This window comes from Ovis canadensis, chromosome 5, assembly GCF_042477335.2.
Source record: "Ovis canadensis isolate MfBH-ARS-UI-01 breed Bighorn chromosome 5, ARS-UI_OviCan_v2, whole genome shotgun sequence".
Lineage (NCBI taxonomy): Eukaryota > Metazoa > Chordata > Mammalia > Artiodactyla > Bovidae > Ovis > Ovis canadensis.
The window spans coordinates 96053109-96197287 of NC_091249.1; the positions used below are offsets into that span (position 1 = coordinate 96053109).

The 144179-nt window shown below is 38.9% G+C and overlaps 1 protein-coding gene and 1 non-coding gene across 2 annotated transcripts; both read right to left on the reverse strand.

Moving 5' to 3' along the window:
• Positions 1-28773: 28773 nt before the first annotated feature.
• On the reverse strand, positions 28774-105750 carry HAPLN1 (hyaluronan and proteoglycan link protein 1). The gene is made up of 5 exons (XM_069590059.1): positions 105464-105750; positions 64543-64668; positions 43874-44245; positions 33143-33445; positions 28774-30579 (listed from the first exon to the last, which is right to left on the reverse strand). Exons 2-5 carry the CDS (start codon positions 64640-64642, stop codon positions 30290-30292), a joined length of 1065 nt encoding a protein of 354 aa, XP_069446160.1. The 5' UTR covers positions 64643-64668; positions 105464-105750; the 3' UTR covers positions 28774-30289.
• Positions 105751-140759: 35009 nt separating this feature from the next.
• TRNAC-GCA (transfer RNA cysteine (anticodon GCA)) lies at positions 140760-140831 on the reverse strand. Its single transcript has one exon. It is a non-coding gene; the product is annotated as a tRNA-Cys (tRNA).
• Positions 140832-144179: the final 3348 nt, after the last annotated feature.

Here is a 144179-nt window from a genome sequence, read left to right on the forward strand (position 1 = left end):
GCTATTAAGCCTGAAAATTCATTCTGAGAGCAATCTCTCACTATGAAACAAGATGCTGCTCTAGAGGCTGGCCGGCTCCTTAATTGTCTTTCTGATGCTAAGGAATAGCCTGAGGATGGGAATTAGCTTTTCAGTTCTTCCCTATCATTATCATTTTTAGCCTTTGGAACAGTTTATTTTTTGTGCTTTCCTGAATCCAGATGAATACTCTGCATACAGATAGATGCCTTATATTTTAATCCACTTGGCTCTTAGACTGGAACACTGCTGAACTCTTGTGGGGAGAGAGGAGTGCTCTGGTGTTTTTTCAGGAGTTGGAGAAACCCAGCAGAGGCCTGTTGCCAGATTTTCCTTCTCTGCCTAAGAAGTTGTCATGCAGATGCAAAGCCACTAGATGTCACAAATGGGGAAGTGTTTGTCCTGCTCCCTGTGGTTTCTCCTGCAAGGAGAAATGGTGATGTACTGTAATCCTTTAAAAAAAAAAAAAAAAAAAAACTTCTAAAAGACTAATTTTTAGGGCAATTTTAGGTTTATAACAAAATTGAGTGGAAAGTTGGGAGTTTCCCAAATATCCACTCACGTAAACATACTTGGCCTCCCTTATTGTCAGCATCACTTGCTAGAATGGTACATTTTTTTTAAATCAAAGAAGAACCCACACTGACACATCATTATCACCCCAAATCCATAGTTTACCTTAGGGTTTATTCTTGGTTTTGTATATTTTATGGGTTTAAACAAATGTATAATAACATACGTCCATCATTATACTATCGTTGCTATTATCTGAGTGGTTGTATATCCTACCAAATTCATATGTTGAAATCCTAACCTTCAAAGGTGTTGCTATTAGTAGACGAGGGCTTTGAGAGGTCACCAAGGTGGAGCCCTCATGAATAGTACATTGTTGTTGTTCAGTTGCTCAGTCGTGTCCAACTCTTTGCAACCCTATGGACTGCAGCACGCCAGGCTTCCCTGTCCTTCACCATCTCCCAGAGTTTGCTCAAACTCATGTCCATCGAGTCAGTTGATGCCATCCAACCATCTTGTCCTCTGTTGTCCCCTTCTCCTCCTGCCTTCAATCTTTCCCAGCAGCAGAATCTTTTCTGATGAGTCAGTTCTTTGCATCAGGTGGTCAAAGTATTGGAGCTTCAGTTTCAGCATCAGTCCTTCCAATGAATACTCAGGACTAATTTCCTTTAGGATTGGCTGGTTTGATTTCCTTGCAGTCCAAGAGACTCTCAAGAGTCTTCTCCAGCACCACAGTTCAAAAGCATCAATTCTTCAATGCTCTTCCTTCTTTAAGTCCAACTCTCACATCCGTACATGACTGCTGGAAAGGCCATAGCTTTGACTATATTGACCTTTGTCAGCAAAGTAATGTCTCTGCTTTTTAATATGCTGTCTTGATTTGTCATAGATTTTCCTCCAAGGAGCAAGTGTCTTTTAAATTTCATATCTTAAGTCACCATCCACAGTGATTTTGGAGCCCAAGAAAATAAAATTGTCATTGTTTCCATTTTTCCCCTATTTGCCATGAAGTGATGGGACCAGATGCTTTGTTCTTTGTTTTTTTTGAACGTTGAGTTTTAAGCCAGTTTTTTCACTCTCCTCTTTCATCCTCATCAAGAGGCTCTTTAGTTCCTTTTCACTTTTTGCCATTAGGGTGGTGTCATCTGCATATCTGAGGTTATTGATATTTCTCTTGGCAATCTTGATTCCAGCTTGAGCTTCATCCAGCACAGCATATTGCATGATGTATTCTGCCTAGAAGTTAAATAAGCAGGGTGACAATATACAGCCTTGACGTACTCCTTTCCCAATTTGGAACCAGTCTTTTGTTCCATGTCTGGTTTTAACTGTTACTTCTTAACCTGCATACAGATTTCTTAGGAGGCAGGTCAGGTGGTCTGGTATTCTCATCTCTTTCAGGATTTTCCACAGTTTATTGTGATCCACACAGTCAAAGGCTTTAGCATAGTCAATGAAGAAGTAGATGTTTTTCTGGAAGTCTTGCTTTTTCTATGATTCAATGTATGTTGGCAATTTGAACTGTAGTTCCTCTCCCTTTTCTAAATCCAGCTTGAGTATCTGGATATTCTCAGTTCACGTACTGTGGAAGCCTAGCTTGAAGGATTTTGAGCATTATGTTGCTAGCATGTGAAATAAGTGCAATTGTGTGGTAGCTTGAACATTCTTTGCTATTGCCTTTCTTTGGGATTGGAATGAAAATTGACCTTTTCCAGACCTTTGGCCACTGATGAGTTTTTCACATATTCTGGCTTATTGAGTGCAGCACTTTCACAGCATCATCTTTTAGGATTTGAAATAGCTCAACTGGAATTCCATCACCTCCACTAGCTTTGTTCATAATGATGTTTCCTAAGGCCCACTTGACTTCACATTCCATGATGTCTGGCTCTAGGTGAGTGATCACATCATCATGGTTATCTGGGTCTTGAAGATCTTTTTTTACAGTTCTTCTGTGTATTCTTGCCACCTCTTTTTAATATCTTCTGCTCCTGTTAGGTGCATATGATTTCTGTCCTTTATTGTGCCCATTTTGCATGAAATATTCCCTTGGTATCTCGAATTTTCCTGAAGAGATCTCTAGTCTTTCCCATTCTATTGTTTTCCTCTATTTCTTTGCATTGATCACTGAGAAAGGCTTTCTCCTCTCTCCTTGCTATTCTGTGTAACTTTGCATTTAGATGGGTATATCATGAATAGGATGAGTATTCTTATTAATGAGCTCCCTGGCCCCTTTTGATATGTAAGGAAATAAGGAGAAGTTGACCACTTATAAGGGAGGCCTTCACCCTAGCATACTGGAACCTTGATCTCTATCTTTCAGCCCCTGGAACTGTGAAAAATACGTTTCTCTTGTTTATAAGCTACCTGGTCTATAACATTTTGTTTTAGGTGTCTGCATGGACTAAGACAATCATACGGAATATTTTCACTGCCCTATAATTCCTCTGTGCTCTGTCTGCTCATCTCTTCTCTCCTTCCCCCAACCCTGACAACCACTTATCTTTTTACAGTGTTTATAGTTCTGCCTCTTCCAGAATGTCATATAGTTGCATTTATACAGTACTGTGGCCTTTCAGATTGGTTTCTTTCACTTGGTAATAAAATCACTCTGTATCTTTTCATGGCTTGATAGCTCATTTTATTTTAGCACTGAATAATATTTCATTGTCTAGATGTATCATAGTTTATTGATCCATGGACCTATTGAAGGACATCTTGATGGCTTCCAAATTTTGGAATTATGAATAAGTCTGCTGTAAACATTCATGTGTAGAATTTTATATGGACAGAAGTTTTCAACTCTTTGTACTAAAGTGTGTGATTGCTGAATCATCAGTAAGAGTATTTTAGTTTTCTAAGAAATAGCCAAACTGTCTTCTAAAGTGGCTGTACCGTTTTTCCATTCACACCTGCAGTGTTTTCTGGTTTCCTACATCCTTGACAGCATTTGGTGTTATAAGCAGTCTAGGTTTTGACCATTCTAATAGATGTATAGTGGTATCTCATGGTTGCTTTAATTTGCATTTCCCTGGTGACATATGATGTTGAGCATTTTTTCATATGCTTATTTGTTATCTGTATATATTCTTTGATGAGGAGTCTATTAAGATCTTTGGTCCAGTTTTAAAATCAGTTTATTATCATTATTATTATTGAGTTCTAACTGTTCTTTGTATATTTTGAATTGAAGTCTTTTATTATTTGTAAATATTTTCTTTGTGGCTTGTCTTCTCATTCTCTTAATATTATCTTTCACAGAGCAGAAGTTTTAAATTATATTAAATTCCAGGTTAGCAATTATTTCTTTCATGGATCATGTCTTTTTTATCTAAAAAAACATCATCATACCCAAGCTCATCTGGGTTTTCTCCTATATTATCTACTAGGAGTTTCACAGTTTTGCATTTTACATTTAGGCCTGTGATCCATTTTTGAGTTAATTTTTGCAAAGGTGTGAGATCTGTGTCTAGATGTCAGTTTTTGCATGTGCATGTCTAGTTGTTCCAGCATCTTTTGTTGAAGAAACTGTTTTTTTTGTTCCATTGTATTGCCTGTGTTCCTTTGTCAAATATCAGTCAACTGTGTTTATGGTTATCTATTTCTGGACTCTATTCTGTCCCTTTGACCTATTTTTCTGTTTTTCCACCAAAACCACACTGTCTTGATTACTGTAGCTTTATAGAATGTGTTGAAGTTAGAATAAGCCCTCCTTCAATATTGTATTGGTCTATTGCCCCTCCATATAAGTGTTAGAAGTTCGCCGATATCCATAAAATAAAACGTTGAGATTTTGACTGGGATTGAATTGAATTTATATATCAACTTGGGAAGAATTGATATCCTGTGTTTTATGACAGTCGCAACCTTTAGATAACCAGTGTTATAGCTGGACCTGCCTTGTGGTTCTTGTGATTGCAAAATGCTGTCAGCAGCAACCATCAAAAAACTTTAAAAAATATGTTTATTGTTTTAAGTCCTGGAAGTTATATGGCACATCAGTGAGCACACAGTGAGGTCACAGGTAGAGAGTGAGAGAAAGCACAGATATGGGTTTCTGCTTTTATTGGGACCAAGGGTGCAGGCCCAGGGAGGGTGCCTATGGTCTCAAGGGTGAACCTAAGCATAAAAGTGGGAATTTAAAGAACGAGAAGAGAAGAGATACAAGCAGTCCAAACAGTCAGTTACTGAAATCAACCAGAGGTGTCAGGGACAGAGCAAGGGGAGGTGGCAGCCTGGTTCTTTATCTAGCTGTGTGGTTCTTACTAAGGACAAATGCTCAGGAAGACAAAAGTATGTCAAATGACTCTTTTTCTCTAGAATGTGGTGGGACAAAAGGTGGACACGGACAAAGCATTTCAGGGCTGGGACTGACTGCTGCTCAGTGTCCTGCCTTACGTAGTAATGTCCCTTCCTGAGGAGCCCACAGCCAATGACTGACTGAGGTATAAAGGCTCAGTCATTTCAGTGCAAAGTGGGACAAGTCAACAGGGCCATCTAAGCTCCAGAACTCCCCTCAGCATCAGCATCAGCTGTTTCTGAGACCTGCATCGCCGCTTGACTTCGCCCTCAGCTATTCCTGCTTCCTTCACTGCCCCTCCACAGGCACTTTCTAATAAACATTCTACACACTAACCTCAGCTTCCAAGCCAGCTTCTTGAAGAACCTCTCCTGTATCAGTGCATGGAGAGACAGCCCACAAGCCGCATTCAGGGTTCCCTTCACTTCCGGTAGCAAAACTGGGTATTCCCAAGTGTGAAAAGGCCTCGAGAACAAAATAATTGACTTACATTGAAAACTAGCTGTGGTAGTTTTAGCTGATTATGGATGGAGGTAATACCAAATACAGGCTTCCCAGGTGGCTCAAGTGGTAAAGAATCTACCTACCAATGCAGGAGTCACAGGAGACTCAGGTTCAATCCCTGGCTCAGGGAGATCCCCTGGAGAAGGAAATGGCAACCCACCCCAGTATTCTTGTTTGGAAAATTCCATGGACAGAGGAGCCTGGTGGGCTACAATTTTATGGGGTCACGAAGAATCAGACATGACTAAGTGACTGAGCACACACACAATACCAAATACAAGTGTAAATGAATAGAAGTACCCCACACAGAACAACGAGGCCAAATGGCCCGTAGGGAATTAACATCTTATAGTATTCTAATCCAAAATAATTAGGTGAATTCTTAGTTCTTCTCAAAAGTCATTTTAAATGTCAGTGATCCTGTTATTCTTTCTGTAACTTCCTCAGAAAAGATCTGTTTCTTCTTTCACTTTGCTCATAGAGCAGTTGGCATCAAGGGGATGGGAGAGGGGGTAGGGGGAAAGCAGTGTGCCCTGGTGGCAGGCACAAAGTGGGTATATTGTCTGTGGAGAATTTAAAATAGTACTAAAGGGTCAGCCTGCTTTCTGTTATCACCATGCATTGCTGATTCTAAACAATGTCAGTAGCAATATGCTTCTTCCTCCAGGGAAGAGTGCTCCACCTCCCACCCCCATAACTTATACACTCCTCTCTATCTTGGTCAACTATGAGTCAGTGTATACCTTAATTATGGCAACTTGTATTAATACTATTTTCCCCATGAGTTCTTTACATCTGATTTAATAATGACTGATCTTTGACCCTTCTTTGTCACCTCTGTATTATCCTTATTATAATTCCTGGCCAAAGTAGTCATCAGTATTATTTAATTGAATAAATAAAGGGTAGTAGTTCTTCATCTACGTGTTACAGAGATAATAAAGTCTTCTAATCTTAAAGCTCAGTTAGTGTCCTAAGTCAATATCATTGTGATCCCCTCAAAGTTGATTTTCTTTTAAATTTCCAGTTATTGAATCAAAACAGTTTTCTACATACTGAGGCAGGAGATAGATGGGTTCCTGGTTAGACATTTATAGCCAACCTCCTGTTTACACTTCCAGATAGAAATAACAACAGGAACAGGGTAAATAGCTAGACTTTGCCTCTGGTGGACACTTAAAGATAACAGAAAGGCAGAGGCAGAGATGAACAGAGCCCTGCCCAGATAAGAGATAGAGAGACCACATATTTCTCATTCTCGAGGTCAAGGAGATCTTCCCAAATGCATGTCTTCAGAAAGACTCCTTGGGGGTCAAAATGGAGGAGGCATCATGCCATACAAGGTGATTTCAAAGTACCTATAGGCCTCTTCCATCTTGGCTAGGATGCTGCACATCAACTGAAAACTGTCAATTCAGTTCAGTTCAGTCATTCAGTCATGTCCTACTCTTTGCAACCCTATGAACTGCAGCAAGCCAGGCCTCCCTGTCTATCACCAACTCCTGGAGTCCACCTAAACCCAAGTCCATTGAGTCGGTGATGCCATCCAACCATCTCATCCTCTGTCGTCACCTTCTCCTTCTGCCTTCAATCTTTTCCCGCATCAGGGTCTTTTCCAAGTAAAGTTTTTTGCATCAGGTGGCCAAAGTATTGGAGTTTCAGCTTCAGCATCAGTCCTTCCAATGAATATTCAGGACTGATATCCTTTAGGATGGAATGGTTGGATCCCTTGCAGTCCAAGGGACTCTCAAGAGTCTTCTCCAACACCACAGTTCGAAAGCATCAATTCTTCGGTGCTCAGCTTTCTGAGTCCAACTCACATCCGTACATGACTGCTGGAAGAAACCATAGCTTTGACTAGATAGACCTTTGTTGGCAAAGTAAAGTCTCTGCTTTTTATTATACTGCCTAGGTTGATCATAACTTTTCTTCCAAAGAGCAAGCATCTTATAATTTCATGCCTGCAGTCACCATCTGCAGTGATTTTGGAGCCCCCCAAAATACAGTCTGTCACTCTTTCCATTGTTTCCCCATCTATCTGCCATGAAATGATGGGACCAGATACCATGATCTTAGTTTTCTGAATGCTGAGTTTGAAGCCAACTTTTCCACTCTCTTCTTTCACTTTCATCAAGGGGCTCTTTAGTTCTTCTTCGCTTTCTGCCATAAGGGTGGTGTCATCTGCATACCTGAGGTTATTGATATTTCTCCCATCAATATTAATTTCAGCTTGTGCTTCATCCAGCCCAGCATTTCTCTTGATGTACGTGGCACAGAAGTTAAAAAAGCAGGGTGACAGTATACAGCCCTGATCCTCCTTTTCCTATTTGGAACCAGTCTGTTGTTCCATGTACAGTTATGACTGTTGCTTCTTGATCTGCATACAGACTTCTCAGGAGACAGGTAAAGTGGTCTGGTATTCCCATCTTTTTAAGAATTTTCCACAGTTTGCCGTGATCCACATAGTCAAAGGCTTTGGCATAGTCAATAAAGCAGAAATAGATGTCTTTCTGGAACTCTCTTGCTTTTTCAGTGACCCAACAGATATTGGCAATTTGATCTCTGGTTCCTCTGCCTTTTCTAAATCCAACTTGAACATCTGGAAGTTCCTGGTTCACATAGTGTTGAAGCCTGGCTTGGAGAATTTTGAGCATTACTTTGCTAGCATGTGAGATGAGTGCAATTGTGAGGTAGTTTGAGCATTCTTTGGCATTGCCTTTCTTTGGAATTGGAATGAAAACTGATGTTTTCCAGACCTTTGGCCACTGCTGTGTTTTCCGCATTTGCTGGCATATTGAGTGCAGCACTTTCACAGCATCATCTTTTAGGATTTGAAATAGCTCAATAAGAATTCCATCACCTTCTCTAACTTTGTTCATAGTGATGCTTCCTAAGGCCCACTTGACTTTGCAATCCCAGGATGTCTGGCTCTGGGTGAGTGATCATACCATTGTGATTACCTGAGTCATGAAGATCTTTTTGGTATAGTTGTTCTGTGTATTCTTGCCACCTCTTCTTAATATCTTCTGCTCCTGTTAGGTCCATACTATTTCTGTCCTTTTTTGTGCCCGTCTTTGCATGAAATGTTCCCTTGGTATCTCTAATTTTCTTGAAGAGATCTCTAGTCCTTCCCATTCTATTGTTTTCCTCTATTTCTTTGCATTGATCACTGAGAAAGACTTTATCTCTTCTTGCTTTGGAACTCTGCATTCAATTGGTATATCTTTCCTCCTCTCCTTTGCCTTTCAGGTCTTTTCTCTTAGCTATTTGTAAAGCCTCTTTGGACAACAATTTTGCCTTTTTGCATTTCTTTTTCTTGGAGATGGTCTTTGCCTCCTATACAATGTCATCAACCTCCATCCATAGTTTTTCAAGCACTCTATCAGTTCTAATCCCTTAAATCTATTTATACTTCCACTGTATAATTGTAAGGGACTTGATTTAGGTCGAGGGGTATCTCCTTACCGCTGCCATTCCTGACCTTCAACATGGGATAGCTCCTCTAGGCCCTCCTGTGCCTGCGCAGCCACCACTCCTCGGGTTGCTCCTCCCGGCCGTCGGCCCTGGCCTCGGGCGTGGGTGGCTCCTCCCAGCTGCCACCCCTGGCCTTGGGCTCGGGGTGGCTCCTCAAGGTCAACACCCCTGGCCTCGGGCGCGAGGTGGCTTCTCCTGGCCGCCCCTGATCTCGGACATGGGGTGTCTCCTCCTGGCCGCCACTGACCTCGGACGCGGGGTAGCTCCTCCTGGCCGCCACCCTGACCTCGGACTTGGAGTAGCTCCTCTCACCCGCGCTTAGTGAGCTGGCGCGCAGCCGCCCGCGCTTAGTGAGCCGGCAAGACGCTTACTCCTTGGAAGAAAAGTTATGACCAACCTAGATAGTATATTCAAGAGCAGAGACATTACTTTGCCGACTAAGGTCTGCCTAGTCAAGGCCATGGATTTTCCTGTGGTCATGTATGGATGTGAGAGTTGGACTGTGAAGAAGGCTGAGCGCCAAAGAACTGATGCGTTTGAACTGTGGTGTTGGAGAAGACTCTTGAGGGTTCCTTGGACTGCAAGGAGATCCAACCAGTCCATTCTGAAGGAGATCAACCCTGGGATTTCTTTGGAAGGAATGATGCTAAAGCTGAGCTCCAGTACTTTGGACACCTCATGTGAAGAGTTGACTCATTGGAAAAGACTCTGATGCTGGGAGAGATTGGGGGCAGGGGAAGAAGGGGACGACCCAGGATGAGATGGCTGGATGGCATCACAGACTTGATGGACATGAGTCTGAGTAAACTTGGGGAGTTGGTGATGGACAGGGAGGCCTGGCGTGCTGCGATTCATGGCATCGCAAAGAGGTGGACACGACTGAGCGACTGAACTGAACTGATTTAGGTCATTCCTGAATGGTCAGCTATGAACTCAGAGTTAAGCAAACAAAGCAAGATGATTGGCCAGAGGGAATGTAGAAGAAATGCCCCATGTAAGTGAGTCAAACTACCACAAAGGCGTGACTCTCTTTCTCAGCCCACCCGTGTGTGTCTATTCAAAATACTATTTTTCCTCCTAATAAACACTTTACTGGTTTCACTACTTTCTGTCTCTTTGTGGAAATTCATTTCTACAAATCCAACAAGCTAGGGCTTTGTCACTAGCCACTGGTCTCTGGTGGGCTAGTGGCTAGAATTTGGCACTCTCACTGACCCAGACCGACTTCAGTCTCTGGACAGCGGACCAAAATCCTACTTCAAACCACTGCAGACTGAGGCCACCCAAGAACAGTACCACCAGCATGTTGGACCAGATGAAGTTATATAGCAATAATAACTGAAATGTCACTAGTCCTTGTCCTTATGTTCCTGCCCAGGACCGCAGTTCAGTTCAGTCGCTCAGTTGTGTCCGACTCTCTGTGACACCATGAATCGCAGCACGCCAGGCCTCCCTGTCCATCACCAACTCCCAGAGTTCACTCAGACTCAGAAACCGTGATGCCCAGCCATCTCATCCTCTGTCATCCCCTTCTCCTCCTGCCCCCAATCCGTCCAGCATCAGAGTCTTTCCCAATGAGTCAATTCTTCGCATGAGGTGGCCAAAGTACTGGAGTTTCAGCTTTAGCATCATTCCTTCCAAAGAACACCCAGGACTGATCTCCTTCAGAATGGACTGGTTGGATCTCCTTGCAGTCCAAGGGACTCTCAAGAGTCTTCTCCAACACCACAGTTCAAAAGCATCAGTTCTTCAGCACTCAGCCTTCTTCACAGTCCAACTCTCACATCCATACATGACCACTGGGAAAACCAGAGCCTTGACTAGACGGACCTTAGTCGGCAAAGCAATGTCTCTGCTTTTGAATATGCTATCTATGTTGGTCATAACTTTTCTTCCAAGGAGTAAGCGTCTTTTAATTTGATGGCTGCAGTCACCATCTGCAGTGATTTTGGAGCCCCCAAAAATAAAGTCTGACTGTTTCCACTGTTTTCCCATCTATTTGCCATGAAGTGATGGGACTGGATGCCATGATCTTCGTTTTCTGAATGTTGAGCTTTAAGCCAACTTTTTCACTCTCCTCTTTCACTTTCATCAAGAGGCTTTTTAGTTCCTCTTCACTTTCTGCCATAAGGGTGGTGTCATCTGCATATCTGAGGTTATTGATATTTCTCCCAGCAGCTTGTGTTTCTTCCAGTCCAGCATTTCTCATGATGTACTCTGCATGTAAGTTAAATAAGCAGGGTGACAATATACAGCCTTGACGTACTCCTTTTCCTATTTGGAACCAGTCTGTTGTCCCATGTCTAGTTCTAACTGTTTCTTCCTGACCTGCAGATACGTTTCTCAAGAGTCAGGTCAGGTGCTCTGGTATTCCCATCTCTTGAAGAATTTTCCACAGTTTATTGTAATTCACACAGTCAAAGGCTTTGGCATAGTCAGTAAAGCAGAAATAGATGTTTTTCTGGAACTCTCTTGCTTTTTCCATGATCCAGCAGATATTGGCAATTTGATCTCTGGTTCCTCTGCCTTTTCTAAAACCAGCTTGAACATTAGGGAGTTCACGGTTCACGTATTGCTGAAGCCTGGCTTGGAAAATTTTGAGCATTACTTTACTAGCATGTGAGATGAGTGCAATTGTGCGCTGGTTTGAGCATTCTTTGGCATTGCCTTTCTTTGGAATTGGAATGAAAACTGACCTTTTCCAGTCCTGTGGCCACTGCTGAGTTTTGCAAATTTGCTGGCATATTAAGTGCAGCACTTTCACAGCATCATCTTTCATGATTTGAAATAGCTCAGCTGGAATTCCATCACCTCCACTAGCTTTGTTCATAGCGATGCTTTCTAAGGCCCACTTGACTTCACATTCCAGGATGTCTGGCTCTAGGTGAGTGATCACACCATTGTGATTATCTTGGTCGTGAACATCTTTCTTGTACAGTTTTTCTGTGTATTCTTGACCACAGACCATATTTATTCATGTATTCAATTGTACAATAGGTAAGAATGCATATGATGAATATTAACTCCCATGTGCCGGGCTCTGTGAGCTAGTACCTCTGACATATCACCCAGTTATGTCTGAGAGTTCCCAAGTAGAGGTATTAGCCATGGTCACAGACAGAATGAAACTTAAACACGTATATTTCTCTCACTAATACTGACCTCCTCATATAATACAACTTCAATGCATTATTTAATTATTTAATAACAATGGAGAAGAGGGCAAAAAAAGAAAAAAGAAAATTATCTCTAGCCACTCATCACCCTTCATTTCTCCAATCTAGCCTTTACCTTGTGGCCAGATTATCTTCCAATGTCTATATATAATTTTAAGTCACTTTCTTCATCAAATTTCATCAGTGGTTTCCTGTTATTACAAAATAAACCCCCAAACCCATGACATTTAAGGCTAGTTGAAGGATTAAAATATACAAATAAATGTCAGAGAATCAAAATGACAAACATATGGAAATTTTCAGACCTTTTCTTCTCCCTGCCAACTGCAGAGCGGTCTGGCTTTCTACTGCTCAGTGTTTTCTTTTCCTTTTTCTTTTGAGAAGCATCCTTCCAGTGTCCTGTGCACAACTGCTGTTTGGGGCTGGGGTATAATTTGAGGGCAAGAAGGAGAGTGGGCCTGAGTTCCAATGTGTGCTTAGACTATTACATGGTGGCAGGAGATTGCCCAGAACTCTGGCATAATTGATTTTTGTGAATCAAAATGGGAGAAATAATGAAAAATCTGATCAAGAAAAGAGAAGGAATGGTGCCAGAGAGACGATGGCTAGAAGTGGAAAGGAGATTTTTAGGGTGGTTAGTGTGGGAAGGGACCAGAGTGGCTGTGGGTTGGGAGGGAGATGAATGGGGAGAAATGGGATTTTAAGAAGCATTCATCAAAGTAAGAAACTGAGTTACTTCAAAATTTCTTTTGGTGGCTGGACTATGTTTTCTTTGTCTGCCATCATGTTAGAAAAATTATTTAACACTCCAGACTTCCTATCTTAGTTTAACTAGCTAATCAGTTAATTAAGGTCTACAGCTGCCTTCGAGGTCAATGAGTATTAGGAAAAGAAATCCTCTCATCTTCCCAGTTATGTTATCTGACCTTTTGGAAGTTAATGCTTTTCTTAATGTCTGTTTTTTCATCTGCACACTAGGGTATTAACGGTGCCTGCCTCATCAAATGGTTGTGAGGATTAAGTGAAATCACGCATATATAAAGTCCTCAGTTCAGTCTCTGACATAATGTGAGTGACAGATGAATGATAACTTCCTGTTATTGTTTATACTATTAGTTGGAGAGACTCAAGCTGAATCCTTGGAAGTCTCCACGATGAAATTATGTGTCCTGGCAAGTTAGATGGGACCAAGAGACACCCTGCGGCTTGCTGAATAATAGTGACTAGAATCAAAGCATTCTATGCCTTGCAGTGGTTCCTGTAGTCTGTAGACACAGCATATTTTTGTATCTAACTTCTAACATGTCAGATTTCCTCTAAGTAGTAGTTTCTTCTGTTAAGCCTTTCATATAATTTTGACATTTTTCTGCATCTCATTTGCTTGTGTGTTTTTATTTTTTCTTTTATATTCCGTCTTGTTTGCTTTATCTTACTCAATTCCACTTCTAAAAAAGGATTTAAGGATTGCAAAGCTCCTCCAAATTTGAATTTAGCAAGGCAAAAAAGAACAACTTGCTCCTCAAGATTTTAGCTTTTTCACCTTCAGAGGTGAAAAGGATGGCGGTCTTTAATCAGTTATATCTTTTTGCTTCATAAAACAACAACAAAAAACCACACTGCCTCATCAGATAGTTGTAATTATAAGCCAGATACAAATTAAAATAAAATTCGAAGAAACAGACACTGGGGCAAAAGCTCTTTGAGCCCAAGTGGTCTAAAGGGACTATTTGTCTTTCCCTTGGTTTTCTTTCAGTTTCTCCTAAAGCCTGTTCTCTGGTTATTGAAATTATAGGATTCTATTCTCTCATACCATTTTCAAAGGCTCAGTGTTCTTAATTTGTGGTCTGAGAATACCAGCATGAGCGCTCCCTACTAGAATCATCCGTGGAAGGGTTTCCAGGGGACAAGACCCTTTATAACTATCGTAAAGATGTGTCTGTGTGTTCGTGTGCACAAGCAAACTGTTTTCTGGGAGAAGGGTTATATCCATTAGTAAAATCCCAAAGACCTCTCCAAAATTACAATTTGTACAATTTTAACCATTCATCCAAATACTTGATTCTATTTATTTTGGTTTGTTCCTGCTTTTCTCATTGCATATATATATATATTTACTATGGTCGTTCTATACAGGCATTTTAGATCTCAAAGCAGAGATGTTTCTTCCTTATTCACTATCATCTGAGAGGATTAACTTCCAGTTCAGGGCCTATGTAAGAGATATTTCAATTAAAGTCTCCAAAGTGTGTGGATGTGTGGTGATAAAAATGTCATTAAGCTTGGTTCTTCCTGTGTATGAGTCTATAAGTAAACCAGGAAGACAGATATGTTTTTAAAAAAAAAACCACCACCAAGAACAACAGTCACAGCACTAGAGAGTCCTATGGGGAGTAATGGGGAAAATGGATGAGTTTCTGAACCTATTCCAGGAGGTTAGGATGGACCTGTTGAAATAAGTGATATTCAAAAGTGTCTTGAATGGCTCTGAGGAATTTTATAGTGAGACCAGGTGGGAATGAGCATTCTTGGCAAGAAAGAGGACAACAGTCAGTTTGGCCGTATCTGGAATCTGAGGGTATAGTGGGACCTGTGACTTGTCAATATAGTCAGGTGAATGATCCCAGATGGATGACTTGGGATTTCAGATCAAATCATCTGTACATGGATATGGTGTGTGTCTATCTAGAGGAAACGTCCTTTGGGAGGTCTGCTCAGTTGTTGAGAACCTCCAGGGCTTGGGAGAGAGGGAGACAGAGAGACAGAGGATGAGCAGACAGGGACCATCTGGGAATTGAGCAGTTCAGGGTCAAGAAATGTAGGTCCAGGTCTGAGATGGAGACACAGGGACAGTCCTCTGAAATATGAAAGGACCTGAATCTGCCAGAGGAGAAAGAGGTCAATGGTGCTATATACATTGTTCAATTTTATGAGCAGTTTACAATGCAACAATGAATGTAGACCCTTAAACACTTCAGTTTGATTGTTTAAACAGGGAGCTTTCAGCTTATTTTATCAAGAAGTATCTTGGGCTTTATGAAGATCATTGTACAGAGAGCAATGGTTTAGTCAGGCAGTTATGTTCTAAATGAAACGCTATTATTCACTGGAAAAGGTCAAATGTAAAATGGCTATTTTTGAAAAGATGACTGTCACGTAATTCCTTTGCATTTTAATAAATAGCATATTCATGGATACTTTATTCTTTTACAAGGCACATTTTTGGTGCCTTGGCAAATAGGGCCATGTAGCATTTTCACTGATAAACACATTACTGATGGCAGGGCCTATAGACCACAAAAAGCAAGACTAAACATTGTAAAGTTGTTTGTATGCTATGGCTCTTTGCGAGAGAACCAGACATTTGTATCCTTTGCCTGAGGCTGCTTAGAGACAGTTTAGCTGCCAAATAAAGTTACTAAATGGGCTTTTAATTTACTGTATATATCTAAACCTGAGGATAATGTTGTGAGTATCTGAGAACTGGCTGTAGAAGAAGCTAAATTTAACTGTTATCACCATATAAATGGTCATATTTGTTTGATTCTTTTAGTTTGGAGAAAAGTATTTCTACAGTGGTGCTGAGATAATATGTTTGAATTAAACGTAATGGGCAGAGTCACTCTGGAAAGATTTTGCTCTGAAAATGACTTTTTTCTAAGCCCTTTTCCTAATCAAGATAGAAAATTTTATAGGCTGTTTCCCCCTATCAAATAATATTTACTAGTTATATATTTTGATGACACAGGCCTTTGTTTCTTTTCTTCCGTTGTTACTGTTGATTATTTTGCCTAAGCACGTTGTCAATGAAAGTGAAAGTGAAGTCGCTCAGTCGTGTCTGACCCTTTGCAACCCCGTGGCTTGTAGCCCACCAGGCTCCTCTGTCCATGGGATTCTCCAGGCAAGAATACTGAAGCGGGTTGCCATTTCCTTCTCCAGGGGATCTTCCCGACCCAGGGATCGAACCCAGGTCTCCTGCATTGCAGGCAGACGCTTTAACCTCTGAGCCATATTGTCAGTATATACCCTTAAATCAAGAAACCCTAGGGTCTGGCAGGCAGGAGGAAGTGATAATGTTTATAGGATACAGTCACAGAATATAGGATTTGTTAGAAGTGAGGGGGCAATAGAGGGAAGGGGTTGAAGAAACAGCTACCTGGAAGTTGCTTTCCGCAGCAGTCCTGTCAGACCTCTAGCAGTCTGTGAGACGGTGACCAGTAAAGTCACAAAGAGAGGACACCCTTCCTGAGTCCTCCTAGTCACCCTAAGAAGGACTCTTTCCAGATGGGAATTAGCAGACAACGAACTTCTTAGAGTCTTGCCCTGCAGGGCTCTGGACATGCTGTTTACAGACTTTTTCCAGAAAAACAGAATTGTGTTAATAATGACTGAATAGCATTTTCCATAGTTGGCTGTTGGTAATGACTGAAAGGTATTTAAAACGCAGTTTACTAGTCTGATGGGCATCTTGTCATTACCACTTAACTTAGGTGCTGGTACTCTACATTGATTTTTAAAGTTTTACATATTCTTTGCATTTATATTGTTCGTAAAAGCTTTTTGTCCAAAAACTTTACCAGTTGGCAATTTAATTCTTTCCAAAAGTGTCTCTTGTTTAAATATGAAATCACAGCTTGCACTTTTATCAAAGAACTACTTATCTTGAACATACTTATTTTGAATTTTTAAATTGTGGATAAACCTGGTCACATAAAATTGTGAATACTATATACTTCAAAATATTACCACCTTCTATTAGCAAAATCTAATATTAGCAATGCTAGTGACCTGTATTTTTTTTTTAAGAAGTATTTTGTTTATAAAAGCTTTTCTCCTAAAGATAAAGATTCCATTAATGCTAGCTCAAAGGGATCAGTTTAGCAGCTGGTGTGTGGCATGTGGTATGTAAACACTTTTAATATAAAAATGACATGAATCTAATAAAATTATTCAGGCGTTCACAATTTTAAGTGCAATTAAATCAATGCATCTAGGTACATATCATATTTTAAAATTTTTCTCTTCATTTGTAGCCTAATCTTGAGTTACTTTGCTTATTTGTTTTGAGTCTCTGACTTCTAACCTTAATCCCATTTTTCCAGCATTTTGTTCAGCTGCTGCTAAGTCACTTCAGTCGTGTCCGACTCTGTGTGACCCCATAGACACCAGCCCACCAGGCTCCCCCGTCCCTGGGATTCTCCAGGCAAGAACGCTGGAGTGGGTTGCCATTTCCTTCTCCAATGCATGAAAGTGAAAAGTGAAAGTGAAGTCGTTCAGTCGTATCCGACTCTTAACGACCCCATGGACTGCAGCCTACCAGGCTCCTCCGTCCATAGGATTTTCCAGGCAAGAGTACTGGAGTGGTGTTTTGTTCAGACTAGTCCTTATATTATCAGGAGGTTGTTGCCATACTGAGAATTTAGAATCTGCTTTGAAATTTCAGGAATTTTCCCTGCTCTTAATGCTATAGAAAAATGTATATATCTGCAAAAAAGATTTTAAATTCCTATTCAGGGCTTACAAGGTGATTGTTTACCTGAGCACTTAGGAGAGAGAGGAAGCCCTCAGGGTGTGCATGAACAAATTCAGTGTTTGGGAAGAAATATGCCAACTAATACTTCAAAATATTGCACTTCATCACGAATGTCTGTATTGTCTGTTATGTATGAGGGGGCACAGTTTGAGAGCTGCTGATATATATAACATTGTCTGGCTAGACCAATTTGGAAACATTTCAGTCAAACCTGGAAGTTGGTCTGCTTCACAACTGGTGCGTTCTCACAAATCCCACTGGGACAAGTTCCATGCATTTCCATTCCTCTATCCAGCATGCAGAGAAGCCTCTGGAGGCTTGGAAATTTGTCTCATGACCCTAAGTTCTTCACATATTTACTAAGACCAACTCATATTAAATAGCCCAACAAAACTTGAACAAGCATCAATAATTGTGTTTTCCTGAGCACAAGTTGCCTTTCATTAAAGGCCACAGGGGCTTCCCTAGTAGCTCACTTGGTAAAGAATCTGCCTGCTATGCAGGAGACCCAGGTTTGATCCCTGGGTAGGGAAGATCCCCTGGAGAAGGGAATGGCAGCCCACTCCAATACTCTTGCCTTTAGAATTCCATGGACAGTACAGTCCATGGGATCACAAAGAGTCGTTCACAACTGTGCAACTAACTTTCCTTTCCTTTCAAAGGCTACATGAAGAGGAGAAACTCAATTATTTTAAGATGAAAATTTAGATTAGGTGGAACTCTACAGATTTGCCAGCCATCTGGTTCTGTCACAAACTCCTCAGGGATCCTGAACATATTTGCAACTGAAAAGAATTTGAACTTGAATGACTTTTAAATTGGGATGTAAAATGTGGCAACCCAGACTATGCACAGATATTTATCAAGGACTAAGGAATAGATTTATTTTGAGGTTTATTCCCCATGATGTTTTCTTTTCTTCAGAGAAAATTAAAAACAACACATACACGTTAATAATTCAATAAAAACTCTTTCCCTAAAATTAAACTGAAGAAGGAATTCATAGGGCCTGGACTCCATCTTAGGCCGGTTCATGCTGATCTTGCTTGGCCACCTTTCCAATGGACTCTGAACTCTGTGTTTAGTGCCTATGAGAACAACAGAAGGATAAGACCCCCCTCCAGACAGGGGAACCTTGAAGATAGTATCTAGGTTACCCATTGCCTAACAAAAAACATACACTAGTCACCCCTTCCTCCAGACCGGCCATAAATTTTCTGTATCTATTGGAGTGTAACCTTGGGTTTATTGATTATTGGCTAATTGTTTGACTGAGCACGTGAGCACATAGCACGTGAATGATGGGGTTACTGGGATTGTATTTTCCTTGGTTTATGTAAGGCTCAAGGAATTTAGGGTGGTGAGTTCAGACACCTACACATGGGGTATACAAGATTTTTACAAATACTGGTCAGGGTCCTTGGCTAAGAGGAGACTCTACCTTGGGCCCGCCGGTGTAATAAACTGCACTCCACTATCTGCATTGTCCTTCTGAGTGAGTTTGTTTCCCGGAATGCATGACTACAACAAAACTATATTTAAAAGCTACATTTTAAATTAATCCAAAAAGTCTTCTGCTCTGTAACCTTTCTCACTTAACAGTTTGCAGGGAACCACATTATCAGTTGTTAAATTCTTAAGTAAAGGAAACTTCTTGTAAAGAAAATCCAAAGTGTAATTAGTTTAGAGACTATAGATTATACTTTTAGATTAGTTTAGAGACTATAAAGTAATGTATCTTATTTTCATTTTGGAAATTTTCTTATCTTTTTTAAATTGAAGTAAATTTGACACATAACATTGTATGAATTTAAGGTGAAATGTTGTGTAATCCGGAGTCACAAAACATACCTTGGAGAACACTCAAGACAGTGGAAAGTGAAAGTGAGTCCCTCAGTCATGTCTGATTCTTTGTGACCTCGTGGACTCTACAGTCCATGGAATTCCCCAGCCTGGAATACTGGAGTGGGTAGTCTTTCCCTTCTCCAGGGGATCTTCCCAACCCAGAGATCGAACCCAGGTCTCCCACATTGTAGGTGGATACTTTACCAGCTGAGCTACCAGGGAGGCCCCTCAAGACAGTGAAGTACAGTTTATTATGCCAGCGGGTCCAAGGGGAATCTGTTCACAACAAGGACTCTGATATTTCTGAGAGGACCAGTTTTATACCCCCCACTACATAACTGGTTACATGTTAGCAACCTCTTTGTTGTATATGATTGAGTTTTACAACAAGTAGGTGCTAGGAGAACAAACAATTAAGGTTAAAGGGTGGGGGGAACAGTGATTATACATCAAGGGGAGTGAGTGTCTCCATGGTTAATCTAACAGGGGCTGCCTGACCTCAACTATAATCTCCATTTGTCATCTGTAAGGAGGGAAGAAGTCACTAGGAGACCTGGTTTTCAGCCCCAGTGGTTTCCTCACTTTTGGGTAGGGTTCAGGCCCAGTTCACATCCTGTCTGTAAGATGGATGGCAGGCTTCAAGATGGAGTTGCTTCTGCTTTCTTCATACTGGCCCCAACAATACAACATGTTGATTAGATACATTTATATACTGTAGTCTGATTATCATGTAGTGCTAATACCACTATCACATTACATAATATTCATTTCTTTTTTTGTGTGTGATGAGAATAAGATCTAGGAAGGGATTATTTCATTTTCAGATCAGACACCTCTTCAGCGCTTTCTCTCAATTAAGCTGCACCTGTTTTGAGATTTGCAGTGAGCAGTATGTGAGAGCCTGGGCTTCTGGAACCATGTAGGAAGTGGAGAATTATGTAGGGGGTTTGCTGTCAACAAACCTGCAGTGTTTCTTTATCAGAAATGTCACATAACAGAACACAGGTGACCAAGTCGTGTGTCAGAACATAACTTTCAGTTTATGGCAAACTGGCACACACCAATTTTAGATCCCTTAAGAATCATTAGTAAGAACCTCACACTCCCTGCCTACCACAATCCCCTATTAACAACCAAAATTGCATTTATCTCCACTAAGGGGCTTCCTAGATGACACTAGCAGTACAGAACCCGCTTGCCAATGCAGGAGACATAAGAGACACAGGTTCAGTCCCTGGGTCAGGAAGATCCCCTGGAGAAGGAAATGGCAACCTGCTTCAGTGTTCTTGCCTGGAGAATCCCATGGACAGAGAAGCCTGAGGGGCTACAGTCTCTGGGGTCTCAAAGAGTTGGGCATGACTGAAAGTGACTTAGCACTTAGCCCAAGGGAGTAACACCAACACACACCCAGACAACATATGTTTCAGGATTATCATTGAAAGATATCTCAAACCTTTCATGCATGTAATTGACAGTGGTTTCAAGACAGTTAATTCTAATTTTGAATCCTAGAGGGATGATCTTGTATCAATGAAAAACAGCGTCACTTACAACAGGAAGATATGTTAAGCCAGGAAAAAATATTCTTGGTTCAAATGTCCATAGAATTATATGTTGAGAAAATCCAACTAGTTCAGCCTAAGCAGAAAACTTCCAAAGGAATATTTACAACATAAATTTTACATTGTATTTGATTTTACAATTCAATAAATGTTTGTAAAAACATACATTTGTGGAGAAGTTTGATGATTCATTTGAAAACTACATTGACAACGACAGAACCATTTTCATGCTAGAAATATGGGTACAACTTGTGAGGTCCAGATTTTGACTGTGGGGCAAGAACTATTGAGGTCTTAAATTGATTATTACCATATTAAAGAAGGAATAACTTGCTTTGTACAGAGCACAGTATATAGTTGACTAAAGGGTAATCATTGTAAGTTTAAAGTCTTGGACTTTTGTACAGAATGCTATTTGTACACTGTGCTTGAAAAGGAAATCACAAATAATTATGATGATGATGATGATTAATGATAAATATAGCATTTATTAAACACTTAGTAGTGCCCGACGCTCTTAGAAGCATTTAACTCATTTAACCAACAAATAAACCTAACCAGTGGATAAATGCTGAGATGGATTTCCTGATGTTAGGCACTTCTATTGGATCACTGCTGATAAGATACTAGAGATGGGTAAGATATCCTAGGACTTTTTGGAGAAGGTCAACTTTGATTGAATCACTGGAGGTGGCTGGTTTCAGGAAGAGCACACTTAGCTAGCTCAGATGGATATTAAGACAAGAGCATGGTTGTGGTTTCCTTACAGCTGATTTAACAAAGCTTCACTGAGGCTTTTCCACTGGTTTCTTTGTTCTCTTTTTATACTGATCATCCACCTTGTAATAGAAAACTCAAGCTCTTCCCCCAAAAGGCACTATTACCTGTCTTGGGGATGTAGGGAAACTTGAGGGGTATGTTTTGAGCTGTTAGATTGATTGGAAGTGAGTATTCACTAGCAGTGACTGGAAGAGTGAGGGACGTTAAGTGCCCTAAAAGGTGAGATAATCCCACACAGTAAAGAACCATTTTATCCAAAATATGCATGGCATTTCTGAGAAACAATGCAGGTGATTCAGATCCTCACCAAGAGATATCCAGGGAGACTTTATATTGGCAGACCTGTAATAGAAGATACAGTGGAGAGCAATTCATAAAATCAAGTCTGGAATATTTTTTCCAAGTTTTTTTTTGTTTTTGTTTTTGTTTTTTTGTTAGAAATTGTTAGATTCCAGTCAGAAGGCAATGGCACCCTACTCCAGTACTCTTGCCTGGAAAATCCCATGGACAGAAGAGCCTGGTAGGCTGCAGTCCATAGGGTCGCTAAGAGTCAGACACGACTGAATGATTTCACTTTCACGAATTGGAGAAGGAAATGGCAACCCACTCCAGCATTCTTGCCTGGAGAATCCCAGGGACGGGGGAGCCTGGTGGGCTGCCATCTATAGGGTTGCACAGAGTCAGACACGACTGAAGTGACTTAGCAGCAGCAGCAGCAGTGAGAATCCACTAATATTATACCACAATAATTTGTTAAATAATTTTTGTATAATGCAACTTTGCTGTGGAGATTTCAGAAGTAGAAGGAAAAAGGATAACACTCATGAGTATGTTAGTGTATATCCTTCTAGATTTTACTATGCATATTAATTAATTGCACAAAGATGACATCACACAATTTTTTTAATTGCCATTTTTTAGTATTTGCATGGAAGGAAGGAAGTTTCATAGCCTCAGATCAATACTCTCTACTTGTAAATTTTTGAAGTTTTTAAAAGGATTTTATATGTGAAGAGACATCAAATACTTAAATTTCAAATAGCAGTAAGTGTTACTGATATTTTTTCAGTGTTTTATTTATCTTTGCATTATTCCAAAGAAGATTGGAAGTGATTTATTTACATCACATGTCAAAACTGACTTTTGAAGTAGTGCTTTGGTCAGTAAGATAAGGGCATTTCTGCAGACTACTATCACCGTGATAGCTTTCCTCCACTGACTCTCTAAGGCATTAGGCAGCAGTCTCTAGATGCTTGTATGCTGTCTATTGATTTGAGAGTTTCTAAGTTTTCACAGTTCATCCTGAGCAGTGCTCTCCCTCCAAATCCTGATGCCTGAACTTTCCTCCAATGGTCATTTAATAGGGAGCCAGTTCTCAAGGGAATTGTCATGCTTCAATAATTTGCTTTATCTGTTTGGTAGTGGCAAATTGTTATATGTTAGTGCACTTTTCTAATTAATATTTATTCTTTTTAATCCACTCAATATGGTATATTTTTCTTTAGAATTAGAATTCTTCTTGGTGGAGAGGATAAAAATAGAACTTTATGCCCTCTGTTTGCACAGGCAATATTCTGGTAGGGAGCCTCATGCCTTGTACCAGTAGCTCTAGTCTTTCTTTTGTTAGTTGAAAGCCAGGGAAGGAAAGGTCAGGTCCTGCTTCCTCTGTCAATGCCAGACCATTGACCTGCTCTCTGGAGGGGCCAGAGAGCTAAGGGAGCTGACGAATGGCTGGAGGATATTTCAAACTGATTAACTGTGTTGTTCATGACTTCCACGTGCCTCAGCGTGAGTTGCAACTGACTTAACTAACTCTATCAGATTCATAGGCCAGTTAGGAAATTATTTATAGCATTATTGACATAGTTTATACATCGTGTATTTTCTAGAACTGATGACTCAATTTAGCAAGTGTTTATTTACAGACATAATGGAAACAAGACATTATAAAATTTAACAGTACTTTTCTTCCTTTCCCCCAAATATTTAGATTATGAGTAATTTTCATTTTCTTTCTTTCCTATTGTATGTTGGCTTTTTGTTTATTTATCTATATTTTTGGTCTAAGGGTCCATGTTGTAATATAAAGCTCACTGTGAGAATAGGTTCTTCTTCCTGAAATATAACTAAATCTCAGAAGCAATTGGCTTCAAGTAGAGTTTGAATTCTTGTCCCCAAAATGTTTTACACAATTATTGTATAGCCCTCGGATTTTGGTAGCTTATATGGGCAAGAATTTGAAGTTAGGATATATGTAGGTTATAGTAGTTTTTACGGAAGTGACAGTGATAGGGCAGGCAGGCAGAAAAATAGCTTATTAGAACACATCTGCTAATATAATGGAAACTATTACTTGGAGAAAAAGAGCAAATCAAATGAATCCAATGTTCACATTTGAAGAATTTCTGAGTTTGATAAAATTCAAACCAATTATACTATTTTTAAAATTATTTTAAATTGCAAACTATAAATATCAGTCCAACCATATATCAGTGGAATGGTTTTGATTTTTTTCCTGCTAAGTCTGTTAAGTCAGTGTTTCTCTACCCTGACTACAATATTAAAATTTACCAGAGGTCTGTGAGGGAAGATTCAAACAATCCTGATGTCCAGGTTGCACCTTGACCATGATCTATGGGAAAGAGACCCAGGCCTCAAAGTTTTTCTAAAGCTCCCTAGGTGATTCTAATATGCTGCCAACTGCTTTAGTATATTACTAAATTTTCATGTATATTGAACTGAAAGGTTGGCCTTTAAAAAACTTTTTTTTTTTTCCTATTAGAATAGCAGACTTTGCTTCTCAGCCACTTGAAGTTAGGCTCTCAGCATAGGAATTAAAGTGCTTTCCCATGGAGCAAGGATGTTCAGTTTGGCTGACCTCGAGTATAAGCAGAGCCGCAAAGTACTTTATTTATCTTTTCCCTGGGCTCACAGCAATCATTACACGCGAATATGTTTATTTATCAGAATAATAAAGAATGGTTCTGCAGTTTTGTTTCAGATTCACATGTAAGATTCTCAGCATTTTCAAAGAAGGGCCTTTCAAAGACTTAAAACTTCAAAATTTCCTGCTTTTTGTTTTCTACTCATATGTACGAGTTTTGGCAGGCGAAATTTTAATTGACTAAAATCAAAGAGAGAAATAGTGAAAAAAAATTTAAAAACAACAAAAATCCCAGATATTTCAAGCAGAATGAAGAGCTGCCAATTGAGCCCCTTACATAGAAAGAAAAATATGGCAATGTGGTATTCTTAGAATTTACCACCATATGAGAATCTCATATTTGTTGATCAAACCAATAGGTTCATCGTTAGAAAATGAAGAATCTGAGCTTTCTCTCTACCTTGAGAATAATCCCTTGAATAAACACAGCTCACGCTGCAGTCAGACACCAACTGAAAGAAGGAGGCATCTTTTAATAATGGAGGCATGTGGAACTGGACAGCTTCAGTGGACAGGGATAAGCTGAGAAGGAAAATTGTTTAACTTCAGAGAATACATGGAGCTACTCTCTGGGCGGACCCAGGTCATCTCAGATGATGAGTAGCTATAGAGGTGACAAACCTTTATTGGTCTGAAACAAATACAGAGAAAATAAGCTTCACTTCTTCTTAGTGGAAAAAAAAAAATGTATGTGCAGTGAATTTCCTTCTAAAGATTGGAGCAAGTAGCCTGCTGTCAGTATCCTAAATACATCACCTACAGAGAGATAAGGACTCCAGAGTCATCTTAAGCTGTGCCCTCTAAATAATGCTAAATGAAGGGCTAAAGAAATCATACTACCCAGTAATGCTTTAATGTAACACTTTACTTTTTGGTGGCTCAGCAGTAAAGAATCCATCTGCCAATGCTGGAGATGCATGTTTGATCCCTGGGTCAGAAAGCTTCGCTGGAGAAGGAAATGGCAACCCACTCCAGTATTCTTGCCTGGAAAATAAGATGGACAGAGGAGCCTGGAGGGCTATAGTTCATGAGGTTGCAAAGAGTCGGACACAACTGAATAACTAATCAATTCTTGCATATCATCTTAGACAAGGTCCCTTCTGCTCAAGAACAGTCTTAGTATTAAACCTTGTCACTTGATAGGGAATTAAGGGCACCACATCTGAACAGTGAACTTGTTTTTATTTAAGCACTTTTCTAAAGGAGATCAGTCCTGGGTATTCTTTGGAAGAAATGATGCTAAAGCTGAAACTCCAATATTTTGGCCACCTCATGAGAAGAGTTGACTCATTGGAAAAGACTCTGATGCTGGGAGGGATTGGGGGCAGGAGGAGAAGGGGATGACAGAGGATGAGATGGCTGGAGGGCATCACTGACTCAATGGACATGGGTTTGGGTGAACTCCAGGAGTTGGTGATGGACAGGGAGGCCTGGCTTGCTGCACTTCATGGGGTCGCAAAGAGTCAGACATGACTGAGCGACTGAACTGGACTGAACTGATGGAAACCCATAGGACCTTTCAGTATTAGTACCAAGCAGGTTTGTGTGTGATTTGGCCATAATAATACAAGAGGTTTGCTGGAAAAGTTAAGATGATACCTTTCATCTGTGTAAAAACTTAAACATTAAAGAAACATGATTTAATTTTATGTTACCCTTAGACTTTTTTCTCCAAGGCTGTTCAATGTATTCCAAGTAAGTATGGGAAAAAATTTAAAGTAAACTTTTCTGTTTGAATGTCAGTAACCCATATTGTTTTAGATGTGCTTACATTCAAGTCATTGTACCAGTAATAGACTCTTGCACTCAAGAATCCATTTTTAAATACCAGAAATATCCAGAAACTGTCTTCCACATTGAAAATTCAGAAGGGATGGAAATATTAACAAATATGTTCCTTTTTATTGGAGTATAAAGTGCTTGAGAAGGACTTTAGCAAGAAAATTAAAAACCTTTTTTAAATTTAGCTACATATGTAGTTTAAATATATAAATCTATTCGAGGATACTACAGATTCCTGGCACTGCTAACCAGATGAACAAAATAAATTATAGTAGATTTGAATCATAGTAGATTTGGGGATAATACTATTGCTGATTTAGTTACACTACAGATATACTCCTTTTGTTGCTGTTGTTGATAACTTTACAAAATATAGGAAATGGGAGTTGGTAGGTGTTTACAATTTGAAGTCAACTGTATCAGAGCAAGGATGAGTTAAATGTCTTTTCTTGAAACAATGCATTTCTGCGGTTTGACACAAAGAAAAATAGCTAAGATTCTACAACTCAGAAGAATCAAGAGATACTGCAGTAACACAAAATTGACTTTTAATTTTTGTTTACCAGTTCATTATATCTTACAGAAAATGAAAACTTTTTTTTTTTTGGTAATACAGATATGGTTCTTCTCAGATTTGTACTCAGTAGGTATTAAATGCCTTTAAATACTGACTTCCTTTTAATCAGGTGGCTTAATAATGACTTTTGTATTTTTCATTTCTTTCATTGTACATCATTGCTGTGCTGGCAGTAGTGAGCTACGGTACAGTTAACTTCTCAACACGACTATGTCAGTTATCCACTGATCATTCTTTATGTATTCTATGCTGAGAATGAATAAGTGATTCCCTTTTCATCCTTCCCTCCTTAGTGGTCAACTACTCCTTGAGACCACCATATTCTTTGGAGCACTGAAATCAAGAAACCCAGTATGGCTGCCAGCAACCAAATTGGAATCTCCTTTGAGACTACTTCTAATTGCCAAAATAATAAGCGACTATATTATTGCATAAAATAAAACTTTAACAGGTACCGGCCCCCTTTCTATGAAAGAAAGTTTAAATTTACAAATACCATAGTTGACTAGAAATTACTGTGATAAAACATGGCAGCAGTTGGTAAAAGATGGCTTCCAGTGTTAATGTAACTAACTTGTTTTCATTCTTATACTGCCTTTTATAGGTATCATTTCTTCTTGTCTATTTTTTCAAATGTAGGCTTGTCAGTGAAATATGCAGATATACTTTGTTCCTTAAATGGGCCAAGTGTTAATTATGAACGAAATGATCAAAGCAAGATTTCCTAACCAGACTCCCATCTCATCCCTCTGTTGTTCTTAGTACCCAAGTCTGAGTAGCAATTGTTGAATTAGCCAGTGTTAGCCAGTGTTGTACCAACTTTCCATTAGGAACTGTGTTAGTATAACCTTTTTTTTTTAGACTCTCTCAGTGAAATATCTTGAGGAATGAAATAGGAAAATAGATATTTGGTGAGAATGGCAAAATAAGAACATTAAAAAGAAACTCTTATTCAAGGAGGAGTCCAAAAGGGTATGGGAATTCTGATCCTTTGGGAGAAGTCAGAAGATAAAAATTCTGCCCAGCAGTGTTCATTCTGTTAAGACTTTTTTTTTTTCCCAAGCATGGAAAAATGGTGTGCAGTCAGTATAGACTTTAGTCAGCTAACAGTCACTCCAAAGATGTTTATCAGCACCAATTCCTATACTAGTAAGTATTCAAAAGTTAAGAAATGTTACTATGCTTAATATTATAAAGGTAGAGTTTTGCAGCAATAACTGAAATTTGTATATCTGCTTCAGTAGAAATTCCTTTCCACTTGTACTTCCAATAATATTCTCGTAATGTGAGTAATAATCATTCAAGTATGGATTTCCTCCAGTGAGCTGAACCCACTTTTGAGGTACTAGAGTCACTGTTTTGGAGATAGTCCCTCTTTAAATAATATATTCATATTATCTTAGACCATTCAGGTATTTTTAATTTAGGAGTTTGAATTCTATTTGTATCAGCAGTGTTTGAGTTAAACTACACAATCTCTTTGGATTTATATTTTTGTACAATTTGCATATCCAACCTACTGTAAAAATGTGCATGCATACATTCTCATCTTTTAATAGTAAAGCATCTGAAAATTTCCAGATATGCTTTTGACAGAAGAAATAATCTACTTTTATTTACAATATTCTGCCTAGATAATGTATGAGTATAGTTATGGTTTCATGGACTTCCAATTGTCCTATACCTTCCACACACATAACTCTACATTTATAGAGTAAATTTATTAGAATTATTACAGAGCTTTGAAGGCAACCACAATCAATTCAGGAAACAGATTTATTTACTCATGTTCATGGGAGGAAAATCTACATAAAAACATTCATGAAAGCATATCAGCTATGTCATACTTGGATTATTATACTAAATCCCATTTATTAGAACTCATTGTGAAACAATGGGAAACCATGAAATGTAATTTGAATACAAATATTGGTCCCTGTGGGGTTTCAACACTCATAAAAATATAGGAAAACCGAGCTTTATTTAAGATTGGAGCTGCTAATGGGGAAAGTTGTTTTTTGAAGCTGGTCTTACCCTTTCATATAAAGCCCTGAAGATTTTAGTGTAAACTCTTTGACAGCTTCAGCATTTCATTTACGCCTAATGATGATCAGCAAGAAAGTGACATCCATCACTGTTCACATTTTCTATATGGAGAAAGGTTAAAACTACTTTGTTGACTTTTTCACCCAAACACAGGCACCAGTTGGACTTCCTAGTCTATATACAAATAGGAATAATAAGAATTCTGAAAGTTGGGTTCTTATTTCTTGGTTAGGCAAGTATAGTTATTTATTCCTTCTATGATTTAAATTTTTGTCATGTCATGTAAATAAGAAGGAAATATTAAATATTTTAAAGTTAATTTTATAGGACAATATCACTTCATAGGCTAACATAAAATCAAGCTGCTAAATTTTACAATTTTTCTGTCCAGCAGTTTATCTATATAACTGCCCTGAGTAGATGCTAAATGCTGCTTAGCAAACGGCCCTTAGAATTTAAATATAATTCAGTAAAGCTACTCAAAAGAAAACAGTTCTCAGGCATGTATAATTTTAATTAGAAGAAGGTAGGAATCTCTCATTGGTTAAATATGATCTGCTTATCTTAGTTTCATACTTCATACAAATGGGGGTCTTAAGGGGTTTTAACTGTGCTTGTCATACATTGGAGTCCATCTGCTTTTTTTTTTTTTGGTCAGAAAGGCAGGATTTTAAAGAGTAAAATATTCTGACTATTGGAGCTTTGAAATATTTTAGAAAAGTGTAGATTGTTCCCTTGTGAAACTAAGTGTTGTGCAACCTCTCAGAACCTCAGTTTATGTAAAGAAGCCTATATTTCAAATCTGTTGTCTCTAATCTGTTTATTGTAGTGCATTTCAAAATTGTACAAACGTGTAAAATTTGTGCTTGTGGCAGCTGCTGCTCTGAGTAGCTTTACTTTCCTTAGTTTAATCCTAGCAATCCTCAAGCTATTGCATGCCCCGATCATGAAAGGATACTTCATTGGGATGATGTAGCCGAAACAGTTTGGCTCTAAAACCTCCATATGTAGTGCTTCCCTTAAAATTATATTAATTTATAATATATATTGAATGATAATAGCTTTACAAAAACAAATTAATGAATTGGTCTTTATGAAAATGACTTTTTACAGTAAGTAAAAAAGGGTTATCACAGTTTTGGTAACTTGCATGAGTTCATATTGAAAAAAAAACAACAACAACCTTTCATTTCACATGTTCTTAATGACTTTCAAACTGACGTGCTTTAGGGTCACGCTCAGTTGTATGCTCTGAAGCAGTAGACACCATACAGCTTATGCTTTTTATCTGGGAAACCCACGAAGCGCACCGCAGCCTCGCTAGGACTGCAGCGCCTTCTTGGCCTAGAGATGGGGTAGCGGACACTGCCGTCCGCCAACCAGCCTGCATCGCAACGGTCATATCCCAGAAGTTTCCAGGCAGCGAATATCTGGCCCACTTTAGCAATCTGAGCACCATCATTGAGACAAGCCTGCACCGCTTCGTCGTAGGTCAGCTTGGTGGGGTGGATCAGGTAGTAAAATCGGCCTGCAGAGAGAAGGAAAGAGGGTCAGTGGGCCTGTCTGGAGCTTAGCCCAAAAGAGATGGAAAGAGCCTCAAATGGAAGTGTTTCTCAATGCGGGGGTATATAGAGCAGTGTCTGTAGAGGTTCTGAAACAGGCTAGTCAGTTAAAGGCAGTAACCCTAGATCTCTCTCCATTAAATTAGTTTTTTCCTTGCCCCTTAATGTGTGTTCAGACATGCCCTTTTAGAGTGGTGAAAAAGAAAAGGGAAATGACAGATGCAGTCTCTGTTAGCCAATTAGTGGCTAAAAGGGCCCTTCTGTGGCATTAGAGAAGACAGAATTCCATGTTAAAAGCAAGAGCTATTTAAATTCTAGCTGTAGCAAGACTGAAGCCCAGCACAAGTTTCTGGAGAGCCAAAATTTGAATGTGAAAGGATCAAAAAACATTCCTGACAGAAAAGTCCATTTAAAAAAAATCAAAAGCCCTCAAGTCCTTTTCATTACAGGTATCAATAAGGCATTATTCTTATTCAAAGACTACAGTATGAAAATGCAAAACATACAGGAAGTCACTTGCCATAAATAGTGCGGACTTAGAATGTGAACCCAGTCTGTTCACTCACTAGCAGAGAGGAAAGGAGTAAGTTGTTTTTTCCAACTTCCCTCTGTGGGAGCTCTGACACCTAACCATTTCTTGATTTCACAAAAAAGAGCAAGTTAGCCTCAACCACTTACCTCAGTAGTGTTCATTACCAAGATTCCTTCAATTTGTACTAAATATGCATAAAAAGTATAAAACATGACGCTGACTAACTAAAGTCACAGGCACCTACCAGTGCAAGATTTTCTCAGACTTTTAGTTTCAGGTGGAATAGGATCAGACTCTTACCAGGTTACACACTGTCATGTGATACCCTCCTGAAAAGTGAAAGTCGCTCAGTCGTGTCCAACTCTTTGGGAGCCCATGGACTATACAGAATACTGGAGTGGGTAGCCTTTCCCTTCTCCAGGGGATCTTCCCAACCCAGGGATCAAACCCAGGTCTCCCACATTGCAGGCGGATTCTTTACCAGCTGAGCCACAAGGGAAGCCCAAGAATGCTGGAGTGGGTAGCCTATCCCTTCTCCAGTGGATCTTCCCGACCCAGGAATCGAACCAGGGTCTCCTGCACTGCAGGTGGATTTTTTACCAACTGAAGTATCAAGGAAGCCCTGATACCCTCCTGTCTCTCTTCAAATATAGATTATTGAAGTCTAAATTAGTGCTTGTCAGTTCTTTCTAGACTAAAAGGGTATAATTTGGAGAATGGGTAGTGGTCACGGGAGCATTAATAGAGGGTTAGCTCTATTACCTGTACCCGAGGCTGGCAAACTATAGCACATGAGTCCAATGAGGTTTTATTAGAACACAGCCACAGCCATCTGTTTAAGATTGTTCGTGGTGGCTTTTGTGTTGTAGTACACAAAGCTACTCTTGCCTGGAAGATCCCATGGGCGGAGGACCCTGGTAGGCTGCAGTCCACGGGGTTGCTAAGAGTCGGACACGACTGAGTGACTTCACTTTTACTTTTCACTTTCACGCATTGGAGAAGGAAACGGTAACCCACTCCTGTGTTCTTGCCTGGAGAATCCCAGGGACGGGGGAACCTGGTGGGCTGCCGTCTATGGGGTCGCACAGAGTCAGACATGACTGAAGCGACTTAGCAGCAGCATACAAAGCTACATGAAGCAGTTGGAACAGAGAGCATATGGCCCACAAAGCCAAACATATTTACTGTCTGACCTTTTGTTGATCCCTGATTCCTTTCTGTTTTCCCCATAGCATATCAACAGGCAACTAAAATGTAAAATAATGGGACCTGGGCCAGCCTCATGGGTTTGCCACCTGCACAGTTACATTGGGCCTTATGCTTGATTGAATGTTCTACTGTGTCATCTTAAGATTTTTAATAATTTTTTTTTAACAAGGAGCCCACATTTTCATTTTGCACTAGGCCCCACTGTCACATCACTGGTTCTGGAAGAAGCAAGATAGGGTTGGGAGTTGTGCTGAATTCAACTGATCAGTCATCAGTACCGATGCAACCTGGATCTCTCACTTCTGCTTTTGCCTCCAGTGTTATTTCTACTTAATTTTCTTGCAAAGTTCTCTTAATCAGAGCTCTCTCTTTATCCAAGCTCTCTATCCTAAGCTTTGCTGATGATCTATGAATAAATTGACACTGTAATTTAAAGAAGAGCATGACACTGATGCCATCCTTACTTCAGTGGAGAGATCTATATCCTATGGAGGGCACACAGTGGCAGCAGCATCTTTGGCAGTAAGAAAAAGACTCCATAAAGCATGACAAACTATTTTACAGCAACAGTTGGATGCAATAAAACCAAATAATCATGGAAATATGTACTTGTGCTTGGTATCTGTGTGGATTTTTAAAAATTATGATATTACAGAGCTTCTTTTATATGAAGCAATACTTCAAAGATTTTTCTTTTTTTAAGTAGATAAGATTAAAATTTCAATGTCATATCATAGTATGTATTGGTCTCTGGGATAGCAAACAAGGTAGTATGGTTAACATCTTACCATTGAAGTTGGATGTAAAACAGAAGACATCATATCTGCTTTTATCTTTGTCCCAAAACCCGTAGTTCCTGACGCCAGGCACTGTGTTCTGGCCTCCACAGGGTTCTCTGGGTTTTGTGATGGGATATTGCACAGACCCATCACTGAGCCAGCCAGCGTTGCACCAGTCCAGCCCACTCCGCCAGGCATCATACAGCTGATCAAAGGAGGCAATCACAGCATCCTGGTCCAGACAAGCCTGCTGTGCCTCATGAAAATTGAGATTGTAGCGCCCCAATCTTGGAAAATAAGGGAACACTACACCTGTCCAAAGGAGAAAGCAAGGACTTGTTAGTGGCACAAATAGTAAGAACTATAAGCAAATCCCACTTGGGTGGGGAAAACAGAATCACCATCAGATGAAATAGCAGCTTTTTGTTCAATTTGCAGTGTTTTCTAATGGTCCCATTTCCCTTCAAATAGACTCTCAGCTCTGAGCATTTCACAATGAGCTATTTGGTCTGGTAACTTCAGTGATTTACCTGTTTTGCTAAGCATTCAACTCAAGCCTCATAATTCTCCTTTCTGAAATGATTCATCTGCAAATTATAGTTTTCAAGTTGCCCTCCCGGTGAACTTTGCATATCTAACAAAAACCTAATTAAGAAGTCTTATTTCATATTAATAGGGTAATTTTTTACAGTGAGGCACTTCCATAAAAAGCATCCTGGCTCTTTTATTCATTTGTCTCAGCTTTTACTGTAGCTTAACTTAATCTTATTTTTTTTCTCTCCTTGAACAATACAACAAAATAAGAGCTTTCATTTTAAAATATTTCTATTACTATCTTTTCAGCTTCTGTATTCATGCATTGCAAACTGAAACTAAGCTTTTCTAAACATTGATATTGCAAATAGAAAGCAAAAGGCTTTAGAAGCTTGTCCTATACAAGGTAGGTACAAAATAGACATCTGCCAAAGAATTAAATATTTTAGAGGACAAAAACCCTTAGTAAATGTAGCACTTGGTGAAGATTTGGCACTTGACTTTGCCTGGGAATATGCAACAGTTTTCCAAAGCATTTCTTTAGGCTGGTTCAAATCAGATTATTACGGGAGGTGACTGAGCTGTCTCACAACTTTCTGCACAGTTTCTTTAAAGAATAAGGGTTGCATCATAAAAATGCAAAGTTGTATCATTTGTTGGACTTTATGAAGGACCACTGAGTCAAAATGTCTCCTCCATGGTTGCTAAAAGAAAATTAATTTTGCCTTGAATTTTTTATTATAATGAGTAATAATTCATATTTTAGCATGTGGAATGTAAAAAACTGTCTGACTCACACAGTAATTTGGTGGATTATACCAAATGTGCTATTTTACGAGACTGCAGACCCTGTGCAAAATGATGCACAATCTACTAAGGAAATGTTCTCTTTTATCAATTGTCCTGGAATATTCTACAGGAAGAAATTTCAAGAGCCTAAATCAAGTCATGTCCACTGAAGGCCTCTGCAGGACACATTTGTCCCTGCAGGGCAGTCCAGCTGGCATCATCCACTAGAGGCAGAGATCCAGGAAGGCTTCCTGATCTCATCCTGCCTTCTCAGGTTCTTGGCTGAGAGATCTGTAAGCTGACTTGAAGCCAAAAGTAAGGAGGAAAAGACTCTCTTGGTTGCCTCTGCCCCCTGTAGAGATGAGGGGATGGGGGTGGGGAAAGCCTGGAGGCGACTCCTTCTAAGAAGGGTTGTGCCCAGGCATCCAACTAAGAGCCCAGACAGCACTGAGGAGACGCTTTAGTGTTCCCAGTCTCCTCACGCTTTGCATCCTCTTTTCTCAGCATGCCCAGGAATGCCAATGGAAAGGAAAATATTTCATTTTTCCAGGAGAGCTTTCCTTGGCAGCTAGACCTTAAGTGAGAGAAAATCTCAACGTATACAAACCTAGATTCAACCATTTAGGTTGAATTCCATTTCCCAAATAGCTTGAGATGGTAACAGTGGAGAAAGAAGGCTATTTTAATTTGTAATAGTTTTAAAGACCTAGGCAACCTCTCAAGTTTTAATTCACCAGACTGATTTGGTGAACTCCCATAGACATTGTGGAAATTTTTTCTTTAGTCATTTGTCCTTGATTAACCATTGAATTATGTTTGATTTAGTTCCCAAAACGGTGTAATATATTTTTTAGTTCCTTTTACATTTAACATAATTTTATGCAATCATTTCTCAAAGTCAAAGTGTAACCCTATATTAAAATTTCACCTTTTTTCAATGGTGAGAGTAAATGGTCAACTTACAGTAACTCAAAAAATTTACTTAGCAGATTTTGATCAATGTTTGATGCTGGAAAGAACAAATTCCAAGTAAATCAAGATCAATTTCCACATCCTCACCAACATTTTAAAAGTTTCACTTTATTGTACACATTTCAACAATCAGATGTTTTGTACAAGTGGGGGCATTTCTGGAACATGTTTGTTAGTATTTATTTATTTACTCATTTTACTTCCAGCTAGTTGAGATTTCAACATCTAAGACTATAACTGCAGAAACTTTCTTGGCTCTGTGGAAAAATGTGAAATTCCTACAGTTGAATTATGGAGCAAATGGTGATTACTTTCATCCAGCATTACAAAAATAAGAAAAGTTAAACTTTCATGAGTGAGAAAGAAGGGTATATGATTATTTTCCAAGTATGATTATTTTATACTTATATGTCAAAATATAATCAAAAGCTCTTTACTTTTCCCTGAAAGGCTGGTATGCATTACTACAAAGGGGATTCATAAGAAATATCCATCACATGGAAAAGGATAATATCAAGTGATGTGAGTAGTTTAGTGAATTGAAATATGTTTTAAAAGCACATTCTTTAAGACTTATAATTGCACAGTCCAGTTCATCTTAGTTGTTGGCAAATATCAATTTGTTGGGTATGTGAAAGATTTTCATGCCATCGTGCATATTAAAGCTAAAGGAAATTTCAGTAACTCCATAAAGTAAATATTTTTAATAATAAAAAGGTAGAGGCCATGCAGAACACTTTTACTTTCCACAGTATCTCTCAGAATGCCTTTCAGTGTTACATACATATATGAAATTAGCTTTCTATTTCTAAAAGTTCTCAGATCATATTTTTGTGAATTGGCCCCATTTTCATGAGTGGAAGACCAATAATACAGTGGAAGATTAGAAGTACAAATATGTTTTTCATATCATTATCTATATATTTATTGATTGCTCAAATGAATTCTGTAAGCCAAGCTACTCATGAATTTCTGGGGACACTCTCCTTGTTATATAAGGCTTATCTCTTGCTGGATGTTGTTTCTAGCAGTGTGGATAATTTGGTAGTAATCAGAGGGCTTTACCCTATCCAAGATTCTACATGAAAAAAATTATGCTTCCACAGCTAATTCCAACTCATATGTAGGTCAGTTTTTCAAAAGGGTCTACTTTAAAAAGAAAAATCAGTGTGATTTGAAATACAGACTTTGAAATACAACTAAGAGCAGGCATTATACTGAGTACTCTAGGATACCTTGAGTTTGGGGTGTGGTGTCTTTCTGCAAAAAGTCTATGATTGTATGTGTGTACACACACACACACACATATAAAAATACGACTCCAAGACAGAATGCTGCTGCTGCTGCTAAGTTGCTTCAGTCATGTTCGACTCTGTGCGACCCCATAGATGGCAGCCCACCAGGCTCTCCCATCCCTGGGATTCTCCAAGCAAGAATACTGGAGTGGGTTGCCATTGCCTTCTCCGCCAAGACAGAAGAGAATCTTATAACTACAAACCATGCAATTTTGGCATCTTGAAGTAGAACGATTTTTTTTCTAATTGGGAAAATTCTTTGAACGACATAGCATTTAATCTGGTATTAAAGGGCCAATATGATTAAAGGCATTGTACAATTACAGTTGGAAAGGCAGCTTAATTATGACATTTTAAATGATACACTTCCTTGGTCTTATTTATGCATGTTAGAACATTGACAAGGAGCATAAGCAGAACTTGCCTGACTGCGTGATGACCCTATGTAAGCATGTAATTGATAGTGAAAAAAGGTCAGAACCTGGAATAAGATCTAGTAAATGATTACCACAAGGTATCTCTTCTGCTGCATGTGGTTTACCATAGCCTTCCAATTCTTATGTATATAATTGCTGCACTGTGATCATTTATCCAAGACTCAGATAACCATTATATCTACTACTGTAGGCAGGACTCCCTTAGAAGAAATGGAGTAGCCATCTGGTCAACAAAAGAGTCCGAAATGCAGTACTTGGATGCAATCTCAAAAATGACAGAATGAACTCTGTTTTCAAGGCAAACCATTCTATATCATGGTAATCCAAGCCTATGCCCCAACCAGTAACGCTGAAGAAGCTGAAGTTGAACGTCCTATGAAGACCTACAAGACCTTCTAAAACTAACACCCAAAAAAGATGTCTTTTTCATTATAGGGCACTGCAGTGTAAAAGTAGAAAGTCAAGAAACACCTGGAGTAACAGGCAAATTTGGCCTTGGAATATGGAATGAAGCAGGGCAAAGACTAATAGAGTTTTGCCAAGAAAATGCACTGGTCATAGCAAACACCCTCTTCCAACAACACAAGAGAAGACTCTACATATGGACATCACCAGATGGCCAACACTGAAATCAGATTGATTATATTCTTTGCAGCCAAAGATGGAGAAGCTCTATACAGTCACCAAAAACAAGACCGGGAGCTGACTGTGGCTCAGATCAGGAACACCTTATTGACAAATTCAGACTTAAATTGAAGAAAGTAGGGAAAACCACTAGACCATTGAGATATGACCTAAATCAAATCCTTTATGATTATACAGTAGAAGTGAGAAATAGATTTAAGGGCCTAGATCTGATAAATAGAGTGCCTGATGAACTATGGATGGAGGTTCATGACATTGTACAGGAGACAGGGATCAAGACCATCCCCATGGAAAAGAAATGCAAAAAAGCAAAATGGCTGTCTAGGGAGGCCTTACAAATAGCTGTGAAAAGAGAAGTGAAAAGCAAAGAGGAAAAGGAAAGATATAAGCATCTGAATGCAGAGTTCCAAAGAATAGCAAGGAGAGATAGAGCCTACCTCAGTGATCAATGCAAAGAAATAGAGGAAAACAACAGAATGGGAAAGACTAGAGATCTCTTCAAGAAAATTAGAGATACCAAGGGAACATTTCATGCAAAGATGGGCTTGATAGGAGACAGAAATGGTATGGATCTAAGAGAAGCAGATGATATTAAGAAGAGGTGGCAAGAACACACAGAAGAACTGTACAAAAAAGATCTTCAAGACCAAGATAATCACAATGGTGTGATCACTCATCTAGAGCCAGACATCCTGGAATGTGAAGTCAAGTGGGCCTTAGAAAGCATCACTACGAACAAAGCTAGTGGAGGTGATGGCATTCCAGTTGAGCTATTTCAAATACTAAAGATGATGCTGTGAAAGTGCTGCACTCAATATGCCAGCAAATTGGGAAAACTCAGCAGTGGCCACAGGACTGGAAAAGGTCAGTTTTCATTCCAATCCCAAAGCAAGGCAATGCCAAAGAATGCTCAAACTACCACAAAATTGCACTCATCTCACATGCTAGTAAAGTAATGCTCAAAATTCTCCGAGCCAGGCTTCAGTGATATGTGAACCATGAACTTCCTGATGTTCAAGCTGGTTTTAGAAAAGGCAGAGGAACCAGATTAAATTGCCAACATCTGCTGGATCATGGAAAAAGCAAGAGAATACGAGAAAAACATCTATTTCTGCTTTATTGACTATGCCAAAGCCTTTGACTGTGTCGATCACAATAAACTGTGGAAAATTCTGAAAGAGATGGGAATACCAGACCACCTGACCTGCCTCTTGAGAAACCTATATACAGGTCAGGAAGCTACAGTTAGAACTGAACATGGAACAACAGACTGGTTCCAAATAGGAAAAGGAGTACATCAAGGCTGTATAATGTCACCGTGCTTATTTAACTTACATGCAGAGTACATCATGAGAAATGCTGAACTGGAAGAAACACAAGCTGGAATCAAGATTGCCGGGAGAAATAGCAATAAACTCAGATATGCAGATGACACCACCCTTATGGCAGAAAGTGAACAGGAACTAAAAAGCCTCTTGATGAGAGTGAAAGAGGAGAGTGAAAAAGTTGGCTTAAAGCTCAACATTCAGAAAACTAAGATCATGGCATCTGGTCCCATCACTTCATGGGAAATACATAGGGAAGCAGTGGAAACAGTGTCAGACTTTATTTTTTTGGGCTCCAAAATCACTGGAGATGGTGACTGCAGCCATGAAATTAGAAGACGCTTACTTCTTGGAAGGAAAGTTATGACCAACCTAGATAGCATATTAAAAAGCAGAGACATTACTTTGCCAACAAAGGTCTGTCTAGTCAAGGCTACGGTTTTTCCTGTGGTCATGTATGGATGTGAGAGTTGGACTGTGAAGAAAGCTGAGTGCCGAAGAATTGATGCTTTTGAACTGTGGTGTTGGAGAAGACTCTTGAGAGTCCCTTGGACTCAAGGAGATCCAACCAGTCCATTCTAAAGGAAATCAGTCCTGGGTGTTCATTGGAAGGACTGATGCTAAAGCTGAAACTCCAGTACTTTGGCCACCTCATGCGAAGAGTTGACTCATTGGAAAAGACTCTGATGCTGGGAGGGATTGAGGGCAGGAGGAGAAGGGGACAACAGAGGATGAGATGGCTGGATGGCATCACCGACTCGATGGACATGAGTCTGAGTGAACTCCAGGAGCTGGTGATGGACAGGGAAGCCTGGCGTGCTGTGATTAACGGGGTCGCAAAGAGTCGGACATGACGGAGTGACTGAGCTGAACTGAGGTGGAAATTGTCAAGTCCTTCATAGTGTCTGTTCTTAGCAATCATGATTCGTCAGATTTTATTCTATGATGGTACTGTGGCTATCGTTAAAATTTTTGTATTTTTATTTTTTAATGAATTCTTATCTCAAGTTGAAATATATAGGTAAAATAATACCCTGGATTTTTCTTGAAAATTATTCAGTGGGTATAGCAGGCTAAAGTAAGATTGGCTATCTGATGACACTTTTTGAAGCTGGATGATTATATATAGAGACACATTATACTCTTCATCATAGTCTTTCTCCTCTTTCAAACATTTGAAATTGGTGATAATGAAAAGTAAAAAAAAATTTCTCCCACCCTATTGCCATGCTGAGCCTTAAATCAGTCAAACTGGATGCTAACTACCTGTGGCATCTGTTACTCACATTTTGGCCTTTGAAGAGTTTCTCCTTCAACCTGTGAGGTTCTCTTTCCCATTTTGTCATGCTATCTATGCTATGAAGGTACAAAGTTCACCTCTCATGGTCCATATCAAGTGTCTCTTCCTTTAGAGTGCTTTCCATTGCATGGCCCTTCCTTTGCATGCAGACTTTTTTGTATTGAAAGTATAAACCCATTGTATCAAACATTCACTCACTTATAAACTATTTACTGGAGAAGGGAATGGCAAACCACTTCAGTATTCTTGCCTTGAGAACCCCATGAACAATATGAAAAGGCAAAAAATATGACACTGAAAGATGAACTCCCCAGGTTCAATAGGTGCCCAACATGCTTCTGGAGAAGAATGGAGAAACAACTCCAGAAAGAATGAAGAGATGGAGCCAAAATGAAAACCATGCCCAGTTGTGGATATGACTTATGACAGAAGTAAAGTCCGATGCTGTAAAGAACAATATTGCATAGGAACCTGGAATCTTAGGTCCACGAATCAAGGTAAATTGGAAGTGGTCAAACAGGAGATGGCAAGAGTGAACCTTGACACTTTAGGAATCAGTGAACTAAAATGGACTGGAATGGGTGAATTTAACTCGGATGACCATTATATTCCATTTAGCAGGTGAAAAGTGAAGTTGGACAAGTTTGCAAATATTTACCAAAAAAATGTGATTAGAGTTACAGTAGAAATCTGTGGTCTGAGAACATCATAGCTGGGGGTGGAGGGGATAAGGCTCAGGGTAGCATTGGTCTTTGATCTTATTTTTAAAGGATTGCATTGTCTCCAGTTGTTCAGAAATGGATTCATGTAGATAATGTTAAATGTGGAAATGTCAGTCACTTTAAGGCAGATCCTCTCGTTAATGACTGTTTCTACTCTTCCTATAGTACACAAGAAGATGGAAAAACACTGCAATGAAGGGGATTTAGCAGCTGTAATAGACATACCAATTAACGCAGTATGACTAAAAGACAGTCCCTTGATCGTCTCCCAGATAACTTTGGGGCCTTTAAGAATCTTTAGAAAGCTTCAGAAGAACTGAGGCTGTCAAACACCAGTGCCTTTCTGAAACCTCTACTCTTTTACTACAACAGAAACTTTCTCCTTACTGCAAACCCCCAGATCATAGTAGATAAAAACAATGACTTCACTGAGGGCACTTGAAATCAAATTCTAGTCCTAGCTCTTACTCCTAACCATGTTACCTTTGGAAAGGAGTTTTCCCTAAGTTTCAGCTGTCCAGGGGCATTACTGAAAGTGAGCAAAATAAATATGGATATGATTAGAGCAGTTTGTACCTACTTACTTTAACAAGTTCCACCTTATTTTAAAGTTCTTACTTTTGAAAGTATCTTAGAATCTTTAATGGATTGTAAGATTGCTGAATGAAAGGAACCATGTTTTAGAATTTTTTGTTTCTCATGGTACAAAAACAGCACTTTAAAAAATATTTATCAATTAAATTGGTTTCTTGGGCATATTTACTTAGCTCATATGCATATGAGTTATACGGTAAAGAAGTATCCTGAAAACATGGAAAACATGGAGATTTGGGAAGGTGCAGGGCTTGTATAGGAAAAATTACTCTTACAGTTCCCCTTCAACATATCTAAGTATGTCTTAAAGGCAGTCTCAGTTTGACTATCAAGCATATTATCCTCTAAAATGTGCTAAATCTCTTTTTCAAAGGGACAGCAGGCTTCATACTCAAAGCCATCATCAAGCAGTTATAATTTAGAAAGACCTTATATTCATTGTACTTATTTTTCTGGTTTCCTTCTATTTCTGGCAAGTTATGTTGTTTTCTATTTATTTAAAATTTATTTTTAAGTAAGTATAAGGAGATAACAAATATGGGCATATGAGTTACTTAAGTTTAGGAAATACTGCGGTATATAAACATGGACTTTAAGAAGAAAAACTACCAACTGATAATATAGTTCAAGCTATTGTTCATAGATTGGAAGCCAATGTACAATATGGATAAGTAACTTGATCTGGTTACAAAACATATACTGACAAAGCTGGGACTAACATAAGCATCTTAGAGTTTCCGTTGCCTGATGCCCCTTTGATAAAAGAAAATGACCCTCAATTAATATTTGATGATTACTGTCTTCTCTAAGCCAACTGCTTCTTTCATCTTCAATAATGCCAGTGTTCATGGATATTAAAGTGAATCAATAAACACTCTAAGTATAAGGCGGTGTGCAATCAATCAGGTGCCAAGAACTACAAGTAAGAAAAGGTCACAAAAATGCACATTACAACATCAAGCAATGTATCAGACACACAAAGCTGATAAATCTGTACGCATGTAATGGTACTCTATTGGTTTCAGAAGGTCACATCTTCAGTGCTATGCTAGTGGACAAAATAGATATTTTTCCAAAAGCCACAAATATGTCCTAGAATGTAAAGGAACTTAAAGCAAACACACACCTATGGTTTACATAAGGAAGGACTATTCCATTAATGTAGTTAAAATTTGTTCTCTCATGTAAAGAAATGCTCAAATTCATGAATGAAGAGTGTCTAGAGATATATCATCAATTAAGGAGAAGTGTAGAGGGCTTTGGTAGAGGCAAGATGGCACATTTTATTGTTTAGCTTTGTATACATTTTGGTCTTTGAACCTACTGAGAGTGTTGAGAGTGTTAGTTGCTTAGTCGTGCCTGACTCTTGGTGACCCCATGGACTGTAGCCTGCCAGGCTCCGCTGTCCATGAGATTCTCCAGGCAGGAATACTGGAGTGGGTTGCCATTCCCTTCTCCAGGGGCTCTCCCTAGCCAGGGATCGAACCTGGGTCTCCCACATTGCAGGCAGATTCTTTACTCTCTGAGCCACCAGGGAAGCTGAACCTACTGAAAGTATTGCATATTTAGAAATAAAAGTCCCTCCAAAATGCCTTGACCATTTGCTATTCAGTATCTAGGAGACTATGGACCATTAAAAAATTTACTTCTTTACAAGAATATTTAAATAAATCTAGAGGTTACTTTTTGTTAAATTAAGTTTTCACAGTTATTTTACAGAATACAACTAAATTTATTTTAGTTAGCAGATGTCCTTCACAAACTTGCCATTATATTGAAACGGAGACAATTTTAGAAGCATAATAAAAAGCCTCCACTCTGCATTTCTTAATAACTATGTAATGAGGTTTAAATTTTGAATGGCACAAGGCAGTTCCTGAATATTGTTAATTCAGTTACACTGCACATTTCTTCTACTCGCAAATAGCTTCAATTTTGCATATAACCATTGTGTATAAATTTCAAATGTGAAAGCTTGATTTGTAGACAGACTGCAAATTACAGAAAAACATGCTTTACATGGACTTTTGGTTTCTCACATCAGCACTGGGGTAACCACTGGACATTACTTGTCATGAAAAAAAAGCAATGATTGATTATCATTCCTAAGTTTAACACAATACTTACCTTGTAAATCTAATGCTACCACAGCAGTATCATCTTCTAATCCTTCAATCACCTCACACTTATATCTCCCATAATCCTCTAGAGTAAGGTCTGTGATCACCAGAGAAGCATCATTATCGCTGCCTCCTTTCAGAAACACTCTACCGTGGTAGCCTCCATAGGTTTTCTTGTGGTATCCCATGGAAACAAAGACATCCACTTCCTTGAGGTAATCTGAAGTTAGCTTGGTCCACTTAATCCGGATTTTGTGGGTTCCTGAGCCAAATGCTGTAGGGTCTCGGTAAAATTTACATGGCAGTGTAACATTGCCACCTCTACGTGAGAACACCTTGGCTTGTTCTGCTTCCACCAGTAGACGGGGGCCATTTTCTGCTATAATTGAAAAAAAAAAGAGAAAAAATATGCTTTTAGGCTTTTATAATATGAAATATACTACTTATACAGGGTATCTGGTAAAGAGTAGCATTGAAGATAAGCTTCTCTGCCTTGTTGAGCAGTGACCTTTGAATTACAGAGAAAGGTACCTCTAGTACATAGTGGGGTTCTACAAGGTAGTCATGTCTTTTAAGCCACTGAAGAAAGGGAAAGTTGTACATGACAATCAATGAGAAATACTGGTTATAAGATTCTATGGTCATCTGAAGTTTGAGGATATCATCATAAATTCCATTTTTCTTCTATATTTAAATATAAAAATGTAGAAATAAGACCAAGAGAAGTGATGGGGAGCCGTAATTATTTCATTGATATAAACCTCAAAATTCAAATTGGATAAATTGATCTTTCCTCAGCTGAACTTTCTAATCCAATAAGTCTGTATTGTATTTAGGGAAAAGTTTATGGCAACAGATTAATGTTCATTGAACTGTTCTGGCCAAATAACTTAGAATGTTCTCCCATCTCTGCCTTCAGATACACACCTGTGATATGCCATTCTGGAGCATTTCAAGCAATATGTATGTATTTTATTTTCACACAAAGGCTAGACCTCAGAAAGGCATTTTTAGTGAATGTTTTTGAAAAAGCTCCAGATTTTGAAATATATTCCTCAAACTTCGAATGGCAAAAGTGTATCCAAAGTTATATTTCTTTTCTAATTAACCAGATAGTTACTTGTTTCTTTATTCCCTTACATCTCCTTCTACTGTCCCTCTGCTTTTTCTGTGTCTTGGTTTACAGAATCTTCTCACTTCACTTCTGCCTTGACTTGCCCTTTAGCTTCCTTCCTCCAAGGACTTTATTGCCTTCCCAAGAGCACCGCGATATTCCTAGCCTGCCAAGTCAGCAGGGATGCCAGGCTCTGGATAGCCAGCTGTTATTTTCAGATCTTGGCTTTCTCTGGGGTTCCCCCTGGTTCGCTCATTGTGCTTTTGACCTTGATGAGCTCTCTTGAGAATGTGCAAGCTTTGAAAATGAGAAAGCGCTATAAGAACTCCTGGATGCACATACCCTCTCATCTACACACAGCTTTCAAAGGCTGCCAAAGCTGCCTTTCAGGCAGTCTTTCCTCCTTTAGGCTGGAGGTTCTGAATCAACCTTGGTCATGAATCATTACTGGTATACAGGTCATCAGGCAGAGTAGTTGGTCATCTCCAGACAGACCTCAAAACTTGGTTATTTAATGGCATATGTAACTTTCAGATTTTAAAATAAAATGTCCAAGAATGGACACACTGGTTCCATTTTTATTATAAAGCAATCAAAATATTAAAAAATAAGTATATTTAATTTATGTCAGCTCTAATCTTCAGAAACAGAATAGTTTAACCACTTTTAAAGCCATCAGTGCCCTACCTTGAATAGTTTTTAAAAAATGAAAGGATAGTGGCTTAATTATCCAGCTTAAAAAAATCCAGTTCATTAAGCATTGCCTTTGATTCTCTTCATCTTCTTATTTAGGCCCATAAATTCATAAGGCATAACAGGTAAATCTATTCAGCTCTACTGTATGTATGATACTCCCCCTGCAATATCCTCAATGACCACACCCATGTTCTACTTAAATATTTCTAGTGTCTTCTTTCTGGGAGGAGGAAAAAGTGCTGTTTAGTAAGTTGCTCAGCAATGCCTGAGGCCCTACATGGATCTACCCAGTACCTCCAGGGGGAGGACCCCTGGAGCTGGGTCTTTCCACGATGGGACTTGAGACATGGCATGAAAGAGAAGTGAAAGTCAAAGTTGCTCAGTCGTGTCCGACTCTTTGTTGACCCCATGGAATATACAGTCCATGGAATTCTCCAGACCAGATACCAGAGTGGATAGCCTTTCCCTTCTCCAGATCTTCCCAACCCAGGGGTTGAACCCAGGTCTCCCACATTGCAGGTAGATTCTTTACCAGCTGAGCCACAAGGGAAGCCCATATAAGACCTTCAAAAAGTTGAAGTTACCTGATTCTCTCGTTTTTTTTTTTTTAAATCTTTTATCTTATATTGGAGCATAATTGATTAACAATGTTATGATAGTTTCGGGTATATAGCAAAGTAATTCAGTTATACATATACATGTATCTGTTCTTTTTCAAATTCTTAATTTAGATGTTTACTTAATATCAAGCAGAGTTTCCTGTGCTATAAATTAGATCCTTACTGGTTATCCATTTTAAATATAGCAGTGTGTACATGTCAATCCCAAAGTCCCTAACTATCCCTCTTCCCTCCCTTCCACCATAAGTTCATTCTCTAAGTCTGTGAGTTTGTCTCTGTTTTGTAATTAAGTTCATTTGTATCATTTCTATTTAGATTCTGCATATAAGTGATATCATAAGGATAGTTCTTTGTCTTACTGTCTTATGACAATGTCTAGGTCCATCCATTTTGCTTCAGATGGCATAATTTCATTCTTTTTAGTGGCTGAGTAATATCCATTGTATATATATACATCTTCTTTATCCATTCCTTGTTGGATATTTAGGTGGTTTCCATGGCTTAGCTATTGTAAACAGTGTTTCAGTGAACATTAAGTGCCTTTTGGACCATGTTTTTCTCTGATATATGCCCAGGAATGGGGTTGCTGGATCATATAGTAGCTCTATTTTTAGTTTTTTAAGGACTCTCTGTACTGTTCTCCATAGTGGCTGTACAAATTTACGTTCCTGGCAGCATTCTCTCCCCACCCTCTCCAGCATTATTGTTTGTGGATTTTTTGATGATAGCCATTTTGACTGGTATGAGGTGATATCTCATTGTAATTTTGATTTTCGTTTCTCTAATTATTACCAATGTTGAACATCTTTTCATGTGCCTCTTGTCCATCTTTATGTCTTCTTTGGAGAAATATCTATTTAGGTCTTCTGCCCATTTTTTTCATTGGATTGTTGATTCTCTCATGCTTTTTACTTTAAAAGTCAAAGCTAATGCCCAAATGGATTGGGTTAAGGGGGTATTATAGTAGTTAGGAACAAGGGCTTTGATGTATCAGAGACCTTGTACTAATCTCTTTAGGTTTCTAGCTCTCTAGCTTTGAGCAAGGTGTGTAACCCCCAAGCCTCAATTTATTTATATGTGAATTAGAGGTAGTAATATCTACTATGTATGGTTGACATAAGAGACCCTGAAAGCACTTAAAATAATGGCTGACCGAACTATTACTCTGCATAGTTTTTCCACTATATTTTTCCAGTATGATACTGCCTGATATTACATATAATTTTGACATATATTAACCTTCCATGGTTCCATTATAAAGTTTTGAACCATGTGGAGTAAAAAAATACATACAATGCCACCTGTGTTATATAGGAAACTTGGAAATTATTGTGTGGTTTAGCATAATCATAAGGTATTCCAGAATGAATACAAGGCCTGAGTGTTTTATAAATTAAAGAGTCAAAGTACAGATCAAAAGTCTTGTCTAAGGGATTGAAACTTCTAATTTTTTTCTGAGGTTAACTATAAATCATCTTGTAGTGTTTTAGAAGTATAAACTTCTGAATTTTTTTTAGGTACTATTTACTTATACTCTGGCATTGTGAGTAGATGATGACTTATGTGGTATAATGGTGAGAACTAAGCAGACACCAAAAATAGTTTTTCTAACAAGACTGCTAGAATGTATAAATTTCTACCATTCTTATTTTTTGGACAGCTGGGGTGTTGAGGTAAAAGATGCCAGAAGCCCTGGCTGAAATTCAAAAAACCCTATGAAAAATATGTAATGTATAACACGTTGAGTGACTGAAGGCCATTAGTGTTCATTAACCTAAATCCCCAACATGACCTTTAGAACAATGCGTTTTATTAGTTTGCTTGCTTTTAGAAGCTCAACACTGCAGATTATACAGCATTGAATGCTGCTGGTGGGAGTAGCCTATAGCAGAGCAGGTAAGATGTAGGAAAGAGCTCTGGCCATTGAGTCAGGAACCTGGGTTCTGTTGCAGGCTCTGGTAGGGCTGTTTGAGTGACAGGTTTATGTCATGAGAACATTGAGCTTTAGATTTGTATCTAGCTGCCTTTGGCAGGTTGTCATGACAGGGATCAGCCAGGAAACACACTAAAGCTGGAGATGGGGAGGGCAGGAACAAAGGGAACCTATAATACTGAAGACAAACTGCACAGTTGTGCCTAGAGATTTGAATCTGATCCTTGGATTAAAAAATGTGAACTGGTTTGAAATAAATGTTTAAATCAAAACTATTCAATCAACAGGGTACTTGAAGAACAAATCAAATGCAAAAGGTAAAAATAAACTTTGATCATCAGAATGAGTATTGCTTATCCCTTAAAATTTTTCTTTAACTGGAAAAAACTAGGCAGCATATATGTGCTCATTTTAGGGGCACTGAATTTTTTTAAAAGTCTATCTGTAAGTTACAGGAACTTCATATTTTTATTAGTGAGTGTCAATGACATTGACTTGAAAAGATTTGATGACCTTCAAGACCATAGTTGTCTCCAGGGGAAACAGCAGGGCTTCATTATTATTTTATGAATTCTGCTGTGAAGTCTAGAGGACATCATTCAATTTCATGAAATTATGAAAGCGATGGCATGACTGAACAACTGATCTCTGTGTCAGTCTGTAATTTAGAGGAAATCTTTTAAACAATAGGACAAAAACAAATAGTTGCAGAAAAACAGTTTAGAAATATGGTATGAGAATATTACCTATTGTTCTTAGTTCTATTAAAAGTGTAATCATGGCGGGGGGCCGTTCATTGCTAAGGAAATAGATATAATAGAAAATAAAAGGTGTTATGAATCAGAGTTGGTCTTTTAAAAATAAATAACTTTTGGATTTTAGAAAACAACCAGTTTTGGTATCGGTTACTTTCTCACTGGTGTATAATGAAGGAGCCTCCAAACTTTCGGATTTTCTAGACCAATAAAATGTAAAAAGAATCCAAACAGACAAAATGGAGGAATATATTTCAGATGGCTAAACAAGAACAAAAAAACACTCCCAAGGAAAAATTCTACCACTATCGTTTGATTTTTTATTTTTTACATATAACATAAAATTTGCCATTTTAACCATCTTTAAGTATACAGTTAGCATTATTAATTACTTTCACACTATTGCACAACCACCGCCACCATCTATTTCCAAAACTTTTCATCGCTTCAAGCACAAAACTAATTCCTCCCTTACATCTGAAGCTAGTCAGCAGACACTCAAGTGCCAGCTCCACAATGAGTCATTTGAAAATGCTGCATAAGAGTTTAAAAATGGTTCCTTATTTTTGTGGTATTTGTTATCACTTTGATAGGTTGAGATGTGTAAGACAACACTTTGGAAACTGTTACTTCCCTTAGGCTAGCCAGCCTGCCCAAGGATGAGCAAGCAGGCTAGATTTGTATCCTTATGCCTGTGCTTACCACAGTCTACTGAAAACAGTCATTCTGTCTGTTTAATGACAATCTCTCTACTGCACATCTTGTTATATTGTTCCCCCAGCATCAAAATAGTGCCTGGCCTGTGATAAGTGTCTGTGACTGAATTAGACTAGTGCCGCCTGGAGCCTGCACTCAGCTATGGTAGTAATGGACCCCTGCACATGCTTTATACCATAATATAGCTCTAAGATGAAAACACTTTTATAAAAACAGCTAGATATATATATTAAAGACAGTATTTAAAAAGAATACATGATTTAGACATTTATCTCTCATGCTATCTTACACATTACATTTGAGTAGGATATAGAATTTAGGAAAAAATTATCTTACTCATTAACCTTTACTCTTTATAATTACAGTCAGTCCTCCATATCTGGGTGTGCCTCTTTTGAGATTCAGTCAGTTGGGGATAAAAACTGTTTAAAAAAAAATGCCAGGAAGTTCCAAAAAGCAAAATTTGGATTTGTTGTGTGCCCAGCAAGTATTTACATCACATTTACATTGTATTTAGAGCTATTTGTCATCAATGGATTTGATTGTTGGACTGTGAAGAAAGCTGAATGCCGAAGAATTGATGCATTTGAACTGTGGTGTTGGAGAAGACTCTTGAGAGTCCCTTGGACTGCAAGGAGATCCAACCAGTCCATCCTAAAGGAGATCAGTCCTGGGTGTTCATTGGAAGGACTGACGATGAAGCTGAAACTCCAATACTTTGGCCACCTCATGTGAAGAGTTGACTCATTGGAAAAGACCCTGATGCTGGGAGGGATTGGGGGCAGGAGGAGAAGGGGATGACAGAGGATGAGATCACTGAATGGCATCACCGACTCGATGGACATGAGTTTGAGTGAACTCCGGGAGTTGGTGATGGACAGGAAGGCCTGGGGTGCTGTGATTCATGGGGTCACAAAGAGTCGGACACGACTGAGTGACTGAACTGAACTGAACTGAGAGCTATTTGCATAATATTTACATTGTTTTAGGTATTATACATTATCTAGAGGTGATGGAAAGTATAAGGGGATGATGCCTGCAGGTTAGGTGCAAGTACTGTAGCATTTTATATAAGGGACTTGAGAATCTGAAGATTCTGGTATCTCAGGTGAGTCCTGGAACCAACCCCGGTGGATACTGAAGGAAGATTGTATTTTGTTTCCTTCAGACCAGAATAAACCTAATTGTTTCTGAAGCTGCTTACTGGGAGTCAGAAGCTCCCATCGTTTGGTCTTGATTCTGATCTGTCTAGTAAGCTTTGCATCAGAAACTTTTACAAGTTTCGCCCCCACTGTCACCACCCTCCACTCCCCCCCGCCCCACCCATCCAGCCTTTACTGCCCTTTCAGAGGGCTAATTGCATTTAGTTTATCAGAGACAGAGCTTTAGTTTCTTCCCCAGCTCTTCCTGACTGTAAGAACTCTGAATCTCTACGACTCAGTGCTTCAGGAAGGACAGGGTAAGAAAGAGGCTCTAAGGAAGATCATGTCTGCCCTCTGCACTCAACGAGTTGATCTGAGTTTGAAATCCTATTGGATTTATCCCTAGCCCATCTTTACTTTCATCTGGAGTTCAAAAACTGATCTGAAGACTTATAAGATTATGGGTATTTCTTACCGTTTGTGTGAATTCAAAAGAATAATATATATATATTTGCCTAAACTAAACTATACTTGAAGGAATCATTGGAAGCTCAAGAAACTAATAACCATGATAGCCTGTGGGAAGATAAGGTAGCTGTGTGGGTAGAGACTCCTGAGAGATTTTCACGGTGCATACTATACTTTCATATTTTAAAAACTTTTGAACATTATGTATGTATCACCTGCTCACACACCAAACAGAAATGGTATAAAAATACATAAAATGGTTGAGGGAATTTAATTAACAAAATAAACAAAAAACTTTGCCTAGAAATACACACAAGAAGCTGGTAACTAGAATTGTAGTATACGGCTATAATTGCAGGATTATAATTTTGTATAAGACCTACGGCTCTGTTATTTATAATGTTATCTTTAAACAGGTCTTCAAAATGTGAAAGTTTTATCTCATTTTTTTTCCCCAATCCTTTAAGATGCTGCTGACAAAGGTACTGACTGTCATCTAGTTTCGATTATAAAGGAAGAATCCAAAGCTGAAGATAAGGTAAGTGAAGGTTACTCTTTGCTCTGAAGTGATTACTGCTATTTCTCACCCTCTGTGACCCTGCCTCTTGGTCTCACAGGCTACAAGAACATACTCCTCTCAACACCCCCCACTCTCTGCCAGCACCTACCTGTTCTCTAACCACTGTAGAGTCTTTGCCCCCTGCTAGTTCGTGTCAGTCTACAGCTGAACCAGATTACCTAGAATTGTGTTTTCAGCTTCCTTAAATGCCGTGTGACCTGTATTATCTGATGTGATGTGCTGTGGCGCATTCTCTTAGGTATTGACCACATCCATCTTCCTTCCTGTTATGTTCAGGCCACTCAAGATGGCTGTTCTCTTGCTCTCTGTATATCCCCAGTGCTGGCTTCATTTACACCCTGCTCCCATGACTGAGCCTCCTACATAGCTACCCCAGACCCCAGCTAACGATTGCTTTAGCTTTAGATCAGAATGTCTCCACCATGATAGCTTATCAAAGGGGAGGTGAGAGGCATTCCCCTCTGCTGGTTTCCCTGGTAACTAATGAACCAACCTGATTTTACTTCCCTGTATAACTGATAACCTTCCCTTACCCCTGGGAGTGAAGACTACAGCCAGGTCCTGTCCACTCTCTGCCATACACAGTGGGGTGTTGCTCCAGGACCTTGCTTCAGACATGTAAGCTCCCTCATCCATTAAACCATTGATGACTTTATTGCTGATTCTGAGCTCTTTCTTCAGTCTTGAGGCTGGGCAAGTGCAGGGCTTATAAGCCTGTGAAGATCAGCCCAACACTTGCCTTAGAGCTAAAGCAATTCTGTGATGGGTGCCTAACACCAGAATATAGTATTGTTTGGGTGATGTTGATCATGTATGTGTACCACGTTATTCTCATATCCAAGTTTTATAGTGAAAAAATAATGGTTAGAGCCTATAGGTTTTTTTCAAAGACAGTGGAAATCCCACCCCCTCAAAAGGATATCCCCAAAAGGATAACTTAAACAAATTTTTGCCATAAAAAATAGGCATCAAGAGCCTCCAAGTATCTCGAGGGCATCCACTGAACATAGTTCAAACATCTGTGTTCTGAAATGTAAGCCCAAAACTGTTACTATCTTGAAAAATATTGTCTCTTTTTAATTACTTTTTCTTCATCTGTTTTGACCAGGAGTAAGAAGTGTGGTAAGGGTGTTTAGCTCTGTTCTGCTGACTAAGTTCTTTGTGGGCTTTTGTCTTTTCACTTTCATTCTTGTTTCATCTGTTATCGCAGACGCTACAGTTTATTGATTAAGCCTATGAATTATGCCTCTTACATTGTATCACTTAACCTTTATGGCCTCAGTTTCCTCATCAGTAAAACAGAGTTAAGTCACCTTCCTCCCAGGGTTCTCATGAGGATTAAAAGGCCATACACTGAGAGCTTAGCCTGGTACCTGGCACCCTGAGTGCCCAGTAAATGTTGGCTCTTACTCACAAACACTTACTTAGTGTCCCAAGTGTGCTAGGTATGCAAACCAGCTTCTGTCTTCAACATTGTCTTCTTTCCTGTGCTTTCAGAAGACAGTTCCTAGAAAGTACTGATTCCCAAAAACTTGCACCACATCAACTTAAGGTGATTTTCCTAGTGGTTCTTAACAGCATAGGAGCTTAATTCAGGACCACCACTTTAAAGCCTTAAAAACAAAACCAAACCTGTATCTATATAATCTGACTTCTTCCTGCCTCTTCCTCAGTTTTCTCTGGGGCTCCAGACAGTCTTCATCTGGGGGTAGGGATGGAATGTGCGTATATATAGCTGTCATCCCCACCTTGCCCCTCGAACTTCTCTTCAGAATCTCTACGGCAGCCTGTGAGACAAATTTCTCCAAGGCTCGAGACCAGATCTTTTCTCATTGTGATTTAATTTCTTCTGGAACATAGTTATATCAATTGAATGGAAGAAGATGGGAGCCGTTTTTACCTACCGCTTTGCTCAAAAGTTTTTAAGAGAAGGCTTAGATGGAGGTTGTATGATTCCTGGTGGTTTAGGAGCACAAGAATCAGCTTGCCTGAGTCTGAACATCAGTTTTACCACTTAATAGCCAAATGACCAGGAGTAAGCTACAGACGCTTTCTCAGTTCAGTGAGGATAACCACTTTTATATAGTAGGGTGAGGAGGACGGACTGAGATGATCTAGGTAATGCACATTCTATTGTGCATTCTATATTCTATACTGTGAATCACACACAGTAAGTGGTTTTAATTGTTAATATTAATTTATCAGTATTGCCATTGATAACTTCAATATAACTGGTCCCCAAACTACAGACAGTCACGCTAGCTGTGTCAACCCAGAGCTGTTTGCATTTGTTAATAATTTTCAGAATTTAAATTTATCCATGTTATCAATGATTTATGGATAATGAAATAGCATTTTATTTCCATTATTTGAGACAGAGTAAAACCAAATTGAGTTATCACATAGAGAAATTAAGAAATACATTATAAGAAAATAAAATTGATTCATTAACAATGAATTACAATCTTCGAAGAAACCTGCTTTCCAGGATTTTAACTGTAATACAGGCTTATATCAAAGGGTATGGAGAAACCGAAACATAGGCATGAGTCATTCTTCTTCATTAGGCTGTAGTTAACCATAGTCCCTAATTATTAGAAACATGTCTTCATGTGGTAAAGGGCCCAAATCTACTTGTCTCTGCTCAGACTACTTCCATTTTGTGGTGAAATGTAAGGTCAAGTTCTCCATAATTTGCAGAAAGGACCCTGTTGGTTTTCTACATTGCTATGGTTACTGTCTTCCCTTAGTGTGAAAAACATCAGGATAATACTGCCCAGAGTCAGTTCTGGAGGCAAAAGGGAACTGTTGATTCTTTGCTTAATCAATGATCATGAATTAATAGCCTATAATGTATCGAATATTAAGTTTAGTGCTGAAACAAAATGAAAGGTAAATGGAACACAAATACCTAGGTGGGCAAGACTGAGAGAAGTGAAGGGAGCACCACAGTCCCGAAAATAACAGGGAGTACAAGGGACTGTACTACTGCTGAGCACACATGCTCCATGCTAAAGGGAGCGGGTATTGGTTCCCACTGATGTCCAATGAGAATGCAGCCTGAAAAACAGCAGGACTTTCAATTTTTCAGCAGATGCTAGAAATGTACATTTTAAGACAAATATCTCCTATTCTATTTTTAAACACCTTGCAATTCATTTAGATTTTTTAAAGCTACCTGGGAAAAAAGTGACCACACATCAGTGATCAGGATTTAGACTCTAAGAGGTGAATATGTGACCTTTGTAACCTCCTTCACCGCCCACCCTCCCCCACCTCTAGTTGATGCTGAGGGATTCCAAACTTCAGACCAGGGCAGTCTCCTTGTCTCTGCCTGCATTTCCTCCTTCTTCAGGTGAGCTCATCTAGTCCTATGGTTATACATATTTGTGTACTGGTGATCCCAAAGCTTCCTACCAGTGTACTTTTCCTTGAGCTCTGAAATAGTAAATCCAATTACTTGCTGGTTATATATTAGATGCCAAACAGATAACTTGAGCCCTCCTCTCCAGTCCAAACTTGTTCTTCTCCCAGTCTTCCTCAACTCATTTTATGCCTACATCATCCATCCATTTGTTCAAGCCAAAATCTAGAAGGTGTGTTTGATGTGACCCTTCCTTTCCCTTAATCTCTTAATCTCTGCATCTAATCTATTATCAAGTGCTGCCATCTCTGTCTCCCCTGCTTTTTTCCCCCCAGATTGGCTCATCTTCATCCATTTCCGCTGTTCCCATCCTGGTTCACACCACCATGATTTCTCATCTAAACTACCTCAAGACCCTTCTAAATGTTTCCTCACTTTTACTCTTCACCCATCATAATCCAGTATCCACTTGATCTTTTGTACATGAGATTCATAGTACATCAGCCCCTTGCTCAAAATCAAGCAGGCAAACACCACCATTACAAACAGAAGCCTCTAGAAGTGGAAATCTCCGCACTTCAAGGATATGTTTTCAATGGTGTTTCTATTGACATTTAAAATTTATGATTCTTTAGAAATAAGATAGGACTCTTCTTTCTGTCAACCTCCTTCACCTCATCTGAACACTTTACTGGTTGCTCCTGGTTCTAACTTGCTTTGTTATTTTTGTTCTCGAAGGACTATGATCTTCCTGAGTTTTTATCCTTAATGTCCTTGTCTTGCTTGAGTGGACAGTGTTTGGAAAAGGTAGGTAAAATTATTGTTTAACTCAGTATTGTTTAGCACACTTCACAGCACCACCCTCCAATATGTAAAAACATACTACTTGGAGCTTATACGTGTGGTAATTAGTCTCCAAGTAAGCACTGAAGTTAACAACCAGCATGTTTAGTTAAAACAACATTAAAATGGCTCCATTTTGCACTGGTGGTTTGGTATTTTTGAGAACATGTGTATTTAGTGCCACTACCCCGTTGGCTTTTCAGATGGGGCAGTGGTAAAGAACTCAGATGCCAATGCAGGAGATGTGGGTTTGATCCTTGGGTCAGGGAGATGCCCTGAAGAAGGAAATGTCAACTCATTCTAGTATTCTTGTCTTGGAAATCCCATGGACAGAGGAATCTGGCAGGCTACAGTGCATGGGGTGCCAAAGAGTTGGACACCACTAAGCATGCATGCACATAGCACATTGTAGCAATGCAAAATACACAAAATGTTTTAGAGTGATTTGGATAGAACTTTTATATTTCTTGTGCTTTCACTGTCTTCATTTTGAAATAAAAATGCTCAGATCATAAAGATTTCTCCCCCATCAGATATTTTCACTTTGATATCTCTTAATTAAATATTTTTAACTTCTTAGCATTTTGATAGATTTTTGTATTCCAAACTACATTCTGAAAAGAGTAGTTTCCATTTTATATTCAAAATAAAGAACCAGAACAACAAAGAAATCTAAATCTATTTTTTTTCCTGATAGCCCCTGCTAGCAAGTCAGAGAAACAGGGAAAGTCAGAGAAACATAGCATGTTGAAATTACTCTAACATTAAGCCATTAAGTTATAGGTTAGTACAACTTGCAACCAAAAGAAAAAAAAAAAAAAGCTTCTCTATTTAATTGACTGTTTCTGGGGAAAAAGAAAAAAAAGCTTTGGGAAAGCTTCCAAATAATCATTGACTTCCCACATAATATGCCAATTTCAGCCCCCAGAATGGAACAGAGAAAGCAATGACTGTTTTAGTGTGAATTTGCTACTACCTGAAAATATTATTAAATATAGGTTTTTATACCTGGAAATATTCCAAAATTCATTGTTTTAATGGATGCCTTATAAATAACACAGAATTCAGACTTTTAGGTTACTTAATAACAAGATTAGAAATATTTTATGGGTTTAAAAGGTGAGTATGAATACAGTTTTATAATAAGATATTTTTGTTTGGCAACTAATTATTCTTTTCTTCATATTTCCACCTCTATATAACACTTATTTTAATTTTTTTAATCACCTTTGATGCTCTAATGATATTGTCATTAAGCTCATTGAGGAGATGGTCTGTCCTACAGAGAATAACTCATTGTTTTGCACAAAGAAGGCCAATGTTTAACAAATGCCCAAATGAGTAAATTATTTCAAAAGACACACAAATGTGAAGAAGACTCCACCATGGGCTAGCAGATGCAAAGTTGGCATGAAAATATACATATATATTTCTGAATATAGATTAAAAGATTTATCAAAAGTATATACCAACCTACAACTGACTTATAGTTTTTGCTTAGTTGAATGGCAGTTATCATAGTCATATTCATAGTGATGTCTGCCTTTCTCTAGACCATAAACTTGATGAAGACAGACTGTGTGTTTTGATCATCATTCATTCCTAATTCCTATTTAGGTGCTTGCTGTAGACTGAACATTTGTGCCCCCCGCCCCCCCTCAATGCATATATATTGCAGCCTGTTTCCCAATGTGATGATATTTGGAGGTGGGGCCTTTGGAGGGGATTAGGTTGTGAGGGTGGAGCCCTCATGAATAGAATTAGTACCCTTATAAAAGAGGCCCAGGATAGGTCCCTTGTCCTCTTCTGCCAGGTGAGGACACAGAAAAAGGATGGCCATCGCTAAACTAGGAAGCCAACTTTCACCAGACACCAAATGTGCCAGCATCATAACTGTGGACTTCCTAGCCTCTAGAACTGTGAGAAATAAATCTCTATTGTTTACAAACCACCCAGTCAATGGTATTGTGTTATATAGCAGGCTGAAGAGGGGTATATGTGTATTTGTGCAGCATTTTGCAAATATATATGTATATATGGCTGTATATACATTTTCATTCTTTTGTGTTTATTTATCATATATATGGTAACATTCTTATTTTTATCAAATGATAAACCTGTTTAATGTAGTAAGTTCTTATTAGTATATTTGACCTTACATCCTAAAGCAAACTAAGAAGAAATTTTAGAATTAGGGTGTTGCTAATTTTTATAGTTTCATGATGAAATTCTCTGATTTTTTTAGCTAATAATTTCTAGGTAGTATTATTAATAGTGTATGTATTTAGCTAAATACAATTTGGAAAATGTAGTTGACATTCATGGATTTTACATTTGTAGCTGTAAATAGTATATGATACCTCAAAAAGAGAAAAAGAAATTATAATTTAACTATTAATAACAGACTTATAGAGTCTGAGTCCAAATGAGTTTTAAGTGAAAGAGAGAACACATATCCAGTTCTCCCACTAAACTCTGGCTCTGTAGATAGTTTATGATCAATCAAACATTATTAAATTCACTTTTGATCCTTTCTGCACCACCAGATCTTGACTCTGCAGATATTACATAAAGAACATGATAGCATTGCAGTGACCACATGTAAATCAAATATTCTTCAAAGTTTCATGCCCACATTAGGAGGATTGTTGCATCCCACCTCTGGTTGATTCTCCTGGAAGTAAGATGTTATGTGCAGTACAGGAGCCATAAAAGCAACCAAACAAAACTTGCTACCCAAACTCAGAATCCTCTTATCTGCTGCCTCTCATTCTACAAACTGAAACCTTCCCTGCAATTTGCAAAGACTGACTTGGGCTTGATTAGGAAAAGTTCCTGGACTTTGGTCCTGAATTTATTCAACAAGCATATTGATCAACTACTACTTGCCCAGTAGTATTAATTTAGGTGACAGGGAGGCATTAGGCAAAGATTCCTTCCCTCCTGGAGCTGATTTATGTTCTTGTGGCAGAGATGGACACAAACAATTACGTAAAAATAAGTAAAGTAGATATCCAAGACTAGAGAGAAAAGGAAAAGGAGATCAGAGATAAATCGGGATGCCAGAGGAGGGTAGAACATGGTAGGCAGGGTGAGTTCATTAAGAAGGTGAAAAGTGATCCTAAATTTGAGGAAGGGTAGAGGGTTAGCAAGAGAAATTGTTCCTCATCAGCCATGCAACCTGGGCCAAGCAACATTTAAGCTCTGGGTCTTGATTTCCTCATTTGTACAATGGGATATTGACCTCAATGATCTATATTAAAGTCCTTTTAAGTTAATACATTCTGTTAACTATTATTTACTTTATGCCAACATTACAGAATGAAAGCTGTGACCCAGTTAATGTGCACGAGGCCCACACAACGTGTCATGTGTTGCTAAATGCCATGGGTGCTGCAGGGTTTAAGAGGGGCTGTTATGGTGACAGTGAGAGGAGAGTGAAAGGCGGCTTAAAGCTCAACATTCAGAAAATGAAGATCATGGCATCCGGTCCCATCACTCCATGGGAAACAGATGGGGAAACAGTAGAAACAGTGGCAGACTTTATGTTTTTTGGGCCCCAAATCACTGCAGATGGTGATTGCAGCCATGAAATTAAAAGATGCTTACTCCTTGGAAGGAAAGTTATGACCAACCTAGATAGCATATTGAAAAGCAGAGATATTACTTCGCCAACAAAGGTCTGTCTAGTCAAGGCTATGGATCTTCCAGTGGTCATGTATGAATGTGAGAGTTGGACTGTGAAGAAAGCTGAGCACCGAAGAATTGATGCTTTTGAACTATGGTGTTGGAGAAGACTCCTGAGAGTCCCTTGGACTGCAAGGAGATCCAACCAGTCCATCCTAAAGGAGATCAGTCCTGGGTGTTCATTGGAAGGACTGATGCTGAAGCTGAAACCTCAGTACTTTGGCCACCTCATTTGAAGAGTTGACTCATTGGAAAAGACCCTGATACTGGGAGGGATTGGGGGCAGGAGGAGAAGGGGACAACAGAGGATGAGATGGCTGGATGGCATCACCGACTTGATGGATATGAGTTTGGGTGAACTCTGGGAGTTGGTGGTGGACAGCGAGGCCTGGCGTGCTGCGATTCATGGGGTTGCAAAGAGTCGGATACGACTGAGCGGCTGAACTGAACTGAACTGAACTGTAATGATAGTGGCAATTTAGAAGTATCTCATTACACTCATTCATGTATTTATCACATATATTCAGCACCTACTATGTGCCAGGGACTACTGTCTAGCTGGAGTGTGACAAAGCCGACACTCTAACACTAAGCTGGGATGGAGAGTGGTTTGGGACACAAGGAGGAAACAGCCACATTGAGCGGGGAGTGTCTACTTCTGCAAGGGATTCTAGATCTGCATTAATTTTTCTACTCACAAAGAAATAAACTTCTGACAACTGTTTCTTAAAAAAATCTAATTCCTTTATCTCTTAAGACAAGTGACCATAAATTTCACTTATTATAACAAAGGGCGCCACAGTGGTAAAGAATCTACCTGCCAATGCAGGAGACGCAAGAGACACAGGTTCAATCCCTGGGTCAGGAAAATCCCATGGAGTAGGAAATGGTAATCCAATCCAGTATTCTGGCTTGGAAAGTTCCAGAGAAGTCTGATGGGCTGCAGTCCATAGCGTCACAGAGTCGGACACAGAGCACACACTTGGGCACGTTATAAAGAAGGGAACTGCTTTCATTTCCAAGATTTCTTCTTATTCTTTTAAAAAATTTAAAGGAGCTTAGTTGTGTTTACCTGATATGTATATTAAGGGGAATATTACTTAAGTTTGGAAAAATTCAGTTTCTACAAGGAAAGTAAAAGTGATCAGATAATATTTAATACCATTGGGGAAATCTTAAATTGTACAATTTTAAAAGGGCAAAGAAGGCTACTTATAAAATGTTTATTTCATTAGAACTAAAGTAAGATATTGTTCTTACTGCTAGCAAATGAATTGAAAAGCAAGAGCTTTTCTCACCAGTGTTTGTGTTCCTTTTTTATTTAAAAATAATTTTTCCATGACAGTAAAGAAATAATCAACATGGCAATAACAACTTTCATCTATTGGGAGCTTATGTATGCTGGGTACTAAGCACTTTCCCATATGTTATCTAACTTAGTTCTCATAAAGCTTTATTGAATAAACAGTGATGATGTCCAGTTTTATAGATGAGATAACTGAGACTGAAAGAGATTAAGTGAATTGCCCAAGGTCTAAAGCCAGAAAGTGGCATTAGGGGAAAAATTCTTAAACTGGCATCAGGGGAAAAAATCTTAAACTGGTGATCAGAAGGCCTGCACCTGAAATAGCAGAGGCAGGAGTCACTAGATCACTGACATGGAAAGGAACAGGCAGGTACGTATTCAGTAACTATTTTGGTTAATAGCAAACAGTCATAAAATTTCTCTGCTGTCCATATAAATGTTTTCTTAAAAATTGTATTTTATAAAGTATATTCATCATCTCTGAACTTCTACTGGTTCTTCTGAAAGTCTATAAAGAATTTTTAGACGAGATCTAAATATTTTTAAAATTGTTCTTTTGTGAGATTTAATATTCCATATAAAATTCTCCCTAATGAACTCAAGTTTCAAAGGATTTAAATATTGTTTGACTAGGCACATCATGAAATGAGGAATATAATCCATTAGTTGAGATTGTTATAGAGACAATATTAACAGTAGCTATCTCTTTCTGTAGAAGTATTTGAGGAAATTACTATTCCCACACTGTCAACAGTATATGATATATAAGCGAATAAATTGATTACAGATTTTTAGCAGAGTCCATGGACAAGTAGTTTGCTTTCTCATTTTTATTGAATCAATTTGTAATCAAATTGATTTAATAAATTTAAGGAAGCGAGTTAGTACAAGCACAATTTTATCTAAAACTATGCCTTTCTCCATGGAAAGCTAGCACAATTTCCTTTTTCATCACCAAAACAGATACTTTTCAATAGAAACTCTTTGTACAGGTATCTATACTTGCCATTTTCCCCCCTGGTATTCTGATTTTCTTTAAAAACCAGATTAAAAAATTTTTTGCATACATATCTATAGAATTTCCCACAGATAGAAATCTTCAGAAAAAATAATTAGGTAACTCTTATGCATACGAGTTAAGAACATGTTAACAAAGTGTTCAGCATCTCTATCAAGGCAGCCAAGATGAATTTGAGGGTGATGTGCCTGGGGAACTTAACAGTACAAAAATTTTAAAAATTAATGGAAAATGAGAGACAGAAAAGGTTTTCTTGCAGTAAAATGAATTTTGAATAATTTTCTATTACTGACAGAAGCTTTTACTGCCTATCAGTATGATTCAGGACTTTGAGATTCAGATTACTAATATAATGATTTGATTGCAAAATTCTTATAAAATTTTTATGAAAGTTTCAGCTCCCTTAAATTCCTTCTGGGCCATGTTTGATTTAATAAAAGTTTTAAATGTGACAAAATAATCCAGTATTTCAAGTGAGTAATGAAAGATGTCTGCTTTAATGAATACCTGCTGTGCTATGAGTTTATTTTTGTGTTATAAAAGATGCCTGAAATTATGGCAGATATTTGAAAGAGTTTCTCTGAAGGGTAAGAACATGAAGGTTCAATCTGAATGCTCTAATAAAGAAAAAAGAAAAATTGTTATTTTAGAAACTAAGAGGAACAAATAATTGGAGCAATTTTAAAATAAATTTCAACTATGGACATAGCATGACAATATCGACTCAAATCATATTTCAGTATTAAACTTCCTCTAGCAAAATGTAGACCTTGTAGTTTTATTACTTGAAAGCTCAGGGCAACTTTCTAAGAACATTAATTTACAATTAAAATGAAATGGACTAGCAAGTCATTTTTGAAAAAATCAGATAGTGTAGGCAAATAATCTGGATACTTTTGATACCTTGTGTCAGCAATTCTTTTGTACTAAATTTCAACAGAGTATATGGGAATGGAAAGACTGGAGAAACAGAAGTTTTTCTTGATGAGAAAACTTGAATCTGACTTATAGGCTTCTTTCAGGAATAACTTTTAAAATGCTAACATACTTTAAAATATTTTTATACTCTGCATGAAATTTACATTTTGTGATTTATACATAGTTAGTAATATAACAGGTATCTAGTCTAGGAATAACTTAAACCATTGCTAAAGTTTATTCTCCATGAGATTTAAAACCATTGTTAACAATTACTAGGTATTACACTCTGGCTGAATTGACTTTGACTTGACATTAAGAGGATGTTATCCTTCATCAGAAATCTCTATGTGTAAATGTCTTAAGTCTCTGGGAAACAGCCTTGATTCTGCTTTTATACAGTAAAGAAAATAGCTGAGTCAGCAGTTTGCATAGTAAAATTTGTGATTATATAATTCCTTTTTATGGTCCAATAGTGAAAAATGTAAAGCTGTTAGAAACATAGAGGTCTGAAAGAGGAATGTCTAAAATAACTAGACACTGTCAAATTCAGAGTTCTATTTGGGTAGTCATAATACATACAGAAAAATGCTTCTAGCCAGATCTACACTATGATTTGACCTTCACAAGTCATACTTTTCAACAGTAGATGCAATTTTCTGAGACTGCACTTTTGACCTTGAAGATATTGAGTTATATCTTCTCAATGTTTTATTTCTCTTAGCAAACTTATAATGTTTCTGGTCCCCAAACTGACTTCATCTAAAATTCTTATCATCATATGTTTAAACTGTTAAATTCTGTAATTCTTATTTTAAATATTCAGCATACAAGGGCAAAGAGAGAAGCTCCGGGTCCTTTGGAACTATCTTTTTCTTATTGCATAAGTCTCTTAGCTTTCTTAATGCGGGATGTCCCTCATCTGAAGCTGGAGCTGAGGAAATAGCTGCATTGTACTGCAGCCTCAAATCTTGCTACAGCTCCCAGGCTTAGGATTCAGCTGAGCTGAAAAGAAACATGCAGGGAAAACATTGCTCTGTGGAAACTAAAGCTTTACCGAAGGAGATTTTAATAGGGTAAGTTCTTTTTCCTGAAACTTAGCTCGTCTGACTTATTTTCATGTTGTTTTTCTTGATGACTCTAACAGAATGACCTTACATGTAAGTTTTACTTCCTATTTCTCCCTGCTTTTGCCCTGTCTTTAAATGAACTTTCTCCCCTGCATTCTACTTAGAAGATAGCAACTGAAAAGCCTTGAACAATTGCATCAACTCCCTGCAGTTGGATATCCTTAAGCCAATCCACTTTAATTGTCCCTGATTCTTAGCTCTACCGTAATGCAATAGCATTCGAAAGCCAGGGAGCATGTTCACCAATTAGCAGAAAGGAAAAGAAAAAGTCAATGCAGCAGAACTAACATTGCGAAGCACTAACATAAATGTTAAGAAATCACTTAACATTTCTAAGTAACTTGAAATGGATTTAACTTTCATAAGAGAAGCTGCATTTTCTTACCTTGGATATGAATAACTCTGTCATGATCTACAGTATAGTTGTTTGAATGATGATCAGCCCAGCAGATTGAAATCAGCACCAGAAGAAGTAGACTCTTCATCTTTGTAGCCCGAATAATCTTCTTCACTGTGAGAGCATCACATACAAAGAGGCTTGTGAGGTTTGGAACCCTTTGGAGTGTTGCACTGCACAACTTTTACTGCCTTATCATCCTAGAATGGGTCTGTAAAAATATTTAACCCAATCTGCTCAGAAAGTTACTGTAGCTGTCTTTGACTGCAGCTTTGAACAATTCCAGTTTCCCTTATGTAGTCAGAGTCCAAACAGTGTTTAACTCTATCTTTACAGAGTTATAAATCTAAAAATTTTTTTAGAACAGTATAGTTTTGATATAGAGAGAGTTACAGCAAGTTAAAAGAGATATGACAAAGATATAAACAGACTTAAAAAAAAACCATTTAAACCTTTGAATTTGAAGTACAAGTTAATAAAACAATTTGATATAGCTACCTATGAATATTTATCACACAGTTTAATTTGTAACTGAATATTAGGCCAGGGCAAATACAGAATATTTGCATGAAATTTGACATCATTATTCATTTTACATATGGCTTTCTAAGCAGGTTAGATTTGCTTGTTCTGAAAAGAAAAGAGGACACACACACAAAATGCCTGATTAAATAGAAGCAGCACATTTGTTACAGACTCCCCGTCTTAAACACTGCTTGGGTCTATGGTGAATAATTGAAAATTAGAGACAAACGAGGTTAGAACTGTGCATGCTATCACTGCAGTCATCCTGATTGATTTTTCATTCATTTCTACCTGAAATGCTGACGCATCAACTTGGACTGCCAGGTAGGGTCTCTGCAGTCAGCAGAGCCTTGGCTGCAGGGAACATCCCCGCCAACCTCGCAGGGCAATTAGGCAAATGAAGAGCTGAAACAGACAGCCAGGGACAGCTCTGGTCCTAAGTGACAGCGGCAGAGCCATTGCCTGGCTATCCTCATTCAAGACCAATTTGATAAAAAGGGACACAATCCCCGCAAAACTTCGTCATTGTAAGGACCAAAAAGTGATTCCAAATAATACACACCAGATGACCTTTGCAGTATTTGCCAGGCAAGAATTTCAGTGTAGCTCCTCTGTTTTAAATGTGGAAGCTGAGGAAGATATTAAGAAGGGCTTTCTTTTCCTCTCATGCACACAGAAGCCTTAACAATACTTGGCTATTTTTAAAACTGAAATTGCACAGTACTGGCTTCTCACACTAATTTGTTTTTTCCAGGAAAGCCTCACTCCCTGGAATACTTATTAAAGAGCTCTGAGTCTGTTCCTGGAGGTCTTTGCAGGCCAGCCTCTTCTCCAGAGCCCAATGCCCTAATCACAGACGTCTCCAGGTCCCTCTTGGGACCTCAGTACCTCCCTGTCTCCTCCTCTCAGAATCATTGTGATGCTCTGACTTCAGGCTCTAGTGTTTGCTTTAACCCTTTTCTTTTTATTATGTCACAGAAAGAAGATAGTGGATGAGCAAATTGAGAAACTTACTTTGCTAAGAAACTAAAACTGTCACCTTCAAAATTCTATCTGAGTTACTGATTTTATTTTCAGAAGTTTACTTGCTTGTTCCTCTGAGGCTTTGGGGGAAATGGTTTTTTTTTTAAGCTACTGACTTTTGCCTATAGGAATACTGTTAACAAATATTACCTGTTTTCAGTTCAGAATAATGCTTTGGGTGAAAATATATAATAAAGGTGACCTTTTGGAATTTGGAATATAACTGGCACAATTACAGACACACACATAAGATAGTAGGCCAGCTGGTGCACGAGGTGTCCTGTGCTGTCTTGCTTGACATGGGAATCAGAGAAGAGGGGGAGTTGTGGAAGAGAGGGTATGAGAAAAACATGCAAGTGAGCATTTAAAAAAGACATTCAAAGAAGGGTCAAGATGAGCTGAGGCAGAGAATTTGCTATATTATCTTTCACATTAAATTGAACATCTACAATATAACTTGTAGAGAGCTGTGTACTCTCCTCTTAAAACATACACATACACGCACACACATACACAGTTATGCATCCTACCACAGAAGTCATCCTGATTTGTTCTCATTTTTCCTAAGATTTATTACACACAAACTTGTCTCCTTTAATTCCATATCATAGTCTTAAAATTATATCACGAAGAATTCATTCCACTATGTTATGATATTAACTATCCAATAACCCAATTTAAAAATGCAAACATCCCTGGGGGGAGGGTGGGATAGACAGTGCTGGGGATAAATAAAAATAATAAAAGCAGTTCCTTTTCACTGAATGTCTGTTATCTGCCAAGAGCTCTGCTAAGCACTGTGCATACACTGGCACATGCAGTCCTTACAATAATACTGTGAAACACAAGCTTCCATTTTTCCTGACACAGTCACCTTGCTGGAGGTCACATATCTAAGAAAACAGCAATGTTTGTGTTTGCTTCAGGCAAAAGCAGCACCTATTTTGAATTGCACTTATTTTTCTGAAAGAGAAATCTACTTACTTGTTTCGTTACCTTTTTAAATTTAGGCTCTTTTACTTGAACCTACTATGCTCTTAAACCTTTGACTTGTGTTATATGTGAATATAAAACTTTTCCCCCAAGAAGTATGAGGAGTCAGATGGCACTTTTTCTTAGCCTCCTTCTGCCCTGCCTCATTTACAATACCATGATGGTGCCATGAGCACTGCCACGGTGGCTCATGTGTGGGTGCACAGACGTGTGGGTGCACAGATGTGCGGGTGCACAAATATGTATTCATACACACACACCATCTTTAATTAAAATAGCTGAGGACATTTCACATCTTCAGTGATTTGTGATTAGAATAAATGCATATATCAGTGAACACTTGCAAGTACCCCACACTGGCATTAATGCAGTCCAGGTAGGAGAAAGTGGAAATGATCTTTGTTACTCTGCTGGTATAACGGCTGTCTTACCAAAAGACATGAAAATATGTAAGAAAGCTTTAGGGACACAATCTTCAGATGTGTAACCAAACTGCAGGTACACATGAGGCTTTGCACACTAGACTGAGGTTCATGAGGACGAGGGCTCTGCCAGCTATCTATGTGCTGATCCTCAAAGGAGACCTGCTTGTCTGCGTTTGTAATGATGTCTTCTCTGAATGTCTAGATATTTTTGGTTAAAATTTTTCAGGTTTTTATAGGAGCAAAATTTAGAAAATTTGGGAGCATGTATACAACCAGTTATTGTTGGCCTTGATTTAGCATTCTTAGCTCACCTGCAGCTCACACACTGATGGTCTCCTTCTACAGGCTACCAAACTTTGGAACCATGGTGCTGTAGCCAGCTTCAAGATGAGTGCATATGGAAATGTCTGTGTTCACAGTCACAGACATCATAGGACTGTAATCTTGCAGTTCTGCTTTGGTGAAAATTGAGCTACTATTTAGAAGCAATATGTCTACCCAACTTAAAAGTCTCATATTTTTATAGACACAGAGATAAACTAACAGTCTAGTAACAAAGTGGCCAACTGCTATTTCTTAAATACCTAATATGCTAAAATTATTATTTAATTAGACAATGGAGAAATAAAACCAAAAACAGCATGTATGCTGTTTTCTGTGTCTTGAGAGGTAATGCCACATATTTCCTGAACTACTATTACAGTGGGCCCTCTGTATCTGTGGGTTTTGCATCCTCAGATTCAATCCATGTCAGGACAAATATATTTGGAAAAAAAAAAATCCAGAAAGTACTGAAAAGCAGAACTTTAATCTCAACTATTTTGGTAGCCTTTACATTGTATTAGGTATTATAAGTAATCTAGAGATTTAAAACTAGGGGAGGATGTGCCTAGATTATATGCAAATACCATTCTATTTTATATAGAGACTCGAACATCTGTCAGTTTTGGTATCCACAGGGCATTCTGGAACCAGTTCTCACGAGGACACCTAGGGATGACTGTACATGCTAGGTACTGTCCTTGAAGCTTCACCCATTTAGTTGTTATATCTCAGAACAACCAAATTGAAGTCAATCTGTTTGTATACACATTTTACAGTTCTGGAAATGAGTCAGTGTGGCAAATTCCCCATCATGTCAAGTGAGAAGCTGGGGATCTGGGCAGTCTAATGTGACCCTAGAGCCTGCACAATCCACCACCATCACTGGGGGTGTCCTGGTACCCTGAGGAATGCCAGCAGCTCTCACAGCTCTTTCAAGGATTCATACAAGCTGGAGTGCTTCTCCCCAGCCTTCTCTCACTGGGTTGTAGGCATAGCACTGATCACAGCCCTACTGGCACAGTTATGTGCATGTCCAAAGTCAGAATGCTTTCCTCACTGCATGCCCAGCACCCAGAACTATCCTTTGTGCCAAGAAGAAGGGTGAATTTAAAACTGGACCTGGGAGAAACACTTACCAAGACTAAAGGAACTAAGAAGGGAGTTTCTATGCTGTTTATAAAGATCACATGTGTTATTATGTGGAGGATGCTGAATAGTTGGTTTGTTCCTCTATTGAGGGCATCATGAAATTGACCAGGTTTGAATTTAGCACTTGAAATTTAGTTTACAAATTATGAGAATCACTACAAAGCTTGCTAGAAACTGAACAAACCATAGAATCTCATTGGACAGAATTATTCTGCCATAGACTGAATCTCCTCCTCCTTGCTATCATGTCTGATCTAGTTAGAGGTGGGTTCGTGATCAGTGGTGCAGTGAAATGAAAAAAAGGAAAGACAAGGGAGTGCAAAAGTATACTTTTTTCATTAGCTTAAATTAATTCAACTTTTAAAAATTGCTCTTTTTCTAAAGTAACTTTTTTGTTATCATTTTTATTGTTTGAATGACCTTTATTTCATGGAATTACAACTTTTAGATTTTTAAAAGATTATATTTTATCCTTATTTAGCAATATATTTTTAATGAAAGCCTTATACTAGCTCATCACTTGTTTTGTTGTTTTTGATTGGCTTTGTCTTCTGTTTTGACTCTGCAGGTGTGTAAAATTCAGAAGTCAGACTACTGACCCAAATGATGGCTAAAGAACTCAGACTATTGATGCATTTGAATTGTTCAGTGTGTGGAGGAACCGCTGGGCTGTTACCTAAGCCTCAGGATTTATAGCACACAATGGAGCAGAATTCAGAACGGCTTGGAATATACCCAGTGCTCAAAAGAGAAGTCATGACTAAAAAACAAAACAAAACAAAACAAAACTTTGCTCAATTATACAACAAAATTCCCCTCAGGGAGTTAGTCTGTATAAACTCCAAGTGAACATAGCATCTGCTCTGTCATCTTGCATTGTTCTCTGAAAGTGCAAATTACTAAAGAACCAGAAAAGAATTTATGATGCCCTGAAGTAGATGTCCAGCCACAGACATCATGATGACCTCCTACTCAAGCCATCATCAGTGTGCTGCTTCCAGAAGGTGGTGAAAGTCCTCGGTCAGGAAGAAGGAACTTTTCCACCTTCTCAGGTTGTTCCCCCAGTGGCTCAGTGGTAAAGAATCTGCCTGCCCAGCAGGAGATGTGGGTTTGATCCTTGGGTTGGGAAGATCCCCTGGAGAAGGAAATGGCAACCCACTCCAGTATTCTTGCCTAGGAAATCCCATGGACAGAGGAGCCTGGCGGGCTACAGTCCATGGGGTCACAAAAAGAGGTGGACACAACTTTAGCAACTGAACACCAGGAGGAGGAAGGAAATGTGAGTTCTACAAGAAGTCTCATAATCAAAACATCATGTCTCAATTTTTTCACCTACAAAATAGTAATCTTTTGTTTCCTAAGGTGGAAAGTTTTTGAAAAAGTATAAAAACTATGCAGCTTGTATTGTTATCAATACAAGTTCACCTCAGACCTGATCAATTTTTATGGCGAAATGTAAGAAAAATAACAGACTAAAGATAATCTCCTTCTCAAAGGCTGGTGAATTCTAAAAAGTTCACTATCTCTTATATGTAGAATCTAAAAAAAAAATGATACAAATTAACTTATATACAAAATAGAAATAGACCCACAGACATAGAAAACAAACTTATGGTTACCAAAGGGAAAGGGAAATGGAGGAATAAATTAGGAATTTGGGATTAACATGTACACACCAGTGTATATTCAATAGGTAACCATCAAGGGCCTTCTGTGTAGCATAGAAAACAATACTTATATATACAGAGAACTATACTGTAATAACTTATAAGGAAAAGAAACAGAAAATATACATATATATGTACATATATACATACACACATATATGTACATATGTACATACACACATATATGTACATATATACATATATATATATAAAACCCTGAATCACTTTGCTGTACACAACAGTGTAAATGAACTATATTTCAATTAAAAAACAGAGGTCACTATTTGGAATGAACACAGGAATGAAAACGCAGCAGAGGGCAGGAGCAACAGGAAGCCCATTAATAAAGCAAATTCCCAGGGCCCTAAATCAGGACTTCTGAATCAAAACTGAGGATGAGGCCCGCCCGCAGTGCTTGACAAGCCCTGCCCCCTCCCCCAGGTGAATCGGACACAGGCTCAGTTGGAGAACCACGTGCCTAAGCCTTTAATACCAGGCGTTCTTCATCTGGTGGTTCAGGGAGCCAAAGCCAGGTTATCACACCGAGGACAAGGAAGCAACCGACTGAACATGTCTGGACCACAAGGTCACCATGATGTCTGGTAATGTTACAGGTTTAGACTAATTGAACTTAGGGTCTTCACAATTCTCCAACTAAGCTGCATTTAAAATTTTATGAGTCGTTTATTTTTCTTCCTCCTCCATACGTTCAAATCAGCCTATTTAATTCCTATTTTCCCCTAAATTTTCATTTCAAAGACGCTTTTATCTTTTCTCATTTTGCTTTTCTGCTTCTGTTTCTCTATTTGTTACCTACAGACTTACCCATGCACTGTATCTTCATTTTTTTTTTCTCTTTTCCCTATATGTATTGTATATATTACATTACTTGGTAATTGATGTGATCATATGATTTATCATCCAAACCGGAGCACAGGGTGAACAGAAAAACTATAACTATATGGGAAAACAGTACCATGTAGATTGGGTCTATCCTAGGGAGAGGGGCATATGTTATGAGTATAATGGAGGAAAGGCACACTTTAGATTTGTTCTGTGATCTGCCGCTTTCTAGTTGTGTGACTGTAAGTGAAGTCATCCAACTGCTTCCAGGTCAAATACTTTACCCATCAGTTGGAATAGTTGATGACAAATATTAGAGTCTTCCCCATGTTGACTGTTGTTCTTACTGGTATTTAATTTTTTCTTACCAGAGATATTAGACCCTCCATTCTACTCACTTTGCATTTTAGGACTGTCCTCCTCAGCAAACAGATTCATGGATTTTTTAAATGGATGACATCAATAATGCTTGTTTAAGTAGCATCTTGAATCACTTACTGCTTTTTGGCTCAGTGTTCTTTGCCCGCTCTTTCTTAGAGTATTTGGGACAAATTGATAAAATTTGGGACAAACTCAGCAACTCTTCACTTAATCAAAGCACATTAGCTCCAGCTGCTTGTTGACCCATCTGAACCTACTTAAGGTAATTCCTGAGGAGGAGGTTGCTGCTGCTGCTGCTGCTAAGTCACTTTAGTCCTGTCTGACTCTGTGCAACCCCAGAGACGGCAGCCCACCAGGCTCCCCCGTCCCTGGGATTCTCCAGGCAAAAACACTGGAATGGGTTGCCCTTTCCTTCTCCAATGCATGAAAGTGAAAAGTGAAAGTGAAGTCGCTCAGTTGTTTCCGACTCCTAGCGACCCCATGGACTGCAGCCCACCAGGCTCACCTGTCCATGGGATTTTCCAGGCAAGAGTACTGGAGTGGGTTTGCTATTGCCTTCTCCAGAGGAGGAAGTTAGACTTCTCCAAAACCAGCTTTATGAAAGGATTCCACAGGGCTTTTGTTTGTGATTGTTTTTCTAAAACAAACGTAGAAGCACGAATTATATTTGGTATTTGTAGTGTCAAGTCCTTCAGTCTCGAGGGAGTAAGGGAGAAAGCAATGCATATACTTACTAATTAGCACAGTGACTTATTTGGACTTGTTTCTGAATAACTAATACTGGCATTGCTGAACAAATATGTGAATGAAACATATACAGCAAGATTCTGACACTTTCAGGTTATAACTATGTGAAACCCTAACAGTGATGCTAGGGAACATTGCTAGCAATGAAATGCTGGGAACATTCCATTCAGTGTTTATTTACATGCAATACCTTTGGTTGGAATTGTATTGGAGAGTAGGTAGTATAAACTGTGCTTTTCCAATCCAGTGAGATAATACCAGTGGATAGATAGATATCAAAATCCACTCTTATGACAAGAAAGAAAACAAACAGAAGTTGTTAACTATAGTAAGACCTGTGCATTTACAATGGCAACGAGTAAACTCTCTTCCGAGGTCATGGCAAGGAAATTCCAGACTTGCTCTCAGTATACTACAATATTCTACTCTGAATACTAGTGGATAATTCACAGAGTGCTGGAGAGAAAAATAGTATGAGAGATGGGCAGTCTTAGGATACCAAAGTCCTGGAGTGTTGCGGACATTGCCTCAGTAGCTCGGGCATGTTCTGTGAGCTCTCTTTACGTGCCTTCTGCAGGGTTCTCGCAGCTACACAAAAGCCATTTAGTTACATGAGATTTCTAGGTTTTCAGAGTCGGTGCATGTCTTCTATAATTAATAGTCTGTTTCTTAACCAGAGAGAGTTGTTAGTAGAGGAAGTCAATAAATATATGCTCAGCAATACATTTTGATGATAACTGTGAGACTAAAAGACAATAAATCTTTTGTCTTCCTTTCTGTTTACTTTGGGGAAATTATCCTACTTTTGTTGCCCTAAAAATTTATTTTACCATAGAACATTAAAAATTAGACTATAACTAGTATGAATATTACACTGCTATGCAATTAAAATGCATCCTTCATAGAATGTAGAAAACATTCATTTTCTATCATTAGAGTAAAGAAAACGTTCAAAAAATCAAAATAGCTCATGAGCAATTCTTAAATTTGTTGGTATATAAATTAGCAGTGCTATCATTTCACAAGCTCACTCATAACTTCTTTGCTGTTTTGATTGCTAGCAGAGTGTATTGGCATTATAATCATGATCAAATGATGGGAGTAATAAGTCTACATACTAGAGGTTATTTTGATTAAAAATTAAAATGTCGCTAAAATTTTGTTTCTGCCCTGGAATAATTTCCTCAAAAACCAACAAGAAAAATGTGTATAGATGTTAGCATTGTTCTGAAAAATTTCTTTACTTTAAAGAATATACTTGATAGGCATACTTGTACAGGGAAACACATCATTTTATATATTCATCCTTGAGTCATGATCAAAATTCTCAGCACGAATAACAGGCATTACATTGAATAATATAAAGTTAGACCTTAAAATATTTTTCTTAATGTATAAAATCAAATGACTGGCTGCCATTATCAGTAATACTGAATGGTTTTTGAATACTGACAAGGAATTTGGCACTAAATTAAGAACTCTGCAAAGGTAGACGTATTCTCTAGTGAATTGCAATTCAAATAGGACTTGAACACAGGCATTTTAAAGAGACTGGAAGGCCCATTGGCCAAGAATAGTTATAGTTTTAGGAAGCAGTTTTTTTCTGAAGCATTGCAAAAGAATGAATATATATGAAGACTACGAAGAGTTTACATTGCTATCTCATTGTTTCCTAACTAACATATAACATCCAAAAACAGACGAAAGTGAATAAAATACAACAGTTTGCATTTTTAACTGCTCTTCTACATCATTTTAAAGCCATGGAAAATAACTCTCTTCATATTTTAATGGGCAAATATGAATAAAATTACCAGTGTTCGGACTACTTTTAAATGTAGGTTACATAAAAATGAGTTAAACTCCAGCTTATATTCATGCAACTAAATAAATGCAAACTTCTTGGCAACAGACTTTATAATTTGAGACAAAAAATGTTTTAAACTAGAAGTAGGGTTTATATGGATAGAAAACTGATCATAACATCACTTTGAAATAAACTGCTTTTGAAAGTACTTCTAATTAAACTTGCAAAAGAGTGTTTTAAGAATATTTCATTTAAAATTTTAGCATTTCTTATAAAATTCAAAATTGTAACAGCTGTCAGTTAAACATCATATTAAAACTGAATCTAAAAATACAACTGCAAATCATCTACAGGACAGCTTTGGGGGATCACAGATGTGACAGTAACAAGTTTTCAACATAATGCAAAATCCAGCTCTCAGCCCCCACTACATCCCGCATGGAATTCTAAACTAGTTAACAACAAGAATCAGGCAACTCACATATATTTTAAACGATGATCAAACTCTGAGAAGGTGTAGAATGATTTTAAATATATGTCAATCCTGACTTTTTACTAAGCACACCGAAGAGTTTTATGAGCAATGTTTTGCTGCGGTATCTTATCATACTAAGTCATGATAAACGCAAAAATAAATCCATTCATGATCTTTAGCAGCAAAAGCTTCTCTCCTCTCTGCTTGATGCAGTCGCCACCTCTTTTGGCTGCAACTTCTAAGACCTCGTCCAAGACCCTGAAGCAGGTTTACTATTGGTCCACATCCTACGTCAAAGCATGATCTCATCAGAATTCAGTTCATTGGCCTAGAGATAACAAAGGCTGTTCCAGTCTAAAAGGCTGTGTCTACACAGAACAAAAAGAGAGTATCCAGTATTCTTCAATTAACTTGGCAAATATTGACAACTAAGCTCATTAAATCAAGTTTCCAAATCGGTTTTGTGATACAAGACACAACCCAAGAATACATCTTAATAGATTTTTTAAAGTTATAGTGATCTTCAAGAGTATTTTAAGCTTTTAAAACTAAGTAATCCTCCTTTATATCTTCTTGAGCTGAGGAATTTGTTCGTTCTGAAAACAACCAAAATCATTTAATCAGCCTTCTTTATAGCACTGAAGCTTAGAACTGACTACCCTAGAATCTAAAATATCTACATAATTTATAACTTTCGTAAAGAATGCCATTTAAGACTTTTATGTTATATAAGTATTAGGCTTGCCATTGACATCAGCTAGGAGTATAGTGTACAAAAATGCGGGCAGTATTATCACAAGAAATACAGAAAGTGGATGCAGACAAACCTCAAAGGTTTTTCAATGTCTTAAATACCATGAAATTACACTCCCACCCCTCCACAGACTTTCCCTTTCAGTTTTCTTCCAAATTCTCACCATTAGAGTTGCCAGTACGAGGTTCCCTTAGGTCTTTTCTATTTCAAACTTTAACATGTTTTTTTAAGATGTTATGGAGAGCTCACATCCATGCTAGTGAGAGCAGTGTAACAGTGACAGAGTTCTGGGATGAGTACTGTTAGAGTTAAGGACTAAATGGCCAATCATGAACAGTTACATAAAGATCAGAATTCTCATCAATGCCAGGTAGTGAGAGTTGTGTACTTTTTGTGTTCTAAGGCACAGTGGCAAAGAATCTACCTGCTAATGCAGATGAATCAGGAAACATGGGTTGGATCCCTAGGTTGGGAAGATCCCCTGCAGTAGGAAATGGCAACCCGCTCCATGGACAGAGAAGCCTGGTAGGCTGCAGTCCATGGCGTCGCTAAGAGCTGGATAGGACTGAGCGACTTCACTTTCACTTTTCGCTTTTGTGCATTGGAGAAGGAAATGGCAACCCACTCCAGTGTTCTTGCCTGGGGAATCCCGGGGATGAGGGAGCCTGGTGGGCTTCTGTCTATGGGGTCACACAGAGTTGGACACAACTGAAGTGATTTAGCAGCAGCAGCAGCAGCAGCCAGTATTCTTGCCTGGAAAATTCCATGATCAGAGGAGCCTGATGGGCTACAGTCTATGGGGTCATAAAGAGTAGGACGTAACTGAGCAGCTGAGCACAGTGACCTTTGAATAGTCGCTTTCTCCTTGCTAACTTTAGGAAGTATGCAGAAATATCTCTATCTAGGTGATAAAATGTAGTCCTGAGAGTAAAGTACCTAGAAAGAAAGGGATATGGTTCAGTTCAGTCGCTTAGTCATGTCCGACTCTTTGCGACCCCATGGACTGCAGCACGCCAGGCATCCTTGTCCATCACCAACTCCTGGAGTTTACTCAAACTCATGTCTATTGTGTTGGTGATGCCATCCAACCATCTCATACTCTGTCGTCCCCTTCTCCTCCTGCCTTCAATCTTTCCCAGCATCAAGATATTTTCAGTGAGTCAGTTCTCTGCATCAGGTGGCCTAAGTTTTGGAGTTTCAGCCTAAGCATCAGTCCTTCCAGTGAATATTCAGGACTGATCTCCTTTAGGATGATGGACTGGTTGGATCTCCTTGCTGTCCAAGGGATATGGTAACACTGTACAATTTCCAAAAATGAACTGCTATCAAAAAAAATTTTTTTTAAACCCTCCAAACTGAACAGTCAGTCATAGCCCTCAGGTGTTGGTAATAACTGCACACCTGAAAACCATTTTTAGTGTACACAATACTCAATACTGCAAGGAGATCAAACCAGTTAATCCTAAAGAAAATCATCCCTGAATACTCATTGGAAGGGCTGATGCTAAAGCTAAAGCTCCAGTACTTTGGCCACCTGATGCAAACAGCCAACTCATTTGAAAAGACCCTGATGCTGGGAAAGATTAAAGGCAGAATGAGAAGAGGGAGACAGAGGATGAGATGGTTGGATGGCATCACCAATTCAATGGACATGAACTTGGGCAAACTCTGGGAGATGGTGAGGGACACGAAGACCTGGCATGCTGCAGTCCATGGGGTCACAAAGAGTCGGACATGACTTGGTGACTGAACAACAAATCCTGCAAATACAGAGAGAACCACTAAAGGTATAAATACCATAGGAAATAAAATGCAAATGACGGATTCAGTGTTCATTTGCAGACAGTAGTTTAAAAGGCAAAAGCCCCTACCACTGAGAAGCAAGCAGAAAGAACAAGAAAAGGAGGAGGGGGGAGGAAATGAGGAATTAGGGGGGAAAAGGAAGAGATGGAAAAGAAGGAGAAGAAGAGAAGGAAGGGGAAGAATACATAGCAACTGGGCTGTGGACAAGGAGCAGTGTTCTTAGTGCTAATGGACCCCTGAAAAAGGCAGCCAGCAACACAGCCACTGGCAATGGAGGGGTGACTTGAAGGACAGATATCCCAATACAGAAAGAATGGCTAGGCTATGCGAACAATCTGAACAGATCCAGGGAGGGAAAACCCAACCTGACAGACCTCAAGGGCTCTTTAATTATGCACTGTGCCATGTGAAGCCACAATTCAATTATCCATTGAGCACTATTATATGTCAGACAAGTAGAATTAAGGTTCAACTTCAGATTGCAAAGCATTTATTACCCTTTGGGGAGGCTGCGAAGCAGGAGACAGAGCAGGGTGCTAAGTGCATAGAGGCATCTCTGTAAGATACTAAGGGAGAAAGAGGAAGAGCTCTCTGGTAATACAGCGGGAAGGGCACCACCTAGAGCTGTGAAATACAGCAGCCTTGGAAGGCTAACCGTAGTGCCTGGGAGGGGATGGGAATGGTTTCACAAAGAAAGTGACTTCTCAGCTGGATCTGAAAGGCAAGGAGATAGAGAAGAGGGGAAGGGATACTGCTGTCCATAAGAATAGCATGTACAAAGGAAGCAAGCTGTGAGAGACTTGGGCTGCTCATGTGACTGCATGTGTTAACAGCTCCCTGTGACTGAAGAGGAGGATAATCAGAATGAATTATCTGGAGGTGACGCCAGACAGGCAGGCAGGGGCAGGGACAAGGCCTTAAATGTCATACTTATTTGCGTTTTTCCTGGTGCTGCCAGCTTTTCTAAATGAAGTTCCATAACCACTAAGTGTTATTTACCTTATCCTTACACATCTCATAATTGTTATTTAGTCGCTAAGTCATGTCTGACTCTTTTTGACCCCATGGACTGTAGTCCGCCAGGCTCCTCTGTCCAAGGGATTTCTCAGGCAAGAATACTGGAGTGGGTTGCCAGGGGATCTTCCCAACCCAGAGATCGAACTCGCATCTTCTTCTGCTTGGCAGGTAGATTCTTTACCACCTGGGAAGCCCACATCTAATAATGTCCTAAAAATACAACCTCGTTAGAGTACATTACTAAGAGGGATTTTCTCTGTTTCTTGAAGCATAGTTGATTTATAATGTTTCAGGTGTACAGCAAAGTGATTCAGTTATACATATATATATACACATATACATTCTTCAGATTTTTTTCATTATAGGTTATTAGAAGATAATGAATATAGTCTCCTGTGTTATATAGTAGGTCCCTGTAGTTTCTTTTATATATAGGAGTATAGGTCTGTTAATCCCAAATTCTTTACTTTTTTTTCCCTGCCTTTCCCCTTTGGTAACCATAAGTGTATTTTCTAGATTTGTGAGTTTCTGTTTTGTAAGTTCATTTGTATAATTCCTTTAGATTCCACATGTAAGTGATACAGTATTTGTCTTTCTTTGTCTTATTTCACTTAATATGATAATCTAGGTCCATCTCTGTTGCTACAAACGACGTTTCATTCTTTTCATGGCTGAGTAGTATTCCCTGGTAAGTATACACCACATCTTCTTTATCCATTCCTTTGTTGATGGACATTTAGGTTGCTTACACATGTTGGCCATTGTAAATAGGGCTGCAGTAAACATTGGGGTGCATGTATCTTTTCAAATTAGAGTTTTCATCTTTTCTGGATATATGCCCAGGAGTGGGACTGCTGATTACACGGTAGTTCTATTTTTAATTTTTTAAGGAAATTCAGTTATTCCGTTTTTTGTATTGATTATTGTGACCCTTTCTGGCCTACCTCAACCTGTCCCCTTTCAACTTTGCTGCTTGTTTGAAAAGGTAATCTACATAATCTGACATAAAAGGACCACTTTTGGTCAAGAGCATATGACCACCTGTACCTTCTTCCAAGTATTTCCACACAAGCTCTTGAAGTCCATTTGTGGAACAACATAAGGCATGAAAGCTTGAAAAGCATTTGTATGGACTCTTACTGTTAACTGTCTACCTCTATCTGCATCATCAGTCCCCAGCCCATCTTATCAATAGAACATTCTCACACCAATAGAAAATAAACACAGTACAAGCCATTGAAGGCCTCAGATTTCTTCCAGATTGTTTAAAATTGTACCACCAATGGCAGAGACAAAACAAAACTTAGGTATGTAAAATCTAGTCAAATAGGAACTAAAAAGGGAAAGAACAAGACATGAGGCCAAATTATCTATCTCATTTCCTCCTATGTGCTAATTTAAAATTTGCTTAAGGGTCATGACTTTTGATGTGCTCCTTGCATGATGGACAGAGGAGCCTGGTAGGCTACAGTCCATGGGGTCGCAAAGAGTTGGACATGACTGAGCGACTTCACTTTCACTTTGCATGATATCTGACTTCTTTCATGAAAAGGGAAAGGTATGACAGGTAAAACAAAGAAGCAGCTGTTGCTAGTGGTGAAAAAGTAGAAAAGGGAGCAAGGCCAGTCTGTGAAATATAATCACCTTACAGAGGCTCTCTGAACCCTGTTGTCCTTTCCTGCCATGCTAATGGAAGGCTCCCTGGGCTTAGAGGAGGGACAAAGACAGTGAATAGTAATTGCAGCCATAAAGTAGGAAGTTTCAATGTCTTTGGACTTCAGATGGCAATTTCCAGCAATGAATGAATTCAGAGGCAACTATGTCACCTCTTCATTCTGCTAATGCTGAAACGTGTCAAATCTAATGCCAACACAGGCATTGCCCCAGCCCCCACTAAATCTTACCACTTTAGAGACAGTCTGCCAGTGAACTTAGAGATGCTCACTGAACCTGTGATGCTGGACCAAGGAGTGAGGGGAAGATGGTAAAGGAGGTGGGGTGGAAAATGACTTGAAACAAAAGAAGTCATTATAATTTCAGGAAGTTCAAGGGCAGGATAATGTTTATTTTCTTCACATCTGGAAGGGTGTGTTATGTTTTCGCTCATTCCTAAATTTCAAGGGAAGTATTTCATTCTGTCAAAATGCCATTGCTTAAAAAAAATAGGTTAAGTTAGCTGTTTGACAGTTAAGCAAGTTAAGGGGACAGGTGTTTGGAATAAGATTTAAGATTAAGATTTCCTCTTCCAAAAGAGGAAATATACTTAAAATAATAAAATGTATACAAATAAACTGGTATGAAAAGGGGCAATTTGTCATTAAAAAGAAAAAAAAAACCCACAGGAAAGAAAAGAGGAAAAGACTAATCTCATCGAATCATTAACTTCAATGATCTGGTTTAGGCAAAATCAGTTTTTAAGAAATGCACAATTGGCAAATATTCTCTCACATGTAGTGAATGGCCTAAGGATGCATCTGCTGTTTCTCCCATTGAGAAGAAGAGCATGGCCCTCAGGAACCTCTTCACTATGATTTGCATTTTTAGTGATAGTTTAGTAAGGTCTTTGCAAAATAACCCTGTTTGCAAAAGCATAAATTTCTATTTAGTCATATGTATAAGCAGAATAAATAGCTACTTAATGGCATCATATGAAAAGCAGTTATTCAAAAATACTTTAGAAACAAGTATATAAAATGTATTCTATATCACCATTATGGAATCCAAACCAGGAAGGACCTCGTTAAATCCCACTGGATTGCATCTGGTGTCATACTGATGTGATTAGACACTCAGCTTCCCCAACTGCGATGCAACTGGCTTGATCAGAGCAGTGCCCACACTGTATTATCAGTCCTTGAATCTTCAGCATTTAGGCTAGAAGAATACCCTCATGATTATCTTACAGTTTGTATCTATCAGTTTTAATATTTTAGGACACCCTATTCTTTGATATACATAATGGAAAGAGAAAAAAGAAAACATCAGGAAGACTGATAAACTGTTAATTTGTGCTTTTTGGTGTTAGAATGTCTAAATTCCGGAATTGCGTTTATATAGAATATTCCTAGTTACTGCTCTTAAACAGAAACACCCAAAGAATATTTTTATCCCCTTATCCATTTATCTCTATGCAGCAGCATAGTTCCTGCCATGCTTTATTTGGTTCTCTTCACAAACTTTCCAGTGCCCACAATGGATCTGGCATGAGCTCACTGGCACAGTCCCATTTTAAGAAGTTCTCATTCTCAATTGCAAAATGAAGCTGCCTTCAATATACTAGCATAATTGGCAAATCAAATTTCCTCCAATAATTAAATGTACATGAAAAACAAATGGTTGTTGACCTCTTTAGTGGGCACCCATGATTTGGGATAATTTCTTGGGATGGTATTTGCCAAATGCAGATCTGAGTCTTTTTTTTTTTCCTTTTGTGATAATGGGTATGTTAGGAAAGCTTATTTAAATGGGAGACATTAATACAGACTGAGGAGACAGCCCTAGAAAATGATGCATTCAGAGCAGTGGTGGACAGAAGTGGGAAACCTTCAGCGTATGGACAGGGAGAAATAGTTACTTATAATCCCACTAATAAAACCATGAGCCAAGGAAACTAGCCAAGGAGCTGAAGGCCACGACAATATTCATTTGCCAACCAAAGCCCACTTGGCCAATCGCTGAGGAAGGTCAGCAGCACCATGAGGAATGTAAATTCAATGTTCTGTATTCAGGCAAGTACAATTTGTAGTACAGACATTGTATTTACACAGGCAAAAATGCCATTTACAGTGAGATTGCTTGGAGGATATGCAGTCTACAATAGTCACATAGTCTACCTTATTTAAATTTGCTCAGTCCACTAGTCAACCACTCCAATTATTAGGTCCCTGTTTGTATAAGATTTTCTTTTCTCATGACAATTCATTTAACCTTCCTATTTGGGGTGAGTGGGTGGAGAGTGTTTGGGGTTGCTGGATTAGTGTGCATGCTAAGTTTTTTAGTCGTGTCCGACTCTTTGTGACCCTAGGGACTATAGTCCACAAGGCTCCTGTGTCCATGGGATTCATCAGGCAAGAATACTGGAGTAGGTCGCCATTTCTTCCTCCAGACCAAAATGGACTGATCTGAATGCTAAGTGGTGACTGTCTTCACTGTCAAACTGTTAGACTGATATAGACAGTGAACTACTGAAAATCAGAATCACAGGCATTTGAGTAGTGACGATGACTAACATTGTCAGCCAGTCCGGTGTTTCCCTAGAAGGAATAGTTGCCTACTTAGATATTTTTCAGGGAAATAAAAGGCCTGAAGACTGAAATACAATTTTTCCCCCACTGATTGGCCAAGAAGAGTAAAAAGGCAAAAGAGGTCTCTGGAAGAGAATGGAGCACCCATAAAAGCAACTTCAACTACTTTAGTATTTTGCCTAGGGCAAGCTCTAATGAGGGGATAATATTGAGAGAATACAAAGGGATGATTTCGAACCCAAAAGTGGAATCAAATGTACAGACTAAGCCTAAGTAATAACCGATTTTCTCAGAATTGCACAGGTTCTTTACTGAATGTCCCTAGGTATTTTAAATTGATTACATACTGATTTTAATATAGACTGCAATATGTGTGTGCATCACTTACATATAAAAATAAGCAAACCAAGTAGTTTGCACACACGTACACATGTGCGTGCACAAACACAATTACAGTTGGCTAATCTAAGTTCAAATGTACACACATCTTTTAAAAAAGTTTTTCGCTGGATTCATACAGAATTTTTCCCTCTTAAAGTTAGAGCTAGAAAATTTTATATGAACAAACAAAAAGCACTGAATTTCTCTTCTTGCTTCAAACTTAAAGGACTAAAGTTATTTTACATTTACAGTATTATTAGTTTGCTAGTTTCTTCAAAGAACTATTTTTTAAAGGACCACCCAGAGGATTCAACTAATTGAGGAAGCAATCTTCAGTTTACTTGAAAGACTGCATGGGACACATTTCCCGGCACCAGTACTCTGTCATATGTTTGGACTGGATATAATGCAAAGGACAATCTTAAAATTTGAAAATAACTTGGTCTTTTCTTTCTGTTCCTAAAACACCCAAAGCAAGAAAACAGTTAAGAATTTCTGATACCTTTTTCAGAGAGATTATTTTATAATTTGAGGTTTAGCAATGCCAGGAAAAAAAATGAACCACCCAAGGAGATCATAAAAGCCAAAGTCACAGATGTAGAAACAGGTTTTTAGCAGTGTGATGAGTTACTGAGTTTGGGGAAAGTGTAAGATGTTATTCAAAGTGAATTATTTAGGCCATGGAATTCTCATTAGGTCATGAGAGAAACATCTGTAAGTGGGAACTAAAAGGTTTTATGAAAAATATTTGAGGAATACATTAGGACCTAGAATAACAAAAATGTAATGGTAGAATTAAATTGGAAATCAGTAACAAAAATATATGTGGGATATATCCATGTATTAGGAAACTAAACTATAAACCTCTAAACAACCCAAGGTTCATAGAAAAAAATCAAAAGGAACATTAAAAATTATTTTCAACTGAATGAAAGTGAAAACATTAAAATTTGGGGGTTTCAGCTGAAGCATTATGTAGTGAAAGTTGATAACTTTACACACCTGCAATAGAAAAGAAAAAAAGTTTCAGGTCAGTGACTTCAGATTCCACCTTAAGAACCTAGAAACTGAAGAGTACTTGAAAAGCAGAAGAAAGAATAATAAAAATCAGCACAGAAATCAATGAAGCAGAAAGCAGAAACAATGAGAAAATCAATGAAAACAAAAGACACGTTCATGAAAAGATCAGTAAAATTGATAAACCTCTATCCAGGCTAACCTGATAAAAGATAAATTATTAATTAATAGGACTAACCATACCCACATGTTGGATAGGATATAGAGCAACTGGAACTCTCTGTAAGACACTGCTGGAGAGAATGTAAAATGGCAAGATCACTTTGGAAACTGTTTGGCTGTTTATTAAATAAAAATGTAAACATTACCTACCGTATACCAGCCATTCCACTCTGAGGTGTTTACTCCAGAGAAATGAAGGCATGTGTCTATACAAAGACTTATGCATTAATATTCATATCTGCTTTCTTTGTAGTGGTCTAAAATGGAAATACCCTAAATGTTCAATGGATAAAAAACTGTGGTATCCAGATGGGAATATGATTCAGCATAAAAAGGACTGAATTACTGCTATACACAATAATGTGAATAAAGTTCAAACAACTGATGCATGAATGAAGCCAGACTTTTTTTAAGAGAACATAATGATTTTTTATATAAAATTCTAGAAAGTGCAGACTAATTTTCAGTGACAGAAAGTAGACAAGTATTTGTGCACAAGGAAGAGGGACAGGGGAAGGATTACAAAGGGATCATAGAAAACTTTCTGGGTGATGACCATTTATATTAGCTTAATTGTAGAGATGGTTTTATAGGCATACACACGCAAAGCTGATCTTTTGTGCACTTTGAACATGTCCTGTTTATTGTATGTTGATTGTGCCGGGAGAAATATCAATAACCTCAGATATGCAGATGACACCACCCTTATGGCAGAAAGTGAAGAGGAACTAAAAAGCCTCTTAATGAAAGTGAAAGAGGAGAGTGAAAAAATTGGCTTAAAACTCAACATTCAGAAAACTAAGATCATGGCATCTTGTCCCATCACTTCATGGCAAATAGATGGGGAAACAGTGGAAACAGACTTTATTTTTGGGGGGCTCCAAAATCACTGCAGATGGTGACTGCAGCCATGAAATTAAAAGATGCTTACTCCTTGGAAGGAAAGTTATGACCAACCTAGATAATATATTGATAAAGCAGAAATATTACTTTACCAATAAAGGTCATCTAGTCAAGTCTATGGTTTTTCCAGTGGTCATGTATGGATGTGAGAGTTGGATTGTGAAGAAAGCTGAGTGCCAAAGAATTGAGCTTTTGAACTGTGGCATTGGAAAAGACTCTTGAGAGTCCCTTGGACTGCAAGGAGATCCAACCAGTCCATCCTAAAGGAGATCAGTCCTGGGTGTTCATCGGAAGGACTGATGTTGAAACTGAAACTCCAATACTTTGGTTACCTCACGGGAAGAGTTGACTCATTGGAAAAGACCCTGATGCTGGGAGGGATTGGGGGCAGGAGGAGAAGGGGACGACAGAGGATGAGATGGCTGGATGACATCACTGGCTCGATAGACATGAGTTTGGGTGAACTCTGGGAGCTACTGATGGACAGGGAGGCTTGGAGTGCTGTGATACATGGGGTCACAGAGTCAGACACGACTGAGTAACTGAACTGACTGTGCCTTAATAAATATTAAAAATAATCACCCATAATTCCAACTGAGATTAATTATGGTTGAATCTTATTGTATACTTATCCAAACATTTTAGTCAAATACAAATGCTTTCATTTTTGCTGAAATGGAACCAAATTACATAGCCTTTTTAAAAGCAATTTTTAAAATTAAATATATAATAGGCATCTTGTCATTTCATTAAATCCTCTTTTACATCATTTTAATACTGCATGTTACATTATTATGTGTGTCATATATATATATTTGTTGTTTTGAGGTTTTATTTAACTTTTTATTTTATCTTGGGGTATCATGGCATCTGGTCCCATCACTTTATGGCAAATAGATGGGGAAACAGTGGAAACAGTGCCTGATGAACTATGGACGGAGGTTCATGACACTGTACAGGAGACAGGGATCGAGACCATCCCCAAGAAAAAGATATGCAAAAAAGCAAAATGGCTGTCTGGGGAGGCCTTACAAATAGCTGTGAAAAGCAAAGGAGAAAAGGAAAGATATACCCATTTGAATGCAGAGTTCCAAAGAATAGTAAGAGATAATAAAGCCTTCCTCAGCAATCAGTGCAAAGAAGTAAAGGAAAACAATAGAATGGGAAAGACAGGAGATCTCTTCAAGAAAATTAGAGATACCAAGGGAACATTTCATGCAAAGATGGGCTCAATAAAGGACAGAAATGGTATGAACCTAACAGAAGAAGAAGATATTAAGAAGAGGTGGCAAGAATACACAGAAGAACTATACCAAAAAGATCTTCATGACCCAGATAACCATGATGGTGTGATCACTCACCTAGAGCCAGGCATCCTGGAATGTGAAGTCAAGTGGGCCTTAGGAAACATCACTACAAACAAAGCTAGTGGAGGTGATGGAATTCCAGTTGAGCTATTTCAAATCCTAAAAGATGATGCTGTAAATGTGCTATGTTTAATATGTAAATAAATTTGGAAAACTCAGCAGTGGCCACAGGATTGGAAAAGGTCAGCTTTCATTGCAATCCCAAAGAAAGGCAATGCCAAAGAATGCTCAAACTACCACACAATTGCACTCATCTCACACGCTAGTAAAGTAATGCTCAAAATTCTCCAAGCCAGGCTTCAGCAATACGTGAACTGTGAAATTCCAGATGTTCAAGCTGGTTTTAGAAAAGGCAGAGGAACCAGAGATCAAATTGCCAACATCCGCTGGATCATGGAAAAAGCAAGAGAGTTCCAGAAAAACATCTATTTCTGCTTTATTGACTATGCCAAAGCCTTTGACTGTGTGGATCACAATAAACTGTGGAAAATTCTGAAAGATATGGGAATACCACATCACCTGACCTGACTCTTGAGAAACCTATATGCTGGTCAGGAAGCAAAAGTTGGAACTAGATATGGGACAAAAGACTGGTTCCAAATAGGAAAAGGAGTACGTCAAGGCTGTATATTGTCACCCTGCTTATTTAACTTCTATGCAGAGTACATCATGAGAAATGCTGAACTGGAAGAAACACAAGCTGGAATCAAGATTGCCGGGAGAAATATCAATAACCTCAGATATGCAGATGACACCACCCTTATGGCAGAAAGTGAAGAACTAAAAAGCCTCTTAATGAAAGTGAAAGAGGAGAGTGAAAAAGTTGGCTTAAAGCTCAACATTCAGAAAACTAAGATCATGGCATCCAGTCCCATCACTTCATGGGAAATAGATGGGGAAACAGTGGAAACAGTGGCAGACTTTATTTTTCTTGGTTCCAAAATCACTGCAGATGGTGAACATAGCCATGAAATTAAAAGATGCTTACTCCTTGGAAGGAAAGTTATGACCAACCTAGATAGCATATTCAAAAGCAGAGACATTACTTTGTCTATAAAGGTCCATCTAGTCAAGGCTATGGTTTTTCCAGTGGTCATGTATGGATGTGAGAGTTGGACTATAAAGGAAGCTGAGCACTGAAGAATTGATGCTTTTGAACTGTAGTGTTGGAAAAGACTCTTGAGAGTCCCTTGGACTGCAAGGAGATCATTCCTGGGTGTTCATTGGAAGGACTGATGTTGAAGCTAAAACTTCAATATTTTGGCTACCTCATGCGAAGAGCTGACTCATTGGAAAAGACCCCAATGCTGGGATAGACTGAGGGCAGGAGAAGAAGGGGACAACAGTGGATGAGATGGTTGGATGGCATCACTGACTCGATGGACATGGGTTTGGGTGGACTCTGGGAGTTGGTGATGGACAGGGAGGCCTGGAGTGCCTGAGTTGGACATGACTGAGCAACTGAACTGAATTGAAACCACCAAAGGCAGATAACCTTGAAGAAGATTCTTTTTTTAACAAGAGTGTCCTAAAACTGTTTTGATGACTTTATATGGTGACTCTTATTAGAGCGCCTTCCAGAGAGCCTGTTCACGCTGAATGACAAGCACTTTTCTAGCTGTCCTTAAGGACCATATATGCAGTTCAAACTGTAAACTACCAAGGCCCAGGGTGCCTTTGTTTTACTTCAAGGAGAAATACTGTGGGATGTGTAGAGTGTTGCTCTGCTCCTGAGCAGTCTTCCTTAATCAAAGGTTCATAGGCATTACACAGAGCATACGTGCAATTATATCAAAATCTCAACTTCACAGGCAGTCAATACACTGTAAGGCATTTTGTATATGCGTCAATAATTTCCAATAATATGTCAGGTACAGATGAAGGGAAATATTTTTGTAGTTCATCCAAAATTAAGTTTCCTACACTGTTCATGCATGCACCAAAAATTCAGATTTGTAACTCATGGGAACATTCTGTTACATAATGTAATGTGTAAGCAAAGAAATAACTAATTCCCAATATATTTAGTACTAAATCAATTCTGTTCCATAGTGTAGGATAATAGGTTTAATGAACAGTCAACTGAAATATTGATAGTAACAGGAGCATAATTCAACTATAGTTCTACTTTAAAATCAAGAGCAGAACACAGGAATTCTTGTGTTACTAGGTTGAAACAAATGCTTTGCTTTACTTAAGGTGATACTTTTCTGTTGCTATACTGTGTAGAAATAACACTTTTCTTTTAAAGTGGGAAGCCTGACATTCGAGGTGTTGCAGATGTGTTGTTTCTGAATGACCCTTTGCTTTCCATCAGTCTGAGGTGGCAGTTGCTGGCCTAGGGCAAATCTATTACCATTCAGAATTTAGTTATTATTCAGGAGTCACAGGTTGTTCACTTCTTATCTTTAGCCTGGATATTGCAATACTGGTACAGGCAGAGTGGACTGGGGTGAAGGGAAGCATTTTTTCAAAGAATGTACAGTAATGCAAATTATAATCATATTTTGAGTGCAGACTCAGTTGCATCTGACTCTTTGTGACCTCATGAATCTGTAGCCCGCCAGCCTCCTCTGTCCATGGAATCTGCAGGCTAGAATCCTGGAGCAGGTTGCCACTTCCAGGTGATCTTCCCGACCCAGGGATCACACCTGCATCTCCTGCGTCTCCCGCAGTGGCAGGTGGATTCTTTACCACTGTGCCACTTGGGAAGTCTCAAGATCACATTTGCTTTATTCCAATTACAATAAATTGTATTTTCTGTTAACATTTAGATCTCATATTCTTCAAGATATATCATTTTACCTTTGGGAAATTAATGTATTACCACTAATCATAACTATTAGACAAGCTAGATTTCAGTTTTTGATATTCTAACAGTTTAAGGATACAAATATTCAGGGATGGTACAATGCTGTTTTCATTCTGCTATCTGAAACAGTAACAACGTGGCCACTCCAGTACTCTTGCCTGGAAAATCCCATGGACAGAGGAGCCTGGTGGGCTGCAGTTCATGGGGTCACGAACAGCCGGACACGACTGAGAGACTTCACTTTGACTTTTCACTTTCATGCATTGGAGAAGGAAAGGGCAACCCACTCCAGTGTTCTTGCCTGGAGAATCCCAGGGACGGGGGAGCCTGGTGGGCTGCCGTCTATGGGGTCGCAGAGAGTCGGACATGACTGAAGCGACTTAGCAGCAGCAGCAGCAGCAGCAGTGATGAAATAAAGTTACAATAAGAGTGCAGATGATCAATGCATTCTGTTTTCAAAAGAAAGGTTTTTAACTCCACACTGACATTTATTTTCCATTTCTCTGGTGCACTGGCTATTTGTTTAATAAAAGGAGACCTTTCCAGTAACAAGGACATTATCTTAATCATTAGAATAATTCTGTAAGCACCATCAATCAAGAGGTTTGCTTAAGTCATGATAATACACATGAATTTTTTTTTTTTTTTTTAGTCTTAGAGTTTCAAGACTCAAAGCTTAGTACTTGCAATGTGGCTAAGAAGCTAGAAGAAATAAAATGATCTGCAGAGTTTGGAACAATGTGCCCCAAATAACAAAATTTTACAGAACATCGCATAATGTTTTGCATCTAGAAATAAATTGCTCAGATCTGAAATGGGGAAGATATTGGACTTAATCAATGTAACTTCACAGGGCAAAATGAGAACACATGGATGGAAGTTAAGGAAGCCAATTTTGTGCAATATCAGAAAGAACTTCTTGGTAAGTCCTCTAAAAGTGAAATGAATTTCCTGTGAAATACCAGTGCTTTTTGCCACTGCAGGTGTTGAAGCAGATCAACAAACATCTGTCAGTTATATTACACAAGGGATTCCTAGAGTGGGTGGAACACTGGAACCGATTAAGTCCTTTGAACTCTGATTCCCAATCTAACCTTTCGGGTCAGAACCCTTTAGGACATCAGATGGGTAAACAATCTACTAAGAAGAAAGACATTTCAACAATTAAATACAGTATAAGAAATAGAAAAGTATGTAAGTAATGATGCAAATAAAAAACTAAGGAAGAATTGAGAGAAAAGTGACGAGTTCTAGCTAGCAGTACAATGTCAGATTGCCTAGAGGAGTCCTTATATTAAGGATTATAGTGGGTGTCATAATTCAGGTGGGAAGGAGAATGTGGTACAGGATTCCTGCCTGAAAGGAGGGCCCAAGCAAAGAGTTAGAGGAGTAGATAGAACTCCATGAATATCTGAGAAGAGAAGAGAACTATTCTGGAGCTTTTAATTAATCAGAATCTTTGTGATACATCTGTACTTACTTTGGCTGTCAAGACCTGTCTTTCAGCGCCTTAAACAAATAGGTATGAGGTTGTAAAATACCTGACATACATCAACAAGAATGAAATCAGGCCGTTTGAAGCCACGTGGACCGACCTGGAGGTTATCATACTAAGTGGAGTGAGTCAGAAAGAGAAAGATAAATACCATATGATATCACTAATTTGCAGCATCTAAAATATAACAAAAATGAACTTATCTACAAGGCAGACACAGGCTCACAGACACAGAGAACAGACTTTTGGTTGCCAAGGGGGAAGGCGGGTGGGGGAGGGAAGGACCAGGAGTTTGGGTTTAGCAGATGCAAACTATTATATGTTATACATAGGACGGATAAACAACGAGGTCCTACTATACAGTGCATGGAACTATATTCAATATCGTGTGATAAACCACAAAGGAAAAGGATATAAAAAAGAATGCATATGTGTATAACCAATCACTTTGCGGTATATATATATATATATATATATATGGTTTAAATCATCAACTTCTCAGTCATATTTATTTCTTCTTTGTAATCTAAATTAATATATAGTGATAAAGATAGATAGGAGCCTTCCAAATTGCTTCCAGAATTTTCTTAGATAGCAACAGGACTATATAGCATCTGAACACAGACTGCAGGAACAGTCACCAGGTGCTAACTCTCTAGGCTTGAAGACTTTGCTCTCAGAGAAAGTAGGCTGAGCATGAGATCCACCCAGAATATGTTCAAGCCAAACCACTGATTTTGGGGATTTTCCTACAGTGAAAAGAGAAGCAAAATTTCCAACCAGCTAATTTTGCTACTTGTTAGTCTATCTAAAGTCTTTTGTTTCTGGAAGCTTTTAATATTCTCTTTGTTTCTGTCAGCAGTTTTTCTGTACCATGCCTGGCTGTGAGTTTTTTTAATTTCTTTATTTTCTGGTTTTTATCCTGTTGGGCTTTGTAGTGCTCCTTGAATATTGAATCCCTGACAGGGATAGTCACAAGCTATTCTTTCGAAAAGATTGTTTCTGCCCTATTTGCTGACCTCCTGCTGGGACACCAGTCTATACCCCATATATGTTTTACACTTTTCTTCCCTCCAGGATCTTTCATCCTTTTTCTACAACGTCTCCATCTGGTAATTTTTTCAGAACTCCTTTCCGGTTTATTATCTCCTCAGTGTGTCTAAACTTTTTGTAAACTCATGTATTGAGTTCTTAATTTTGGTTATTACATTTTCTCAGTTCTAGAGTTTCTATTTGAATCATTTTTGGTAGTTTCCAGTTCTTTGCTAAAATTCTTCGGACCCAATTTCTTAAAATAAACATAAAATCTGCATCTGATAACTCTAATATTTAGAGTTACTGACCCATTTCTGCTGTCTTCATTTTTCTGGTCATTTGATCCTGTCAACTGGGTTGCTGGATTCACTGCTAGACGACAGAAGAGGCTGGTAAGGGAAACTAGAGCTGGTCACTGAAGACCTTGCCAATCATATTAAATAACTTGGACTTAATTTTCACAGTAATAGAAAGTGATTGAGGAGATTTAAGCAGGCAAGTTTTTTCTGTTTATACTTGACAAAGATGACTCTAGCCTTAAGGTGGGAGAATGCATTAGAAAGCAGCAAGACTAGAGATGCAGAGACCAGTGGGTAAGGTTTATAGGAATATAAGGAGAGAGGATGGCATTGAGGGATAAGACTTGTACTAATGGAGATTTTAGTGGGCTTCCTTCATAGCTCAGTCAGTAAAGAGTCTGCCTGCAATGCAGGAGACCCAGGTTCGATTCCTGGGTCAGGAAGATCCCCTGGAGAAGGAAATGGCAATACACTCCAGTATTCTTTCCTGGAAAATCCCATGGACAGAGGAGCCTGGCGGGCTACAGTCCATGGGGTCCCAAGAGTTGGACGACTTAGTGACTAAATCACCACCACCACCACCAATGGAGACTTTTATTTTATTTTTTAGTTTATAATCATTTTAATTCAAGTGTATTTTTAAATTTATAAATGGGAGTTTTGGAATCCAAAGTCAAAACATTTATTCTTCATAGACTCAGAATCTGACAAGCAATTCCAGACCTTGCTTTCCAAATCCAGTGTTCTCTGCTATTTTTCAGACTGAGACCTAGTATTTAAAACTATTCCGTCCTAAACGTATCATTCTGGATAACTGTTGTGCACTTGCTGTTGATAAGATTCTTCTGAAAACAGTCCATCAAATATATAAAGAATGGTTTCTGTCCAGGTATCAGCAGAGAGGGGAGAACTATTAAACATCTATCAAAAAATCATCTATTCATTTAAAAAATAACAAAACCAGTGCTGTTCTCTGCCATGAAAGAGAACATGCAAAATTAAATTACTTTTGTAGACTGTGATAATATTTTATTACCTACACAGGCCTCAATCTCACTTAAAGATCTTTCAATACAAAGTCACCATCAGGATTTACTCAGTAAAAATCCTGGGTACTAACATGGCCCTACATGTGCTATTCCAAAGAGGAACAGGTTACTTTTGAGGAAAAGAGCTGCCTTGGTAACTCCCCTCAAATGCTTATTTTAAATAAACATAGTTAAAGGAAATATTTTTTAAACCAACTCTGGGTACTATCTCGCAAACTGCCCACCAAATGGAAAAGGAAATCAAAACTTTATTTATTTGGGAAACTTTCCACCTTTACTTTTCAGATTATGACTTTTTACCTTTTTTTTTGACTGTCTCATACAATATTTAAAAATTTTTAAATTGTTTTCCAATGTAAGAGTTCTTTTTCAAATGGTTTTCGCAACCCAGAACACAGACAACAGAGCAACATTTTCAAGTCACATTGATAATAATGAAGAGATGAAAATGGACGGATGTCTGAAAACAGGTATTCCCTCTGCTCCAAAGGTGAGCAAACTTTTAACGTGTGAACAACATGGAACTCCAATGGAGGCTGTTAAAGAAGGGTGTATATATCCAAGAGATTTTTGTGGGCTAGAGCCTACATGATGATTCCACGTTTCTGTTTTTGAAAACTGAAAGAAGACAACATGGTGCCATTTACTAAACTAGATAAAATTGAGGGAAGTTCAAATTTAGGAGAAAAAGAGTTGACTTCAGATTAGTGCAGTTGAGATGGCAGGCTGACTTCCTAGCTGTGAGATGGTTGTGGTCTGGACACTCAGGAGAAAATTCTGGGCCAAATATACAGCTCTGGATGTCATCTGCACACAGGTGACAGTGGCGTCACACGGAGGAGTAGATGAAAGGGCACAGGGAGGAGCTGGAGGTCAGGGTGGGGCGCCTCGGGCTGAAGCTGTCAGCACAGAGCTGCCAGGAAGCAGGCGGGCTCTCGGAAGCCTGGAACAGACTGAGATGGAGTCAGAAAAGAAGTCTGTGGTAACCGGGCGAGTGCACTGTTACAAACTAAGGGTAGAGATCATGGGGAGGGGAGGGGGACATGGTCATCAGAATGAAATGCGACTAAGAAGACACACCGCAAACAAGCAAATCGTTGGTGACCCTGGTGAGGGTGAAGGGAGAAAGCAGGTTGTGGTGGGCTGAGGAGTGCACGGGTTGAAGGGGTGGACAATGAGCACAGGGAGTTTGTGAAGTCAGGCTCTGAGGAGGAGAAAGATGGGTAGATAGGTTGCATGTGAGACTAGGGCATGTTTTCTAAGTTTAGGACAAAAGGATTTGACCATGATCAAATGCCAATAGGAAGATATAACCAAAGTGGGAGAGGCTGAAAGATACAAGAGAGAGAGAAAAAAAAAAAAAGCCTGCATGCATCCTAAGTTGCTTCAGTCATGTCCAACTTTTTGCAACTGGAAGGACTGCCAGGCTCTTCTGTCCATGAGATTCTCCAGGCAAGAATACTGGAGTGGGTTACCATGTCCTCCTCCAGGGAATCTTAAAAAAAAAAAAAAGCCTAATTAATAGCAAATATGGGGGCTTCCCAGGTAGTGCTAATGGTAAAAAAAAAAAAAAACACACACATCAAAAAAAACACCCACCTGCCATTGCAGGAGACCCAGGTTCAGTCCCTGGGTTGGGAAGATGCCCTGGAGGAGGGCATGACAACCCACTCCAGTATTCTTGCCTGGAGAATCCCATGAACAGAGAAGCCTGGTGGGCTACAGCCCATAGCGTTTCAAAGAGTTGCATAGGACTGCAGAGACTTAGCACGCAGCATGCACGACAGCAAACGTCTGAAGACTGGAGGATTCAGGATCTAGAGCTCAAGGGGCAAGGTCTGCCTGAGATGCTTAGAAGCTACGGAGAGAGAGCCTTTCCCGTTTTTTCCTAACAGAAGGGAAAAGTCAGGAGATTGTTTTGGTGGCAAGACAGGGAGATGGTTCTTTAGAGATGGTTTCTCTTTTTAGTGCAAATTAGGGGGGCTTGGATATCTGCTGTAGGGAAAAAGCAAAAACTTTCAAGCAATATGGTAGAACAGCCACATAGCATTAATGATCCAGCTGAAGTCCGATACCATGAAGTTGGCTGCATTCTACAGGGTGATATGAGTTTGCCCAGCAGTTCCCAGCAGTTTGGAGCAGTTGCAGAGGAAGTCGACTGTTAGATACATCCTGAAAAAGGATCTGGGCCTGGTGGGCCCCTCTGCAGACAACAGGACAAGGCTAATGAGAACGTTGGCAAGTGTGGTGGACATTGGAGAGGAAAGTGAAGATGAAAGGGAACAAGCAGGTAGAAGGAACGTAGAAGTGTGCAATGGAGGCTCCAGGACAATGTGATGAAGCAGAGTCTGGGACTCCAAATTTCCTATTTTGGGTGACTTGGATTTGATGATTATTAATTTATGTATAAGAAGACCGATTTTCTTGAGACAGTCTTGGTTTATACCTGTTTTGCTGGAGTAATTGCTAAGTTTCACCCCGTTTCACTTTCAAAAGTGTCCTTGTTTGTATAATAAATTAAATGTCTTGGTATTTATATAGAGATGACATGGAACAGGCATGGAAGAAGGGAGATAATTAGTTTAATTTTCGACATGTTGAGTTCAAGGAAATTCAGGTTTAAAGATCACGTCGATCAAACATTTGGGCAGATACAACCTATACTCACCCATAATACCTAAGTCAGTATAGTACTAATTGACTTATAATTTAGTGATTATCTCAAGTGATATACTAATCTGCAGATAATACATTAAATTCCTAGAAAATATTTGCTTGAGGGCCTTTCCTTGGTATTAAAATATGTGGTATTTGTGAGTGAAATGAAAAATATTACTCATGTGAGAAACAATTTTAACACTGACCGCTTTGTCAATCTGGTGTAACGTATTAATGGACTGAGTTCAGTTGGGTCATTCCTCAAAACGCCACAAGGTGGCAGCACAACTACATGATGATGTAATTAACAAAGGCAAAGATTCCTGTCAGATATTCGGCAGTTAGAACATTTAAGAGTTTATAGTCATTGGACATTACAAGTGCATGCATGCTAAGCCACTGCAGTCGTGTCCGGCTCTGTGCAACACTACGGACTGTAACCCGCCGGGCTCCTCTGTCCATGGGATTCTCCAGGCAAGAATCCTGGAGTGGGTTTCCATGGCCTCCTCCAGGGAGTCTTCTCTACCCAGGGATTAAACCTAGGTCTCTCATGTCTCTTGCCTTGGCAGGCGAGTTCTTTACCGCTAGTGCCACTACATTATATAAATTTTTCTAAATGTATGCCTTTTAATTTTAAAGTAATTATCTGTTTTATCATTATTGCCAATAGGAGGATGTGAAAATTAAAAAGTTTGATTATGAAATATATGCATTGTTTTTAAATATTTTAAGCAGGTTAAGACACATGATGTCCCTATTCCCTGGTGGCTCCGTGTCTAAAAAGGCCACCTGTAATGCAGAAGATGTGGGTTCCTGAGGGGCAAAGATCCCCTGGAGAAGGAAATGGAAACCCACTCCAGCATTCTTGTCTGGGAAATCCCATGAGCAAGCCTGGTGGGCTACAAAAGTCCACGGAGTCATGAGAGGGTCAGATGCAACCTAGTGACTTGACAACAAAACTCGTGATCACTGATCTGCATTTATGGGCATTCTTAAGATAGCTATACATAGGGCCTCCCTGATGGCTCAGATGGTAAAGAATCCACCTGCAAGGCAGGAGACCTGGGTTTGATCCCTGGGTCTCCGACGATCCCCTGGAGGAGGCCGTGGTAACCCACTCCAGGATTCTTGCCTGGAGAATGCCTATGGACAGAGGAGTCTGGCAGGTTACAGACCATGGGGTCACAAGGAGTCGGACACGACTGAGCGGCTAAGCGCACACGGTATATGATACACTAACTATAAATGTCTTATAAGTTTGCATTTTGATTGGTATATTGTACTTAGATAATTTTACTTACAGTATCTTTTTAATACATTTATCTCACTAGTGAACATACACTTAGTAACTTCATTCGTTGGCCTTTGGGAAGAAAGCATTCAGAAATTTCATGAAGAAACTTGTTTGCCATATTCTAGCTACAGCAACACAAAGGGAGGTAGGTGCAGTTATCTGATTTAGCCAGTGGGTAGTACAGGATACCTGGATAAATTTGAACTTCAGCTAAACAGCAAGTAATCTCTTTAATATAAGTGTGGTACCATACAATATTTGGGGAATACGTAGACTAAAAATTAGTCAATTCTTCAATATATTTTATGTGGCAACCCAAGTAGGGAGCAATAGGAGGGAGAAGAATTGAGGGGTGGGGGGAAAGCAAGCTGCGGAGGAATCCAGGATTTTAGGCTCCAAGTCTGACCTACCATTTAGAGGTCTTCAGGACCAAGGAAAAGAATCATAAATGGACTTGAACTAGGCTGCATTCTGCGGTGAACTCATTTATATGTTAAGCTAAACAACATGGGCTAGGGTTAATCAAGTACTCTGGTGAATTACTATCTACACCACACATTGATTACTGATTTTCAAACAACAAAATACGACAACATATATTTAAAGCTAGCTCAGTTTTGGACAAAATTGAATAAATAACTGCAATTCAGACATTTTGAGGTCTTACCCACATTCAGGGTTATCATTATGAAAATCTGTCATTAGAGCATGAAGGCTCAGAAAGGCCATTTTAATTTCATTTAATCAACAAACATGCCTGGCACCTTCTGTGTGCAGGGGACTGACTTAAACTGTGAGTATAAGGATTAATAAGACACTGATGTAAATCGTCTCAGTAGCCATATATCATTGATAAAACAAAAGTACCATTTCCTCCCGGGTTTTGGTCCTTCATCAATTGTTTCTCCCTTTGTTCCTCCCTAGAATGATCTCCTTTCTCTTCTGTGTGATTTTCAGCTACCATTTTAATACTCAAGACTTCCAAATATCTATTCCAGCCATGACTTCTCCGCTGTGCCTAAGTATGTACATTTAACTGATATGAGTTCCTGGCTGTCCCATGAGTACTTCCTAAATTAGACTCATGGTTTACTCCCAGAAAATCTTATTCTTCGTTTATTCCCAGTCTTAGTCAATTGCAGTGCTCTTCCTGTTCTCCTCTGCCCTTCAGACATTCACACAATCCTCAACTTCTGTCCCCCATCCAGAGTATCATTACTAGATTGTGTGTCTACTGTTCCAAGTCCTTTCTAAACTCATTTCCTTCCTCCAGCCTCAAGTGCCTTAAATTTAGAAATTTATTAAAATTATCAATTAATTTTATTTACATTATTTTATACCAATAAGTATATTTTTAAATCTGAGACGAGTTTATGATTTTAATGGCATTAAGAGAGAAGAATAAGACTGATAAGGAAACACAGGCAGAGTCAGAGAATAGCCTGGGGTTGGGAGGTGTTCAGATGTCTGAAATACAGACACTTGGAAGAGAAGGCAGGGAAACCCCTCAAGCTTCCCATTCAGCATAGTGCTAGGCACTGCTGGAAACAACTGGAAGCATTTATAGGGTGCCCACTGAATGTTCTGCAGAAGACTCTTGAAAGTCCCTTGAGCTGTAAGGAGATCACACCAGACAATCCTAAAGGAAACCAACCCTGAATATTCAACGGAAGGACTGATGCTGAAGCTGAAGCTCCAATACTCTGGCCGCCTGATGAGAAAAACTGACTCATTGGAAAAGACCCTGATGCTGGAAACGATTGAGGGCAGGAGGAGAAGGAGGTGACAGAGGATGAGATGGGTGAATGGCATCACTGACTCAATGGACATGAGTTTGAGCAAACTCCGAGAGATAGTGAATGACAGGGAAGCCTGGCATGCTGCAGGCCATTGGCTTGCTGCAGTCCATGGGGTTGCAAAGAGTCAGACACAACTCAGCGAGTGAACAACAACAGCATAACAACAACAACATGGAACCTTAGGCATTCACATCCTGCAGCGAGGTGAATAATGCAGGTCAAAGATCACATTCCTCTAGACTGCAGGGAAGAAGGGGAAGGAAGCAAAGTCTTTCAATCAGGGTCATTGGTCCTAGCAATCTTACAGGAGCATCAGCGGTGGCATAATCAAAGGAGTATAATTAAGAAAAACAGAAATAAATCTGAAACAACTAATAACATGACTACCCTTATGCCCTATATCAACTATCAAATGGGAAATATTTAAACAAATGATTCTGATCGGTGTTACTTTTAAAAAGCCAAGGCAAATTTTCAGTTTTATTTCCGGTTAGTTTTCCAGAATCTATAATCAGCATCGATGTTGAAATTTCTCAAAACCCATTGGAAAGTATCTCAGCACACATTTTAGAAAGATGCTGGCTTTGATCCATTTTGTCAACGTGATGGCTAATACCTGTCCTTGTCTTATAGCCTATCCCTGTGTTCCTCCTTCAGTACCGTGACTCAGAGGAGTTCTGGACCACATATGTGGGGATTCTCACTGCTATGTCGCTGTATTTGGGGAGACATAAGGGCTCAAACAGAAGAACATGAGAAGCTATAAATGTTTTACCTGTCCAGAGGCAGCCACCCAAGCATGGTAGTAAAGGGCTAAAAGGACTCAAGGAAAGAGAACAGGAAGGTTCAAAAGGAGGGGTCATGATGTCCTTTGCAATGGAGGAGGGGAGTTTGTGTCCGGGCAAGGCACTGAGGGGAGGGGGGAAGGACAGGTTGATCAGGCTAGGGGTTAACTGGACCCAAGATCCTGTGTGTTTCTAGAAACAGGCCTTGAGGGAATCTTTCTGGCCTCACATATGGAATGGGGATAACAGAGATTGAAGACCATGGAGGCCTAAATCAGCTTAATTACACACTGTGGTGTAAGGATGGGAAGGCCCCCAGATGCTTGAAATTCTTTCCACAGAAAACAAAACATTTACTTTACAGAGATAAAAGGCTTGAAATGTAAATGCATGAGTGAAACTCATTCACACTTGGGTGTAATCAGTCAGTCAAGAAATCAATAAACAGAGGAGTATCAGATTCCCTGGGGGTCGGGGGGCAGAGAGCAAGGGTCTGCGTTTAGGAGGTAGAGGCTGGGTGGAAAGGTAGGATAAGTGCCAAGGAAAGAGACCTAGGAGACTAGGAAGGCCAACTTCACCTACTTGGCACATTTTACTTGTGATTCAAGAGGTGTGTCTTCTCCACCAGCTTGTGAACTCCTTGAGCCAATGACTCTGTAGCACCTAGCATTGAGCCTGGTGCAAATGGTAAGCACTAAATCATTCTGTGTTCATGTTGAATTTTCGTTCCAAACTGGTGGACAGCAACTGTGTGCAAATGGACTTTTGCTTTTCCTGCCCATCCAAAGAGACAATTTACTGGAACCCTTACTCTCCTGGGGTTCTGGAGTGTCAGAGCTGCCTTCTCAGGCCCATCTGTGCCCACACAACCAAGAAACAAGGCTCTTACTCAGCTGGGAGATGGCAAACAAGGGAAAATGATTTTAAAGATGCCTGCTCAAAATTCCCCTAATCTGAAAACTATGAGGCAAGGACATTTTGGTTGCTTCTGCTTATAATATACATCAGGATCTTGCAATGCTTTCCATTCATTATCCTCAGTGTGGACTTTTTGATTTTTTTTAGTATCAGTTTTCCTGGTATAGATAGAGTGAAGAGGCTAGCATGTGGTGCTAGCATGGTGCCTGGCAAATAGCAAGTGTTCAATAAATTTTTGTTGAATGAACAAATGAATGCATGAGTGAGTGATTGGGGGTGATCCCCAAATTCCAAGCAATTTAGTCGAAAATGAGGAAAGTTCACATCAAGTAGGTAGAGACTAAACTGCATAAAACTTTGTGAAAAATTGAGGAAAATCCAGATTTACCAGACAAACACTTGAATGTTATTAGCTTAATTGGATTTTATGTGATACAGTAAATGCAACTGGAATATAGTGACTGGAGTATAGGAACAAATCAAGTCAATTTTGTTCTCTTTGGGTTAAGCTAGATTGAACAAAATGGGAAATTTCTGTTGCCCTTGCAAGACTGGGACCTAGTAATTTTTCTAAGTTATTTGGAAAATTCTGACTTTGTTTTGTTTGGTTTTGTTTTGCTTTACTTTACAAATAGCCTCCTGGCCCTCTAGCAATACCTCCATCTCAGATATCACTCCCCTATCAAGCTATAAAACAATTAATAGAAGCTCAAAATATTTGGGCAACATTTGCTATTTTAAACAAATCCTGGTTTTAGTCTGAACATAGTTAAGAACTTTTCAGGCCCAGCAAGCCCCGCTTCAGGTCTCCATTACTGGAAAAAGCCATTATGTGGAACCACTGCAATTCAGCCAAGAACGTAGTAGTAGTAGCACATTTCAGAAAGCTTGGCTGATCCTCTCTTGTAGGTTGTTCTTATCTAGTATCAGGTCACCTGAAATCATTAAAACCTCTTGTAGCAGTTTTCCAATCCATGACTAAATTTCCACTTTGAGGACCTCTGACTTTTTAGGCATTCTCTCACTAGAATGAGTCTACGATTCATGCTAAATCACAAGGATGATCAGGTGAAATTGTTAACAGAATGCTATGTTTCTGGTGGATAATAACTCACTGGACATAAAAATTAAGATAATATGCTTTATTTTACATGATTGTTGATGTTGATTCCAGCCATTACCTCCAATCAAGTCAGGCTATAATTCTGTGGCATTAATGAAGACAGACTTAATGAGCAGCTCTCCTTTCACAGCGTAGGTCTCGCTGCTGTACACAAAACCAAAGTCCCCTAAACAGGAAACTTCCATTCCACACCAGCAGGCCTAACTCGATCTGTGGATTACACCTCCAGAGCTCAGCAAGCAACAAATTAATCATGGTTTCCCCCAACTGAGGCATTTTTTCCCTTCCAATCTGAATTTCAGAACTTGTCTTGATTAATGCTGATGTGCTGAACACTGTTGCCATTAAGTCATATATCTTGCAAAGAGCCATTTGGAGTAATAATTCATATATCTCCTGGAGCAAAGTTTTTCAAAAGTCTCAATGCAATATTCTGTTGGATCAATCTCCTATGATATCTTGATGCTTCTTTCCAACAGTGGCTTTCATTCTAATTGTTCTTAAGATTTTTATCTATCACGTCAACTTAATAGAAACAATGTTCCTGCTTCAAAACTACATATGAATAACAGGTATAGATAAAGTTGTCCTACATGCTGATTATTAGTCCCTGAGAGCAGTATTTTGTAAAACTTACCTCACTACCCCAAAGCAACTTTTACTCTTATCCTTTTATATTTAATGAAAAAAAATCTAAAGAATATGTGCTAGTATCTGTGTGCTAAAGCTTTTAAGCTAATTATTATTTATCCACTTAAAATTAGTAACGGTAAATTTTCCATTTAGGAAAATCATTCAAGATTCAAACTCTCCCCACTCTTTTTTTAAGCTAGGTCATGACATCTCTGCAGAAGACAAATCCTGTATTAGAGATGAGTTATTGTTGTTCAGTTGTTAGTCAGGTCTGACTCTTGTGATTAGAAGTGAGTTACTGTTATCCTCAAGGAGGCAGAAAGTTGATGATGTTACTCAGTAAAGAGTAACAGTAAACTAATTTTTAATGCAACCACCATGAGTTTAATCAACTGTTAAGTGATTCCTTGATTTTTAAATTATACAAAAGTCACTTGCTGTATTTTCTACTCTGAGCACCTACCCCAACGTCTGGCCTGCAGTTGGTGTTCAATGTCAACTGGATGGAACTCAGGATTTTTTACCGAGGCTGGTGAGAAAGCGTTCTTCAATTTGTCCACTAGGTGGCATACAGGGACCATGCTTCCCGCATGGAACCATCACAGACCCTCCCATTCATGGTGTAAATAAAGAGCTGCATTATTAATTTATACCATAGCATCCACTCTACACCTAATATTTGTTTAACCAGCTGTTTCCTGTAATCCTCCTTAAACACTATTGATTAAAATCCTAAGAACATTCAAGTTTCCATCCCTTTCCATTTTACCCCAACAACATATTGTTGCTTTTACTTAACACTAAATACATTTAAATATCATAGGCTAAGTACTATGGTTACTGATAATGAATACAGGAGGTCGGAAAATTAACTAGAGGCAACAGAAGACGACAATGCAAAAGTGTTTTCAAATTTGCTCTGCATTTCGCTGGAATTTTAACTGGCTGTGAATACCATTATTTTTAAAATGTAATCCGGAAAATAAAACATACATGGGGCAGAAGGAAATGAAAAGAAAACCAGTATTAGGGTGTTCCAAAAAAAGGGAGTTATTTCCTGAATATGCCTCTTGTTCATCTTTACAAAGACCGAGGGCTGTGCTACCTTAAGAGTCAAAGACTTCTTCAACTACTCAGAAAATACCAACATTCCACACCCAAGATGCTAAAAGGCAGGACTGTTTAGTAGACCATCTATTCATAAAGCATCTTCGTTCGCCGAATGTATTTATCCTGGATGTGTTACCGGCTCCCAAAGGAAGGAAAAGGAAGTGAAACCACTAGGGATATAATGAATTGATTCTTCTCTGTGAAAGTATCTTCAGTTCTTCTAAATTACAGCGTCAGTCATTCCTCTGAGATTCAGGGTCTAGCTGACAATAAATGGCTCACTTTATAAGAACACCATGTTCTCTTCTTGCTTGTTTCTGATAGAAAGCCCAGGCCCACTGAACACTCCCCTTTGGAATACTGGTCTCTGGGTACTTTCTCTTTGGAGACCAGTGGTCTGGAGATTGTTGGTTTTCTCTTGCTCATTAAGCTATGTTTAAACAAAATTAGTTCTTATCTAGTTTTTCCATTTTTAATCTGTTACCAGTTTTGTGAAGAGATTACCAAAACATATAGCCATTCTCTTAGCTTAAAAATTAAATTATCAAGAACAGATTGCCCCAAAGTGGCTGAAGACTAAGGTTTAAATAAATGCCCAACCTCCTTTGGCATACTTTCTATTTTATTGAATGAAAGAAAAACTTCTTTATTCATAAAAAAATAATGGAACTGAACTGAAGACACATCAAACTAAAAGTTATCCAAAGAGAACGACTATGATGTATTTTTGGTAAAACAGTATTCCCATTTTATGATTCCATTAAAATATTGAAGTCGCTGAAGTGTGTATAAAAGGACTCGAATTTAGTACACTGAAATAATAGAAATGGTTGCCAGAAACTACGTTTGTAATGAATAAATATTACATTTCATGTAGAAATTAATTCTCAGGCTTTATTTCTTAAGAACCGTTAGCTTCCAAGAAGCCAGCCAGTATGTTTGATTTTATGACATCACACTGGAACGTGTACAGGAACGCTTTCCATCCTAAAAACTCCCAAAGTACTGGCCGCTTTGTGTATTTTTCCAGGGATAAATGAAAATAAAATAACTTATTTTCAAAATAATAAACCATCTTATTTGGAACACAACAGTCATAGCCAATGGAAGAAAACAACTTCATTTCAACCCCAGAGAGTTCAGATTTACTTAGGATGGTAAACAGTCTCACACAAATCATTCATTTAAGCAACTTTTAAAAGTAACCTTACCAACCATGACTTAAAAGGAATTTTTTCAGTGTATTAAAATTGTCCACCAACATCATTCTATATACAAAAAGCATCAGAGTTCTGTGATCTTAATTTCACAATTCAGTTGAGAACCCTGGACCAAAATCAGCAACATCTCAAAGACTGTCACTCTTACAGGTATTACCTATGTGATTACAATAACTTTCTTTTTCACATAAACTTACATAGTCTCTAAAAGAACACTCATAAATCTGGAATGGACATTGCCATTCCTCAGCATTCCCTTCAGCCTATACTATCCGTTTTTCCAGGTGTTATAAAAATGTTTGTTGAAATACAGATGGAAAAACTGCCACTTGGAAACCATGCATCCACCAGATTTATAGTAGCATCAGCAAAATCTGGGATATTGGACTTCCTCCTTGCCCCAGTCTAGACTGAGCTTGTTTATTGCTGAACAGTATTTTATCTGACAATATGAATCCTTTTTTTTTTTTAAAGTTGAGATGCCATGTCAAACTCAAAATTAAGAAAAGTTATTTTAATGTATACATATATTATGTATTGCTCTCTGAAATCTTAAAGGAATCAAGGCTTAACCCAAAGAGTAAAAAAAAAAAAAAAAAAAGGGATTTTTACCTTGTCCTAAAATCCAGAAGTTCAGATGCTCTCAAGTCCTGCTGAAGTTGGAGCCTGGAGATCAAGTGAAGCCAGCGCTCTTTCCCCTCACCTTAAGTTTGTCTCTGGGCAAGTGTGTGTGCGTGTGTGAGTGTGTGTGTGTGTGTGTGTGCGTGTGCCGCGCAGAATGTCTCTTTGTGGCGCTGGATGGCAGAGGTCCTGCTCCTGGGAAGAAGGAGGCACTTTCTCACCAAGAGCAGAAGAAAAGCAAAGCAGCGTCACCAGGAAAGTTCTCCTCCCAGATCCCCTAATTACAGCCTAACGTGCGCTTCATGCAAACTTCACGGAGGAAGGGAGGGGCAGCTCTATGCCCAGACCTTGTGGAACAGCAGCCTCTTAGATGACTTTCCCTCTGCTCAGATCCCGGAGTTACCCGCTCAGGGGTTCAGGCAGAGCGGGAGCTACAACCACAAACCCTCACCGCTGCACACCTCCTGGGTCTGTCCAGAGGGGATGGGGCAAGGGGCTGTGGAATGATCCTGGGGCAGCGGGGTGATGCAGACAAGCCAGGACAGTGAATTTTCACTTTATTTCTTAGCCTCTGCTTAAAATGAAGATCCAAAAGTAGGGGAGGTCCTCGCTTTCCCGTCTCCCTCTCCCCAAGGTATATCCAGGGTAATCAGGTAGACAGGTAATTATGACAACAGCGGATAAAGCTTCCAAAATTTAAGGTGCCCTTTCACCCACACTGCCAGAAGTATGCTTTCTTGTTTACTGGACGCCGTATTGATACTGAGTTTGATTCTCCTTTAACAAACAACTGCTATTGTATCCTTGGATGACAAAGCTCAAAGAACCTGGGTTTATTTATAGAGTGAAGAATGCGAGGGGCAGACAGGATGGGTGGAGTTGGCTTATGGATCCATAACCAGGATTAGAACCAGATGGGTACAGAGCGCGCGCGCGCACGCACATGGAGAGAGGCGCGCGGGCGCGCGCAAGCACCCCTAAAATAACCACTGGGGAAGATGCTAGGACACGCGGGAAAACGCCTCCTGAACAAACAGACATTTATTTATAACTTCTGGGACAGTATATAGGTCCATTGATTCCCGCCTTGAGTAACCAAGGGTTTTGGAGAGGAAACGGCTTCATATTTCAATAACAGAGCCACCTTTGATGGAGCCTAGGAGGGGGGAAAAAAGAAACACACCGCAGGAAGCAAACGGCTGTTGCAGCCGCCGGGAGGAGGGAGCGGGGCTGGCCCGGGGATGAGGACAAGCAAACAAGCCCGAGAGGCCCCTAGCCAGGGAGGAGGCGAGACGCAGGCCATTTCGCTTGAGAGCTTGGGGTGCCAGGGCACCCGGGGCGCTGGGCGCTCGGAGGCGTCCCGGGGATCGCGGCTGCGCTCCCCTCTCGCCCGCGGGTTTAGGAGGCGCAGGCTGAGCTGCGGGCTCTTCTCGACCGTTGCCGCTCGACGGGTGCAAAAGAAGGGCAGAGGGATCGGTGGGGCGGGGGAGTTGTAGGGAGATAAGCCAGTGGGATGGGGCATCGGTGGGACAGGGCTCAGGTGAGCCACGGGGCCCAGTGGCAGGGACGCCAGTGGAGCTGGCGACTCCTGGGACGGTGCAGCTGGTGCGGCGGGGGGACAGGGCGCGAGGAGGGCATCGCGCGCCGTCGCAGCAGCTCAGTAGGCGGCGAGCGGCGCTATTGTCTTGGAGATAAACCCTAAGCCGGGTTGGCTGCTTCCTCTTACGAGAGAGGCGGGAAAGAGGTCTTAACAAGAAGATAATAAGGCTTCGTTCCAGCTTTCCCCCCTCGCTGTATTTCACCGGTTCCTGCCCCCAGGTTCACCCTCGCCATTCGGGTCTTCGGGTAAATTAATGTGTGCCTCTTGGAAAGATTTTATTCCGCAGCCAAACGAAACACTCACAAAGTCTCATAAAGGAAGACTAGTTATATTCGCCACGAAATACTTAAAAACGAATCCTCCAACAGACAACTCAACACCTTTCCTGTCATTTCAAAACCTGGGCATGGGCGCCCCCTTTTCAATTTTTCTCTTTGTCCTCACCGGGAACAGGCCGCTCAGGACTTGGCAATTTTATATCATTGATTTCGTGGCTATTCGAGACAGCTGTTCTGCTGTAGGTCCCACATTAACTGCCAATAAAAATAAGATACATCTCTGCCTCTCAGCTGTGAAAAGAGTTTTTATGCTTTTTTTTTTGGTAAATGTTCAGGATGGTATGCACTTTGAGGACCATAAAGGATTTGGACTTAAAAACAAATGTACGGCTATGAAATCATATAAATATGTTTGAATACTGATCTTGTTCCCTCAGTTTAAACACCTAATTTCTGGGAGTTGCCTGGGCAGTAAGTCAGATCAGCTGGTTCATCTCGGGTTCATCTCGGGCACTTGTTCTTTATTTTGCAGTCGTCTCCAGCCATATACAGGTATTCCAGCACAGCATTAAGAGAACATAATGCGTTCTCTTCAGAAATTGCTTATTAGCTACAAAAAACCCCCACCCATTATGCAATTTAGTCACTCCACAGTGAGTTAGAATTTTGTCTTTTTTCAGTTTCAGGTAAAAGCCTACCATCTGAGCTAGCTTTCAGAGTTATCTCATCAATCCTTCCCCATCCCTAGCTCCTACCTTCTCTGATAGGCTAGTTACTAGCGTGGTCACTAAGATGGCTGTTCTCCTGCTTTCTGTACATCCCCTGCTGGACCAGACCCTTCTTTACTTAAACCTTACTCACTTGAGAGATCCTCCTACAAATTTGCCTCTAGCTCCAGCAAGTGATTGTTCTAATCTTTGGATCAGAATATCTCCACCAGGAGAGCTTATTAAAGGGGTAGTGAGGGGCATGTGCCTCTGCTGGTTTCCCTGGTAACTAATGAGCCAACCTGATTTCAATTCCTCCTATAAAACTAGTGACCTCCCCATCCCTCCCCTGCTCTTGGAGTGAAGACCATCGCCATGTGCTGCCTGCTGCCTGCTGCCTGCTGCCTGCCACCCATGGTGTTGCTCCAGCATCTTCCTTCTAACATGTAAGATTCTCTCTCCCTAGCCATTAAACTGCTGATATCTCTGGCGCTGACTCTTGTTTAGGTCAAGGCTTGGCATGGACAAGACTTGTAAGCCTGTGGGGTGCAACCCCAAACTAGCTCTTGTTAAAAGATCCCCAGTACAGTGTTTTTAATTTCAAGTACTTAAACCTGTTAAGTTGTTGTTTAGTCGCTAGGACGTGTCTGACTCTTTGTGACCCCATGGACTGTAGCCCACCAGGCTCCTCTGTCCATGGGATTCTCCAGGTAAGAATACTGGAGTGGGTTGCCATTTCTTCCTCCGGGGGATCTTCCCAACCCAGGGATTGAACCTGTGTCTCCTGCATTGCCAGCAGATTCTTTACCACTAAGCCACCAGGAAGCCTAGAAAAATATTAGAAGATCCAAATGTTTTTTCAAGGAAACTCTTACCAAAGTCTACTGTGTGTGAAGATTTTTTTCTAATTATTAACATCAATAATTCCTGTGGAAATGTTACCAGATCCTAATTTGTGTGCCCCATGAGTGGTGAGGCCAAAAAATACTGGGGTTTGGAGCAGAGAAGGTTTTCTTGCAGGGCCAAGCCAGGAGAATAGGCGGCTCATGTTCAAAACCCCCAAAGTCCCTGATGGTTTTCAGGGAGAAGTTTTTATAGGCAAAATTTGGGGTGAGGGCTGCAAGGTGTGTGACTTTTTGCTGATTGGTTGGTGGTGAGGTGACAGGGCTTTGCTTCCTGGAATCTGGTGGTCTCCCTCAAGTTCGCAGGTTCTGCCTTGCTGAAGGCCTTAGTTCCTGAAGAAGAACTCAGACATATTACGCATATTCCTTGGGGGCTTGGGGACTGGGCCTCTGCCCCCATTGCTGCACTATTGCTTCTGGACTCTTGCTCCCTTGCTTCTGCATTCCCTTGTTCCCTGATTAGATATTGCTTGAATCTGCACTTTGGAACTCTGGTAAGATCCAGGAGGCTGAATGAAACCTATTTCCTACAAACAAGAAACTGGGGACAGGGAAAGGATTTGTACCTAGGAGGACCCCCCCCCAGGATCCTGCTCAATTTCAGAAACTTGTCTTTCATGGCATAATGAGGTATTTTGTTTATGTTTGGAAGATAAGTAAGGAGACCAACTTTCTTAAATTACAAGGAAAAAGCCAAATATCTTCTTCAACATTAATTTTTAAAATGGCTTATGTGCTTAAAATTCCTGTGAAGTTTTACCTTAAATTGCTTGGCTAAGTACTCAAGATACAGTCTAGAAATTCAAGTGGAAAATCAAAGTTCTGGAAAAGTAAATACCAATTTAGAGCTAATGGATATTGAAAAGACCTTGTTTAGCATAAAGCAAAAGTAGTTTTATAAAAATGAAAAATAGGTCAGAATAGTGTTAGTAACATCTAACTTTGCATTTTTTTTTACTAATTGTAAGACAATTTGAGTAATTGGATTGAACTAAATAAAATTGAATATTCAACCATTTTTGACCTACCAAAAAAGGCAACTCAACTGGTTTAACCTAGTGCAAATTTAAATATGTGCATAGTATAAACATAGCAGGAACATTTTCAACATTAAAAAAATATCGATATAAAATATCATGAATCTTTAATATGTGATAAATTTGCAAGCAGAGTGGTATTCCTCCTGGCATATTATACTTCCAATGAAATATACATTTATATTCTAATGGAGATTATCTAAATTAATCTCCTTTTCAAACTCTGAAAGAGGCTGCTCTATTATCTACTGAATTTCAGAGAACTTCTTCTCCATGAATTTGTGTCTCCTGGAATTTTTGCCTCAGGCTAATATACCTGGCTGAACATCTGCTAGGGGAAAGGGTGCACTCTGGATGGGGGGTGGGGAGGAAAGCTGTTTGACCTTTCCTGTCTGAGGGCTCAGAACTTCATTAAAGCATCTCTTGGGATTGTGGGATAACCATGAGAAAGATATCATTTGTAATTAAGTCCTTCCCACTGGCTATATTCCTGTTGAACTCCATGATTAAGATACAAATTCAATATTTTAAATGGTCACAAAGCATTTGATAAAAGGTTATTTGGCTTTTAATTCAATGGGTGGGATGACTTTCCAAGGGCCCACTTTTTGTACTCTCACTCTCAAAAAGTGTCCTGCGGAGAGACTCTTCAAAAGGGCAGATGAAATAATTAGGCAATAAATTGTTCAAATGTAAGAGCAGAGCTGTTCCAGAAGCTAGTGAGGCTACATGAATATCATACCAAGTGATAAATATCCTCAGCTCCGGAGAAGTTAAGTGCCTACGTGTTCTATTGCTTGCCTGGTGGGTTGGTTTTGGCTTCACAGCATATTTCTTATAATCTATTCTTCCTTCAGTGTGTTTCTCTTGTCCTGAACAGAGAAACTCTTTCATTAGTTTTTTAATACATTGATGTCTATTTCATTATTAACTAAGTTCTATTCATTTTGCAGTAGGGCCCAGATTTAGTCTCATGTCCTTTGTTCTGTATTGATTGTTAAGAAACTTCCCTTACCCACCATCACAATCCCATATTACTCTTTAGAGCATCACTGGCCTATTTAATACTGTCTTGTATTTTACTTATATTTTCATGTATTTAGTTTCTTTTTTTTTTGAAATCAGGTGTACTATAAATTCTCTGAGGGATGATATTATATCTTTGCACTTGCAGTTGCTAGCACACAGCCTTGCTGGTAGAAGCTGATCAAAAAATATTTATTGCTGTTGTTGAAGATGACAATATCATCTTTTATACTCAAGAGGGAAAAGAACAACAAATGAGGAACGCTAGTTATTGAACAAGCTAGTTCAGAGTATTTTGCATCTAATTGCCAGTGGCATAAATAGTAAATCACCAGAGGTTGATTAATAACTTGTATCATTGTTATTGATCTCATAGAATTAAAGGAAACATAATACATATTTTTCTTCCATGTTCAGTTGATGAGTAATTGTATAAAAGATAACAAAGGTAAAATATTTTACCCTTTTAAGAAACTAGGTTGCTGTCAGTGGCAAAATAAGGTTATTGTCAGTCACTTGAATATTGATTGATTTGCTTATTTTTATAGTTATTTTAAATTTAGACCAATTATAACTATCAATAAATCTAGTCTTTATTGTATTTTCTTCTTGATCCTTTTCTCTAAAGGTTATAAGGATGTTAAAGTCTAATTGAGCTGGACTGGTTCATATACAGTTCTTCTTAGGGTAAAATGGGTGAATCAGCTAATGCATCAAAGTTGGCATAGGGCAAGACTACTCAGGAGAGACTAAAGCGTAGGGCGTTGATTATTGGGAAATGAAGGAAAATAGTCCAGCTTTGTTAGAAAAATGGAGAAAGACAGTGATATTTTGTATCCAGAAACCTATGGAGAAGAATTTCAAGAGCAAATAATTGGTGAAGTGCCAAGCTTAGAGACAGTACTAAGACTAGAAGAGAATATTAACCTAAATACTTAAAGCAGCATGCCTGTTAGTAAATTTTGACTTAAGTGTTTTGGAATAAACATTTGGATGTTTTTAAAATTATCTGTACTGGTCAATGCTAAACTAGGTAGATAAAATATATTTCTTTCATAGTATCACCAGAAATACAGAATTCTTTATTTACATACAACTTTTAGGCAGGTACTAGGCAAGGCAGTATTTAAACTAACTAATATATGTAGCACTAACTATATATACATGCATCTATAGTTTGGATACCCTTTTTTTTGTTAAGGTCATTGGAAGGCTCACTTGTAGTTTATTTTAAGCAGTGAGGAAGTAAAAGGATTTTGGAGGGAGCCTTTGAACCGCACATGTGGAAATAGCCTTACATGTATTTATCTTAAACTTCCTTTCACAGAGTACCTCAGCCAATTGATTCTACTGTAAATAGGAAATCTGCCCTTCTTCCTCAACCACAATCTAGTTGTTCCAACATATGGCTAAATTAAGGCATGAAAGGTTAAATTGGAAGGAAGATGTTTATGAGTAAACAAAGAAAAGAAAAAGAGGAAATATTTCTCCATTTTGTGTCTAATTGACACTTCAACTAGACTTGTTGAAAGCACCGCAATTCCTCAGTAATTCTGTCCTGATGTCAACTCAAGAATATTCTCTTGCTGGTCAAAAGCCTGGGATTGAATCTCTTTGAGCTTAAAGGCCAGTAATTTTGGAATATGAAAAATTCTGAAAATTTGCAAAGTTGAGACTGTAATTTCAGCTTGTACATGGAAAAAAATGTCAATAGCTTTAGTATCTGGTGATTTCCAGGAATTTTTTCTCTATTAATGTTCTTTTCCAAACTCTCCTGCCCCTTCCAAAAACACTTAAATAGAAAGTATTTACAGTGAATAATCCTTTGCTTTCTGAATAAGTAAATCAAGTCTTCTGAGAGTCACGGATTGTCCTCGTAGTTACGTTCTTATCCTGAGATAGATCTGTGAATTGTCGCAGCCACCATTTCTGCAAATCGGAGTAGTTCTTAGGATGCGGTTATGATTAATGTACTTCCCCTAGAGCATAGCTAAGAATTAATTATTTTTTCCTCTCCATTTATTACCTTATATCTCTTATGGAACTTTGCACAGTTGAACTCATTAGTTAGGTATATATCTATCTCATTATACTGTGAGCACATTGCTTGTTCATGTCTAATTCATTCTTAAATCTTCCGGTGTTGCCTCCCACCCCACCTCAAGCACAGAGCCTTGTACATGTAGGCATAGAGAAAAGCTTGCTGAATTGAACCACATCAAAACCACAGAGAAAGTGTATTAGCAGGGAGAAATCCGAAAGTGATTTCTAGTCCAACTTTTCAGGTTTATCTTTCATAAAAAAAAATAGCCATACATTTTGATTTAAAACCCGACTTGACTCATTTTTATGCCCTTTGTTTCTTAGTTTCGTTCTTCAGTGTCTTAGTTCCTCGCCACACAAATGCTTGATCTTTTCTGCTAGTTGGAAATTACCATGTCAGGAGTCTGACTCTGGAGGAAGTCTGAAATGTTTCTCACACCTGTAACCTCCTTTTCATTTTAAGTGTCCCTATCTTATTTGATCTTTACTCTTGTAGTAGCATCCTGGTGCCCTCTCTGACTCAGCTCTCCTTTGCGGGCGTCCGTTTCTACACGCCTATAATACTACTTTCTTCTGTCATTGCTGTGAACACAGCACTTCTTTTGTCAAAAACTTTTTGATGAGGCTTTCTGGATAGCTGAGCTCTAAAAAACCTAAGATGTGTATTTAGTTTTGTGACCTATACATTAAAATCTATACTGCTTTACTCTGCTTGGCCTGAGAGTGGCATTCTTAACTCTTTGAATTAATTGCTTTGTTTGGAGGCTATAGAAACTGCCTTGGGTCAAGCTGAGTAAATATAGCTGTTCATCAGATGCTGGCAACTCCCAAAATATATTTTTATTACTAAATTACTATGCATGAATGTTTTTTAAATAGACCTCTGCTGAATGGAATTCTGGACTCCAATTTCATAGACAGTCACTATGCTCCATTTCTGTAAATCTAGGCTCATAAAATAATAGACAAATATTTGTAAAGCAAAAACTTTACTTGATAATTTTGTATTATGATTTAATCACTTTGTGGATTTTCTTGTGGATAAAAGGCTTTGTGTTATTTGAGTACTACTTATTATGTGAGTACTACTATTAGAATTGCATGCAGAGTTTAGAAGCCCTCTCCCTCAACTGGAATATTTGTAAAAAATGAATAAGCTAAAAGCTATGTGCAGTGCCCTCTCTAGACTATTTTGTTTAAAAAGATAATTTTTTAGAGCAGTTTTAGGTTGAAGGCAAAATTGAGAGGAAGGTATAGAGATTTTCCAGATGCCCCTCCTCTCACATCTGCCTGCCCCCGCCCCTGTCCATACCTCCTTCTCAGAGTGGGAACCTGCATTGACACATTGACACACTTATCATCCAAAGTCCATAGCTTATATTAGGAATCACCCTTGGTGTTGTATACTCCATGGATTTGGACAAATATATCATGACATGTATCTGCCATTTCAGTATCATAGAATATTTTCACTGCCCTAAAAATCTTCTGTGTTTCACTTATTCATACCTCCTTCCAGCTAACTCCTGACAACCTCTGGCTGAGTTTCCACTTTTAATGCCTCTAGATAATTTAAGAAGCTAACAGTGAACATAGGATTCTGTGGGATCCTATACGGAATGAAAATTTATAGTCCTACAAGCCACTTAAAAAAGACAAATTAGGGAGCTTTTAAATACATGTTACTTATGTCAAAATATGTCCTGCTACTGCTGCTGCTAAGTCGCTTCCGTCGTGTCCGACCCTGTGTGACCCCATAGACGGCAGCCCACCAGGCTCCCCGTCCCTGGGATTCTCCTGGCAAGAACGCTGGAGTGGGTTGCCATTTCCTTCTCCAAAATATGTCCTAATACTGTCTAATTCTTTATGGAAGGGGAGGAATAAAAGTTTTGAAGTAAAATAATTCAGTGCATCAGGAATATATTCCTGGCTCTTTAATGAGAGTGAAGCTTCATTTCTGCCTAGTAGATTGGCATGCAGGCTGCCTCACTACTAACTCTCTTTCGATCTTTATGAATGGTAATATTCTCTGTTTGTAACTTTGCTATTAAAAATCATGAATTATGTTTTAATCAACTGTACAACTTAAAGGGAAGTTAAGGGTCATAGCATTGTTTTCATTTCAATGTAAAATGTGTGTCATTTGTGACTACCCTTTTAAAGGTGAACTCTGAAAATGACTTCTTTCTACCACCATTTTTTTGAGTAATTAAGCCTGAAGCATCTTTTGTCTTACTGATTCTTTAAAGTTCTGGCTGTCAAAAGTTATATCATTTTCCTTAGAGTTTAGAAGAAAAAAAGCACTCTTAAATAATAAAATACTTAATTTTAATGCCTGAAATCCTTCTGTATGCTGATATCTCAAAGAATAAGAAAGTTATCCTTATGGCTGTAACATGCATTCTTGACCTCTAGGAACGGAGTAATTTGAGGCAATCCATGTTTGTTGTTTTGATGGCATAACTATTTTAGTTTAGGTTTTGTTGTTTTTGTTCCAAAGTGAAATAGATTTTACTCCAAACCATGGAATAAGAAACCATCGTTAATTGACCAACAAAATAACTATAGGACTTCCCTAGTGTCCAGTGGTTAAGACTCTGTGCTTCCACTGCAGGGGGCAAAGGTTTGATCCCTGGTCTGGGAGCTAGATCCCACATGCCATGACCAAAGAAATTAAATAGCAATAATTGTTCTTAATGCTTTAAACCGTCTAGTCTGCATTATTTCAAAATATTCATCATCAATTGTTCAGGCTATTTTCATTTTTTTCAGTCATCATGTAGACAATGAACGTAGTCCTAATAGAGTAAAAGCTTATGTACATGTATGCTTTTATTCTGCGGTGGGAACTGGAAAAGGGTTCATTACAGTAACTCTGTATAGGTTTGATGTCACATGCTTAACTTGGACTTGTACTTTATATATTGGCAAAATGATTGTCTATAAAGGTCTTTGCATCTTCCTGCCCAATACAGCATATATTCTGTCAGGGAAAGTTGTATAATTATGAGTCTTTGGTTGGAAAAATTCTAACTGGGCAGTTAATTTTGGCAATCCTAATTTCCTTGCCAGATAATTTTTTTTAACTTTTTTCTCAAAGATATGATTCTCTTCCTGAGAAGTGTTTACCAACACACTGATAAAGTGAAAGTGAAGTCGCTCAGTCGTGTCCAAATCTTTGTGACCCCGTGGACTGTAGTGTACCAGGCTCCTCCCTCCATGGGATTTTCCAGGCAAGAGTACTGGAGTGGGTTGCCATTTCCTTCACCAGGGGATCTTCCTGACCCAGGGATCGAACCCGGGTCTTCCGCATTCCAGGCAGACACTTTAACCTCTGAGAAGCGGGCTGTAATCACTTTTGGTTTTTATCGGTACCTAAGGAATAGACCTTGGGAAAATTCACCCATTTGATCTGCCAAAATACTGAAAGACTTCTACTTTAGCTGTCTTGAAATTACAATCTCTATAAAATGTTATTTTAAACTGGATGAAACTGTTATTATAATAGATAAAATTGCTGCCTACCGAGGTCTAACCATTTTTAGAAATTGAGTATGGTTATATATGAACAAGAAATAGAAAAGAGTCAGAATTAAATTCTCTTTTCCTCCCATTATTTTCTTAAGGTATTTTTTCATAGGAGAAATGATAAACTATGAAGAATGCAATATATTTGGAAGTAACTGACATCTAAATTTTTCCCCTTAAAAAAATTTCAGCTTTAGCTTCTCTGTCATATACACTTTATCTCATATTTTTATGACTTGTTTGGTATGTCTTTCTTGGTAGTGTTTAAACTACCTGAGGGCAGAAACTAAATCCATTTTATTCTCTGCTTTATCTTTAATGACTTACATGTGGTAAGTTATTGACAAATATTTAACAAGTATTTTAAAAATAAAGTTTATTTTAAAAGTATTAAAAATAGAAAAGAGCAAAACCTCTTTAACTAAAATTAGGTCTCATGTCTAGGGTGTCTTTAATTGAAGCTTTGAAGTACATTGACACTCAAGAGAAAAATGTTTCCCTACCCTAATTTATATATTCTCACAAATCTTCCAGATCTATTAATAAGAAGTAGTATTAAATTCCTTTGAGCTGGGATGGTCCTACTTATAAACAGAGTGGGAGGCAATGTCAGTGGTATAATTTGAGGGACAGTAAGAGGTAGGTCTGTTCAAAAATAGCTCCCACCTGGTAGCCACAGTATTTGGAACTCTCATTGGAGTTGTTTTGTAGCTGTTAAAGGGTCTCTGGGAGGACCATTTCAAATTTATTTATTCTGGTTGTGAAAACAAGATGATATGCTACCTCCTTTCTGGGGCAGGACTTGTCATTAGGAATTATTATATGAAAGGTATCAAACTTTTGATCAGTAAAATGAACATAGAGTGTGCTATCATTTTGTTGAATAGACAGATTTTTCCAGCTGAAAATATGAGAGATAAAAAAATCTCCGAAAATATTGTTAAGTTAAGCTTCAGGTGAAGATTAGAAGCTTCTCCTCTAAGGAAGGTAAGCAGAGATTAAACAATATCAGATATAAGATTATTTGTGCAAAATTTAGGGAAAGAAAGAAAAATGACACATTCCTGGAGCGTGGAAGAACCTGTGGAATATGAGTTCATCCAATGTATTGTTTATGTCTTTGGATTATGGATTGAATAGGATGGTAGGGCCAGAGTTTGAGGGGCAGTGATTATTAGGACACATATAGGGATGAGGGAAAGAAAGTTGCTTAGCAACTCAAAGGCAGGTAGACCTAGTCAGAAAGGATGCCTTGGTTTCTGGAATCACCATTTGCACATTCACTTAAGCCAGGAAATCAAGGTGGGAGATTTTACTTGTTTTACTGAAGGTTGACTATGATATTGGGATTTATAATAGGGTAAGAATAGTTACCATATGATTCTGCAAGTCTACTCCTGGGTATATATCCAGAGAAAACTAATTCAAAAAGATACATGCAACCAACATTCATTGCAGCATTATTTGCAATAGCCAAGACGTGGAAGCACCCTAAATGTTCATTGACAGATGGATGGATAAGGAAGCTGTGGTATATATATATATACAATGAAATATTTATTGTTGCTTAGTCTCCTAGTCATGTCCAACTCTTTGTGACCCCATGGGCTGTAGCATGCCATGCTCCTCTGTCTATGGGATTTCCAGATAAGAATACTGGAGTGGGTTGACATTTCCTTCTCCAGGGGATCTTCCCAACTCAAGGACTGAACCTGTGTTTCCTACATTGGCAGGTGTGTTCTTTACTGCTGAGCCACCAGGGAAACCCCATAACATCATATACTAATACTATAGAAGCTAATCAAATTTTCTATAAAATTTAATACAAGAAAATTAGTTCGAATTTTCAAAATCATTCCTTCATATACTTTCATTCTTCCAAGACTATACCCTAATTTGAAAAATATATTTGTGTAATGTATCAGTAGATTAATTTTATTTCCTTATTTCTATATCATTAATACCTTATTGCCCAGCTAGACCATACATTCTCTCATTCTAAAGCATACTCCAAATCCCATTGAGATGTGATTGGACATATGGAGAAGTTATTTGTAAACTTTACCTGATAACAACTACTACTCAGCCATAAAAAATAATGAAATAATGCTACTTGCAGCAATATGGATAGACCTAGAGATGATGATACCAAGTGAAGTAAGCCAGACAGAAAGACAAAGATCATATGATGTCACTTATATGTGGAATCTTAAAAAACAAAACAAAAACAAAACTTATTTCCCAAACGAAGACTCACAGACACAGAAAACAAACTTATGGTTAAAGAAGGGGAAAGGTGGGGAAGGATAGATGAGGAGGTTGGAGTTAACATATACATACTACTGTATATAAAAGAGATAACCAATAAGAATCTACCATATAGCACAGAGAACTATACTCAATGTTTTGTAATAACCTATAAGGGAAAAGAATCTTAAAAAGATATTCAAGGTGAGTCACTTTGCTGTACACCTGACATTAACATGACATTGTAAATCAACTGTACTTCAGTTAAAAAAATATATAACTGATTTATAGAATTTATAGAATTAAGATTGCTTATTATATGTTCATTAAAAATATACCTTTGTATAAACAATATAAAAACAATATACCAATGCATCTATACCATTAAACAATATACCTGGCTCCTAAAACCCTTGGAATTCCTCTTATCCTCAGGTGGTAAGAGAAAACAAGCTGTCTTTTGCTATATTAATGCGGTGACTTTTGGACCATAGGGATGGAGGCTGGTTGTCAGTGGGATCAGTCATGGGATTAGAGGGTTTTGACTTTCAGTCCCATCCTCTGAACTCCTGGAAAGGGAGAGAGGGCTGGAGGTAGAAGCCATGAGTTGCCAGTGGCCAATGATTTATTTAGTAAACCATGGAGTTTATTTAATCATTTATTCAGTTTTATGGAGGTAATGAAGCTTCCATAAAATCTCCAAAGGAGAGAATTTAGAGAGCTTTCAGTTTGATGAACACGTCGAGTTTGGGTAGAGTGGAACATTCTGAAAGGGCTTGAAGCTCCATGTTCTTCCCCCACACCTTGCCCTATGCATCTCTTCAGCCTGGCTGTTTCTGAGTTGTATTCTTTTAGAATAAACCATTAATCTACTAAGTAAAATGTTTTCTCTGAGTGCGGTGAGCTGCTCTAGCAAATGAATCAAACTCAAGGAGGGGGGGATCTTGGGAACCTCTGATTTATAGTCAGAAATACAGGTAACAACCTGGACTTGCGGCTGGAGTGTAAAGAATGAGAAGGGGATCATGGGAACCTCTGATCTGCAGTCAGAGTGTCAGGAGCACAGATAACTGCCTGGGGGTGGGGGGCAGTCTTCATAAAACTGACCTCTCAACCTGTGGAATCTGGTGTTCTCTCAGATAGTGCCAGAATTGAGTTACACTGTAGGAACCCCTGCTAGTGTCCTGAGCTTTGCTTGGTCATGTGGGGGAAACCTTCCACCTCCACAGCCACCACTGAACTGGGTGTTCGCCGGTGTGGGGAAAGATGGCCACGCATTTGCTACTGGAAGCGTCCTGTGTCCGTAGGGTGAGAGTAAAAAGAAATACAGGGGGATGGGCTGGGTTTCCCCTTCATAGGTAGACTGAATGTCATTTTTCCTATTTATTGACTTTCTTGTTTGGCATTTATGTTTTTCTATTTCCTGCTTTCTTTGGTAAAGATGATACTGTTTTCTGTGGTGGGTAAAAGGCAAACTTGGGGAAGAGGGAAGGAAAGTAATTCATGACTTATTCTCATAGTAAATAGGCTCCTGAATCATTGAGATAATGAGTCACTTCCTACTTGTTTTCCTAACCCAATGTTTCCTCCACGGAAAGAATCAATGGTATACAAGCAGAGGAGACGCCACAGGATGAAGCCACCACTGCCTTCATGTTGTGACTATTTATAGTCAAATCTGGGCTTTCTTCCTCCCCAGCAGCATCCTTGGGCAGGTTGTCTAACCTTTGTAAATTTAAATTTTATCTGCTATAAAATGAAGGTCTTCATGGCGGCTGATTGCAGGGCTATGTGAGGGTTAAATGAGTGCGAAGAGATCATAATGTGAGTCGTGTTCACAAACTGCTCAGTAAATGTCATCTGTTATCCTCCCAGGACAGACCCCCAAGCCTGCTCAGGCTGGAATGATCTCCAAGTTAAAGATGACCCAGAAATTCTTGACGTATTTGGAGATTCCAATTTGGACATTTTTCTAACCAAATGGTGGGAAATTACACAAAAACCCCCCAGGGCTCCAAATCACACCAGGAAGTAACTGCCTCTGTCACAAACATGGGGAAAAGGAAACCTCTGATCTGTAACAGAAGTGATATTTCATTGAGCCAGTTTTCTCCCTAGAAGATGTGAATCACAGTTGGATGATGTTTCGCAGGAACTTAATGCTAACTTGTAAGCAACTTAATAGAGAAATACTATGAACTGTAATCACAGAGAATTTAAAATACTACATGCTGGATAATTTACTTGAGAAACAATTCATGCCAGGCAGACTAATGAGTCCACCTTTTGCACTTCCCTCTTGCACATTATAGCAGACCTACTTTTTTTTTTTTTTCTTTTTTGGGCCTAAACTGTATCAGTGTTTTGAAATGTTACTGGAGAAGCTTCTGACAATGTCTACTTTCCCTCGCTTTTGATGCCTGACCAACTGTAAGTCTGGCTGCTGTCTTATCCGCTTTACTGCTCTCCTAACAGCATCCAGTGTCAGCTTTAAAACCAATGGATACTACTCGGTCCTCATAAGCTGCTCATACTATTGCCCACATTCCATGCTTTTCATATCATTTATTCTTTCCACTTTGGTTTTCTCTCCTTGTAACCACAAATCTCTAACCACTGCTGTGTTTTGCTGGAGTTTTCTCTTCTGTCATCCCTGTAGTGTTTTCAAGGTTGAATCCTTGGTCTGTTACTCTTTTCTGTTTTACTTATTCTTCTTGGAAAATTTCATTTATCTACCATCAAGGTGTCAATCATGCCTAAACCTGAATCTCCAGAGTTTAGACTCTAATTTTCAGACATGTGTCTGACTACACATCCGGAGTGAACATCTGCCTCTGAACCAGCCCATCAGAAATACACTCCTCTTTATTTCTTGTCTTGGCTTATGGACTCACATCTCCCCATTCAACGGCAGCAGAAAGCCTGGGAATCCTTTGCTACTCTGACATTTTCATCCATATCAAAGGCCAGTCAGATTTACTTCCTAGCATTTTTTTCTTTTGATCTAAATGCCTGAGTCTTTACTGGCACAGGCCTATGTCTTTATTATTTCAATAATCTTCTAAATGTTTTCCATTCTTACCTTTTAAATAATATCAAACCCTGAAATATCAGTTACTACGTTCCAATCTCTGTTCTAAGTGCTTTATTTATATTAACTCATTTAATTCCCAAGATAAGCCCCCAAAGCAGGTATTCTTATTATTGACTTTTTACAGATAAGATCACTGAGGTGCAGAGAGGTTAAATAACTTGATCACAGAGCTGGTAGAGGTAAGCTGTTAACCCAGGCAGTCAGGCTCCAGAGTCTATCCTTCTCTCTGCTATCAGAATAATCCATGCACACGGAAGTTTATGTTGTTTGCCTGCCACCCATAGCCCAGAGAACAAAGCTTAATCTCTTCAATGGGGCATGAAAGCTCCATCTACCTGTTTTTACGGCTTCACTTGTCACTTCCCTCTTCACACTATGTTCTAACCACACTCACCTCTTGCTATACTCTGGCATCAATCTCAGCAGAAACAATGGAGTCTCTGTCTTTGCATAGCCACCATGCAGATTGGCATTCATTTTCTCTGTTCTCAAACTGACATATTTCTTAAACACACACTTACGGATGCTGTAACAGTTCAGCCAATTTGTAAAAAGGGTATTGTGCCAGACAGAATTCCAAGATGTCTGCTGTTTCCCCCTGTTTCTGACCCTTGGTGTACATGTACCTTAGTTATTCAAATAAACACTAATCTAGGTATTACTACGAAGGGATTTTTTTTGCAGATGTAACAAAAGTACCAAATCAGTTTGACTTTGTAATAAGGAGATTTGTCTTAGTGGGCTTAACTTAATCACATGAGCCCTTCAAAAGCAGATTGTTTCCCCCCCACCCCCCAGCAGGAAGAAGTCAAGAGATTCAAAGCATGAGAAAGATTTGATGTGCTATCACTGATTTGAAGATGAAGGAGGCCCCAGCAAGGACTGAGCAAAGCGCCTAGGAGGTGAAACTAGCCCCTAGCTGAAAATCAGCATGGAAACGGGAACCTCAGCCCTCCAAAGGCAAGGAACTGTATTGTGCCACCAAGAATAAGCCTGGAACTGTTTTTTAAATGCAGGATCACGTCATCTGTGAGTAAAAATTGCTTTACTTTAACTTTTTAAACCAGAGTGAATTGTATGTCTTTTTCTGCCTGATTTCCTCATCTAGAACTTCTAGCACAATGTCGAGTAGAAGTGGCAAGAGTACATTCTTATGGGGAGAAAGTTTTATCTAGTCTTTCTCCGTTAAGTATGAAGTTAGCTTTGGGTTTTTTGTAGATGCCATTTCAGTGGAGGAAGTTCCCTTTTCTTCCTAGTGTGCTTGTGGTGTTTTGTTTTACTGTGAAAGGAAGTTGGCTCTTGTGAAATGATTTTTCTGCATTGATTGAGGTCACCGTGTGTTTTTGTTTCTTGATACAACAGTAATTGGTTTTGTGAACTTGAGGCTATTTATTTCATTGCTGGGATATGTCTCACTTGGTCATAGGGTCTAATCCTTTTGTATGTTGTTGGATTCAGTTTGCTGGTGCTATATTGTGATTTTTGTGATTCATAAGGAACATTGGTTTGTAGCTTTCATGTCTTTGTCTGGTTTTGGTATGATGATAGAATAGACCAAAACAGAATTACATTAGAAATCAACAAAAGAATGAAATTTAGAAAATTTATAAATATATGGGAATTAAAACAGTCATAAATAATCAATGGGTTAAAGATGAAATTGCAATGAAATTTCATTAAAGATGAATGAAAACAAAAACACAACATGCTAACCATATGTGATGCAGCTAAAACAGAGCTTTGAGGGAAATCAATGCTTTAAACACGTACGTGAAAAATGAAAAAAAGAATCTTAGATCAGTACCCAAAACTTTTAAGCTTAAGAAGCTACAAAAGAACTAGACTAAACAAACCCAAACTAAACAGAAGAAAGGAAGTAATAGTGAATGAAAATAAATGGAAAAAGGAAATCAATAAAACCAAAAATTGGTTCTTTGAAAAGACCAGCAGAATCTATAAACCTTTATTTATAGACTAATGATTTTTAAAAGGGTTCAAATTAGTGAAATCAGGCTGAATAAGAGAGCATCACTCTCTGAGCCCTAATATCCTCATCTGTAAAGTGAAAATTATAATACATGCCTCATCAAGTTGTCATGGACATTAAATGAGAATTACTGACCACTGTGCTGGGAATGTAATACGTATACTGGGCGAATGTAATATGAAAGGTTGTTTCTGCCTTCCTCTGTTGTACTTCTAGTTTATTTTTTTTTTTTACCGTTTTATTCTTTGCAAAGTCTAGTTTAAAAATCAGAAGTGATTATTCATACTTCTTCACTGCTTATCTTCAATGCCTTCCATATTCTAATCCCAATTTGCCTTTCCATTTATAGTCCTTCCTACAGCCTGGCACTGATGCTTAGCTTTGGCGAAACTGTTTCATTCACTCTTCCTTGAGTTGCAAATGATGTAGGGATTTGTTTTCACGTATTTATCTGCTTATTTTCCAGCTCTAGCTTTGCTTTTATTTTTGCTCTCTCACTGGTACTCCGAAGACCATTGTTTTCCCCTCTAGCCCATACCAGAGCAGAGTGAATGAGTCAAGGCATTGAGTGAAAGGCAGAAGCTTTTGGTTTCTGCTAGATCTGTTTCCTTACATAAACAGCTTTCAAATTTGTCTCTGTCCCCATACAACAAACATGTACACTAAGGTGTATATACCTTTCAGGCCCTTATCCTGCATCCTCCAACTTTTCTTTCATGTCCAGTTTGAAGCTCAGTCCATTTCTGCATATGACTGCAATCAATTTATTCAGTTATTTTATCTTTGATTTGTTTAATTGCTTCATGACCAAAGTCTTGCCAGGATGTGTGTACCAGCATATCACTACAGTATTACCTTGGATTGAATTACAAACACCAATATTACCTTGGATTGAATTACAAACCCCAAAAGAAAATGCTCAAAAATTTAAAAGGTGTAGGTATGAAAGTAAACAATATTTCAGAGAGGGGTTAATACAAGGAGTTTTTATGCAGTTTGCTCCTGCATCATTTTGCCTACAGCTTCTAAAATAAAAGTGAGTCATCTTTAACAATGCCATTCAGAAAACATTAAGACAACATCGACAGAATACCTGCTGTAAAAGATTAGGCAATCAATGCACACACACATTTTCCCACTTCCTATCAAACAACTTTGTCCTTTTTTTTTGTCAGGCATATTGCTATTTACATTTTTGAGGTTTATAGTGTTCACCTAAAAATAGACTGCCAGTTATTTCCCCAGTAAAAATGGGTCTATTCAAGATTTTTAAAATTGCATTTCGGAGTCTGCAACCATAGTGAGCCATGTGCAAGTCCCCAGGCAACTAGGAGAGAGAACTCTCTTAAAGCGGGGAAAAGGAAGTTGGGAGGTTTGTAGTAGACAAAGGGTCTATTGGTGGAACCGAGAGTCCTAGGTATAGCGGCTTTTCATTGGCAGCACTGTGAGTGTCTCTCATTGGCTGAGCTCTTACCAGGCAAGAAGAGGCAGTCTTTCTTCTTCCTGTTGGTCTCAGCTATCACGATAGGGTTGAGAGCTCCTCCTTCTAGCCTCCTGACTTCATTTTAATTGAGGTTTCTGTTTAATTTTTACACAACTATATACCTTCTTAAACTGGCCTTTTTAAACCAAGCAACAAAATGTCTGCATCCCTTTGAGATGATAAATATATTGTTCAGCATTTGTTCTGTGGATGTATAATATGATGTTATATATGATCTGTTGTATGTATGTTATATAAGCTGTGTGCTATTATAAGACTTGTATGCTATTTTCCATTTTTCTTACATAAGCAATATTCTGATCAGTTTTACAGCCAAATTATTGCTCAAATACTTATTTTTTTATCCTTTCTTTCCTAAGTTCATCAAGATAAAACAAAGACAAATTTAAAAATTTTAAGTCTAGGTAGTCATTGGCTATCATATTGACCAAGCACATGGGAATTTTGATTAATGTATACTAATACTATAGTTCACCTGTAACATTAAAATATGATGTCTCTTCCCCCAGGCTTTTGAAAGTTCCATTTAGATAACATCTGAAAAAGATATGCTATCAAACAGTGCAGTATATTACTAATTTTATTGTTGAGGCAGTTTTATGAAATCACTGCCCCCACAACACTGCTTTTATGCTTTATTACCTTTTGACATAAATGACTACTTACAAAAACTGAAAACGCTCTGAAAATGTCAGAACAGTCCTGGTTTCTACACATCCCTGGCTTTATGGACTCTAGCAGATCGTGAGGTTTCAAAGTATGCTATCATTAAGAATTCCTAACACACATCTTTTTGAAAAAAATACATAACAATGACTTTTCCAAATATTTCATTTATTGACTATTGTACTCAAAATTCTAAATCTGAACTTTTAATATGCAGATTATTATTCCCACAATTGCAGTGTAATCCCGCCCATTTTAGTGATGGCATTTTATGTGCTAAGGAAAACATGATTGGGAGGCTCTGCATCTGCACTGTAAATACAGAGATAGGAAGAATCACTGTTAGCCAGTTAGTACCTTTCATAGTATTTCCGAATAATAATGACTTCACAAAATGGGCTGAAGTTGGAGTTTATTTTTAAGTCTACCCGAATATGTGCTTAGGTTAAGAGAGGTAGTGTGCATTAATAATTCAAAATGCTACCTTTCATACTGACCTAATTAAAAAAAGCTCTTCACTGAATCTATCAAGTGGAGTGAAGTGTCTGCTACTACCGTCTCCACATCATTGGCTTTCCTCTTCTATTTGGAAGAATTTAACAGAGAAGCAAATGCTGTTATAAATATGCCACGGTTTTGCAAGGGATAGTTAAATAAACATTCATTGAGATCCTACTTTGTAGTGGGTGCTGTCTAGGTACTAGAGGTTCTGAGATCAATGTTTTGTGGTTTCTGTCTTTTGAGTTTACAATTTAGAGGGAGAAATAGTCACACAAACAGGTCATCTCAATATGATAGTTTAAAAATAATATTCAGGCAGAAGGATTCAGAGTATTTGGGGAAACAGAGTATTGACCCTGTCTGGCAAGATAAGGAATTCAGTGTCTGAACTGAGTCTTCCAAGTCAAAAGCTAGCTACATAGAGGGCAGTCTATGCAGCTGGATGGACAGGAGCATTTTCCAGCTGGGTTTATTTAGTCCCATCTTGGCCACTGGGCTGAGTGCAGTTGTTCAGACGGTGCCTTTATATTCAGCCCATGCTGCTCTGACTTACATCTTATGCCATTCTGCAATTCATCTGCCTAGTGGAGGCACTTTTATGTAATTTCTCCATCCACAGAGGTGTCTTTTTTATGTTTGTTCAATCAGAAGACCTGCTTTTCTTGCGATTTTACAAAGGTGTTATATTTTAGCTTTGTACTGTCGGTCAGAGAGCAAGGCTTGCTCTTCGTATCATCTTTAACTCATAAGTTTGCTAAGCACCTAACAGTCCCTTGTCTTCTCTTCTGAAAGCTTCCAGGCATCCTGAGTTTGCTCCCTGTGGGTTGTCAACAGCTAGCGAACTGGATAAACAAATGGAGAGGCTGGTCTGCACCCCAGGCTGTGTCTCTGGTCTAGATCAAAGTCAATACAAACCAAAAGAAAGGTGGACAACTGGCTGGCCACTTAGGGAGTGGATCTCAAAAGGAAACAGCTGCACACTGAGTTAGTTTCCAGAAAAGTGAGCTCCCAGGGGCTTGAGTTTTCTCTGCTATCTTCTCATTTCTGCCTGGTGCCTCCCTGTCTTTTTATTCTTTCCTTCCATCTGGTTGCTTCTATAGACTCTGCTAGTGGAAAACTTATACCATCATAGGTTCCAAATCTCTTTCTCTAGCATTGTTCTCAGGTTTTGTTTAGCTTTCTGCGGTAGGTAATCTATGTCTACCTATCCCTGTGCAGACCTGAGAGATGGAAGGGGCCCTCTGACTGGGGGATGGAAGAATCCACCAAGTTCAGAGAAGGTGAGATGGAGGGAAGAGCAGGTTAAAATCTAGAAATACATATGTTATCACATGTGTATATGCTGGAAATCACTAAAGAACTTTTAGGGAATACCCAGGGTAGTGGCCAGTTTATATAGCCCCTTGTTTTATGACTCCTTGGTGCAGGTAAACTCAATCTTTGAGAACTAGGTTGAATACTGGTACTGATCGGTGTCCCAGTACAATATCAGAGCTCCAATAAGCAGGGAGATGTGCTTGGTCAGCTCTTGACTATCTTTGAAGTCACTGCGCAAATATTAACTCTGTAGATAGTAAAAGGTGATGGTAAATAGTTTAAATTCCTTTAAATTCCTTTTTCTCCTCTTTGGGGGAGAGATAAGGAGGGCTTTAAGTGTATTCAAAAGCCTTTAAAATTCTTATTCAGTATTTCTGAGGCTCTCTGAGGAAAGATTGCAATCTGGGAAGCATGACTTTGAACAGAAGTTGTGTGATCTTTGGGGAAGTCCCAGCCCAGCAAAATCCTGCTTTACATAGAAGTTAGAAAGAAAATCTGATCCCTAGCCAAGAAAACCAGCAGTGATTGTTCAGCGGCAATCAACTGACAAAATACATTTTGGAGAGGAAAAGTGCTGGGGATAGAATTATCTGGGCAAATTGGGCATTGAGTTAATTTGATCAAGTCTCCAGGAAGAGGTGGGTATTGACATGTAAGCATGACCTAGAGAGATTGCACCCACTTACTCTAAGGAACAGTATCTGTTCAAAGTAATATTTGGAAAGGTGATCAAAAACCCATAGACGCTCTGCCATTACCCTGTACACAACCTTATGGCAATGTTTCATAAGTGTAGGCTGAGGACCGCTGAGATCAGAGACTCCTGGGGTACTGTAAAATGTCCAGATCCTGGATCCTACCCTGACTTGACGGCATCAATATCTTAGAGTGAGAGTCAAGAAACTGGCTATTTTTTAATGACCCTGAGTAAATCCTAGGTCTATCAATTTAAGAATCATTGATTTGTAGAATACTATGTGTTGTATGTAATACTAATAGGCAAAATTGTGGGAGTCTTTCTACACAGAGAAGCTACAGAAGTAAGCTTGAAGATGTAAAATTCCATGGTATGCATGTATCTCTTCATGGGAGGTCTGTCGAGATATATTGCCACTTAAAAGTAAGAGTACTTCTACCAAGCCAATCTGCTTCTCATTTAGGTTTTTCCTCCTTTAAACATAATTAGAGGTTTTTTTGTTTTTTTTTTTTTAATGGATGAATTGGAAGTGGATGGGTGAGGAGGGAAGGGGAAAAAGTCTGATGTTCACATAGTAGCCTGTTTATAATTAAAGTGATAAATGTGGGTAAGTAAGTTGTACTGAATATTATGATGGTATGCTCTAAAGTGTTGAAGCACTAGCTCTTTGGGGAAAAAGTCCTGATTTAGAAGTTGCTTATTTTTGTGTTATAAATGCTTCCAGATTCATACATTTCAACCTACCAATGCTTTAACAACCAACTAGCAAAGTTCCTAAAATTTTGATATCAGTTTTTATGAACCATCCCTGGTGGCTCAGTGGTAAAGAATCTGCCTGCCAATGCAAGAGATGTGGGTCTGATCCCTGGGTGGGAAGATCCCCTGGAGAATTGAATGACCACCTACTCCAGTATTCTTGCCTGGAGAATTCCATGGACAGAGGAACCTGGTGAGCTACAATCCATGGGGTGGCAAAGAGTCAGACATGACTGACGACTAACACTTTCACTTCACACCAGCCTATCAGCCAGCTCCACTGATTTTATATGTAAACTAGCATATTTACATATATTTTTTCAAAGTGGATTTTGTAACATTATATTGAATAGTACATAGATTCTTCGAGTCCTAATCAACATTTGTGAGTCAATGCACTGTTTCCCTTTTGATGTTCTTTTTGTGACATTATGACTTTGATACGTTAACATGGGTTTCCCTGGTGGCTTAGATGGTAAAGAATCCACCTGCAATGTGGGAGACCTGTGTTCGATCCCTGGGTTGGGAAGATCCCCTAGAGGAGGACATGGCAACCCACTCCAGTATTCTTGCCTGGAAAATCCCATGGACAGAGGAGCCTGGCTCTAGCTACAGTCCATGTGGTTGAAAAGCGTCAGACATGACTGAGTGACTAAGCACAATAGCGCATGTTAACATGGCCAGTGTACTTTTCATTCAATTTGGTTTTATAGAATTATACATTGCTCATGTGCTTTGAAAAGGAACAAAGAGACTTTATCATTGTAGCAGAAAATGAACTACAACTACTAGATGAAGTAAAAGTTATTTTTTTAGAAGTATTTATAAAACGAAATGGCACCAATATATCAGATACCAGTCTGATTAGCTTTTTAAAAATGTTCTCCTTTGTAAAATGATTTGTTTATAGACTTGGAAGATAAAGAGGTATCTGGTTCAACTGTTGGAAAACTCTGGCAGTGAGTGGGTCTATCAGAGAAATATTTGCTGTATAATCTTCTGAAAGGAAAATAAAGGTATGAGAGAAATCTAGGAAGATCTCTTACTAGGACCTACAGATACCCAAATATAACTCTTCATAATGGGAGAGATTATTGAGAAAGATAGGTATATTTTGAGAAAACTTCCTGTGATGATTCTAATTTAGTTGTTGTGTGACTATGGTCTGACACAATGGTCCCTGCCTTTGACCATCTCTTTTTCCAGAAATACTTTGAAAAGTGAATAAGTGTTAGTCTTTCAGTCATTTCTGACTCTTTGCGACCCTATCGACTATAGCGCACTAGGCTCTTCTGTCCGCGGAATTCTCTAGGCAAGAATATTGGAGTAGGTTGCCATTCCTTTCTCTGGGTGATCTTCCCAACCCAGGGATTGAACCTAGGTCTCCTGCATTGCAGGCGAGTTCTTTACTATCTGTGCCACCAGGGAAGCCCCACTTTAGTAGGATATAAGACTTCCCTGGTGGCTCAGATGGTAAAGAATCCACCTGCAATGCAGGAGACCCAGGTTCAATCCCTGGGTTGGGAAGATGCCCTGGAGAAGGGAATGGCTACCCACTCCAGTTTTCTTAGGTTTCCTAAGTGGCACTAGAGGTAAAGAACTCACCTCTTCTTTACTGACGCAGGAGACGTAGAGACACAGGTTCAGTCCCTGGGTGGGGAAGATCTCCTGGAGGAGGGCATGGCAACCCACTCCAGTATTCTTGCCTGGGAAATCCTATGGACAGAGGAGCCTGCCAGGCCACAGTCCATAGGTTCGGTCAGAGTTGGACACAACTGAAGCGACTTGGTGTGCATGCAAGCAAATACTGGGCTAGAGTTAGGATCATAGTGGCTTTGTTCTACCTGACAGTGCTGTTTGTAGAGGTAATTAGGAATTTAATATTTCAGAGTGGTGGTCCAGTGGTTAGGACTCGGCGCCTTCCCTGCCATGGCCTGAGGTTCAGTCCCTGTTTGGAGAAATGAGATCCTGCGAGCTGCACAGTGGGGTCAATCAATCAAGTAATTGAAAAAATAGTTGTTTTACTGAGTAGCACAGCTAAAGGAACTAGGAGGGAGGAATTTTGTGGGGACATTGATTAAAAATGCTAAACATCTGGATTGTTTGTTATGGACTGAATTGTTGCCCCATATTCATATGTTGAAGCCCCAGCTCACCAGCGACTATATGTCTTCCTGCTTTTGATGACATGTGTAGCTGAATACCGCAAAAACATCATTACTTGAGCAACAATAACATTTTTAAGTATCCAACATTACCCGGTGGGACAAGTTAATAATCAGATAAAGTAAAATCTATTTTCAGTGAGTTTTCCATCATAGTTAACGAGAAAATTCTAACACACCTCGGAGAAATATAATTTCTTTAATATAAAGAAAATATAGTTCAAGATTGGGATGGAAATAATTTAAGGTAAGACTCTATTATTCAATAATATGTATTTTATTTTAAATATAAATTTTGCTCTTGCCAAAACAACTTAAGGTGGATTTTAAAACAAACATTCAGTAACTGTGGTAAGTTCTCATGTCTATTGCTATCTGTGGGAGCATTAAGGATAAAAAGTGAAGTCAGGAATCACATGGTAAAGGAAAAGCAGTTCTGCTCACAGGGGATAACATGTTCTGCAGGAGTACAATTAAATTGGCTCTGGGAGTCTTGGTATTTCAAGGAAGGAATAATCTAATAGCTTGCATAGATCTCCTTGTTGGTATTATTCACTTTATCACTTTGCAGTACATTTCATTGTCCAAACTCTGCTTAACATTCTGCTGTAGAACAAAAATAGCTATTTTCGAAGATTGAATAACGATGGATCTGTGGGGTTTCATCAGTTCACTTCGGCGCAGTTTTTCCTAGTGGCTCTTCACTTTCCCCTGCAGCTGGGTGATGGCAGTATCCCACATATTCTGGCTTCATGAACAGGAAGAAGGGCTTGCTACTGCCCTATTTTTTTTTTTAGTATCTATATCTAATATGTGTGTATATTTCCTGGCTAAGACAAATGGTGACAAAGATCCTTCCTGTTTTTCCTGTCTTTGGGCTCTTCCTGCCTTCTTCCCTCTGGTTCCTTTGCTTCTTCAGATTCCCTGTTGTCCATTTGTTTGAACTTTGCCCTCCCATCTTGCACCCTCGGCAATAGTCTTGCTCTCCTCTCTGATTGTGTAAGATCTTTCCTATCTTTGAAGACTCTTCTTTGTTTTTTATTTTTTTTTCATAGATAAACTACTTACAGCTTAATTTTGAGTTCCTATAACTAGAATTCAACTTATTAAAGTCACAATTTCAAAACTTAGTATTTCCTTAAGAACAAATTACTGTTTTTAGCTTACAAATCTTACTATTGTAATTTCTAAGTCCAGCAAGCTTTTGACTACCATTTTTGTATTGTTTCAAACTTAGTTAACTAATAAACACCTTTAAATATATTTAGCCGAATTTATAAAATATGTTTAACATTCCTCTTAAATATTCAGTTGTTTGAAAGTGATTCAGACATGTCCAAAGTGATTATTTTCTGCATATTAAATGTTTCCAGTTAATGTGACAAACATAAGTTCTTTCGATTTTACCAATGTTTATATAAGACAGTTTTCACTTTAATTGAACTCGATCCTGTGACGCCTCATTCTCAGAGTGAAGCTTTCTGCTTGATTCTACCCTGCTGTCATGCACTATCGAGAATTTCCTTTAGAGGAAAAGCTGTCTAAATATGCATGTCTCTCGGTGTAGCACCCGCTTCTTTGGTTTCTGCCTGTTTTTGGTCCCTCTCCATTGCTTTCAAGTAGTTGTTCTTCATAATTTGGCCAAAATTTTCATTGTTCTCTGTGGCAGTGTTGGTCTGATATCAACTATTAATACTTTTTCATTACCTAGACCGGACCTTTTAAAGCAGAGGTTTAAAAGGTTTGCTAACCTGTCACTGAATATAAGGTGAAGGCTGGGGAAATGAAGATACAGCAGATAGTTACCCAACAAAAAAGTGTCTTTTATAGGCAAAGCTGGAAAATTAAATGCAGAATTCATACATGTCTTCTATCATACCAAAAGGTAAAATGTCTGAAATTCTATTCTGCTGCCAGCAAAGCTATCGAGGCCTACTAACTAGCAAGACTGAAGAGAAGCTGTCTTTTCATTAATGTGACCAGCCCTGCTCTGCACCTGGCAGTGGCTCACAGCTGGTCTTTCAAAACTGTGCCCTAGAACCAATGCGGTGTGCTGTTCTTCCTCAAGCGGCTCAGATATCTGATAATGGCAGGGTGTTGGCCTTTTAGTTTGGGAAAAAATGATGGATATCCCTTTAGCATATTGAGACACTTATGCTGACTTCAATAACTGTAAATTCTGTGAGTCTAAACCCATAAGAGAATTTGTCATCACTCCATTTGAAACATGTGCTATTAAAATGCTTCATTAAAAGGTATAGATAAAAAAAAATAGCTTGGAGCAAGTACAGAGAACTATAGTGGAGGAGAGGATAATTTTCAACAAAACATTACACGTAAAATGTATCAGAGAAAAAGCAAAAAAGAAAAGTAGGGAGCTGGGATAAGCCATCTTAAAAGAGTAGCCCCTTCTGTGAACTAGTCTAAACCAATTTGGCTGGCCAGCAACATCAGCTCCAATGAATAGGAATATGTGAAGGCTACATATTCCCACCTCTGTGTTACTAGGTTATATTTTACGATAAATGCAAGTCTGAACCTCAATCCTAATTCTGCCTAATGTTAGCATACAGGAGCAAATAGAATCATATAATCCTTTCATGTTACTTCTGGAATATCCACCTTTCTGTCCTCAACACCTCTGACAGGCATCTAACTAAAAGATTCAACCAGAGGCCAGTTCAACCAACACTTCCTGGAGTCAAATGACAAAGCTGTCCTTGAAACAGTGGCCCAAGGCTGTTAGACCCTTAAGTTGCCAGTGATGCCAAATTTAGATTTGTTGAACTTTAATGCTTCCTTTATTTAGTCTCATATACGCTCTAGCCAATCACGTGTTTCAGAAACCATTCATTTCGGCACCAAAACCATTTTTTTTTTAAAGGTAATACACATTTGCTATTATATTTTTCAATCATGTGTCTAGAAGTTACAGGAAGGATATTGGATAGGTGTTCTACCAGAAGCAAATTACTTTCTTCAATTTCAAGTTTAGAGTTATTTATTACATTTGCTACCTGCCCCAAATAAAAGCTGAAAACAACTCCCCTGTAAGAGATATTTCAAGCTTTTTTTTGCAGATGATTTATTACATTAATCAATGTCTGTTCATTCTTTCTTTGAATTAATTGTATTGAAGTATAGCTGATTTACAATGTTGTGTTAGTTTTAGGTATATAGCAAAGTGAATCAGTTATACATATACCCACTCTTTTTTTAGATTCTATTCCTGTATAGGCCATTGAGTAGAGTTCTTTGTCAGCAGTGAAAATTTACTAAGATTTCTTTGTGATTAGTAAGATTTCTTGTAAAGCTTTTGATAAAATATTTGAAGGGCTTCAGTGCACTTCCGGTGTATGGATTCTTCTTTAATCTACTTCAAATGGTAGCTGTATGCCCCACCTTGAGGAACAGAGTTAACTATACCTGTATACATGACACTGCTTGCTGCTAGATTTTAAAAGTAATTTATTACACAGATAATAAAACACTCTCAATGACAATCAGATTTGTCTAGAATCCATTAGCCCAAATGAATAGATCTGAATTGCCACCCATGCACTGTGAGTAGACACTGCTAATAAATAATTAACTACTTTTTTTTCTAGGATACATTTTCTAAATGCAGATTCACAATCTTCAGGAGCAAAGGCAACCACTCTGTCAGAATTTTCAATCAAGATATAACTTGTCATCTTAGCCTTAGTCTTCCTTCAACTTAATATCAAACATTTATCTTATTTAAACATCAAAGTAATAATCAGCATTCCCCATTTCACATATTGTATGGCAGCAGCTTCAACAATACACATTTGATCTTTGCAGTCATTAAGCTCTTTTTTTTTTCTAATGGAGACAAAGTGGGAAGCAGTTCAGTCCTGAGCCATCACAGTTTTAAGAGAACTCAATATTGCAGATGATTGCTTGGAAGCTGTAGCAGTAACAGACCACCTATGAGGAAAATGGAGATAATTACAAACAACAATCACAGCTGTTAACGGCAGCACTCATAACACATCCTCAGCATGAAAAGATTGCAACGAATGCATCAGATGTTCAGCCACACTCCGTGACTGTGATGGACCCTAAGTGAAGACGATGTGTAGACAAAGCCAACAATAACAGCAGGTGAGGTCAGAATTAAAGTCCAGAGTTTTCCTTGCATGAGAAATTTTTAATCATTTCAGAATTAAGGCTTAACTTATTTTGCATATGAAATACATTACTTAAAGGTTATCATTCAAAGCTGCAAGGTTTCTTACCATACTTTAACACTTCCTATAGATGGCACTTGAATCATTGTTCTTATTTTTCCCGACTGCACAAAGAACCTCCCTTCATGCAGATACTGTGCTCTATATTCTTTAGTTCCAATGCCATTTAGGAAACACTTCATAGCTCCCAGACAGGGACATATAACTTTCAGTAACCAAGGACTAAATTATCTTGGGTTTTTCTCCAGAAAAATAATTATGATTTATTTAAGAATATTCATTTTTGGAAAAACTTACTCATTTCATTTCCTGTAAACATATTTAATATCAGAATTATTTACTGTCTTTTATCCTCTAATGTCTTTTGCTTAATATCTTACCAAGCCCACAAAATAAGCCACAACCATGACAAGTCAAGTAATGCAAAAAGAAAGCCATGAATAAAAATACTCAGTCTAAGTCCCATAGATTAATTCAAATTCTGATAACCACATATAATTTAAAGAAACATGGTTGATACTACTTTGAAATAAACCAGAATAATCAGAATATATTAAGATTTATAAATCAGAAGAAGAGGATATTACCATCATCTCTTTGGGTCCAAATCATATCCTGTTACTGTGAATTATATGCATTTGAAGTGTTGATTGTCTCAAGAAGGATGTTTTGCTTTTAGCAAAATGTTAATATAAATGTGTTTGCTTAAGGGACACTGAAATGTAGAAAACTACTGATGAATTTAGGTTTTGTTTGAAATGAATGACTGTTAGCTGATCTGTAGTGAGATTTAGTTGGAGGGGCTTCCCTAATGGCTCAGATGGTAAAAAATCCGCCGGCAATTCGGGAGATATGGGTTCGATCCCTGGGGTTGGGAAGATCTCCTGGAGAAGGGAATGGCAACTTACTCCAGTATTCTTGCATGGAGAGTCACAAAGAGTCAGACAGGACTGAGCGACTTTACATACATACATATACACATACACACACCCTATTTGAGAGAGAGAATCATGCAAATTAGTTGTAGCCTCGGCTAGAAAAGAGCTTCTACAGGGAACGTACAGAGGACCATCTACTATCCGAAGTACGCAGGAAGGCAAATAATGACATGTGTAGTGTTCAGTTCAGTTGCTCAGTCATGTATGACTTTTTGCAACCCCATGAACCACAGCATGCCAGGACTCCCTGACCATCACCAACTCCTGGAGTCCACCCAAACCCATGTCCATTGAGTCAGTGATGCCATCCAACCATCTCATCCTCTGTCATCCCCTTCTCCTCCTGCCCTCAATCTTTCCCAGCATCAGGGTCTTTTCCAACGAGTCAGCTCTTTGCATCAGGTTCAGTTCAGTTCAGTCAGTTGTGTCCGACTCTTTGTGACGCCAAGAACTGCAGCACGCAAGGCCTCCCTGTCCATCACCAACTCCCGGAGTTCATTCAAACTCATGTCCATCGAGTCGGTGATGCCATCCAGCCATCGCATCATCGGTCGTCCCATTGTCCTCCTGCCCCCAATCCCTCCCAGCATCAGAATCTTTTCCAGTGAGTCAACTCTTTGCATGAGGTAGCCAAAGTATTGGAGTTTCAGCTTCAACATCAGTCCTTCCAATGAACACCCAGGACTGGTCTCCTTTAGAAAGGACTGGTTGGATCTCCTTGCAGTCCAAGGGACTCTCAAGAGTCTTCTCCAACACCACACTTCAAAAGCATCAATTCTTCGGCGCTAGTTGTCTTCACAGTCCAACTCTCACATCCATACATGACCACTGGAAAAACCATAGCCTTGACTAAACAGACCTTTGTTGGCAAAATAATGTCTCTGCTTTTTAATATGCTATCTAGGTTGGTCATAACTTTTCTTCCAAGGAGTAAGCATCTTTTAATTTCATGGCTGCAGTCACCACCTGCAGTGATTTTCAGTTCAGTTCAGTTCAGTCGCTCAGTAGACCAGATGCCATGATCTTCGTTTTCTGAATGTTGAGCTTTAAGCCAACTTTTTCGCTCTCCTCTTTCACTTTCATCAAGAGGCGTCTTAGTTCCTCTTCACTTTCTGCCATAAGTGTGGTGTCATCTGCATATCTGAGGTTTGCTGTTTCTCCTGGCAATCTTGATTCCAGCTTGTGTTTCTTCCAGTCCAGCGTTTCTCATAATGTACTCTGCATATAAGTTAAATAAGCAGGGTGACAATATACAGCCTTGACGTACTCCTTTTCCTATTTGGAACCAGTCTGTTGTTCCATGTCCAGTTCTAACTGTTGCTTCCTGACCTGCATACAGGTTTCTCAAGAGGCAGGTCAGGTGGTCTGGTATTCCCATCAATTTCAGAATTTTCCACAGTTTATTGTGATCCACACAGTCAAAGGCCTTGGCATAGTCAATAAAGGAAAAATAGATGTTTTTCTGGAACTGTCTTGCTTTTTCCATGATCCAGTGGATGTTGGCAATTTGATCTCTGGTTCCTCTGCCTTTTCTAAATCCAGCTTGAACATCTGGAAGTTCACGGTTGACGTATTGCTGAAGCCTGGCTTGGAGAATTTTGAGCATTACTTTACTAGCATGTGAGATGAGTGCAATTGTGTGGTAGTCTGAGCATTCTTTGGCATTGCCTTTCTTTGGAATTGCAATGAAAACTGACCTTTTCCAGTCCTGTGGCCACTGCTGAGTTTTCCAAATTTGCTGGCATATTGAGTGCAGCACTTTCACAGCATCATCTTCCAGGATTTGAAATAGCTCAACTGGAATTCCATCACCTCCACTAGCTTTGTTTGTAGTGATGCTTCCTAAGGCCCTCTTGACTTCACATTCCAAGATGTCTGGCTCTAGATGAGTGATCACACCATCATGATTATCTGGGTCATGAAGCTCTATTTTGTACAGTTCTTCTGTGTATTTTTGCCACCTCTTCTTAATATCTTCTGCTTCTGTTAGGTCCATACCATTTCTGTCCTTTATCGAGCACATCTTTGCATGAAATGTTCCCTTGGTATCTCCAATTTTCTTGAAGAGATCTTTAGTCTTTCCCATTCTGTTGTTTTCCTCCATTTCTTTGCTTTGACCTCTGAGTAAGGCTTCCTTATCTCTCGTTGCTATTCTTTGGAACTCTGTATTCAGATGCTTATATCTTTCCTTAATTCCTTTGCTTTTGGCTTCTCTTCTTTTCACAGCTATTTGTAAGGCCTCCCCAGACAGCCATTTTGCTTTTCTGCATTTCTTTTCCATGGGGATGATCTTGATTCCTGTCTCCTGTACAGTGTCATGAACCTCCATCCATAGTTCATCAGGCACTCTGTCTATCAGATCTAGTCTCTTAAATCTATTTCTCACTTCTACTGTATAATCATAAGGGATTTGATTTAGGTTATACCTGAATGGTCTAGTGGTTTTCCCTACTTTCTTCAATTTGAGTCTGAATTTGGCAATAAGGAGTTCATGATCTGAGCCACAGTCGGCTCCCGGTCTTGTTTTTGCTGACTATATAGAGAATCTCCATCTTTGGCTACAAAGAATATAATCAATCTGATTTCGGTGTTGACCATCTGATGTCCATGTGTAGTCTTCTCTTGTGTTGTTGGAAGAGGGTGTTTGCTATGACCAGTGTGTTCTCTTGGCAAAACTCTATTAGTCTTTGTCCTGCTTCATTCCGTATTCCAAGGCCAAATTTGCCTGTTACTCCGGGTGTTCCTTGACTTCCCACTTTTGCATTCCAGTCCCCTATAATGAAAAGGACATCTTTTTTGGGTGTTAGTTCTACAAGGTCTTGTAGGTCTTCATAGAACCTTTCAACTTCAGCTTCTTCAGCATTACTGGTTGGGGCATAGACTTGGATTACCGTGATATTGAATGGTTTGCCTTGGAAACGAACAGAGATCATTCTGTCATTTTTGTGATTGCATCCAAGTACTGCATTTTGGACTCTTTTGTTGACCATGATGGCTACTCCATTTCTTCTAAGGGATTCCTTCCTACAGTAGTAGATATAATGGTCATCTGAGTTAAATTCACCCATTCCAGTCCATTTTAGTTCGCTGATTCCTAGAATGTCGACGTTCACTCTTGTCATCTCCTGTTTGACTGCTTCCAATTTGCCTTGATTTGTGGACTTATCATTTCAGGTTCCTATGCAATATTGCTGTTTACAGCATCAGACCTTGCTTCTATTACCAGTCACATCCACAACTGGGTGTTGTTTTTGCTTTGGCTCCATTCCTTCATTCTTTCTGGAGTTATTTCTCCACTGACCTCCAGTAGCATATTGGGCACCTACTGGCCTGGAGAGTTCCTCTTTCAGTATCCTATCATTTTGCCTTTTCATACTGTTCATGGGGTTCTCAAAGCAAGAATACTGAAGTGGTTTGCAATTCCCTTGTTCAGTGGACCACATTCTATCAGGCCTCTCCACCTTGACCTGCCCGTCTTGGGTGGCCCCACACGGCATGGCTTATTTTCATTGAGTTAGACAAGGCTGTGGTCTGTGTGATTAAATTGACTAGTTTTCTGTGATAATGGTTTGTGTGTCTGCCCTCTGATGCCTCTTGCAACACCTACTGTCTTACTTGGGTTCTCTTACCTTGGACGTGGAGTATCTCTTCATGATTGCTCCAGCAAAGCACAGCCGCTGCTCCTTACCTTGGACTAGGGGTATCTCCTCACAGCCACCCCTCCTGACCTTGAACTTGGGGAAATTCCTCTCGGCCCTCCTCGCCTGCGCAGCCACCACTCCTTGGATGGGGTTGCATCAGGTTGAAGTGAAGTGAAAGTGAAGTCACTCAGTTGTGTCTGACTCTTTGTGGCCCGTGGACTATAGCCCACCAAGCTCCTCCATCCATGGGATTCTCCAGGCAAGAATACTGGAGTGGGTTTAGGTAACTTAAAAGAGAGAAAGAAAGTGAAAGTGAAGTCGCTCACTCTTGTTCAACTCTTTGAAACCCCGTGGACTCTAGTCCACCAGGCTCCTAGGTCCATGCAGTTTTCCAGGCAAGAGTACTGGACTGGGTTTCCATTTCTTTCTCCAGGGGATCTTCCCAACCCAGGGATCGAACCTGGGTCTCCTGCATTGCAGGCAGATGCTTTACCGTCTGAGCCACCAGGGAAGAAGAGGGATATTAGGAGAATTCCTATGTCTTATCTTTTTTTTTCTTTCAGAAGAGAGGTGAGATCAGTTTAAAAAATGAATGTGATCATTAGAAGTCTAGAAAGTAGCTCCATTTCTTTTTCAAGCCTTGTTTTCCCCCACCCCCCAAATCTGTTTTCCCTCCTGCTAATGGTGCTTTTGGGGGGAACCTTAGAAAAATTTACTTTTCCCATACCCTGAATTAATATTAGTATGGAGATACAACAGTGAGAAAACTGGTGTCTTACCTTCCTTAAGAGATCTTCTGTGTTAATAAATCAGTAAATTAAGCAACTTTTTAGCATATTTAAATGTATTCTCCATATAAAATAAAAGTTTTCAAAGCATTGTCGCATTTAGTATTTCACTTGATCTGAACAACAGTCCTAAAAGTAGAAAGTGAAGACATTTTTGTTATTAATATGACACTAATGACATCATGAGAAACACTGGACTGGAAGAAACACAAGCTGGAATCAAGACTGCCGGGAGAAATGTCAATAACCTCAGATATGCAGATGATACTACCCTTATGGCAGAAAGTGAAGAGGAACTAAAAAGCCTCTTGATGAAAGTGAAAGAGGAGAGTGAAGAAGTTGGCTTAAAGCTCAACATTCAGAAAACGAAGATCATGGCATCTGGTCCCATCACTTCATGGCAAATAGATGGGGAAACAGTGGAAACAGTGTCAGACTTTATTTTTGGGGGCTCCAAAATCACTGCAGATGGTGACTGCAGCCATGAAATTAAAAGGCGCTTACTCCTTGGAAGAAAAGTTATGACCAACCTAGATAGCATATTCAAAAGCAGAGACATTACTTTGCTGACTAAGGTCTGTCTAATCAAGGCTATGGTTTTTCCTGTGGTCATATATGGATGTGAGAGTTGGACTGTGAAGAAGGCTGAGCGCTGAAGAATTGATGCTTTTGAACTGTGGTGTTGGAGAAGACTCTTGAGAGCCCCTTGGACTGCGAGGAGATCAGCCCTGGGTATTCTTTGGAAGGAATGATGCTAAAGCTGAAACTCCAGTACTTTGGCCACCTCATGCGAAGAGTTGACTCATTGGAAAAGATTCTGATGCTGGGAGGGACTGGGGGCAAGAGGAGAAGGGGACGACCCAGGATGAGATGGCTGGATGGCATCACCAACTCGATGGATGTGAGTCTGAGTGAACTCCGGGAGATGGTGATGGACAGGGAGGCCTGGCTTGCTGACATTCATGGGGTCACAAAGAGTCGGACACGACTGAGCGACTGAACTGAACTGAATGGCATTTCATATTTATAGGTCATCTTATAATATGCCAAGTGTTTTCATATAACTTTCTCATTCCTACTTAGAACAAATTATCAGAGTACCAGAACAATTTGCAATAGAATAAATACGAGTAGTTAATATTCATAAAAGTTGTTCAAGGTCATTTAAAGACCAAAGAAATAAGAATTAAAGTTACCAAAAAATATTTTTACTTGTCAAATAATTGAGGGAATGGCATGCTCAATTTTGTTAAGGGCATGTGTTGGCAAAACAGGTACTGTTATGTGCAGCTGGTAAAGCTGTAATTTGTTACACCTTTCTGAATGACATTTGGCACTAGGAATTTATTCTGAGGAAAAATGAGGGATATAAACATAAGTTTACTTGTAAATGAATTCATTACAGGATTATTTATAACACAGAATACCAGAAACCACATTTTTCTGGGTAATTGTAATTTGAGGCAGTCATCTTGGAACATGAGATCTTGGGAAGGTAGACCCTGTAATGTGAAACAATAATTGGAAGAATGCTGGGATCATCGCTCCCCTATCTGCACTGACATCCCCGGAGTTTAGTGTGAGAAAAATAAAATGCTTATGTAGGACACTATTCCTTTTTTGTTGTTGTTTTTCTTTTTTCTTTTTTAAATTACTAAAATATGTTAACACATTTACAAGAGACTTGGAAAATACAGAACAAAGTTACATGTAGTTCCACCATATTTTATAATCATTTTTTAAAGTAGATTAATTAAGATTTTTAGTCAGAGTTTCAATGTCAAAGTCTCAAAAATTAATAGGATGAAATATACAGGAAGAAAGAAGGATGTAGTGGATCTGAAAAGCACTATGAACCAATTCCACTGCTATGGACCAAAGCATACTAAGATTTACACAATTTTCACACAAAAGTAGGATACAAATTCTATTCAAGTTCCCCTAGACTATAAACTAGAAGACACTGGAACATATCCAGGGACATAGAACAAGGTGGAAAAATTTCCTGGTCTAAAGATATTGAAATCAGTAGGGCACTATTCTCTGGGGATTCATTAATTATAGCCCAACCTAATTTTAACTGGCAAAGAGGATACTCACTTGCTTGTGCATTTATTTAATCCATAAAATATATCTTAGGTAAACTTTCACTCTCTTTGTTACAAGCATAGAGTCTGTATTATTAAGGAAACTGTAGGAGTGAGTCTACATGGTAACAACTTTGCCCATTGCAAAGCCCGTAGATACTGGAAGCCTAAAGTTATTTTAAAAACTATTGAAATGTATGTCTCTGATTAAACTGGCTTAGGTAATATCCTTTATTCTGATTCTAGGACTTGATGATCCTGAGATTTCTCTTAGCTTTATGAGTCTATGGCTGATTTAGCAGCCACATTTATTATTTAAAGAAAGCGAGAAAGATGGTGTTAAACGTTCCTCAAAGTGGAATTGAAGTTTTAATTATTACAGGACATATGGGTGAGAGAGACACTGAACAGCTCAATTCTGAGCCCAATCATTTTTCTGTGAATATTTAAAAATACTACAGTGTGGCTATCCAATTAAAACACTCTTGGTTGGCGTTTGTTTGCTTTCACTAGGCACTAGTCATTCAAGTCATTACAGCACTTCCAAATTAATGAAGAGAAATCTTTTTATAAAGTAGTGATTAAAACTCCCTTAATTTTCACTCAAACAAAATCAGTGCTACAAAAACTATGCAACCCTTTTGGCTATGGCTGCATATTTTGTGATGTAAATTAAAGGCCGCCATTAACAATGAAATCTGCAAAGCTGAGTTCAGTGTACTGAGCTGTAGGAAATTCTCCAATTTCTTCTCTTTCTGAATTATTATAGTAAACACGCCAGACTTTTAAACTATTATAACAACTTTACTTAAAGAAGGCAGTCTCTCTTCTTCAGATGCCCTCTCAGAAGTCTTCTCTCTCTCTCTTTTTTTTGGTGACAACCCTCATGTTGTTTAACTCTTCTATAGCATCTTATGTTATTTATTATTGTATCCTTTCTCCCTCTCTCCAAGCCTTTTTTCTTCTTTCTCAGTTGTTGAAATC

Excerpts from the sequence above, each read along its gene's own strand:
- HAPLN1 (XM_069590059.1), bottom strand. The coding sequence starts at position 64,642 with ATGAAGAGTCTACTTCTTCTGGTGCTGATTTCAATCTGCTGGGCTGAT. Across the intron at positions 44,246-64,542 it reads CAGAGTTATTCATATCCAAG|CAGAAAATGGCCCCCGTCTA; the intron begins GTAAGAAAATGC and ends TTTCAATTATAG. Across the intron at positions 30,580-33,142 it reads TTTTACATCCAACTTCAATG|GCCGATTTTACTACCTGATC; the intron begins GTAAGATGTTAA and ends TTCTCTCTGCAG.